The sequence below is a fragment of the Sinohyriopsis cumingii genome, chromosome 7, assembly GCF_028554795.1.
Source record: "Sinohyriopsis cumingii isolate HCF-2022 chromosome 7, ASM2855479v2, whole genome shotgun sequence".
Taxonomy (NCBI): Eukaryota; Metazoa; Mollusca; class Bivalvia; order Unionida; family Unionidae; genus Sinohyriopsis; species Sinohyriopsis cumingii.
In genome coordinates, this window is record NC_142967.1 from 11,819,477 (window position 1) to 11,963,655 (window position 144,179).

The 144,179-nt window shown below is 37.1% G+C and overlaps 1 protein-coding gene across 4 annotated transcripts; it reads left to right on the forward strand.

Moving 5' to 3' along the window:
• The first annotated feature begins 22,129 nt into the window (after positions 1 to 22,129).
• On the forward strand, positions 22,130 to 116,316 carry LOC149794740 (uncharacterized). Of its 4 annotated transcripts, none has more exons than XM_089964357.1 (12): positions 22,130 to 22,441; positions 63,521 to 63,615; positions 67,750 to 67,848; positions 75,127 to 75,229; positions 75,920 to 76,028; positions 79,311 to 79,369; positions 83,563 to 83,699; positions 98,164 to 98,340; positions 103,914 to 104,160; positions 105,975 to 106,041; positions 110,934 to 110,987; positions 111,818 to 116,316. In XM_089964357.1, exons 2-12 carry the CDS (start codon positions 63,552 to 63,554, stop codon positions 111,938 to 111,940), a joined length of 1,239 nt encoding a protein of 412 aa, XP_089820483.1. In that variant the 5' UTR covers positions 22,130 to 22,441; positions 63,521 to 63,551; the 3' UTR covers positions 111,941 to 116,316. The 4 variants fall into 4 exon arrangements, with proteins under 4 accessions (XP_089820483.1, XP_089820485.1, XP_089820484.1 ...); XM_089964359.1 differs by lacking the exon at positions 22,130 to 22,441 and adding an exon at positions 22,527 to 22,651; XM_089964358.1 differs by lacking the exon at positions 22,130 to 22,441 and adding an exon at positions 25,011 to 25,250.
• Positions 116,317 to 144,179: the final 27,863 nt, after the last annotated feature.

Consider the following 144,179-nt stretch of genomic DNA (forward strand, 5'->3'; position numbering starts at 1 on the left):
GTAATAATATGTATTAGTTCCAAACAAAAAGATGTAGTAATAAATCGAGGATTCAACCGAACCCAACAAACCTGACTGAACAATTGTGGTTTTACACTAAAATAATAAGTTGGTGCCATCATGGACTATTTGTGTATACAGCCACTTGACAATCAATTTATATTCATTTAAGGCACTTTCGAACTTTGTTTTGCACGCACGTTAAGTTATGTATCATAATCACCAGCAAGACTAAATATGAAAGTCACCACTGCTTGTTTCTTCAAAGAGTATGTCAGTATCTTTCCGACATATGTTTCAAGCTCAAACGTTTGTTTTCGCCTTTGACTTAGTACTACTTTGCCTTGATCACATGCATACTATTTAGTCCTTTTTTATATAAAGAATTGTTCTTTGTTTGGCCTTGGATCAACTGCAAACCTTTCATCCGTTGCTCGTAGGTAGGTATCATCCGCGCTGATCTTTCTCAGGTAAAAGTCACGTGGTACTTGAAGTTTGGCGTATAGCAAAATTATAATTCCTCTATAAGCAGCGTGATAAAAAGGTTGAATTCATGGGGGGGGGGGGGGAACCTGCCGTGGCTTAATGGCAAGACGGAGGTGATGTAAAAAAGACGTTAGTTGGTTTGATGTCACTAGATCTGGAAGTAATAGTCTCCAATACGCCCACCAACAAACCAACCAAGCGTCACAAATAGTATGCCTTCAGTTCCCAGTTACAACGACCATTTGTTATTCTGGCCGACTAATTTGATGCGGTAGAGTGCGTCTTTTCCGAATATAACTCTCTTCTTTTCTTCCAGTGAGACGAGTGATAGAGGGTCCTACATATCCCAGAGGAAATATAATCGATGACGGTGCTTCGCCAAATATCACCTCGTCATTGTAATAGCAGTGGCACACGCTACAGTTTGTAATTAACGATAGCTGCTGCTGATGGGATTATAATGCCCATGATAACCCAAGTGCTCGATGGCAATCTCCTTTTTGTCCTTGTTCGACCCAATCTGAAGTGGTACATGTCAACCTCAAAGGAAGCCCAGATACTCTCGCATCAGTAGTTATATTTCTTTTTGATCTTACGCATTTTTGTGTGATCTGGAACAATACTCCGCCGACTATTTCTGGATTAACAGGTGGCACTAATGGTTTCTGTTTCTTGGCTAAATCTTTGTCGCCTTCCAATAGCTTTATTTGCTTTGCTTTCAAGCTAAGTTTAGCACTAATTCTATTACAAAAGCCGCGGCCTGATTGGCTAAAATTTCTACGCTTGTGCGTTGACGTTGGGACTCTCGCACGGGAAGGTTTCCTCAGCAGCAGTGCTAGATTGAAAGATTTCATGTGAGAAAAGCGTAAAGCAAAACATGGTCGGGTATGTCAGGATGATTTTAATTTGAGTTTCTAGTACACCGTAGTTTCAATTTGAAAATCAATTTTGAAAGGTTGTAGCTGATGTTCACATTTTCACAATTTGAAAACAAATACCCTAGGATGTGAGAACTCTCAACTTCTTAACTTCTCATCCGAAAGGCAGTTCCCTTCCAGACATTGTTATGTAGATAATTGGAAAAGGAATAAAGAAATATTAAACGAAATTTTTTTTATTAAAAATGAGATTGTCGATATGAAGGCCAAGGATTGCACAGAAAAAATATTGCGCAGATAAATACAACAGTAGTTAATAGGGATACCCTAGGGACAATGGGAATTACCATTACAGACACCCCTGGGACACTCTGGGGACTATGTAAATTTAACATGGAGAAAAATCGTGGGACACTCTAGGGACAAGGGGAATTAGCATTACATGGGAATAGAGTTTGGGACTGTCTAGGGACAAGGGGAAATTGAACATGGGGAATAGAGTTTGGGTCTGTCTAGGGACAAGGGGAAATTGAACATGGGGAATAGAGTTTGGGTCTGTCTAGGGACAAGGGGAATTGAACATGGGAATAGAGTGTGGGTCTGTCTAGGGACTAGGGGAATTTAACATATGGAAATTGAACATGGTGGGTCTGTATAGCGTCAAGGGGAATTGAACATGGTGGGATTGTCTAGGGACAATGATGGTAGAAGGTCAAACACAACAGAGACAGAGACATACATACACTAGTACAAGCGTGAGATTTATATATAAAGCATTACCAAGACCTGAAATCTTGCTGGGGTGTTCAAAAATTTGCATAATTGTAATGATGCTATAAATAGCTATAATCAAGGAAATGCTCAACGACAAAATGGATGTGACTAAAAGTAACGCTAAAATGACGAAATTGTCCCAGAATTTAAAGGAAATTAAACATATCCCCGAAAATTCAAGTTACAACGGTTTAGAATAAAATGGATAAAATTAGTAAATACTTACAATATCAACTTGTGTGACGATCAAGGATAAACACCTATTTATAGCTATAATCAGCTAAAATTCCTATGAAATTCAACTATCTATTTATAGCTCCAACTTGTGGGTTATTCCTTTGGAAAATCCCATTATCTTTTTATAGCTCAGCTTGAGTGACGTTCCTGTTTATGAACTCCAGTACATATGTATAGCTACAACCTGTGGAAATCCCCAAGTCCATATTTATAGTCTTAAAATTTCCAACGTCAGTGACGTCACTGTACTGAACACTAGGGGATAAGTGTCAACAGTGTTGCAAGTGGCTGACCTGAATACGCGCTACTGTAGGTAGGTAGGTAGAATGTATTTGATAGGGATAAAGGGAGTTTTATACGGACAAACAGAGACCAATAGACACACAAACACACAAACACACACACACACACACACACACAACGTACGCGCGCAGACATACACACACACACACAGAGAAACACACAACGTACGCGCGCAGACATACTCACACACACACAAACACACACACACGCTATAAAATAGATAAAATTAGTAACTACTTACAAAATCAACTTGTGTGACGATCGTCGATAAACACCCATGTATCTATTTATAGCTATAATCAGCTAAAATTCCTATGAAATCTCACTATCTATTTATACTACAACTTGTGGGTTATTCCTTTGGAAAATCCCACTATCTTTTTATAGCCTCAGCTTGAGTGACGTTCCTGTTTATGAACTCTAGTATATATGTATAGCTACAACCTGTGGAAATCCCCAAGTCCATATTTATAGTCTCGAAATTTCCAGCGTCAGTGACGTCACTGTACTGAACACTAGGGGATAAATATCAACAGTGTTGCAAGTGGCTGACCTGAATACACGCTACTGCAGGTAGGTAGGTAGAGTGTATCTGATAGGGATAAAGTGAGTTTTATAGGGACAAACAGAGACCAATACACACACATCCACACACCCACACAACGTACGCGCTCAGACATACGCACACACACACACACACACACATACACACATACACACAGAGGGAAGAGGAAAAAACAAACCCCAAATATACTATCAACACAGAAGGGAGATAATGCAAACCCCAAATAAACTATCCACACAAACGTACGCGAACGCATACAAACCCCAAATATACTATCAACAAAGAAGGGAGATGATACAAACCCCAAATAAACTATCCACGCAAACGTACGCGAACGCATACAAACCCCAAATATACTATCCACACAACGTCGCTAACGCATACAAACCCCAAATATGCTATCCACACTCGGGAGGAAGAAGAAAAAAAACAACCAAATATACGATCTACACAACGTACGCGAACACACACACACACACACACACACACACACACACACACAGAGAGGGAAGAGGAGAAAACAAACCCCAAATAAACTATCCACACAAACGTACGCGAACGCATACAAACCCCAAATATACTATCAACACAGAGTGAAGAAGAAAAAGTTTTTTGAAAGCACCTAAGCCCTCACCTGCAATGACCATCTCTGCCAAACACCTACACCCCAACCCACCCCACCCCCACTCCCAACACTACAAAACCCATTTAACCCGTTATTTTATGGCATCAGTGTGTGATTTAGGAAATATCAAGACACAAAATGATGGATGAATAGACTGACTATTGTTTACCGACTTGCATGCCTAAAGAGCGTGCGTGAAGGAAAACATCCTTCCATTTCAATTCTAACTAAAACATGATCCAGAGGGATAGAGAGAGGTGAAAGAGCACAATTTCATAAAGTGTGAGTAAAAAACAAAACACGCTATCCTTATTATACAATGTCAAGACCAAGAGACACTTACGTTTTCTTTCTGGTCTATTCTCTTTTAGAAGGTAGTATGAAATTTCACATCAGGGCCAACGCATCGGCTCACATTGTCAATTTTTCCATTTCCATGTCTTTACTGGCACAAGTTCTTCATCATCTTCAATTTCTTCTTCTTCTGAATCCCTCTTCTCTGTTTCGTCTTGTTTTTGTTTCTTCTCTTTTCTCGTAGGGCACTCTGAATTCCAGTGTCCTTTCTCCTGACAACGATATTAGGTATCTTGACTTTTGTCTCTCTTTCTTAGACGAAGCAGGTATTCTGGAGACAAATACCCATTTACCTTTGCAGATATAGCAAACTTCATTAGCACTTACACACTTTCGTTTGACTCTCATCAAATCAACGACCAAAAGAGTAAGTTTTGTTGCCACTTTCGCATGTGAATTATGCTTTCGTATGACTTTTAGCAAATATTTGACCAGCAGGTGGATCTGTGCTGACTCTTCCATCTTCTTGATCGTTTGAGAGCGGAATGAATACTCTGACGCTAAGACACTCTCCTTATATACAGAGCCCTGCTGCGTATGAAACCTAGTCAAATGTAATTTTGCAATAAGATGAAACGATTTCATTGAGGAAGTAAAAGGCAATGATGTACCGTATCGCCTCACACAAAACCTGAAGTGTTAGTTCAAATCCGTGTCAGCGATTTCGAAGACGACATAACTGGGCTTTAATCAATGCTCTCCAATTATGCCACAAAACCACGAGTCCTGATTAACGACAAAAGAAATTTCGTTCGGTCCATAAAAAATAGTATCACATCTGAGAAACGCAAAAACGAACTTCCAGAAAACTGAGAACGACGGCTTACACCTACAACGTAAATGTATGAGTTCAAGTAGTGCGTAAAACTTAGTCAAATTAAATTTTTATAGTCAAGACGAAACGATCTCTTTTCGAAGAAGTAAGCAGACACCAAACGACAATGGCGATCCGTGTCACACAACACTTTTCAAAATGTGTATTATCAGAGGTTTGTTCTAGCGATCTGCACGGTTAAATTAAATGTTGATGTATTTTGCATTAAGACGGACACAATTTCCATGGGATCGCCCATGGTACGATTGTTCGTGCATTAGTTTAATTTTAAAAAATATTTTTTTATATAAATCGCCTATAGGATAGACCCAGTAAAGCATGGCCATTCACGTCACTATCTGAATACCTACTCAAGTCAATTCGAAGCGAACGCGGTAAGAAAATAAGTATAGCCAATGAAATGGCTTACAACGGGTGATGCATTGTTTTGTTCTAGGACTGTGTGGCATAATAATCGCTATGTTCTTGCGTTGTTACCATTACAGTGCAGACACTGAAATGTGAACTTACAAGCCCTCTTTGTGTGTGTGTTGTACCATTTCCTCTTACCACATCAAAATACTGAGCGTCACAGTATTGGTTCGCGTTTTCAAGCTGACCATTCTTTTATATCTCACTTAAGCATTTCGACATAAACACTCACACTCACATCGGTAGAGTCAGAACAGACGTGTTACAGTATTGAGGGGCATGTTATCTCTTTGTTTTTCAAACTAATAAATTTGGGGTTTGTATGAAGTAAAGAACCGAAAGTACAGTGAAACTCAAGGATGATGACCCAATCTGTCTGTCTATTGATGCGTGTATTTACTTAAGAAGAAATATGACCTCTAAAACACAAAGAGATACGGCAAGCATGATTAGATTAAACACAACGATGTTTTTCCTTTACGCCCGTGTAATTTAGAGTTTCAATCGTCTTTGAAGACAAACTTGGTCTCCTTTTGTAGGGCTTGAAATAATAAAAAAAGCTGAAAAATCTTAAGCACTTTGCTATAGATAATTTCATCAACAGACTAAACAACATAAATACCGTTACAACAATAGAAAGCCTTAAATCTTCTATCAAAAAGAAATGCATGAAAAAAATTAAAGATTAACGATAACTAACCAATGAAACCGAATTTAACAAAGGCAATGACATGTGAAGAAATGCCTCTCACTTTGGAAAGGTAGGCGAATGTACTCTGCCATGCACCATCAACTTGAAAAAAATTATAAACAGAGAGAAACCTGAATTCAAAATTCAGTTGTTTTTTTTTTCTTCAAAATTATTTCGTTTCTTTTTTTCTTTTTTTTGTGGAACAAATCTAAGCACTAATATAGAGTGGAAAAGGGAAAATGCACATACAAGCTTTGATATTTCTGAAAAAATGAGGGGATATTCCTAACGTTCATAACCACCTATATATGCTTGGACTTGTCTGTGACTTATCCACAAAACAAGATGTACATATTTCTGGTCAAGCTGCAAGTGTGTGCGTGTTTTTGAAAATGGTAAAACTTGGATATACAATTTTCTCGTGACACTTATAAAGTGAAGAGTCTGTGCAAGTGTCAAAAGCCAAAGTCATATAAGTTTTGTATTTTGTACGGCTTGTAAAGATTTCCACTTTAGGAAATGTGAAGTATCACAAGTTATTATCACAAACAGAAGTGGAACATAGGGGCTTGCAAGAAAGAAAATAACCCAGACAGTTGGTGTCATCAAGAGTGCTAGAGACGGTACCCGAACTTGCTTGCTTGCTTACTTGAATTAAAGTGATTTTCGCTCTAATGGAGCATGTATCACTGGTTTAATAACGCACCGCGTGATTTTTAATTACTCCTGGGGAAGGAAAGAGAGCCTCATCCCCCAGGCTTTTATGTACTCACAGACTATTTTTAAATTTAGCCACTCAGGTGTAGGACTAACTAGTCCTTAACAACCTGACTGAAAGGCTTTAAACATGAGTGGGAATTGTCTCACCACACACTCATTTTTCTGTCCGAGCGTGGTAAAGGAGGAAAAAGGTGCTCAGCAAGACAGCCATGGATTTGAAGTACTCACCAAAACGCTAGCCCGTACTTATTTCAAATCAAGTCGTGTCACCAAAAAAAAGACGACGTGTACGACATCAAAGGCATTGTCAAACGCAGAATGCCTCAATGCTAACTGGCTAGGTCTGCATTTCTTGCTCCCGCTGCTGTTGCGTATATTTCTTCCCTCCACACCGAGTTCTGGGCCTAATTCTTTTAATTTCGTTGTACCCGAACTTACATTATCCATATTATCACCAACAAAAAAAAAAAAAAAAAACGCACAGACCTAAAAGAAACACTCACTCACTTTTTTACAGCACATTACTATTTGTAAAATTTTGATAATCGACGGAAACGAACAACTTAGAGTCACACTTTCTAACCAAGATAAAGAAATCATGTGCTGATAGACTCACTTCTGTATTTTTTCTTCTAACTGACTAACATATCATAGACAATGGAATGTTATTTCTTTTCGAGAGTATGGGGTAGCCCTGAAATTTTTTTTGGGAACTTGAAGCTATGGCGATCGCTTAGGTTATAAGATGGCGGCCTCCTGTGACGACAGGCTTTCTCACAGGATAATGTCTGCTTCTTCGGAAAAGAGAAGAAGAACTCTTTGGTGTCGATACGACAATCGACAAAGCCTCTGTCAGGTTCATGCTCCTGCTGTTGCTGCTCTCTCTGCCGTTTATGAAGTCTGTACTTCTCCATCCATTCTTCTTTCTCCTTCTTGAATTCCTCCTTGAAGAGCTCTTCTTTCAGGTCTTCAGTGACTTTCAACATTATGATATTGTCTATCTCTTCAGGTCTCGGTATCAGACTTGTCATGACCCTATGCAAATTCACATAGGCTTCGTTCAACTTGGCTAATCTTGAGCACATCTTCGTAGGAAGATAAGTTAACAATGGATGGGCAGACTGGAGACTGCCCCGTTTTTATGGTCAAAGCGCGGACGTGAAGGAAAACATTACTACACGGTTTTCGAGCCGGAACGTTCAAATAGTGTTATGGGAGGGATAGAGAGAAGTCAAAGAGCATGAATCAAGATTCCTATAGCCAAACAAACCACAAAGGCATTTTTTTCTTCAAAACACAACATTTTTTATTCATACTAACAAACAACTCTAACATTTTTTTAACAATAATCCAACACTATAACATCAAACATTTTTTTCAAATAGCAAACATTTTTTTCAATTCACACTCTACTTTAAACAGGGCTGACAACGTTGTGAATGAAATTGTGATTTCCACTGTTGGAAGTCATTAGGCCATTGATGGACACTACGTTTCCTAGTTAGAGACAAAAGATAAGCATACTGGTCACAAAACCATCGAGCTACTTTCACATCGTTTCTTGAAGAAGAACGAGGATCAAAATGAGTCACTAAATGTTCTAAGGAATAGCCCAGGCTGCGATGATGCAGAAAATACACACAGTACTGTCCACACACCAAGGAATCTGTGCCTTGTAATTTCACATTATTGAATCGGGTGGTCTGAGCATTTCTTCTCATAAAGTCAATGATATCGTCTTCCAAAGGGGGCAATCCGTACGAATCGAAATATTTCACACATCCTTCTTGAGGAAAGTAAACGGCTACCCAGTGGGTTCCTGGGAGATGACTGTCGTCCGTGTTAATGACATAAGCTTGATAGTTTTGAGGTTTGCGATGAGGGAGTTCATCTTTAGCACAGACGACAGGATTCCAAGAAGCAGTGTACGAACTGTGGTCCAAAAGGTAATAAAGTTCTCAGGCATCCATTTTTTGTTTTTTTCTTAAGTCATCAATTTGATCCTGACTTTCTGTTTGAAAATGTCTGACAAGTAACCGTTTTCTTCGCCTTGTCTCCCAACTCTAATCCAACAGAGCTTCGATGCGATGGATCTCTTGAGTTGTTAATGGAGGACAATAATGTTCACGCAAGCCTTTATACCACTGTTGTAACACGTCTTCTTCCGAGAAGAGACTCCAAGCTTCGTCCAGATATTCGTCCAATTTTTCTTCTTGACTCAGCATTAGGCATTTATCGTGCTGAATTTGACTGGGATGATCGTTATGACATCCATAGCAATCTTTTTTGATCAATTCCTTAATTTTTTTCTGTCAAGACTATAGCATAACAGGAAACTACATGTGATTCTTGTTCTGGCCATCTAGACTTCATCATGATGACTTCTTCGTCTTTGTCTTGGGGTTCTCCTTCCTCAGGATCTTCACATTCCATGTCCAAAGAATCCCTACTATATAAACATTGATAAAAGTCTTCCATGACTTCTAATAGTGTAGAATGACTTCTCTCAAACTGTTGGTTTATATCGTATTGTCCAATTCAGCATACAGGAGGACGTTCACCGTATTATCTGCGCGTAGATTTTCTGCAAACTGAAATTCCACACGCATCTGGCCGGATTTTATAGGGTGAAAATGTCTCTCGTAGCTGTCTTGACTTACAATTCGTTAGAGAACCGTTTTCGAAAATGGAGTTTCACTGTAACTTTCCCTTTGGAGAAGGGAATATTTTGTCCCATATCTCCTTTTATAGCAATGTTGACAGTGTCTAAATACGACTTACTGACGGGTAAATAGTGAGGATGTACAAATTCACGGTGTACGTGATAGGTGTTTGCACCTTCCTGGTCATTGTTTGTGGTACTATCCACTTTGAAAGGAATGACACGCAGTAACGGCACAGAGGTGTGTCCCACCACGTTGTACTCCACCACATCGGAATACACAAAGATCAAATTAAGTCCTTGGTTCAGTTCTACCGGGTTTCCAAAAGCTCTGTAAAAATCCATATTACTTTTGATCTTGGGGCTCATATTGTTTGCGACCATTTCTGCATGTCCACCCAAAATTTCAAACAAACTACCATTGAACCTGAGGGACAATGTGTCCGTATCTTGAAATTTTATCACGAGACGATGAGCCACTTTATGGTACTCAATCTTCACACTTTTTTTGGCTCTGTTCAGTGCTTTGCCAAAGGTTAAGTTGAACCTGTCCGCAATAGTGTCCACCAAATGTTCACCACTAAAATAATAACCTGAAGGAATTTTCAAGGTGTAGATAATGAAGGCTGGATTGCTGGCTGGTCTTGTGTCCCCTAAAAACCCGATTTTATTGATTTCTTCCTCCAATTGGGCATTCAGGATTTCCACCTCGAAAGTGTTTTGCATTTCGGTGATGTTTTTGATTTGTGTTGGGTGAATGATTTCCACTAAAGCCACTTCCCAATGGGCTTCGTGATCTAACTGGATGGTCTGAGGTAATTTGACCGTGTAACAGCACAACGTGTTCTTGGGAAACACCTCCATGGAACTGTCACTGGGTAAGGTTAAGTAAAATTGGTTGTTATTGCTCATAATTCCAGAGTTTTGTGGCTCTCCGAGGCGATACTGGAAGTCAGAGGAGTGTCTCCGCCCAAAATGGAGTTGTTGTTGGAGTGGTGGCTGGCACTGACACTGGACACAAGGTTCCCGTGGTTCCCGTTCGAGGAGAATTTCAGGGAGGGATTAGGAAGCAGGTAACCGATGTAACTGCTCAATACAATGGTCCACAATTGTTTGTCTCCTTGTTGCAAACTCAAATTGGCAATGGCTGCCCCAATGACACAATACACCACGAAGATTTGGCAGAAAAAGACGATTTGCGTTTTAGGCACACGTTCTCTATACCTCACCCACAAGGGTTGTTTTTGTAAATCTTGCAGACAAAAATTGGGTGAAGGAGTGATCGCAGTAGCTGAATCTGTGTGAAAGGGAATGGTGGTCACTTCTTTTTATAGTCGATGACGTGCGAAACGTCGATCCAAGAATGATAACTGGTCGGATATCCTTTCCAACGTACTTTGACTTCTTTGACAGGTCGTTTGCCCACTTTACGGTTTCTGCCAGTTAGCACTCCACCCACCTCGAGAACACAAATAACATCTAGTCAACAGCCGACTATACCTAACAAACAACCCGTCCCGGAAAGAGTGGTGGCAAAACAAAGGTCCAATTATGTTAGACAAACGGTATGGCAAACTTAAACGTAATTATCGGAGGCACTACGTTCTTTTCTCACTCCGATACTACAGGCAATCTCAGCTGAAATAACAACCACAACAACAATAACAGCGACAGACACCATAACAGCGGATTTGAAACTATCTACCTCAACTGAAGAATTAGTATCAGAACCAGAAAAGGAAATTGAGGCGGTTGAGGAGGAGGAGGGGGACGCTGACCCTCGTTGAAAAGTACACCGAAATGGGGCTAGATCAAGCATTGTATGACGTCAACATAGCAGGGCAGTTTATTAGAGCCATACAATACGTTGCCAACAGATCTCTATACACCTTTAAACCAAGACCTTCTCAATGGGGATTAGGGGTCAGAGTTCTTCCCCAATTCTACAGACAAACCTACACTGGATACCCCCTCAGTCAACTGGTAGAAGCCGCTGCTTACATTACCGCCCATCATGGCTACGCATTTCCTGATATCAAGAATCATGAGACTAGGAGTGCGGGAAAGAACGTGAAAGCAAATGAGAGACGTGTTACAGACTTTTTTAGGGCTCCAAAAGATTGCTTTTTATTAAATAGGGAACCATATTTGGCTTGGTATCCCTCCTTGACTAAACTATTCTCGAAACAAACTTGACCCATTGGAACACTGCAACAAACTTAACTTTTTAAACCTAACAGTAACCAAACTGGTATATGTCGCTTAGACATAATAATTTAAAAAGATCAGTATGGCTATTTTTATGTACACTAAGTACTAATATTAGACAGATATGATAGGAAATTTAACAGACTCGTTAGATTTGAACTAATTGCACAGGTGGTTAAAACATTATTGGTACTTATTATTGTCGATTAGCAAAAAACGGGACTTGATTTGAAATAAGTACGGGCTAGCGTTTTGGTGAGTACTTAACATCCATGGCTGTCTTGCTGAGCACCTTTTTCCTCCTTTACCACGCTCGGACAGAAAAATGAGTGTGTGGTGAGACAATTCCCACTCATGTTTAAAGCCTTTCAGTCAGGTTGTTAAGGACTAGTTAGTCCTACACCTGAGTGGCTAAATTTAAAAATAGTCTGTGAGTACATAAAAGCCTGGGGGATGAGGCTCTCTTTCCTTCCCCAGGAGTAATTAAAAATCACGCGGTGCGTTATTAAACCAGTGATACATGCTCCATTAGAGCGAAAATCACTTTAATTCAAGTAAGCAAGCAAGCAAGTTCGGGTACCATCTCTAGCAATCTTGATGACACCAACTGTCTGGGTTATTTTCTTTCTTGCAAGCCCCTATGTTCCACTTCTGTTTGTGATAATAACTTGTGATACTTCACATTTCCTAAAGTGGAAATCTTTACAAGCCGTACAAAATACAAAACTTATATGACTTTGGCTTTTGACACTTGCACAGACTCTTCACTTTATAAGTGTCACGAGAAAATTGTATATCCAAGTTTTACCATTTTCAAAAACACGCACACACTTGCAGCTTGACCAGAAATATGTACATCTTGTTTTGTGGATAAGTCACAGACAAGTCCAAGCATATATAGGTGGTTATGAACGTTAGGAATATCCCCTCATTTTTTCAGAAATATCAAAGCTTGTATGTGCATTTTCCCTTTTCCACTCTATATTAGTGCTTAGATTTGTTCCAAAAAAAAAAAGAAAAAAAAGAAACGAAATAATTTTGAAGAAAAAAAAAAACAACTGAATTTTGAATTCAGGTTTCTCTCTGTTTATAATTTTTTTCAAGTTGATGGTGCATGGCAGAGTACATTCGCCTACCTTTCCAAAGTGAGAGGCATTTCTTCACATGTCATTGCCTTTGTTAAATTCGGTTTCATTGGTTAGTTATCGTTAATCTTTAATTCTTTTCATGCATTTCTTTTTGATAGAAGATTTAAGGCTTTCTATTGTTGTAACGGTATTTATGTTGTTTAGTCTGTTGATGAAATTATCTATAGCAAAGTGCTTAAGATTTTTCAGCTTTTTTTATTATTTCAAGCCCTACAAAAGGAGACCAAATTTGTCTTCAAAGACGATTGAAACTCTAAATTACACGGGCGTAAAGGAAAAACATCGTTGTGTTTAATCTAATCATGCTTGCCGTATCTCTTTGTGTTTTAGAGGTCATATTTCTTCTTAAGTAAATACACGCATCAATAGACAGACAGATTGGGTCATCATCCTTGAGTTTCACTGTACTTTCGGTTCTTTACTTCATACAAACCCCAAATTTATAGTTTGAAAAAAAAAAGATAACATGCCCCTCAATACTGTAACACGTCTGTTCTGACTCTACCGATGTGAGTGTGAGTGTTTATGTCGAAATGTTTAAGTGAGATATAAAAAAATGGTCAGCTTGAAAACGCGAACCAATACTGTGACGCTCAGTATTTTGATGTGGTAAGAGGAAATGGTACAACACACACACAAAGAGGGCTTGTAAGTTCACATTTCAGTGTCTGCACTTTAATGATAACAACGCAAGAACATAGGGATTATTATGCCACACAGTCCTAGAACAAAACAATGCATCACCCGTTGTAAGCCATTTCATTGGCTATACTTATTTTCTTACCGCGTTCGCTTCGAATTGACTTGAGTAGGTATTCAGATAGTGACGTGAATGGCCATGCTTTACTGGGTCTATCCTATAGGCGATTTATATAAAAAAATATTTTTTAAAATTAAACTAATGCACGAACAATCGTACCATGGGCGATCCCATGGAAATTGTGTCCGTCTTAATGCAAAATACATCAACATTTAATTTAACCGTGCAGATCGCTAGAACAAACCTCTGATAATACACATTTTGAAAAGTGTTGTGTGACACGGATCGCCATTGTCGTTTGGTGTCTGCTTTCTTCTTCGAAAAGAGATCGTTTCGTCTTGACTATAAAAATTTAATTTGACTAAGTTTTACGCACTACTTGAACTCATACATTTACGTTGTAGGTGTAAGCCGTCGTTCTCAGTTTTCTGGAAGTTCGTTTTTGCGTTTCTCAGATGTGATACTATTTTTTATGGACCGAACGAAATTTCTTTTGTCGTTAATCAGGACTCGTGGTTTTGTGTCATAATTGGAGAGCATTGATTAAAGCCCAGTTACGTCGTCTTCGAAATCGCTGACACGGATTTGAACTAACACTTCAGGTTTTGTGTGAGGCGATACGGTACATCATTGCCTTTTACTTCCTCAATGAAATCGTTTCATCTTATTGCAAAATTACATTTGACTAGGTTTCATACGCAGCAGGGCTCTGTATATAAGGAGAGTGTCTTAGCGTCAGAGTATTCATTCCGCTCTCAAACGATCAAGAAGATGGAAGAGTCAGCACAGATCGACCCGCTGGTCAAATATTTGCTAAAAGTCATACGAAAGCATAATTCACATGCGAAAGTGGCAACAAAACTTACTCTTTTGGTCGTTGATTTGATGAGAGTCAAACGAAAGTGTGTAAGTGCTAATGAAGTTTGCTATATCTGCAAAGGTAAATGGGTATTTGTCTCCAGAATACCTGCTTCGTCTAAGAAAGAGAGACAAAAGTCAAGATACCTAATATCGTTGTCAGGAGAAAGGACACTGGAATTCAGAGTGCCCTACGAGAAAAGAGAAGAAACAAAAACAAGACGAAACAGAGAAGAGGGATTCAGAAGAAGAAGAAATTGAAGATGATGAAGAACTTGTGCCAGTAAAGACATGGAAATGGAAAAATTGACAATGTGAGCCGATGCGTTGGCCCTGATGTGAAATTTCATACTACCTTCTAAAAGAGAATAGACCAGAAAGAAAACGTAAGTGTCTCTTGGTCTTGACATTGTATAATAAGGATAGCGTGTTTTGTTTTTTACTCACACTTTATGAAATTGTGCTCTTTCACCTCTCTCTATCCCTCTGGATCATGTTTTAGTTAGAATTGAAATGGAAGGATGTTTTCCTTCACGCACGCTCTTTAGGCATGCAAGTCGGTAAACAATAGTCAGTCTATTCATCCATCATTTTGTGTCTTGATATTTCCTAAATCACACACTGATGCCATAAAATAACGGGTTAAATGGGTTTTGTAGTGTTGGGAGTGGGGGTGGGGTGGGTTGGGGTGTAGGTGTTTGGCAGAGATGGTCATTGCAGGTGAGGGCTTAGGTGCTTTCAAAAAACTTTTTCTTCTTCACTCTGTGTATATAGTATATTTGGGGTTTGTATGCGTTCGCGTACGTTTGTGTGGATAGTTTATTTGGGGTTTGTTTTTTCCTCTTCCCTCTGTGTGTGTGTGTGTGTGTGTGTGTGTGTGTGTGTGTGTGTTCGCGTACGTTGTGTAGATCGTATATTTGGTTGTTTTTTTTTCTTCTTCCTCCCGAGTGTGGATAGCATATTTGGGGTTTGTATGCGTTAGCGACGTTGTGTGGATAGTATATTTGGGGTTTGTATGCGTTCGCGTACGTTTGTGTGGATAGTTTATTTGGGGTTTGTATCATCTCCCTTCTGTGTTGATAGTATATTTGGGGTTTGTATGCGTTCGCGTACGTTTGTGTGGATAGTTTATTTGGGGTTTGCATTATCTCCCTTCTGTGTTGATAGTATATTTGGGGTTTGTTTTTTTTCTCTTCCCTCTGTGTGTATGTGTGTATGTGTGTGTGTGTGTGTGCGTATGTCTGCGCGCGTACGTTGTGTGGGTGTGTGGGTGTGTGTGTATTGGTCTCTGTTTGTCCCTATAAAACTCACTTTATCCCTATCAGATACACTCTACCTACCTACCTGCAGTAGCGTGTATTCAGGTCAGCCACTTGCAACACTGTTGATATTTATCCCCTAGTGTTCAGTACAGTGACGTCACTGACGCTGGAAATTTCGAGACTATAAATATGGACTTGGGGATTTCCACAGGTTGTAGCTATACATATATACTAGAGTTCATAAACAGGAACGTCACTCAAGCTGAGGCTATAAAAAGATAGTGGGATTTTCCAAAGGAATAACCCACAAGTTGTAGTATAAATAGATAGTGAGATTTCATAGGAATTTTAGCTGATTATAGCTATAAATAGATACATGGGTGTTTATCGACGATCGTCACACAAGTTGATTTTGTAAGTAGTTACTAATTTTATCTATTTTATAGTGTGTGTGTGTGTGTTTGTGTGTGTGTGAGTATGTCTGCGCGCGTACGTTGTGTGTTTCTCTGTGTGTGTGTGTGTTTGTCTGCGCGCGTACGTTGTGAGTGTGTGTCTGTGTGTTTGTGTGTGTGTGTGTGTCTGCGCGCGTACGTTGTGTGTGTGTGTGTGTGTTTGTGTGTTTGTGTGTGTGTGTGTCTATTGGTCTCTGTTTGTCCGTATAAAACTCCCTTTATCCCTATCAAATACATTCTACCTACCTACCTACAGTAGCGCGTATTCAGGTCAGCCACTTGCAACACTGTTGACACTTATCCCCTAGTGTTCAGTACAGTGACGTCACTGACGTTGGAAATTTTAAGACTATAAATATGGACTTGGGGATTTCCACAGGTTGTAGCTATACATATGTACTGGAGTTCATAAACAGGAACGTCACTCAAGCTGAGCTATAAAAAGATAATGGAATTTTCCAAAGGAATAACCCACAAGTTGGAGCTATAAATAGATAGTGGAATTTCATAGGAATTTTAGCTGATTATAGCTATAAATAGGTGTTTATCCTTGATCGTCACACAAGTTGATATTGTAAGTAGTTACTAATTTTATCCATTTTATTCTAAACCGTTGTAACTTAATTTTCGGGGATATGTTTATTTTCCTTTAAATTCTGGGACAGTTTCGTCATTTTAGCGTTACTTTTAGTCACATCCATTTTGTCGTTGAGCACTTCCTTGATTATAGCTATTTATAGCATCATTACAATTATGCAAATTTTTGAACACCCCAGCAAGATTTCAGGTCTTGGTAATGCTTTATATACAAATCTCACGCTTGTACTAGTGTATGTATGTCTCTGTCTCTGTTGTGTTTGACCCTCTACCATCATTGTCCCTAGACAATCCCACCATGTTCAATTCCCCTTGACGCTATACAGACCCACCATGTTCAATTTCCATATGTTAAATTCCCCTAGTCCCTAGACAGACCCACACTCTATTCCCATGTTCAATTCCCCTTGTCCCTAGACAGACCCAAACTCTATTCCCCATGTTCAATTTCCCCTTGTCCCTAGACAGACCCAAACTCTATTCCCCATGTTCAATTTCCCCTTGTCCCTAGACAGTCCCAAACTCTATTCCCATGTAATGCTAATTCCCCTTGTCCCTAGAGTGTCCCACGATTTTTCTCCATGTTAAATTTACATAGTCCCCAGAGTGTCCCAGGGGTGTCTGTAATGGTAATTCCCATTGTCCCTAGGGTATCCCTATTAACTACTTACAACAATTATTGTAACGCACAAACAAAACATAACAAAAATCTAGTAAACTTACTTATTGCTCTACAGCCTAATTTCATTATTATATTCCTCTAAGCCTAATGCCTAATACACATCCAAAAGGTACGGTCGTGTACAATGTGCATGCACGTGCTTGACAAGAGTTACATTATTCGCCTACACCCCCAGGCATGATTCATACATAGTAATACCCACTGTTCGAGTGGACGAAGGCCTAATGAATATTTATTTGAAAGGTGAAAACGGCCAGGTCACTCTCATAATATAGAAAGGTGCACAAAGTTTCAAGTCATTGTTTTCCCGTGTTTGACTAAGTACTAAAAATCTGTATGCTTTGACACCATAAAATAATCTAGTAAGGGATCGTGTCATGGAATCGTGGGTAATTAATGTAAATGCATGAGGGTGAATTTTGTTTCAGCCGTGGTGATTTCAAAATACTGAGTTCGATTTACCCACTGATGCCTGCACGAAGTGCCTAAAGTGGGAAACCCGATTACCTTGCTTTCTCTGGTCGTAGATTTAACTATAGCCAGGGTATGTATTGCCCAAACGTTTGACTGTATAGTCACACCACAGTTGAGTTTGTCAGGAAGCTGTATATATTACGGAAGCAATTTTCAGCTGAAGAGCTGTGGGATCTTGTGTGGTCCAAATGTTGTGGTCGATGGTCACGTTGGCTTGGTGCACATCATTAGTTTACTTGCGGTGAAGGACGTAGGCTTCGGGACCAAATGGTCTGCAGGGAATAACGCGGATTTCGAGGAGTCCCTGGGCAGACTGGGCGAGGAGGGTCATGCATGGACCCGGCTTCATCTTGTTGCATACCGACCATTTAATTATTTTGTTGGCTTGGACATCCTTACAAAAGAGCCCAACGAAACACTGTCCTCGCGGCATGTGTATTCATAGTTCCTAGTTACTTCCAAACACAAGATAAGTGCGTCGTGTCTAGAAAGAATTCTAAGTTTTCAGCGCGATGTGTAATTGCATTGGCTGGTCATATGCCTCCAGAACAATGTTGGGGTTGTGTTTTTCGTATAGTAGCGCAGGGTTGAATGTCTAGCTTCTCTACGTTTTGTGTCCACGATACATTGGAAACTCGGAAATCACTTACAGAACGGACTGTTCCCATCGATCGTCGTTGTCGTTACTTTTCTGGGCAGTCGATACACGAATCTTTCCAACGCACCCCGTTTTCATATGTGCTTAGCACGCTACGTACATGAGATTTTTGGCTCGATTGGGTATCACCATACAACGATCCTCCCTATTGCTTGGTGGCTGCATCACAAACAAACCGATTCCTGTTGATACTTTGTCCTGTACGGTTGCTACGACGGTTCGTGTGGTGTGCTAGTCTGGCTCTACTCTTCTCCCTTAGCCGTACAATGAGTTCTCGATGCGAGTACAGCCGCTTGACTGTACATCGAGGTGAAGAAATGTTTTTGCAGCTGCTGATTTGTACAATTGGCTTAGTCTGCGAGGTGTCCTTCAAATATATCACGAATCTCCCCGGCCTCGAACTTGGAAATGACCTTGATGTAGATCTTGCATCTAATGAAAAAGAATTCGTGGATCTGTTGTATCGGTATTGTCAAGAATTGCCTGGGGCTGTTGCCGTCGACCCCCACCACCACCACCACCACCGTGTCTTGCTTTAGAGAGCCATCGTGTAGAAGGTGTCGCACCAACTCCTAGGTACAGAAGACACTCTAATGCCGGGACCTGGGCCTGAAAGTGGTCCATTTTGAATTCTGAGACATCTACCTTGGCTACAACTGGTTTCTGCAGGGTTGGTCACTTCCTATCGAATATCTGAGTCCAGCTTTGTTGGCCTTTTGATCTTTCTCGCGTTTGATCTGTTTTGTTTTACTTCCGTTACCAGGTTTTCTCTTTATTGAGACTGTATGTAAGCTGTTGGTGTGGCTGTGTCTCCATATGGATCCGTCGGACTTTCGAGCTATAGGGTTGCATACAGGAAGGTATTTGGCACCCACGACAAGCTAAGCCAGCCGATGTCGCCGGTCGTGTAAAGCTTTCCCCATGCTATATAAAACGTTTTCCCTGCGTAGATACCCAAATACGTATAGGTACCGGTCGGCCATCTAGGGGTCGAAGCAGCGTGAAGCCTTCATTGCCTGCAAGGTAGTCGACGCATGCGATGTCCGGTACCAGACTGCTTTCGTAGGCGTCTCAAAGGTGGTATACTGTTATGCTATTCTCCGCTCGAATCTCCATGTTTCAAAACGTTGTCCGGATTTATTTATGTTTTGCCATAGTTTTTGCCTGCTATTACAACAACGATTCTCCGATTAATTATCGAGTCGATCGACTTTGCTTCGGTCCTGGTGTTCTCTGTAGTTGGACAAAACAAGAAGGCGATGGATGTTGGGCTGGTTGATAGACGCGTGAAACTCTGAGGTCTGCTGTTGTCCTAGTCACGAAACGCTCTCAGTGTGCCTTTATATGATTTGGAAGAAAATGTGTGTCGAAAATCGTAGTTGACTTGATAAAATTTGTTCTATTATGTAAGAAGATAACCGGGTGGGATTTCGGATTTACAACAGACCCCTTTTGATGGTGAAACAAATACAATGTTTAATGACGATTGACTTGAATGAGAAAAGAATTATGATTAATACGTGTGAATAATATCCAAATATTGGATCAATTAACATAATCCGCACGAACTATATAATGAAAATACACAAAAATGACCTTACACTGTACAATGACAAGGGGTGAATGATTTACAGTGATTTGACAAAGAAAGATTCGTGTGTTTTACTCAAATAGTGAAACTGGTATTTTACTCCTATAGTAAAAATGTATTCACTCAAATAGTGAAAATGATGAAAACAAAGTGACTGATGTACACAATATCCTTAGTCCCAAAAATACACTGTGTATTACAAACCCCAAAGATTAGCCCACGGCTAAAAGATTACATGTATGGAGTTACACACTCCATCACCAGCACACTTTGCTACCAGTTGCACTGGCCATTCAAGCAGTCAATATTCCAGGTTGGTCAATCTCAAGCAATCATCGTCCATCAATCTCGGTCAGCAAGGCCCGATCACCTGCTACTCGACCAGCAACACTGTTTACTCAGCTCTATGTCTGCTATGGTTCAGCTTTACTGCTGCTATGGTCAACTTCTATGGCTAGCCCTGCAGCTGGTACCACGTCGACTCTGATCACTCCGATAACTTTGATCACTCTGGTCAGCTATACAGCTGCGACTCCGATCACTCTGATCAGCTGAAAATACATCTAGCACCGTGTACTATGCATGACACGGGCATATATGATAAAACGTAATGACGTTATATACGGTAAGCTACACAGATTACATTATCGGCACAATAATCACAAAACAATACACTAGTTCCGAAGTGAACCTAACCGTGCCCGACAAGAATCCTACGGTACTAAACGTTTCTTAAAAATGCAACTTTATATATTGCTAATATAAATCTCTTGCTAAGCAATAAAACAAGAATAGAAAATATTTGCATGATACTACGTAAGCCGAAGCTAAATAGAAAATATACAAAAATAAACCTGGTAGTACAGTAGTTAAAACGTATACACAAGAAATTAATAACTCACATACCTCTACAGCTTAAGATGTGCAAGTCCCTAAAGTAGACCGCTCACTGACAAGGAGTTCCGTAAAATAAATATTTTGACCTACGGTGAGGTATTTTTATACACAGACGATGCCGCAATGCATAGTCTGTGCGCTGAAAGTATTCCGTTCTTCCCATCGAAAGTACTTCGTGCGGCATAGGATGAACTGAACTCACTATTTCGAAATCTTTGTACAATATACATAAATCACCCTCGAGTATTATTTGTAAAAAAAAAAAAGTACATGTATTTAATAAATAAAAGGATTTATACAATTCCGCGACATCTTATAACCTGAACCATTAATAAATTTCCAAAATTACTATAATCATACTACTAGTTATCATTGTCTCTCTATAACTTAATGCAACGCACGTATGTTACTTAAGGATAGTGACATGATATTTCAGAATTCCGCTGCGTGCCTAGCGGGAAACATCGCGTCATTTACAGCATTCATTGATGTGATTTATATAATTGTAAAAGGTACATCAACAGTGTCTAATTAAATTACGAAAACCCATCTATCAGTGTACGTTTATTCGCCTCTTTTTTATTTGTCGTGTGTAAAATGAGTTCACAAATGTTTAAGTCGTATTAAATACTCTCAACAACTAGAATGCTTTCGAAAGGTAGTCCTTGATGTAGTAATGGTGGGTTTTCATTTCTTCCAGGATATTTTTTTTCTCAAGATAATGTTTGGTTTGATTAATATAGTGGAGAGAATGGGTTCTCTTTTGTATAAATCAAACTGAGATTATTTCATCAAGCATTTTAAGGGTCGGTAATAAAAAATAAAACAATTCAACCGTCCCGCCCCAGCATCTTATATTACATGGTCGATCCATTCATAAAACCCGGAACAAGTATTGCAGTGGTTGTGTATTAACTGAACGCTATATATGTCCCCTATGCAACTTTTGTACATTTCTTTTTACCTCATGAAGAGTAATATTGGACTCTGGGTCGCTCGGTAGACGTTGGTAAAAACAATCTCACTATACTATAGCGTATAACGAAGGTGTAGTTCAGGAAGTAAAATTCTCCCGTATCATTGTTCGGAATTATTTTTAGTCGCATGTGTTTGTGGATACTTCCGTGGACAAACGTTTGTACGAATTTTCGTCCAAAAGTTCTGTTTCTGATTTTTTTTCTTCTTTTCCAAGCGTTTGAAACGCGAAAGTATACATATTCTGGGAAAACTGTAAGGACCCTTGGGTCCCAAATACGTAGGAGGTTATTTCGTACCCGTTCAGTGCGGTGCAGGCAAGTCCAGACGATACAAAGGTAAATATATATATATATATATGTATATAGACTATGCTGTGAATCTAGCTATATCAAAGTCAAAACTGTAAAGGCTTTATGCGTTGTATATTTAGCTGTACGACTGTTGAATAGTGGGGCTGCTAAACGGTTGATGAACAAACACTGACAACAATAACAAGGGATATTTCAGCTGTCAGCTGTTTCAGATCTCTGTACATGTATGGTGAGGTTTGTACATCATGGTGTATACTTTGTGTGAACAAGGCGTTTTACAGTACTATCTGCTGTTACCAGGTCAAACGAGTATCAAAGCAGAGAATTTCCGATTACCAGCAATGACAGTCAGTCGAGATTGGGGATAAAGAATTAAGCGATAGGTTAAAGTAACTGAGCCCCATGTGTGGCCCCTTAGGGGCTTCTGCGTTTTAAGTTTCAGTGGCATAGCTGTACCTATGTAATTGTAAAGAATACTTTACTCTCGGAAATGTTTTGGCTGTTTCGGTCTCATTATTTTTCTTCTTGGTCTTTTTCAGGGGTGGGGGTTTCACAAACACACACACACACACACACACACACACACACAGATTCCACCTTAGGGTTAAACAAAACTGGTCTCATATTCGTACTCAAGGACAACATACACAGCGATAAGAAACTCTTCACTTGCTCTACAAATATCACCGGTTCCTTTTTGATAATGCAAATTAGGGCACTTATCACCTGGGATCCAAGGATTCTAAGGGATTCAAGGGCAAGTGAAACTTGTTTACGTTACATATTTTGTAAACAACACTGCTTCACGATTTTATCAATGGCAGAGAAGGTACAAGTACAATTTAATGTGTAAAAGAGTTTTACAAAATTATACTAGTGCAATTTATTTGAATATTGTGAGCAACGAAGTTTGAAATGACAGTTGAAAATTGAATTTTTGAAATTTTCTAGATTTTGTCTTTATCACAATGCATTTGGTTAACCAGTTTTCTTCTGTTTTGTATTGTGATAAAATAATTTTAAAAAATATCATCTAGGACTTTACACGTATTGAAAAATGCATTTAGAATTTACACATATTGAAAAAGGGATTGAAACTTCACACGTATTGAAAAACGGATTGAAACTTCACACGTATTCAAAAACGGATTGAAACATTTAAAAGGCATTGAGACTTTACACGCATTGTAAAACGCATTGAAACTTATACGTTTTGAAAAATGGATTGAAACTTCAAGTATTGAAAAAACGGCATGAGACTTTACACGTACTGAAAATTGGAATGAGACTTTCAACATACCGAAAAGTGAATTGAGGTTTACACTCATTGAAAAAGCATTGATACTTTACACACAATGAAAAACTCATTGAGACTGTACACGTATTGAAAATACATCGAGACTTTACAAACATTGAAAATGCATTGAGACTTTACACGCATTGAAAAATGCATTGAGACTTTACACGATTGAAAGATGCATTGAGACTTTACACGATTGAAAAATGCATTGAGACTTTACACGATTGAAAAATGCATTGAGACTTTACACACATTGAAAAATGCATTGAGCCTTTACACACATTGAAAAATGCATTGAGACTTTATGGACATTGAAAAATGCATTGACACTCTAAACGTTGAAAAAATGCATTGAGACTCTAAACGTTGAAAAATTGTATTGAGACATTACACGTATTGAAAAATGCATTGAGTCTTAACACGTATTGAAAAAATGCATTGAACTTTACACGTGTTGAAAAATGCATTGAGACTTTACTCGTATTGAAAAATGCATTGAGAATCTACACCTAGTGAAAAATGCATTTAGTCTCTACACTTTTTGAAAATTGTATTAAGACTTTACACGCATTGAAAAATGCATTGAGACTTTAGGCACATTGACAATGCATTGAGATTCTAAACGTTAAAAAGTGCCTTGAGACTTTACACAGTTCGAAGAACTTATTGCTGTTTTTTCCCCTCGAAAAATGGAGTTTATGTTTCCATAGCTAGGTCTTAAAATATGAGATCGCGTATCACATATTGGCCGAACTGATGCATCTTTTCACCGAAGATGTCTCCATCGATACATGTTAAAATAAAATATCGGAATGGAAGAAAGAAACTATTGTTTTTTTTTTCTTTGACTTAAATTAATTAAGTTTTGATCGGGAATATTAAGAGGTAAAGGTTGTTCTTTCATTAAAATGTTACGGCCAATTTCAACCTCCAATCGAGATTAAGTACACGTGAGATTTTTGCCATAGGGTCCGGTAAACCTCGCTATTCCATTGATATCAAGATTTAATTGACAAGTGACCAGTCTATTTACATATCAAAACGGACGGGGTGATACGTTGCAAGTCCGTAGAGTGACCAGTCTCCCTCGGTATGTTAGCCCCAGTCGTCATAAGGCTAGAAAACACATTATACCCCGTGTAAAAATGCTTTGCAACTGCCACTGTGTATATAAATAGAACACATTGATGTGTAGTCATGTCTGTCGGTTGTATGCGATGTTTTCTTGACTTGTTTGCACTTGGTGTTGTTTAGCGTTTTACGGCACCAATACAGTAGTAGGTTATTTAGTGCCACGTCAGAATAAAGTGTCTTGCCCTGGAACAACGCAATAGCGAACCAGGCTTGATGGGATGGTAGGATTCGAATCCGCATCCTTTCGCTTGCAAGTCCAGCACGCTAACCACTACGCCGCCTAGGGTCTTGTCTTCAGTTGACAAATCTTACGACGTGTAGGAGAGCCCATCGGGCCTGTTCTACGTCACTGACATGCAGGAGAACTCATAAGCCTGTTTCTACATCCCTGAATCTGCAGTAAGTTTATGCTGTCGTTATGTCTAGTAATATTTTTTTACTACTCTGTTCTGAATTTTAAAATCAAAATCACATATCATGTTGAAATTGCCTGAAGGAGCAAATCTAAATTCTGCACAAAAAGGATCCATGTATCAAAACATGCTAATTAACTAATGTAGTTTTGCACTCATTGTTTTATTTTGTGTAACCCGCTTATAAAGAACACCATACGCACTGCAAACACGTGTCCTTTAATGACAGGTGTCTTGTCTGTACAGGTTAAACTAGTATGTAAATTAGGGTTTCATTGATGTAATTTATGATTAAGTGTTCTGTACATTCATTTGTATGTTAGGTTTTTAACGTTATGCGGCCATGCCTTAAAGCTTACAAAAAAGAATTTTTATTTTTAAAAAATAATATAACATCTAAAACGTTACTAGAAGGAGCACGGTAAGTTTTTCTATTCACTTCTATCACCACATGTTTACAGTTAATGGCGGTATTTTAACTGCTTCAGCGCATTATTGACACCTGCGTTATAGTGATCCATTGTCAAAATCCCTAACGGCGGAATAGTGGATTAGCGTAAATTTTGACTCGGATATACTACACGGCTTGCCATTCTGGAAGCTACATTTAAATACCACAATATTAGTCTCCTGAAAACATTCGCTCTAGCGATACTACGTAACTTTCCTTGATCAAAACCAAAACTGTATCATATATTGTAACAAAATTGCAAATTAGTCGCTGCAGTTTCCTTTGTACTACTTGCAATATAAACGAAACGGTTGTGAGAAATGTTAACACTTAATGCCTAAGTACAATGTCTGCAATTGCATTAGACTTTTGTGTACTTCTACAGTTGTTTTAATGGTAGAAACCAATTGTTATAATGGTAGAAACCGATTGTTGTAATGGTAGAAACCAAGCAACTATTTGTTACTGTATCTACAGCTACATTATAGGAAAAATCTGAAACGATGTTACAATATCGCTAATTGTTCAAACCAGATTAAAATATTTTGTGATTAATTTCTCACTGTAGACAAAAAGCAATTCATACTTCGTCCAAAGCTGGCATAAATTAAATTATTCGCCGCCTAATTGGTCGATGTGACAGACTTAAATGTGTTTTAAATACTGAAAAACTCGAGCAGACGATATTCCGTACACTAGATGCAAAAACAAATACTAATGGTACCGTATATCAGTATGTACACAGGACTGTCCAAGAAATGAAGGATGGTTTTGATTTTAAAAGTATGAACGTTCCAACATTTTTTACGTAGAGGGTTATACAAATTTAAAATTGCACCCCTTAATCCCCACCCCCAAACAAACAAACTCAAAGCCAATTAAAATGACAGCACTAATTCTACTGCAGTCCGAGGACATTGACATGTTTTTAAAAATGAGTGGTCCAGAAATTTTCTGGTAGCGATAAGAGATTTAAAATTGCAGAAAAAGACATTCAGTGTTTATATTACAGTTGCGCATTTTTGTTTTGTTATTTGTTTAGGGTGTTGTTTGTGTAATTTCTTTCTGTTTCTTTTTTTAAAATGTGTTTTCATAACACCAGTATGTACAACAAAAAATAATCTTTGAGTACTCCTGCTTAACAACACGATAAAAAATAAAATTTGAGCAGATAACACGCAGTTAGCAATTAGTCGCAAAAATCAGCACCAAAACACCTACTGATATCCTTCTCGGTAAAGTATCTTGATCATTCAGTAAACCCACATGTACTAGTTGTAAAATGATTACTGATCATGTCCCGTGCAAAGTACTTGATTTATTTCATTATCTCGGCATTCTCTGATCTATCTTTATATATATATATATATATATATATATATATATATATATATATATATATATATATATATATATATATATATATAAAGAGAGAGAGAGAGAGAGAGAGTGAGATATTTCCGTTGTGTTTATATTTATTTCCACCTGCATTGACATTGCTTGTATAATATGTGTGTACATATATGCAAGATACATATGAAGACGGACAGAGAGGTACAGACTGGGTGTGGGTGTGTCTACCTAGATGAACGAGAGAAAGACGGATAGAGTGTTACAGACTGGGTGTGGGTGTGTCTACCTAGATGAAAGAGAGAAAGACGGATAGTGGTACATACTAGGCGTTAATGTGATTATGAACTTTACAGTTTTGATAAGTAAAAATAAAAGTAAAAATATTGACGAAATTGTCCATCATAATCATTGTAATCGTTGTCACCTTGTCATCGTCATTTTCAAATTGTCATTACCATTATCTTAATTATCATACCCATTTTCTTTTTTTCTTTTTTTTAATGGTGTGGCATGCGGAATTTCCGCAGGAATAGTAAAACTTCATACTAACATCATACTGTAGGGCAAGATTAACTCAGTAGCATAATCTATATAGTCGACACATCACAGACACACACACGCACACACATCTTGCAAGTTGATAGGCCCTAATTGTGACGGACGATAGCCGCGAAGTTATCCACCTTAGCCAAACCTGCATATTTTAAGAACAATGCACTGTATGAGTGACAGCGGTAGTATATCTTGTATACAGTATATACTTTCACATTGATAGTTACATACATATTTACATGTATTATAAAATGAAACGAAGTACATTGTCTCTGTCGATTACATCAACGATTATATAGGTAACTTTGAGGCGTGTCTCAAATGAAGTTTTTAACTTGCTAATTACAGCATTACACTTGATATCATGCAGTTTTTCATTCGATGACGGGATGAACTTGTGAATATAGCACCAAGGTATGCAGATGTTGTACAATTTTACATATTGTCACATATTTAGTGTTGCGACTCCATGGTCTTAAACTAAGTAACAAATGAGCGAAAACCAACAAGTTTTGTAAAATTCAACAAATAATTTATTCCATAAAATAAAAGGGGAAACTTCAAAAACAACTTACATTATTTTGTTAACTAAATCCCAAATAGTCCTAAATGTTAGAGTGTTCATAATGAATTCCAATGGTGTTCAAAATGAATTCCAATCTTGAATGTGCTGATGTGCCGGTAGTCTCGAATGTGCTAATATGCCAACAATCTTGCTGTGTCTCAATTATATTATCCAAACTGTCCTTGAATAAATTCACAGTAATTCAAAAATAGCGATTTAGTCTTAAGTGAGTGAGCACTTTGCAATTCCAGTGACTAATTTAAAAAAATAAATCCTCTCAAATTTTAACTTAACACAACTTTGATTGATTCCACTAAGATTGATATTAAGATATGGAATTCATAATTCTGAAGTAAACGACATTTATATAAAAACTAAGACACAATAACTAAAAAGAGACTAGACCTTGCACTTATCAACTGTAAGCATGTTTACATATATGTAATAGTGATCTTTAAATATAATCGAAAATCATAGGCAAATATTAGCTACGTAATATTTTGTTTACAAAATAAGAAGACAGCAGTTATGGACAAAGGTCAGTTACACAATACAACTTAAATATTCATATCATACAATTATGGACAAAAGTCAACACACAAATTAAATATACACGACATAATAATGTGAGAACTAAGGTGTATAACTTGTATTTGAATATATTACAAAAAACCAAAAAGTAATATACATTCGGATAGTTTTTCATCCAATTTGTTTGACCTGTTTTTATCATATTTCGTTGTTTATTAAATCTGATAACAAATTTGCATATGAGATGGTTTGCAATACCTAAAAAGGTGTGGATGAAAGATACGTAGCTGATGATCAATTCATGTATGCATAAGATGGTTTAACTTTACAATGCCTAGAGGTTGGAATAAAAGAGATCATGCTGTAGATCAATTCATGTGTGTATAAGATGGTTTAACTTTACAATGCCTAAAGGTTGGAATACAATAGACCAAGCTGTAGATCAATTCATGTGTGTATAAGATGGTTTAACTTTACAATGCCTAAAGGTTGGAATAAAAGAGACCATGCTGTAGATTAATTCATGTGTGTATAAGATGGTTTAACTTTACAATGTGTAAAGGTTGGAATAAAATAGACCAAGCTGTAGATCAATTCATATGTGTGTTTGATGGTTTAACTTTACAATGCATAAAGGTTGGAATAAAATAGACCAAGCTGTAGATCTTTTCATGTGTGTGTTTGATGGTTTAACTTTACAATGCCTAAAGGTTGGAATACAAGAGACCAAGCTGTAGATCAATTGATGTATGTATAAGATGGTTTAACTTTACAATGTGTAAAGGTTGGAATAAAATAGACCAAGCTGTAGATCAATTCATATGTGTGTTTGATGGTTTAACTTTACAATGCATAAAGGTTGGAATAAAATAGACCAAGCTGTAGATCTTTTCATGTGTGTGTTTGATGTTTTAACTTTACAATGCCTAAAGGTTGGAATAAAAGAGACCAAGCTGTAGATCAGTTCATGTGTGTATTTGATGGTTTAAATTTGTAATGCCTAAAGGTTGGAATAAAATAGACCAAGCTGTAGATTAATTCATGTGTGTATAAGATGGTTTAACTTTACAATGCCTAAAGGTTGGAATAAAAGAGACCAAGCTGTAGATCAATTCATGTGTGTATAAGATGGTTTAACTTTACAATGTCTAAAGGTTGGAATAAAATAGACCAAGCTGTAGATCAGTTCATGTGTGTATAAGATGGTTTAAGTTTGCAATGCCTAAAGGTTGGAATAAAAGAGACCAAGCTGTAGATCAATTCATGTGTGTATAAGATGGTTTAACTTTACAATGCCTAAAGGTTGGAATAAAAGAGACCAAGCTGTAGATCAATTCATATGTGTGTTTGATGGTTTAACTTTACAATGCCTAAAGGTTGGAATAAAATAGACCAAGCTGTAGATCAATTCATATGTGTGTTTGATGGTTTAACTTTACAATGCATAAAGGTTGGAATAAAATAGACCAAGCTGTAGATCAATTCATATGTGTGTTTGATGGTTTAACTTTACAATGCATAAAGGTTGGAATAAAATAGACCAAGCTGTAGATCTTTTCATGTGTGTGTTTGATGGTTTAACTTTACAATGCCTAAAGGTTGGAATAAAAGAGACCAAGCTGTAGATCAGTTCATGTGTGTATTTGATGGTTTAAATTTGTAATGCCTAAAGGTTGGAATAAAATAGACCAAGCTGTAGATTAATTCATGTGTGTATAAGATGGTTTAACTTTACAATGCCTAAAGGTTGGAATAAAAGAGACCAAGCTGTAGATCAATTCATGTGTGTATAAGATGGTTTAACTTTACAATGTCTAAAGGTTGGAATAAAATAGACCAAGCTGTAGATCAGTTCATGTGTGTATAAGATGGTTTAAGTTTGCAATGCCTAAAGGTTGGAATAAAAGAGACCAAGCTGTAGATCAATTCATGTGTGTATAAGATGGTTTAACTTTACAATGCCTAAAGGTTGGAATAAAAGAGACCAAGCTGTAGATCAATTCATATGTGTGTTTGATGGTTTAACTTTACAATGCATAAAGGTTGGAATACAAGAGACCACGCTGTAGATCAATTCATGTGTGTATTTGATGGTTTAACGTTACAATGCATAAAGGTTGGAATAAAATAGACCAAGCTGTAGATCAATTCATGTATGTATAAGATGGTTTAAGTTTGCAATGCCTAAAGGTTGGAATAAAAGAGACCAAACTGTAGATCAATTCATGTGTGTATAAGATGGTTTAAGTTTGCAATGCCTAAAGGTTGGAATAAAAGAGACCAAGCTGTAGGTCAATTCATATGTGTGTTTGATGGTTTAACTTTACAATGCCTAAAGGTTGGAATAAAAGAGACCAAGCTGTAGGTCAATTCATATGTGTGTTTGATGGTTTAACTTTACAATGCATAAAGGTTGGAATACAAGAGACCACGCTGTAGATCAATTCATGTGTGTGTAAGATGGTTTAAGTTTGCAATGCCTAAAGGTTGGAATAAAATAGACCAAGCTGTAGATCAATTCATGTATGTAAAAGATGGTTTAACTTTACAATGCCTAAAGGTTTAAATACAAGAGATCATGCTGTAGATCAATTCATGGGTGTAAAAGATGGTTTAACTTTACAATGCCGAAAGGTTGGAATACAAGAGACCATGCTGTAGATCAATTCTTATGTGTAAAAGATGGTTTAACTTTAGAATGCCTAAAGGATGGACTAAGAAAGATCATCTTTTTAAGTTTTAACTTTTTTTATTCTGAAGAACAATACTTTGCTTTTACTGGTGTCGATATATATCACCTAGTTATACCAGGTGAAAAAATGATAAAATATCACTAATATTAAAATTAGGACAGCAAAGTCAAATAGTTGAAGCTTCGAAATCTGGTAACTGTACCACTGAATAGATTTGGAATCACATGGTGTAATCTATCTCAGTCTGATTAAATTGAATTTGTTTTGTCTTAACCTTTTCTCGTTGATTTAACTATTTCGTATGCAGACACTATAATAACAGTTTCTGGTGTAATGGAACAAACACATCGTTTATATATATAAAAAAGTCCAGTACCCGTTTAGTTAGCTTTATTTACAGCGATTTTGTGTGTGCAGATTTCGACGTTCCATGTTTCTTGTTTTGTTTTTCCTCTGTTGATTTTCAGTAATGTATGTTCCTCAGAGTTATAAGGCTATAGCTCAATGCTGACATTAGTAATCCCACTGAAATTGTTAATCCCATTCTAAAGGAACACTAAAAGCTGTCATTATCTATTTCCCGTTTATGCCATGTAAACTTCTTTCCAGTCTCTCTGGGATTCGTTCATATTATCAAATGAGAGAAATTTACTTAGCATTGATATCACTGCAAGAAGCACAAGATAGTTTAGTCTATCTCGCTTTAACAAAATTCACTTTGTTTTTATAATTGTTTTGTTTTCATTACTTACAACTCATTTTCATAAAACGTGTAACGGTTCTTTACTTTGCATGTTCCATTAGCTTTATTAAGTTTGCATTCCTGTGTATATTTTTATTCTTCTCTGTTAATGCTCTTACTGTTATCTTCAGTAAAACCTCACAATGCTCTTACTGTTATCTTCAGTAAAACCTCACAATGCTCTTACTGTTATCTTCAGTAAAACCTCACAATGCTCTTACTGTTATCTTCAGTAAAACCTCACAATGCTCTTACTGTTATCTTCAGTAAATACTCACAATGCTCTTACTGTTATCTTCAGTAAATACTCATAGATTAGACTGTTTTCTGTAAAACCTCACAATGCTCTTACTGTTATCTTCTGTAAGTACTCATAATAATCTTTCCGTTATTTTCTGTATAACCTCATAATGCTCTTACTGTTATCTTCTGTAAAATCTTATAATAATCTTAATGTTATCTTTTGTAAAACTTCAATCATATTCAAGTTGATTCTCATTGATCTGAATAGTATACAAATGGCAGAAGATGTGTTAAAAAGTTTGATTATACTTTTGAGGACAATGTTTATGATGGAAATGATTATGAAGTGGAACGAAAACAAGGTTCCATCACAGAAAGTAATTTTAATGATGGATTTGAACTTCCCAATTAAGCACCCATAAATTGTTTTAAATTAACGCAAGAAGTAAATGCATTTTATGGCAAAACATGTCTACTAAAATCATGAAAATGTCCTTTAACTGCCTTAGAATTATATCATACAAAATATGACATGATGAAACCCTATTTAAAAGTCGGAAATTTAAAAAGGGTAAGGAATTATTTTATGAATAGTCGGGATTAAGCTAATTATTTTGTCAGATCTGTCTTTCAGATCAAATACTGCATCCTAGGGGATAGAAAATTAACAAGGCAAGATAGCAGTAATGTGTGATTGTTTTTCCTTATAGTGTATATGGGTTTCGAAAGAAATCTATACAATGGGTAATGTCAAGAGAAACAAACTCACACTATAAATATACAGTATTTTGGGTTAAACACGCAAATTAAGTAGTGAAACGAAAGGTGAAGTACTTGTTTTAGTAATTTAGTTGGTGAACTAGATAGCTCTTTGAATAATCTCTTTTCCACTTTAAAGACAACATAAAGAGTATTACTTCTGCACGAAGTGGTATGTCTATCTATATTTTTTATGGTTGTAAACTGTATAGAATATAGGTTTTTTTAAATAAATTTGTGTACGTGACCTGGCTCCGTTAAGAACGCATATTGCATAGGATCTATAAATAGATGTTTACGCATGTGTTGACAGTTATTAATAATAATTTTAAGACTTAAAACGGCGCTCATGGCGTAATTTGTCTGTTACTGGTGGGACTTTGATGTTTCGAGAAAAATTATATAACTTCCCAATGGTTGCGCTAAGTCACGTGAATAGACCCAATTCCACACAAAATTAGTAGTGTATGCTGTCACGCGGTGTTGATTGCGATATACATTTGCAATATACGGTGTATGTAAAGAGAAGTTGAAGCATTCAGTCAGATTCATTCCGATTCTTGGAGTCATTCACGCTTATTATGTTCCCGTTGTAAGTCTGCAGACGAGCTCGCACAGTTTGATTTTTGTTGTATATAAATGCTCATATAGCAAATTTGTTTCAATCTAATTATCAGCCGCTTCAATACCATTATGTTATCACTTCAGTATTCATATAATTATTTATTCTACGATTAAGTGTTTCTGACTTTTGTACATCATTGCTTAAGTTTATGTGATGACGTTTGTACGTCATTGCTTAAGTGCATCTGATGACTTCTGTACATCATTGCTTAAATGCATCAGATGTATTTTGTACGTCATTGCTTAAATGCATGTGATGAATTTTGTACATCATCGCTTAAGTGCATCTGATGTCTTTTGTACGTCACTGCTTAAGTGCATCTGATGACGTTTGTACATCATTGCTTAAGTGCATCTGATGACTTTTGTACATCATTGCTTAAGTGCGTCTGGTGACTTTTGTACATCATTGCTTAAATGCATCTGATGACTTTTGTACATCATTGCTTAAGTGCATCTGATGACGTTTGTACATCATTGTTTAAGTGCATCTGATGAATTTTGTACTTCATTGCTTAAGTGCATCTGATGACGTTTGTACATCATTGTTTAAGTGCATCTGATGACTTTTGTACGTCATTGCTTAAGTGCATCTGATGACTTTTGTACATCATTGTTTAAGTGCATCTGATGACTTTTGTACGTTATTGCTTAAGTGCATCTGATGAATTTTGTACGTCATTGCTTAAGTGCATCTGATGAATTTTGTACATCATTGCTTAAGTGCATCTGATGAAGTTTGTACATCATTGCTTGAGTGCATCTGATGTCTTCTATACGTCATTGCTTGAGTGCATCTGATGTCTTTTGTACGTCATTGCTTAAGTGCATCTGATGAGGTTTGTACATCATTGCTTAAGTGCATCTGATGACGTTTGTACATTATTGCTTGAGTGCATCTGATGTCTTTTGTACATCATTGCTTAAGTGCATCTGATGACGTTTGTACATCATTGCTTAAGTGCATCTGATGACTTTTGTACATCATTGCTGTGTACAACAATGCTTCTAAAATTTAATCTCCATATCACTGGATGTTAAAAAATATAACATCGCCACCAACTGCATGGCTTAGTCTGTCTCTGGAATCTTATATATATATACATATATATATATATATATATATATATATATATATATATATATATATATATATATATATATATATATATATATATAACTGAATTCTTATAGTAATCCGATTCCTATCCTGTGTAACTCAAAATTAAGATCTCATTATACTTTTTTGTAGTGCCGTGTACAGTAGAAAATCAACTGTGTAATAGGTGTTCTATTTTGAGCATCAAAATTACATGTCACGTAAGATCTTACCCGTTTATTTAGACAATATAATCCTTCTTCTGTTAGTCCATTGTTATTTTGTTAAAATATGCTATTTTTACATGGCTTGTAAACCTTGTATTAATTTCCTCAGGTGGCATTTTTTTTAGCATAGGATTGTACCAGAACCATACTTACGATATCGTTTGAATGCACATAACACATCAGCTGTTGTTGGTTCTTTAAAACCCGGATATGCAGTTGTATGTTTTCCAGGGCTATTATCTATCAGGTGTTTATTCTTCCATAGATGTATCGGATCACGATACGGATGTGTGTGTGTGTGTGTGATTAGAATTTTCAAGGTAGCTTTAACAATGTTTCAGTCATATCGCTACGCTGTCTGCAGTGTGGCAGTTTATAGTGATGTCTAACGCTGGGGCATCATGCCGCAGACATGTAGCATGATGTCCCACCCAGTCACATTATCCTGACACCAGGCCGATCAGTCCTAACACTAACCTCTTAACGCTGAGCGCCTAGCGAGGCAGTTGTTTGTACCATTTTTGTAAGTCTTTGGTATGACTCGACCGGGGTTTGAACCCACGACCTCCGCTTTAGATATACGTGGCTAATGTTTGGATTAAAATGTTTGTCGTCCGATAATTTCATTGAGCTTTGTGACGAGTGTTGATTTTTTGTATCTAAAAATAGACTTGAAACTTAAATATTGATTTATTAACTTTGTTTTAATTTAATTTAATAATAATTCTAATAAAATATTCACATCCTGATATTGCCGTCAGTGCTTCCCATTTTAACTCACTTTTCCAAAAGTGGCATGTCACGTGGTGCTCTGTGTGGATTAGCTGAATCATCACTGTAGTATTTTTAAGGGGGCAGGGGCCAGTGTTTATATACAATTGTAATGCCGCAATCAGCGACCTAGTATAAAAAATCATTAAAAGTGAAATACACAAATGAGGTCAAAAAAGTCCATATTTTTGGATACCTATATTAACACAAAGCATAAGGATATTATCCACTTGACCAAAGAAGTAAATGGCAGTTCATAGCAGAAGTTTATGCACCCCAACCCAAAATTTCTACCAAAATTTCTACCTGCAATTTTCATGTCCGAACGGTCATTTTTGACACCATGTGATGCTCACAGTGCAAACACAAGCTCTTTTCCTAGATGACATTTCTACAAAACATTGTGTACTAAACAGGCTGATGCAAATGAAAATAGTTGTCATCCAAGCCGTTCTTGATCTATTCTACTTGCCCCAAACCCATGTATTTACTGCTATGGGAGGCCAGCTCTTCTTCCTGCCGACTATTGGTATTTTACTATCAGCATACTGCAGAGCAACTATGGAAGGTGTACATGCCTGACATCAGTTTCAAAAACAACACAATCCCGAAACGCCCAGTTCACAAATATATCCATATCTTTAAATAGTAAACAATAATATCTGAAAAAGTCACACCATAGCCTTACGTTAAGAAATTTGCCAGGGGCCAATTTACGATTAAGACATTTGCCAGGGGCCAAATTTACGAAACTGGACCCTGCCACGTAAGTGTAGTTGTCCGACATGTTCAGAGGCTTGTATATAAAAATAAACAACTTTTCTTCTACGTAATATATGTATATCTTTAATAGTTTATGTAATGTTTTAATTAACAGAGTCGTTAATCTGAATTGCAGAAAGAAGAAAAAACATATGCTCTTGTTATTTTCCTTCTTGGTTCTTTTGTTCCTTTTTTAATTCTGAAGTACGTTATTTATACGTTATTTATTTATCTACATTTTTTTAAAATAGAACTAATTACAAAAAATAGAATGTGAAAAGTGAGTTTCGTGACTCCGTTGATCCCATTGCTCTCGCACAGCAGTTAATGTAAGACTTTTTTTCTTCTTTGCATTTACATAATTTCATAACTTAATGCATTACAATTGTTATTGAGAAATATTCAGTTTCTAAAACTGAAAATTGCCCTTCTAAAAAATATTAAAAATGGTAAAATGAATGTGACGAAATTAAATTGTTCAGGTGTGTGGTAGATCCAATATCGGTCGGTAGTACTAAGATGGCCTGTGATTTTTCATGTTAAAACTGGTTTTAGTGTTAAGTTAAATATATTAAATAATCACTTGTATAAATGAGAACTTTAATATTATTATATGTTTAATTAATTAATTTAATTTAATTAATTTAAAATTAATTAAAAACACAGCAGCACATTAAAATTTGTATCATGCTGTGGCAGGGCAAGAAATTCGAACATTACTCCATCCAAACTTAAGTCTGGGGCTCCCTCCCCTAAAAAGGTTGTTTAATGGTAAAATTTAGCTCCAACCCCGTTTTTAGGGTTGGTTGGGCGGCTGCTAAGCCACTTTGTTTAAGGAATCAATTGCAAATGGAACTTTTTAAAGATGATATTTTGGTCTTACATCTTTGGCAAATGAATGCTGTCATCTGTCGCCTTATGTCAGTTCAGACGTAAAAAATATCAAGAGATTGATTGCAAATGATTTTTGTTTCATGATACAGTCTGAATTTACAATATTGGACAAAAGATCGTCATATTCACCCCGTCGTGGAATATGCTTGCTATTTTGATCCCAATATTTGGCTAAGTTTGACGTGTCATGTACAACGAGATATCAATATCAATGTTAAATTCATCAAGGAATTTATTGCAACTAGAATAGTTTAGATGACATGGTGTGAAGTGTGCAATATTTGCAGAACAATAGGTACCCTCAACCCTTTGTAAAAGAGGGGTGAATATTTCGTCTTAATCTTTGGCTATATTTAGGCTGTTGTACATCATCTCATATCAATCTCGACGTACAATTTATCAAGGAATCGATTGGAGAAGGAATCTCTGAGATGACGCAGTGTAAAATGTGCAGTGTTAGCAAAATATCGTTGTGTGTACCCTTTTCCTTCATCTTCGGCTACTAGTAAAAATATTTTGTAAAAGCAATTATATGACGAATTGGAGGTTAAGCTTGAACACAAGATAACGACTGCTATAAGACAAATCAAAAATATTGGTAAAGTTCATATTGTGTCATTAAGAATGAGAATATTAAAGGAATAAATGTGCCACAGTTAGATCTCCGTGTGTGGCCCATTGTTTTGACCACGTGACAATGTGGTGTCCGTTAGTATAGCGGAGTGCAACGCAGGGAGTATACTAAGCAGGGAACCAGACAAGTGCCTTTCTTGTTTTTAAAATCCATCAACTGTGTGGTGTTGGTCCATATCGTGATACAACTGGTATTGAAATCATTCGTTCACAAAACGAATTAGGTAATTTTATGTTCATTTCGAGATGTTTACGTGAAAATTCACTAAGCTACATTCGCAGATATTACTTGCGACGCTGAATTGAAGGAACTGTAGTCATTTAGTTAAGCGGTACGATTTCCTAACTAGATTTAGATCGTGTTAAGATTGTAAAATACGAGGCACAGAAATCATTGTAGAAACAAATATTTTGAAAAACTTGAAAAACGCTAAATCCTCTTTTCAGTTGGTGATGTATCTAATCGCTGATAGACAGCCGTCGATCGTAGCTCCACCGGATGCACTCTTATGTAACAGGTTGAGTCAGAGCCCGAGTTTGCGTATATGTTGAAGTATTTACCATTACATATAAGTTTTAAAGTCACATGTTTATTCCTTAATGTTTTCTTTTTATATTCACGCCGTGTTTACTTTACAGTGTTTCATACCTTTTTATTAGAAAATAACACGAGTCTGCAACCAGACTACTGCTGGCATTTAGCTATGAATCTTCGAAAGTAGGTCGCGGGTTCGAATCCTGGCCGAGTCATACCAATGACTTTTAAAATGGTACAAGCAGCTGCCACGCTTGATGCTCAGCATTAAAAGGTTAGTGTTAGCACTGGTCGTCCTGGTGTCAGGATAATGTGACTGGGTGGGACATGATGCTACATGTCTGCGGCATGATGCCTCAGTGTTAGACATCACTATAAACTGTCACAATCCAGACATCGTAGCGATATGACTGAAAAATTGTTTAAGCTACGTTAAAAATCCAATAACACACACACACACACACACACACACACACACACACGTTGACAATGACGATGGAATTAAATTTATTATTAAAGTCTTATATTGAAAAGAGAATAACAAAATTAAAATTTATTCCAATTTGACTTTTGAGTGTTTTCTGTTAGGATATGTAAATGTCCGAAGTTGTTTTTATGTTTAATTTAAAAGTTGTGATTTAGAATTAAATCTGCTGAGATAACTGAAATTGTTATGTTGTTCAAGTGTTGCTTTTTGTTGTAACATCCATTGTGCTAATTCACGTTTTCTTGTGAATAATCTCAAGTACGGTATGGCTCACTTGAGTACATGCACGAGGTCAAAGTTTAAGTGCTTCTCAAACTGAGGTGGGAGGTACGTACCTGAGTCAGAGATAGCTTGTTTTAATATCCGATGCCTTTATCATTTCTGAAAAGCTGTGTCAGAGTGGAAAATTATGTCATTCAAAAAGTTATTTAGTTACTGTTGTAATGAAAGAGTTTTGTTCTACTTGAAGTTTGGACTAGACTTTATAAAAAGAGATGGCATATCTAAGTAGGTTCATTCGTGACCTCTTCGCTCAATCTTTGGTCTATTCAACTATAACGCAATCAAATTCCACATTACAGCAAATGTACTTATCTTTACTTATTCATTCACACGTGAACCTTGTTTTCTTCCAGCTATGTAATGACCGACAATTTCATTATTTGGGGGTGGGTGGGTAGGGGTGGATTTTCTTTTCAGCTAAGATTATATTTATTTTTTTACCTTAAGACTTTTTTTGTTCAACAAATATAATGCATATAATAAGGTTTTTTCTTCTATAAATCAGAATAGCACTGTTTTATTTTCAAGTTCTTTGGGGTCAGAATTTGTAAAAATTCTTTCTTAAATCTCAGACCTCCTCACCCCACCGAAAATACCGGGTAGCTTCATTATTCAGATATTTTACGGGTGTCAAAGCAGCGCCGTGATTAAAGTTTCGGTAAGGCTGTGCCATCTCAGTCAGAATTAGACTAACAGAGCCAAGTGACACATTAATTGCAATAAAATTTTATCAGCAAAACAACTATTTAATTGAAAGACGGGGTACAATACATCATGAAAACCAAAGCAGCATGAGATGGAACGTCAGCCAATGGAAGAAATGCTAGCCTTGTTTTGTCAGGGCAGCTATTTTGTTTCCGTCAACTTATCGTTGATAAAATGCCAGGTGGCGACAACTATAGAAGTGACACGCTTTAGTAAGGGTTTCAGTCACCGGTACATTTAAAGAAAGCGGAGAACGAACACATAAAAAGTGACACGCGTGTTTAAATAGCGATAGTTCAAGATAAAGACATACTGTATCATGCAGCAGAGATTTTGCGTTCTGATTTAAAGAAAAACGGATGCCCGAATGATGGCATTGATACTGAAAATATATAGCAATTATGATTCCAATTAATCAGTATAGCTTTCTGAAATTTCTGATGGATCATGGGAAGGATATGCATGAGAGCTTCATTGAAACGTCGAAGTGTAAGCTAAGTATCAATCCAGCACCATCGGATTGTATATTGTACTACATATAGCCTAAAGATATAACATTCATAAACCTAAACATGTTGACCCAGCCATGAAGTCAACGATGGATAGGAAATAAACAGTACATTACTATGCTTACGAAGTTTGGGTACTCCTATGGTTCCGAAATCGTTGAACACACACACACACACACACACACACACACACATATATATCTGTGTGTGTGTGTGTGTGTGTGTGTGTGTGTGTGTGTTTCTTGCTAAACTTAAGTCAGAGAAGGCAGAAATAGATTATGTGGTTTTATTCATGCTAACATAAACCCCTATGATATGTTTTCATTCATGCTGCCGTGGACAACCTAGATTTGAATGACACTAGATGGGAAAAACAATGGACAGGGAAAACACAACTCAAACATAAAGAACGTATATTGTATTAAAGGCTAAATAAAACAGCTTTGGTGATGTGGAAGTCGAGGTATCGTGTAACAGAACGTAATCATGAAGATCATTGCAGAATGCTGAAATAGAGCAAACACTGTTTGACTTCCGTCCTCATGGATGACGACCTGTGTGAACAGAATGATACACGGATGCTGCGTGTGTTTGCAAGGCCAGAAAGCTTAATTCTGCTTGGATTTTGGCAAAGCTGGGTCCGCAGAAAGTTTATAAACTGTATCTTGAATCAAGAAGTCAAGTTATTGCTGTGGATGGTCGACATGTCATGAATCTGTGCCAAAGAGACATCTCAAAGAGATGAGCATCATATATTTTCCCTTGATTCACGAATTCCCAACCCAGTACAGTGCGTTTTACATTTTTATGAAAACAGTCCATAAAATGATGACAGAACTTTGTCGGGTCAACTCTTGAGTAAGGTTTGAAGTTGTTTATTGTAAGGCCAAGAAAATTGTATTGAGGTGTCCAAAATGTGGTCATTGGCTCTGGGTGTTCCCATTTGGCAATGCCATTTCTTGCATGTGTAGGAAAGGTGTGTAAAAATAATGACTTGGAGGATCGCGTGGTTGACGCATCTAAATGGCCAAAGTAATGGTTCATAGAACGAGTGGAATGTACAAACAGCTTTTCGCGCGCGCAAACTCAACTGGAAAGTTTCGCATAAACTTGAACTGAGATCATTGACTGAATAAATTAAGATGGTTGCATCGCTTACAGAGATGAATGAAACAGAAATTGAGCCAGTAAATCTCAACTATTAGCTATGTACGACATTTAAACGATCAAGAATCTACAGTTAGCCTATGGGTTACCAAGTGGGAAACTTTAAAAAGCTGACTTTTGTCCTTAACAATCAAGATATTATTGTATGTCTAAAATTTACAAAATCAAAAATAGTCAGATTCTGGCAACACTACATGTGTATGATTTAGATTTGTCTTTCCTGCTTACTAGTAGATAGAGGAAGAGAAGAACGCTGAAAAACTTAGGTGTCAGCTGTCAATCAAATGATCCCAGCCTTCTGCTTGGCTGACAGGCAGCTTTTCAGAAACAGCGTCTCCGATCTACGTTACATTTTTTATAACAAAAACATCATGCAAGGAGGCAAAATAAAGGATCTTCTCATGTGCAGACAGATGGCATTGCAAAAATGTAGAAAGAGAAAATTTTAGATCAATGACATTACCGTAGGCTTGAGCCACAGATATCTAACTTTGAAAAAGCGGTTTTTGAGCGCCGATGAACGTGCATCGATATATGTTGCAACCACTGATATGGTTAGTACGGTACAGTGAAAGTACGCAGGTATTACAAACGTTGGTCCTATGACGATGTCCACAAGATCCTTCAATGAACTGTGGTCAAAATGGCAGACCCCTTTAATGGTGAACAACTTGGCGTTGTGAACATGGCGACTGGTCTATGTACCTGAAGAAACAGCCAATGAAATGCTGTATTTCAGGGATACTATTAAAGATGCAGTGGTTATTTTTGTGGAATATTGGCTAAACTAGAGCAGTATTCTTGTCATTAAGCCAGTGCAGCAGCAGGGGGGGGCGAATCCGACATTTTGTCCAAACGTCATTTGGCTTAATTAGTACTTTCTGCACTCAGCGGATCCGGTGTCGTCAGCGCCTGGTAAAAAAAAAACGACGTCGTCGTCGAGGGGATCGTCCAATCGTCATTTAGTTTAATTGATACCTTCTGCGCGTCGATCCCAGCGTCGTCAGCGTCCGGTAAACACATCGACGACCGCGTCGATGTCATCGCCCCCCCTGCTGCTATGATCTTACAAACAGAGTGATCACTAACTCCTCCTCTTGTAGGTCAATTAGGTTATTTGACTGATCGGTAAGTCTGAAATTAATTCTCGTTAAAAACCGATTATGGCATCGCATATAGACCGGATTAATCGGGTTCTCAACGATTAAAATTCCCGGAGGGGCTGTTGGTGAGAATGAATAAAGGATATACCCCTGTTGAGCCTGATTTGATTGCTTGGTATCTACCTGGTAACTCCCTTCGATAACATCGCACACTAGATTAATCGCTATCACCGATGCGATATTTACGTTGTATGGAGCAATATGCCTACCACCATCTCCGTTATCGTGTCTGAGGATATAAGTTGATGGACCGAGAAAATCATTAAGAGACTTTCTTAGTTCTGTCGCGTTGTATCCTGGAAACTTGAAATCGGGTAAATCGGCTTCTGTGATATTATACTCGGTTAGGAATTTTTGTTTACTACCATCGCTGTTATCGGATATCATTTTAACGATTCGTTCATTGACATATTTCATGTCTGATATAAGTTGATTTAACACCTCAACGTGTTTTCTTGCTTTTGTTTTCCGTAGTTGTTCTAGTTGCAATTGGTAATAATGATTAATCTCGACAAAAGTATCAGTGATATCACTTAAAATAAATGTTAATATGGCGACCGATTCAGGAGTTTCCTTATGCTGAAAATACCACTGCATGATATTCCTGTCTTGAAATAAAAACCAACTGGGTGATAACGTGCTTTTTATAATAGATAATTTATCTAGATACCGGGGGGTAATTTCATGATACGATTGCGCATTCGTGTGCAAGTCCTCGGGTGGATTCTCAGGCCATCCTAGTATGGTTCTTACTGAACTGTTATAAATATCAACCATATACCCCGGTGTGCTTATTTCAATCGTCGACGATAACGTCGGTTCATGAACCGTAATAGCGATTTTTGATTCCTTTCCTGTGATCGATTTTATCCTGCGCTGAAATTCTCCATTGATTTGTTCTATTTGGTATGACCCAGTTGGTATTGTAACCTCATTCCAGTCTGGGGTCCCATCGGGCTTATTTGTCCACGCAAAAACCAGCGAGTTATTAGGTTGTTGTCCGTTAAATGCGTCCGCTCGGATATTAGGCCAACTGTGATATACTCGCAATTTTGCCAGCGCTATTTCCTTCACTGGAACCGGTGATGGGAAGTTCACACTGAATTCGGGTTTCGTTGACGTTATCGATATCATATTTGTTTGTACCGGAGTGGTATTCTCCGCGATCCGCTGAAGTAATTGAAACCCTTCGGGGTTCAGCGACATTATTATTATTCGTTGTTTTTAGTGTCTAATTTCAACAACCAGGTGGTTCCGGCTTCCAGTTGAAAATCCTCGATTTTTGACATCGCGGAGCTATACAACTGAACCATCGTGGAGAATTCAACATCGGATATGAACAAATTATCAATCGATAACGAGATCAACCCGGATAATTTCGAGTACGCGTCGGATACTATTTGATGTTTTACTGTATACTCGTCGAGTTTTTTCTGAAAGCACGATGATATCTTTTTAGTGATTGCGTTGGCGACTGCAGCAATTGTTGTCATCGCGGAGATAGCGATTGGAACAGCGATCGGGGCTATCGTGGTCACCGTGGATAAAATAACACCGGTACCGGCTACTATACCCGACACCGAGTACACGACCGCGTCGATGGCGGTTATTTTTCGGCGGTATTTTTTTATTTTTGCACGGTATTGTTCGGAAAGCGTTTTCAAGTTCGCGGAGAACTCTTTTGCGGTATTGAATCGATATTGATGTGACGTCGGTGATACCTCTGATTCAATTACCCTGGTGGTCATTTTTATTTTAAAAGAGCTAGTGTTTTTAATTACTTAGATTCGCTACAAATTCCACATACCATGTAATGTTTGCCCCGGCTAGATTTCCATCAACGGCATAAATTGTAAACTGTTCAGTTGCGTTCCTGTCTATAATTGTTGATATTGTATTGTTAAACCCGGATGAACTCGACGATAATATATTAAACTGCATCATTGAAACCAGTGTCAATCGATAAATGCCCTTAACAGTTGCGGTGATATTTACTGTATTCTGTGTAGGAGTCCAATCGAATGATCCATGCCGAATTGTGTATACTGTGTTGATGGTGTTCTCATGAGGGATTTTTATTTTTTCGAATTGCTCTACTACTCTCGGTAGTCCGTCTTTAATCGCTTCAACATCAGTTTTGATTGTTTCTATTTCCCGTGTATTCTCGGTCATACTTTTTTTGTTCGCTGCAACATCAAGTTTGATTGTTCCTATTTCATATGTATGCACGTCTATACCTTTTTTGTTCGCTGCAACATCAGTTTTGATTATTCCTATTCCCCGCCAATACGCGTCTATATTTTTTTTGTTCGCTTCAATATCAGTTTTGATTGTTCCTATTTCCTGTGTATGCGCGTCTACACCCTTTTTGTTCGCTTCAATATCAGTTTTGATTGTTCTTATTTCCTGTGTATGCGCGCTCATATTATTTATGATCATTGTAACATCAGTTTTGATTGTTTCTATTTTCCGTCCATGCGAGTCTACATTATTTATGATCGTTGCAACATTAGCGCCGATTATTTCTATTTCCCGCTCATGTACTACTACACCATTTCTGTTCTCTGCAACATCAAGTTTGATTGTTTTTATTTCCTGTCTATACGCAGTGATATCATTTATAGTTGTTGTAATCTCATCCAGCTTGGTATTTTTTTTACCAAAGAATTTATCAAAGTTGTCATCGATCCTGTTAACATTTTTTCGTAACGAGTAAAATTGGCCCGACAGCGTTGCAAAATCCAAAATAGTATTCCTTATTGTTGTAATATTCGGTTCGGTTACCGTCGGGGTCCCGAAAAAACTAGCGGTAGTGAGTTGTATATCGGTGATAGATTTTTTCACCTCGGTGGCAGATTTTTTCACCTGCGCGTCGAGTTCGGTCACCGATCTATCCAACCTTATAAAACCGTCTTTGACTAATGTTACCGCCGATATATGTTCACCCGGTTTGAGTCGTCCGTCGCCGGTATACAACGCGATAGTGTCCTCGGCGGCATCACGCTGTCGTGTTAAAACATCATCCAGCGACACATTACTGGATTTCAATTTACCCTGGCGGTCTTGAAATACGACTATTTCACCTGGGTCAACACTGGTTAAATTCAACGTATCAGCGATTTCATCCTCGATTAGTTTTTTTATGTCATCGGTGGCGAGCGTTTCCGTGGATCCCTTCAGCGCCGAAACCGGTCGTCCCCAAATATCAATCATCGTTATTGTAAAAAAAAACGGCGTTTCTAATTAACCCGCCGGGCCTCTACGACCCCACTAGTGTATTCGTTTACAACCACATGAGGTGGTTTCCGCGATGATGAAATCGCCGCGAGTACGTTCAATACCTCACGGCCGCATATCGGTGGGTCGCTTAATCGCTGTGTTGGCAGCGTGGAATAAAAAACCGGGGCTGAACACGCCCGGATATACCGCATGAACTCGTTTGGCGGGGCTAACCCGTATGAATCAAAATAGACGATCGCACGCGGATCAATCGCGTACGCAACCCAATGAGTCCCTGCTCCGGAGGACCCATCGAGGTTAATTATGCCTGTTTCAGCATTCCTTGGCGCCGCCGGTAATTGATCCCTCATAAAAACACCTCTGAAGTTTTTTATCGCTAGCGCGTTTGCGGCGTCTATTAAATCAAAATTAGACATGGGAGTCATTGACTCCTGAGTCAATAAACGGTTCCCGGTAGTCTTAGACCCTTTCCCGAGTACCATGAATACGGGGTCCCCGGTAGTCTTAGACCCTTTCCGGCTACGGGTCGTTTTTTTTTTATAGCCTTTCCCGGTTGCCTTTTTCAATGCCAATTACCGCCGCGGTACCAACGGCTCCTAACGCCGCCGCCTTGGCCACTGCTGGTGCGGCCGCGGCAATCAACGCTGGAATCGCAGCTAACAGCGGAAATATCCCACCGGTCTTTTCCGTGTTTTTGATTGCTGCGGCTGAAAAATCTATTTGAACACCCTTTTTATTCTTCATCGCATTATTGAAATGTTTTATTTGACGCGCCGTCAACGATATCTTATGATTACCACCCGCCATCTGCGACGGCTTCAGCGTTATTGTGGTCCCGCATTGTTTAGCCGACTTTGATCGTAATTTCTTGACTTGACCATCAGTCAACTCTACACTGACGACACTATACCACATTTTATTGTAAACGTGTTTGTGCTTTCAATTACATGTTTTCCACTGGCGCATCAACGATTCTCATTCGTCCGCCAACACCTTCCAGCAGCATTGATTTATCGCTGAGAATGACAGCAACCGCTCTATAATTAACACCAGCCGGGGCTATACGAGCTCGGAAGTGTATATCAACGACGGATTGTCTCGTTAAATCAAGATGCTCCAACGAAAAATAATAAATCGGATACAGGTTTTTAAAATCAAGTTGCGATATTTGCAAACCGGTGTCGACGTTTTGATCACGGCCCATATATGACAGCAATCGATGATACACACATGCGATATGGTTGTCGCCGTAATTAAGCTGTATATCCTCGGATGGTTCCTGTTGTCCGTTTATTCTCAGCGAAACATCCCTGACTCCTAATTGATCAAATATCATATGGCTGCGTTCTTGACTGCCCAATCGTTCCCTATTCTGTAGCGCTATGAATATATGACGCGGGGCTGAAACACCCTGTTTTGACGCCAAGTGCCATGTAAACGTATCGGCAACGTTATCCTCTTTAGCATCAGTTGTTACCGCTAGCCAACTCAACAACGATTTCCCTCCCTGTTCCATAAATGCTAACAATCGTGCTTCCGTGGTAACTGATGGAGTCAGCACCGGCATCCACAATGCCATTTTAGTTAAAACGACTTTACCGGCAGCGACGCCAGCAGCACGCCATATTGCATTGTTATCATCGCCCCTTCGCGTCAGCGCAATTGTATGCTTAGCCCCATAGATGACTTTTCTAACATTTCTGCAAAATCCAAATATGTGATGGAGTGGAATCGCGCATGAAAACTGTCGGCGTGGTCTTTTTAGCATTAATATTCGTGCTGCGAATCCCATATTGTAATCATTGTTGATACTCTTTATAATATTGAAATTAGCGCCTGGTCTTGCTCTGCGGTCTGGGTTATTTGATTCAGCCTGTGGGTCAACTGCGGTATCTCTTTCTACCAGCACGTTAACGTACTGAAAATGGTCAGCGTTATCGGCGGAGTCCTTTGCGAACATCATAGATGGGCCCGCCGATCTTGTATAATCATCCGAGTATCTCGCTAACCCAATTATCGTCGATGCAACATCAACCTCGCGTTCTATTGACTCAATTTCTCGCCCGTCAATAAGATATCTGGCGCTCTCAAATAACGCCATGATACCGTTGTTGACGAAGCCAACTCGAACACGATCGTCATCTGCGTATGGTGCATTATCGGCAGCATTTGTCACGAGTTCTCCCTCGATTTCGATAAACGCTTCACACGGCAAAAAATATTTACTGGTATCTTGGACTTGAAGTTCAATTCGCGATCGTAGGTCGGGTTGCGCTGCATAATAAGAATAATATTGATAATCACGGACAGAATCATCCCTGCGCACTGGGGCATCCATATCAAACGCGGGATCAGCGGTTCGCGCAAACATTTTATTATTTATCATGTTGATGTTTTCAATTGCGATTTTTTCGTCGTAAATTCTTTGAATTCTGTTTAAGACCACTCCCCCGCTATTGTGTTTATGGGCGCGTTGGTGGATGACTGAGCCGCCAACGACTCTAGTTTTTCTTCCACGGCGTTATTTATTACTTTACTGACATTTGCAGGCATCACCGTCGTTGATGGCATCACCGGTGGTTTTTGCTTTTTTCTTCTCACCAACGACATTAGTTTGTCCCGCGCGGCTGAAAGCGCCTTTCCGGCAACGTCTCCAATAGCGCTGATTCCCTTATCACGAATAACATCAATAGCCTTCATTCCTAATTGTTTGGCTAACGGCGCTACTTTTGGAGCCATTCTTGTAAATAACCCCGCAATGGTGCTACCGAGACCATCTCCATAGTACGCGCGGTAAACAGGCAATCGCGAGTTTACCACGTAGACGGGTACTGGTTTATCGTGGTTGTAGTGTATGATCATCTTTATTATAAAAACACCGGTTTTTCAATTAGTGATTGTGATCACCAGTGATTGATCACCCCCCCCCCTTCCCACCGCCGTGTGGAAAACCGGAATAAATTTTATCAAAATTTCCTTGGGTTTTTGCCCTCGATAAAAATCCGGTTTTTTTCCGGTTTTTTCTTGATTTCTAGTCATTTTTGGTCATTTTTTGTTGCCTATAGTCGTTTTTTTTTCGATTTTTCAGCAAAAACATCGATTTTCTCTAAATGATTTCCTGGGGTTTTTGCCCTCAAAAAACGGTCAAAAAATGGCAAAAAACGGTCAAAAAATGGCAAAAAACGGTCAAAAAATGGCCAAAAACGACAAAAAACGGTCAGAATTAACAAAACGATAATTTTTTTAATTATCCACGAGTTCGTCTATGAGCGTTCGATATGCATTAACGTCCATAATACCGCCCGCAAATAAACGCTTGCAAATATCAGCGGCTTCATTGATTATTTCCGGAGAATTATTTCCGGCTCGTTTTCCTCCGATTAGTACCTCTAGCCGTGATATATCACTGAGAACACTGTTAGGACAGGTAACGCCGTAGGATTCTTTGCCAACAGAGTATCCTTTTCCTTTTTTTAGTTTTACCCTTTTTTCAACTTCTTTGTGGAATGCGTCGTAATCGGGATCACCACGATGTGGTAATGCATTCTCGTGTTTACTCGCTAAATACACTATTCTTGTCCAATCCTTTAACGTCTTTATATTTTTCTCGTAACCGCTATTGATATGCTCCTTATCTCGTATGCTCTTAGCAAAATTAGAGGCAGTAAAATCAATTAATTCTTCCCTGCTGCTGAAGCCTCTAATTTGATCTATTGTGCTCTTCTTAAGTACATTACGGGGTATATTCCCCCTTTTCTCTTTTTCTTCCGGTATTTCTTCCGGTATTTCTTCTTCTGGTTCTCTTGCGGTAGCACCTAGTTCTTCTTCGTCGGCCATTGTAACATAAGGTTCTTGTGGGTCCATTATAGCGAGTGGTGGTGACCTCCGTGTTGTAGCAGCCGCTATTTTTGCAGGGAGTGTTTCTAAAGACCTTTTTGTTTGTTCGGTCTGAGCCGCTATCTTTTCAAGCGCATCGAGGACGGGTACAGTTGCCGCCGTAACATCTTTGGTCGCTTTAGTTACCGGGGCAAAGAGTTGTTCGCTTCCAACAGTAAAATCGGTTTGTAGTTGCTGCCGCGTTTGAAGTTGTTCTCGGACCCTGTCTCGTAACGGTATAAACTTTTTAAGCACTGCTAGCCGCTCTCTGGCTAGCCGAGTAGTAAGTGATTCGCCTACCATTATTGCAATTGCGAAGCAATTTCTAATTTCTCGCCGGAGTTTTCGTCTATAATCCTTCTAATGTTTTTGATCTTACTAGAAATCTCCCGGCGTCGTTCATAAACACGTCCGAGTTTTTTTCGTATTATTTCAACGGCAGTGAATAGTCCAATGAATGCATTTGCGTCATTGTGGTACAAGTTTTCATTGATCGTATGTTGTAATCGTTTTATAAAAAAGTACTCGCGGGCCAGGGTAAAACGCCCCCGTTTCGACTGTTCGTTAATAATCTCATAATCGGATAATATTTTTTCACTGTCGAGACCATCAGATAATTCAATTCCTTGATTTTTTAATTTTGAAATCTCGGCTAATATATTATTGATGTCTTCGATATTCATTATTCTTATAGAACATCTTGTTTTTAAATAAAAAAAAATGAAACCCCCGTGTATCAATCCCGAGGTGTTTAATAATTCGTTTTCTTCCGGAACAGACAATAACGTTTCACACTGTCATGGCGACTTCGTCAGCGCCATGGGCGCCGGTGACTTCGTATCTATATATAAAAATCGAATTCTGTGGCCCGTCTTTTTTGAGATCGCTGTTTTAGTTATATTCTCTGCAACATCTCGAACTGAGGCTCTACAAATATCGAAATATTTTCCCGCCTCATTCATCGACTGAAATATTTTTTCTTCGTGCGTTGATGTATCAAACGATTTGACGCCCCTTGCTTGCTTTGAAAACTTGCCAGTTTGGCCTTTTTTATTGTTTTCACTCTGAGAGATGGCTTGCAGGTTTGTAAGAGAATTATCAGTCTTATTATTATTAATATGATCAATAACGAGACCGTCGTTGATCAGTCCGTTAAATGCTTCAAATACCACCCTGTGAACAGGATAAATTTTCCCCCGGCACCAAATATCAAATACCCGTGATTATTTATGGTACCAACCGGCTTCTTCAGTCTACGATTTCTAACAATGCCGTCGCGAGATGCCTCGTAATTAACGAGCACAGGATGCGGCTGAAATTCTTGGTCCATTTATATAATAATACTACTTGTCTAATTTATTATTTGGTTTAATTATAAATCTTTCAACATAGTCTTGGGGGGTTTTGATGACGAAGTCAGCGGTGGGGTCAATGACGGCGTTTTTAATTCGCTTGTCATAATAGCGTTTTAGTTCCCTGTATCGCTTTCCGCCACAATTGATACACAACTGCGATTTTCCTCTTACACCGACGTGACAAACCAAGCACGGGAGGGGGCCAAGAGAACCATTACGAACGCTTTGTAAATGGTACCCGCAGAATTCACCTCTACATGATTTATTGCACGGGGTTGTCGACCCAATCATCAACCATTTGCAGTGATTCATTATACTATATTCTTTCATTTAAATACTTGTTTTAATTATATGGATGAGTTCGAGAGATTAGCAGCAATTAAGCCCTGGAAAAATATTAAGTTCAATCTCGATAGAGTCCTCAAGGACGCACCAAAAGCGTTAATAAACGATAGAACCCTGTTGAATAAAATACGCGATTGTATCAATGAATTCAAGCGTGATGGTGCATCTCATAGTTGGTCAACATTTCGAATTGATGGCATTGTTGATGCTACCATGAACGACAACCGCGCAGCAACGATAATATCACAACTTGGCTCCAGCAAGTATTTCTTCAGAGTAAAATTTATTGTCCGGGTGGAATCAGGCGATTGGATCATACGTGATAAATTTGAACCAGTTCTCAGCGACAAGAAAACAGTCATTGTTAGCCGCGACTCCAAGCCGGGGCTGTTAACCGGAATTGACAGACCATACTATGAACGAGCGTATCCTGAAACAGCAGTTGTTTATGGAATATACCCGTTAAATAAGAAACCTGATATCGAAAAACTGAAACCAATGAAACAGTCAACGGGGATAAATTGTGTAGCAGAACGAATAATAGAGCATTTTACAAATGCATGTCGAGGAAACAAATTGACTGATTTACGACGTAGCAAAATCAACCAGTGGGAACTAACCGTAAAAGAGCGTGGAGCAACCATCAGCGACATAGCGAGATTAGAAACGTCGTTGAGATTTCCAATAACCGTTACAACGATAACCGGTGAAGTATTATACGAATCAAAGTACAAATCAAATGGGGCCCCAATCAAAATTATTGATCATAACGAACACGCATGGATGCCCGCGATCACAGTGTTTCCACGGGATAGAACGGTAAAGTATATCCCGGGGGAATTTATACAAGATGGTTTTCTCGCGGAGAGGAAACTATTTGATGCTATTGCTTGTTTGTGTAAAAACGACCCTGTATCAGTGTGGTTACTTCGCAGCGCTGATACCTTTGATCAGTTTGTAAGACCAAACGGTGAATTATATCGCACTGAAGCATTTCACAACAGGATGAAAAAAACCGCCATAGAATTTGAGGAGCATGATGAACAACTGCTAACAAATTGTTTTACGATTTCATCGGTTGCGGCTCATGTTTCAGCAAAGAAAAATGCGTGGAGCCCAACGCGCAAGGAATTTCTACCGGATGTACAATCCAGTTGTTTGGAATACTATCACGGTGGACTATGGAACACTAAATACAACCGCGACGCTATGATTTCCGTTGATATGGTTGCCTGTTATCCAGCGAGTTTTCTCGGGTATGGATCCGCCGCTGAGTATTTCAAACGATTTGGACACCCCAGACATGAAATGACTCGTGTTGCTATTAATGGACCACTGCCTGATTTTGATTTAACTGGATTCGCTCGCATAGTATCATTTGAATTCGCGGCAGGACTTCATCGCTGTTGCTATATTTGGATCGGTAGACACATGGCTGAAAAGAAGTGGTTGCCAATAGCGCTGCTACGGTATATGATTGATTGTAGCATGCTAATTTCGTTGATTGTCAGTGACGCGATTATATCATATCGGGCGCAGACTGAAGTCTGGTTACCAGAACCAGAGCGTCTAGATAGCATAATTGACGAGTCCAGAAAAAACATCGATGCCGACGAGGAATATATCGTCGAATGGTCCAGGAGGATACTTAACCAACGAAACCGCGAGGCAAAAGATCTCGGCAGAAAAATAATTGGTAAGTTCACACAAGGTGGAAAAAACTGCGACTACAAACGATATTGCTCACGGCTGATCATAGATGACGCAGAATATGATTTCGTAATCAAGGACGCAGTGGCAAAAAATAGATACGTGAACTGCGAAACAGCTTTCTTGTCCAATGGAACAAGGTTGGGTACAGTTGTTACCTACAGCGATGGAGACAGCCCGGCATACCCGCATTTGAGGGCGTCTATGCTGGGTTACACCGCTATCAATTTATTCTCGATGATAAATAGATTTCCTAACACCGCCGTTAGAGTAGCCGTTGATTCGTTTTATGTTGACGTAGCGTATAAGGAAAACGTAGCCGAGTTTACTAGTCCGGACGAGAGTTGGGGTACATGGAGAATTAAAAATGAAATACGACGCGATTATTCCCCGTCAGCAGATGTCACCGTTGAGAACAACTACTTACGCGGTAATAAATTGTCAGAATGGTCTAATGCACCACCGTGTTCTGATCCAATTTGTAGACACAAAACAGTTTATTTAAGCGGCTGTGGCGGGTCAGAAAAGACGACTCGGGCAATTGAATTATTTCGAACGCGGGCAAGTATAATCGTGCTTACACCGACCCATAGACTAGCGCGAGAGATAAAACAACGAAATGTTGACGCCGTTACTTATCACAGCTTTTTTCGATACAGCGGCGGTGAGTGGACTCCTGATCGAATGGGCGAAAAATTTATTCCTGAGGTTATCATCTGGGATGAAATATGTACTGTTTCGTTAGATACTTTACAAATGTTTCTTGATTGGTTGCTGCTCGCGAATACAGCGGTAATCATGTGTGGCGACCATGGCCAACCACCACCATTTGTCGGCGAGGGTCCACATGATTGGTTAAAGGGTTTTGTGGACTATTATGAAGAAACCGATACTGATTACCGAGCACTTGATGAACAACTGCGCGAGGTTAAAAAATTAATCAGATTGCAGCCGGATAGAATTCAATGTGAAATAATCCGCGAGGTGATTCCGGAAACGCCGTTAAATGAATTCTGGGAAACATGGAGACCAAACGATTTGATTGTAGCGAGTAGAAAGATAGTCAGAGACACACTTCAGCGGAAGTTGTTTACGTTGCATAAGGAAAGGTTTCCAACGCGCCCAGTGCCGTTATGTTATAGACCCGCGGATACACGGCGGCAGAACATTGAAGTTGAAATCCCGGGCCCGACAGCGTCAGGGACAGAAAAACAAGTTCTCGTGCTGAATGATATCGTGCTCGTTGATATCAGCGTCGTCGAGGACGCGCTACGTGCTGATAAATCCCCGTGGACGCTAGGATACGCAACAACAATACATTCCTCGCAGGGACTAACCATCACGGACACAATTGTTTGGATGGTTGATAATCGCATCGAATGGTCGAATCTAGTCTATCTTGCAGTGTCCCGAGTACGAAGGATAAATCAGCTTCGAAGAATTGTTATTGACGGAGTCAGTGACGGAGTCATCGATGCAAGCGTCATCGATAGAAAACTCTCGGGTTACCGCCAACAGGATAAAAAAAACAGCGGCGTTTTGATATTGATGCCAAATTAATAATCTCGCTACGACAACAACAGAATAATCACTGCGCGAGTTGTAATTGTATAATGAGTTGGCGTTATTCGGATAAAGACGCTCGCCAATTTACCGTGGACAGGATCGATAACAGTCTCGGTCATATCAAAAACAATGTGAGGTTGACCTGTCTTGAGTGTAATAGACGCAACGGCGCTAGTTAAGACCACGCGGGGGTAATTGAGTATCGTCAGGTATTACTTGTAGTTGCTCGCGTGTAAATCCGCGCTGAGGAGCAGTTGAATCCAGTCTATAGATCGGTGGTCTACCAGTTGATCGTGTTATCGTTGATATGTTATGTGTGGTAACACTCCAGATAGGATCAGTAGCTCTTTTTTTTACCGCCTTCAAGCTCTCCTGGTTCATATAGATATCTCACGGTGACATTGCCGAGAATCGGCTTGGAAACGCTATCTATTTTTGATCCCTTGGGTATATACTCGTATTTAATCGCGTCGCTGGGCTTTATGTTGATTGCTCGGGTAATCTCGTTATTTAACGCGGCAATTACGCCTGGCAACCTTTTGACCCATTCACGAGATCGTTTTTCCTGGATGAATTCCTTTGCGTATTGATACCCAAATAACCGTTCAGCGACAGTCCGATTGAATCGTTCAACAATTGCCGGATCACGATGTAGCGCAGTATGACCTCGTCGTACCGCGACGCTATGATGTTTCAGCGTTGATAAAACAGCGCCGCGAAATTCACTACCAGGATCAATTTGTAATAGATTTGGCCAGCGCAGAGGACCTCTTCGATAAATTCTTTCAAACGCAGCGGCTACTTCAGTTGCTGACTTTGTTTTTAACGGTTCCGCTTGTTTGTATCGACTCGCAACATCAACTACGGTTAGCGCGTATTTGTAACCGTTGTCATGCGGCAGAAATAGTATATCAGCCTGATGAACTTCATTAGGTACGCTGACATCAAAGCGCGAGAAGTTGATTTGTTTAGGCGGTGGTAGATAGATTTGCCATATAGCCTGTCTGGATAACCAATTAGCCGCAGTGGCCTTTGTTACCTTTGCAGCGCTTGCAAGCTTACCAATTGCGGCCTTCCCCTTCCAGTATCCTCTCGGAGAATAATAGATGGATTCCATGTTGTTATTAATTACCGGCGCCCATCATTAATTTACCTTTCATAGCCGATTTTACCAACCATGAGGCCAATTTTTCTTTGAAGGATTTATCAGGAATAGCATTTAACGCGTGAATTAATTTTACGTCCGCGATATGACGCTGTTGCAGATCGCTACTTTTGTAAGCAACATCATGAGCATGACACGCCTTATCGATAGCGTTTATTGGGTACTCACCGGGTTTGGGCTGATTTTGATCATCGAGTCTGATATCTAATCGCGTTCCGGGGCCACAGTAGCTATATCCTGGGAGGTGTTTTTCTCCTGGATACTTTGCCCACGGGGGTCCGGGGAGTTTTGATAACTTGGCTGCATTATCACCTCCTCGCTTTTTTTTAAACATCCCCGGGTTTAATAGAAATAAATCTAAATTTCTTTGTACCGCATTGTGCACACTTGCCAGTAAGCGCCGATCTGTTATTTCTTGTTGTAACGGTTGTCATATCATTTGTGCCAGTACGCACTCTACACTTTACACAATATAGATCCATAATTTATGTATAGAGACATGAATATAATTGACTTTTCAGCGACTAAAACAAGAGAACCAGTTAAGCATGTTGCAGCGCTACCAAACTCGATCCGGATGATTATCATCGGACCATCTGGATCCGGCAAGACGCAATTGTTACTCAATTTAATAATGAGATGGATGAAGTGGGATAAGTTGTATTTGGTTGCTCCTAGCGTAGATGATCAACGATGCTACGAGGTGTTGAAAGATTTCAACGAGAATGCATCAGCGATCGCTAAAAAAAATGTCATCGAGTTTATTACAGATATCAATGATGCACCAGGTATCGATGATATTGATGGCGACGTTAACAATCTAGTCGTGTACGATGATGTTATGTTAGACAATCAAAAGAACCCAGCTAGGATATTTTCCAGAGGCAGGCATAAAAACACTGACGTGATATATGTCACTCAACGGTATACTCAGATTCCAAAAGTAATCAGAGACAACTGTAATATTCTTGCTGTATTCAACGGCGTTGATACACACACGCTACGAAATATTTGGCAGACATGGTGCGGCGGTGACATGGACTTTAATGTTTTTCGAAACTTTTTTAGTCATGCTCAGTCGACCCCACATGGATTTGTAACGATAAATTTACATGATCCTCGGACACGATATCGTATCGGACTTGACCAAATATTCGGTTAAATTGCAAGCAGCAGGGGGGGCGATGACATCGACGCGGTCGTCGATGTGCTTACCGGACGCTGACGACGCCGGGATCGACGCGCAGAAGGTATCAATTAAACCAAATGACGATTGGACGATCCCCGACGACGACGTCGTCTTTTTTTTTTACCAGGCGCTGACGACACCGGATCCGCTGAGTGCAGAAAGTACTAATTAAGCCAAATGACGTTTGGACAAAATGTCGGATTCGCCCCCCCTGCTGCTAGTGCTGAAAACAAAAATATAGAAAGACACATGACTTCTTGTAGCTTCAGCCATATAATTACTATACGAACTTGACTCGGTACCGTACTTTCATGGCACACAGAGATGGTACTCCGTAAAGCTGCATAAAGTACTCTGCCGAGTTATGTTTGACTCATATAATGTGAAGAATTCTGTCAGTTTGTTTGCGCGCTCAAGAAGCCGTGCATTAGATATCTTCGAAGCAAAGATACATGGTACAGACATACCGCTACCCAAAAGCTGGAAGAAGGTTTAGGGGTGGAGTTCTGGGTTGGGGGTGGGGTGGGGTTGGGGGTGTTTTTAAAAAAAATTAAAGTTCTTACATTGATAGCTTATATTTGGTCCACTCTTGCCTTTTAAAAGCTGCAGCCTGGAACAGATTATTTTTCCGGTGCATTTGAGAGAATGGTCTTGAGGTGAAGCAAATGAAATCGTTGGATCGGGGGCTTTAGAACACACGTACAGCATGAGGTGAAGACAAGAACCATCGTGCTTACTTCAGATACTACAGAACGCGGCAGTTATGTGTGTTAATTTCTGAGCAGCATTGTAATGCTACATTCTTTTTCTAAACTGTTGTTAAAGTCAGGATGACACTGCATCATAGTTCATGACGATTTAGGAACCTTGGTTCATGATGTTTATTTTACACTCCCTGTAATCGTATCTGTTTAGAGGGTGCGATTCAATCAATGGGAATAGCAAAACTGTTAACGTATGTTCAAAGAAACACAATAAAGAAGCGCTTGTTACTTTTAAGACTCGGAAATAATGTCACCATAGGTACTGAAATTCGAAATGTGAGCAACGAAAGAATTTGCAAAATGTATGATGCAACGTGTGCCCTGATAGATTGATTATGTCTGCATTCTATCAGCTGAGACAAAAGCTTTTCTTGAGATAGGAGACCAATAATAACACGCCCAATCAATGTCCATATGCCAGTCAGCTAAGATACAAGCTTTTCTCTCGAGAGAATAGTTCAAGAATAAATTGATTCCTCCTTCTGCCCATCATCTTGATCACCATATAAAGAGGACCAAAAGGGCATTTCAAACATATAAATGGTTGGAACAAAAGCAAAGCTTACAATGATGGCACAGAACCCAGTCCCTTCCATGCTCTAATAAAAGTCATTAAATGCGTCTGCAGCAAATTTCGGTATCAAATTCGCTGGAGTTGTTCTCTAGGGCTGCAAAGCTCGTTGACCTGTGGAGGTGAGGATTAATGCCGAAATGCTATGAACTAGTTTTGTGATGTCAGACATGAGCATTGTGAGCCGAGCGTTAACAGCAACGGTGCAGATGAACGATGAGATACTGAATAATGACTAGCAATTGCGTGACCAGCATTTTATTCTCATTACTGAATCCGGTATAAGTGCTTTTAATTCATTCATCCGACCATTAGTTGCCGCTAACGAAAATATAAACCACCCGTGGCGTAAATGCTTGCTGAATAAGGATGAATACATTCACTAAGCTGAACTTCCTTAAACATGTGGATAGAAATCGACACCTGGTGTCACAAATTGCTTCCACCTGTTTAAGTTCTCATATGCAACGTTGAAATAAATGGTCTACGGAGAACGGGGTGGGGGTTGCATTGAAATTCAGTTTTAAAGATCTATGTTAAACCGATCTGCTAGACTAATTGATTTCACTGACAGCTTCTCTAACACTGAATCAAGAGGAGATAATCCATATCATTTGAAGGCACCAATTACAATAATTGAGGACTATTATCAGTGCTTGCAGTAGTCATCACCCCACCGCAACCATTTCAATCTTTAATAATAATAATAATAATAATAATAATAATAATATGGACATAGACTAATCCTTAGAAGCTCTAAGCGCTTTTCAATATTAGATAACATATACAAACATATACGACACTATTACAAAAGCAAACACTTCGAAATTTCAAAGCAAAAACATTCTGACAATAATTAAGGAAGAAAACATTAAGTCTTTAAGTCTGTTATTGTAGTCGAAATAGGTGGGTTTTAAGAGCACTCATGAATGAGATCACAGCGTCATGGATTCTAAGATTTGTGGGCAATTTGTTCCAGATGAGAACAATGAGAATGCGAGTATCGGAAGAGAAGTGCAAGTTTCTAAGTGGAGAGGTACACATAGGTGAGGTCAGATAGGTATATTGAACTGGAAGCAGTCAACAAAATATAACAAAGTGAATATTCTGTTTGATTCTGGATCGAATGGGTAGCCAAGGAAGATTACAAATGAGGGGGAGGTGTTCTCAGTTCTTCGTCCTTTAAGGACGATCCGAGCATCCATTTTTTTGTTGTAGTTTATGTACTAGTTACTGAATGGACCAGATAAAAGTAAATGACCATAGTCAAGTCTTGATAATACTAAGGAACATGCAAGTGTTGAAGTGGTATCAACCGAAAGAATATTGCGAAAGGAGCTGATGCGTCTCAGCTCCAGATATGCAACCTAGCAATTGTTCATTATATGGTGGTATAATGAGAGTGTACTGACAGGAATGACACCTGGGTTTCGTACTGACTGTAAATTTGATGTTGGTATTGCTAATACTTATTGTTTAAGGTAACAAATATGACTGACAAAGTCTTTTTATGGTGATCAGGATGGCTTCAGTTTTATCATCATTCATCTGCAGCTTGTTACATGTTATCCATGACTTAATATCGGAACTGCAACTCTCTATCCCTTGGATTCGAGCCTCAACCTTATTTGGACAACTTTATTTGTATATTTGGGTGTCACCAGTCTACATTTGGTGAGAAATTGGATGTCGATCTACGGCTGAGTTTATATAATGAAGAAAACTGGGCCGAGAATAGAGTCTTGTGGAACACCAAAATATAGATCAACTGGGCTGGAATGTTTCCCATTTACGTGGAACACCAAAATATAGAGCAACTTTGCTGGAATGTTTCCCATTTACGTGGGACACCAAAATATAGATCAACTAGGCTGGAATGTTTCACATTTACATACGCAATGTGTGCCCTGTTGATTAAGTAGGACTTGAACCATAATAAGGCATATATTGAATATCAAATACATGCTTGAGACAGTGAAATGATATGTCATGGTCTGTTGTGTCAAATGCCGCAGTCAAGGAGGATGAGGACTTTAATCCTTCCACTATTCAAAGCAAAGAGAAGGTCGTTAACACTCTTAAAAAGGGAAGTTTCAGAGAGGATGATTTGCAGATTATACATTCCTAAAAATACTATTTGTATTTGGATGATGTAAAGGTTGGAATAGAATAACTTTTTGTGAGATCTTTTAAATGAATGATAGGTTAGAAACATGTCTGTAGTTATTTAAATCCTTGTATTGGTCAAGTTTCTGTTCTATAGACAGCATAGGCTTCGCCGGATTAGAGAGAGGTATTCATAACATCGGTTAGTGAAGGCAATATTGAATCTAAGCACTCAAACAGCAGATGTTGGAATCGGATCGAGTTCATATGACTTTGGGGCGCTCTTCGTCACAAGCGTATGAACCATATCTATGACAGGATCAAATGTTGTTGAAGGTTGCTGTGTATATTCTGTCTTAGAACTGTATAGTGACGATGAATCAATTGAAATGGTGTTGCCAAGTTTGTCTCTAATGGATTGAACTTTGTCACGGAAGAAATTTGCAAACGCGTCCAGAGGGTCGACCGGAGAGAATGTCATTAGAAGCGGTATACATTATCCCATAATGGGTGACAGCATATGCACGTTTCATAAATTTAGCACATAAATGTAGGCACTGATTTAAAAGAAATAGTTTTAATTAAGCTTGAGAATATGCAACAACAAACAGTTTGGAAGCATCATTCTTCTTGTTTGTTTTGCATTGCTAATGGACATTACGATGGGTAATAGATGGATGAGGCTAGAATTTTTTAACTGGACTTTGACGACTAATTGGAGTCGAATTTTAGTCAATCTCTTTACATGATGCTTAATGATCCTCTAAAACTGCTATGAAAAAAATTACATTTTATTTTTCACCTCTTGTGGCTACTTTATATCGTATTAAGTAGATGTTTGATTAGGCGTCTAAAAAAATGGAAAATTTGGAAAGTGTTTATTGTCAAGATTTCCCTGTTTTATGCTTATTGGGTGCTTGTTCAAGTAAAGTCAGGACTTTCGCAGTTGCGGAACCATTAGAGATTGGTACGGATCTAAGCTCCGTCTGGCCCGGTTTAAGGTCCTGACTACTTGCTGCAGGGGGTAGTTACAATACGCCCGGAGGACGCACTTTACCTTCGCTACCGATGGCGACTGTCCAGCCCACCTAATACCAGGAAATTAGAGAGGGCAGTTTAGTTATGGCATATCAGATTGCGGACATTGGGTATGTCCTCTCTCTGTGGGTTTGCCAGAAGGAGCTTGCATGCCAGTTCCGATCACCGGGTTATGACTGACGGGTCACAATACTGTTTCTGCAGTCAGTCGACGTATCTACTTGAGTACTGATCAAGGCAGTCGACGTATCCACTTGAGTACTATCAAGACAGTCTGCATATCCATTTGAGTACTGTTCAAGACAGTCGACGTATCCACTTGAGTACTATCAAGGCAGTCTGCATATCTATTTGAGTACTGATCAAGGCAGTCGACGTATCCACTTGAGTACTGATCAAGGCAGTCGACGTATCCACTTGAGTACTATCAAGGCAGTCTGCATATCCATTTGAGTACTGTTCAAGACAGTTGGCATTTCCCATTGAGGACTGATCTAGGCAACACTGCAGCCATTTCATTCCAGTAGTTGGGATTTTAAGAAAAAATGTGAGAATTATGAGGTGTCAGTTTGCGTGCTTCAGAGCTACGGAGTATTGTTTTTAATAATGATCGATGTTCAAAATATATTAATTAATAAACGATAATACACAGTATTGCAAGTATGTAATTATTTGAGACCAAGATCGTTTACCAATGTGTACCATAACAATTTTGTCGTTTTCGTCAGCGAAATTGGTTGCGTTAACTATGTGAACTCTGTGTGTGTGTGTGTGTGTGTGTGTGTGTGTGAACGTTTATACCGGTTACATCGAAAAGATGTGAAATACTGTATTGAGTTATTTTTGTACATACTTTCATTTACCATCAATCCATGCAAATTTGCTATTATTTTTATCGTATGATTTTCTTAAAGAAGACCACATTTGCACACCTAAAGAAAGAATTAATGAAAAGTGTACGAAAAATCACAGACAATACAGCAATAGCTTTCGTTGCTAACGAGATGTAGTGTTCAACGCAAGCCTGACTAGTATAATAAAAACTTTTCAATATCTGTGGAAAAATGTTATTGATTGACGTGGGTAGTATGCATTACGATACAGCGGAACACAGTGCTTGCTGATATGTTACTGCTGATACATAACGCCACCGGGAATCATCCCATTGCGTATGTATATACATTCTCCGGAAGTGAGAAAATGTAAACGTGACCGATTCAACTTATAGTACAACTTGCAATACAGTGATTCATTTTCTTTTCTCGTGTAGAGCATGACTAGTGGACTCGTGGAAGCAATCAAAAATGACTTAACGAGTGCAACGATTCTTATTTCAGTGGTCTTTGTGATTACGTGGATATTACTCAACAGTAATGACAAATTCAATGGCTAAAGCGGTATGAAACAATTAGATATGCGCCACCCACGCATCATTATCGTGTACTAAAATAATAGAAACTTAGGTTTGACGGTATTGATCACGTACTTATGAAAATGATACATTGTTTCGTCTTACTAATTCAACACGTGTATGATTATGAATAGAATGATCATCAACATGTTTTCCTTTATTTTTTATCTCAGTTCCGTATGAGAAGTCGTCACAGAAATAGGCATGAGCTCCGGATCGACTTACAAAGACGAGCATAATGTCCGGTATGAACCTTTCCAAAATATTGGTAAGTTGCGCCAAGTAACATTTTTTTTTTACTATATTAGCTCATATCAACGCCACCGCTATAACCACCACTATAATCCTAAAATCTTCATAACTGTAACCAAATATAGTATTAGTTATATAAACCACAACGATCGATATTTACAGGAGAAGAAAGACTAAGAACATATTATCGTAAAAAATCGACATGTTCTGAAGATCTATGACTACGGTGATATCTTCAATAATCGATATTTACTGGGGTGCTAAGACTGGAGTGGATACTGTCTTCAAAAAACAAAACTTACTCGAGGAGTGGGATGATATTATCTACAAAAATCGATACTTACTGGAGAAGTAAGACACAAGGGATATTATCGTACAAAAAAATCGATACTTAATGGAAAAGTAAGATTAGGGTCTTTAAAAATCAATATGTATTGGAGAAGTTGGACCAAGGGGATATTATCTTACAAATAGCGATAATTACTAGTATATTAATAATGCGGTGATATTATCTACAAAAATCGATATCTACTGGAGAAGTAAGATTAGGGTCTTTATAAATCGATATGTATTGGAGAAGTTGGACCAGGGGGATATTATCTTACAAATAGCGATAATTACTAGTATAATAATAATGCGTTGATATTATCTACAAAAATCAAAATCTACTGGAGACGTAAGACTAAGGGTATATTATCTTACAAACATCGACACTTACTGAAACTAGGATGATATTATCGGCAAAAACAACCGATAAGAAATAAGACTAGAGTGGCTGTTTTCTTTCATAACTCGACACTTACTGAAGCGGTAAGACTAGGGAGATATCGTACAAAAAAGCCGAAACTTTCTGGAGCAGTAAAACTGGGTGATATTATCTATCAAGCTCGATATTTACTGGAGAAGGAAGAACGGGAAGACATTATCGTACAAAATCGACGTTTACTAGAATTGTAAGACTTGGGCGATATTATCTTCAAAATCGATATTTACTGGAGAGGTGAGACATGGCAGGTATTATCTTACAAAAATCGATTGTTAATGAAGTTATAAGATTTAACTAACCTGTAGTACTATCTGCAAAATCGACATAGGACTGGAGTGGATATTATATTTGCATAATTGTTATTTTACTGACGCAGTAAGAATAGTGGGATTGTAGTGTATAAGGTCGGCAATGGGATTGTAGCATATAAAATAGACAATGTTCGAAGCAATAATCCTATTTTTAAACCGTTTTGTAATATCAGAGCTACAGTTATTAACACTAAAATTTATTATATAAGCATTATCTGTGTATTGAAATTTGGTGTTCTCTCTTAAAGCATGATTTGTTTGTGTTCGCTCTCAAAGCATGATTGTTTGGTGTTCGCTCTCAAAGTAACCGCGCTATGATTGGTGTTCACTCTCAAAGCATGATTGTTTGGTGTTCGCTCACAAAGCAGCTGCGCTAATAACTCTTTGGTGTTCAAACACTCCCAAGCAACCGAGCTAATACATGTTTGGTGTTAACTCTCAAAACAACCGCGCTAATTATTGTTTGGTGTTCGCACTCCAAGAAACCGCGATAATGATTGTTTGGTGTTCGCTCTAAAGCAACTACGATAATGATTGCTCCTTCTGTACATACGCTCTGTAGGAACAGTTGCGCTATTTGAAATCTCAATAAAGTAAATGGAGATGATAAAATGACCAGACCTTATTGAAGTGAATGATCATGTATAATATATATGTGTACCAAAGGTATTGTACCACTGTAAACATTAAAATGAGTAACAGAAAGAAAGTGAAACCATCAACTTAAGTAAAATGAACAGGTTATTTATTATACTAAGTTACAAAGTGTTAATTTAGGAAACACTTACAATATTCTTTATTACATCCCAAATAATCTTATATTTCCTATAACATGTCCAAAAGTATAGAATGTTCCGAACGAATTCCAATGGTCTTGAATGTCATTATGTATCACAACAATGTAATCCAGAACGTCTTGGAATGAATTCACAATGATTCCTAAATAACATGTAGTGCAGAAGGCAATGAGCTATTTGTAGTTACAATGAATAATTTAAATAATTCCTCTCATGAGCACTTTAATAATTCGAATGACTGAAATAACCATCTTCTCTCGAATTATCTCTGCACACAACTACAGATTATTCCAGAGACCAATAATAAAACAGAAATGAACACTTTCATTACAAAGGTTCTCTGTATATAATTTTTTTCTTGACCTAAGAAACAGTAGACTGTTCGGGAATTCCTTGGATGTGAGTCATGACTAATTGGAAATTTTTTGTATAATAGTGTGAATTTAAAAGCTATGTCAACAGCTTATTTACAAATTACAATTAAAGCAAACGCTATGTAAACGTGTGATTTGCAAATGAACATTAGCTTAAAGTACAATCAAACAAGAATCAGTAATAATTTCTCTGTGCTTGTTTATTTCTTTTTTTAGAAAATAGAACACTAGATGATCCATACCATTTTTATATTTTTATTTTCTCGAATCAATACTCCACCAATCCCTACACCACTTGTATCAACATACATTTTAAATAATGATTGAAATTTCGAACTGAAAGAACTGGTAAACTTTTAAGACGCTTGATTTTTAAACGTGGTGTTAGATTGAGATATGTGGGTGGGTGGGATGATTTTGTTTCGCAAAAAAAAAAGGCTGATAGGAAGTATTATTCATAAATGAAACCCTTTTGAATGAATGGATAATCATCACCTGTTTAATCGGCATCTTCCAAAATTTCTACGTTTTGCACATCAAGATATATATTGATATCACTTTGAATACAATTTTTGAACTCCTAAACTAATAAGATCTGTCTGATGTTATCGTAATTTTGATCAACATTCTTGGCTCTACACTACTTATCAAATAACACTATGTAACACAATTTTTGTTCATGGGTAGTAAGCATTATTTCGTAATTGCTTGTGCCTCAAAGGTATAGAAAATGGCTATTATTTCCCCACTAACTTTGCTTTTGTGACCAGGACAGTGATATTTTAAAATTTTCCTATTTCCAGTGAGAAAACGGGCGAATCTGTAGTCTTAAAATGTGTAAAAGAAAGAAAGTAAAACCAAAACATTAAGTAAATTTCAATATATCATTTATTATTGTAAGGTACAGAGTAAACATTTAAGAGACCCATCATTGTGAATTAAATCTCTAATTACCATAAATGTTATATCACAAGTTCAAACGTATGTTGTTCCTAATACATTCCCATAGTCTTAAATGTCTTGATGTATCCGAATGGTATAATCCATTATGGCTTTGAATTAATTCACAACAATCTCTGAATTGTGTGTCAATGTAACGAATGAGAACTTTAGGAATAAATTGATTTCTTTAAATAATTCCTCAAAAATTATATCTGAACATTACAAACTCTGATCATTGTTTTCCAAAAACTGTTATGAAACAGGAATTAATACTTTGTTTCCAAACCCCATTTTATATGTAGACTGTCACCTGACCTATGACGCACTAACAATGCCCTGGAATTACCATGACGTGGGTCGTCTCTAGTGGAAAATTCCATCACAGTGTGGTTAAGTTCGTTTCCAGAACATTCCAATTTCGTAAAACATAGTTAGGCCATAAACTCAAACTGTAGCAACATGTTTATGAATAACCGTTATCTTACAACACAATCAACACTTTGGATAAACGTTAAGCTTACAATATTGATATACATAAAAATAGACTCTTCTAATACTCGATATAAGTTCATATATATCAGCTATATACCTGTTTTGAACTGAGTTTAGAACATAACATTAGATTAAAATTAAATTAATTGTATTGTATTATATACATAATTTAAGCAAAAGAGATAAAGTCATGCTCCAAGTGTAATAAAAATAATATTTTATTGTTAGGCTCTTGTACGTACGATTATATGCTTTGAAATTACTGCTAATGTTCAGTTTAGGATAACTCAGATTTTCTTATCATTTTTTCCCTAACTTGTCAACCATTTATAGTTTCATTCTAGTTTCACAAAAATTTATTTTGTAAAAGAAAGCTTGTCTGACATTCTCACATAGAGGATATTCAATGTGATTTCCTGATTAAATGGCATAATAACCATATTTGCCTAAGTACATTTTTCATTTCAGGTGCTAACGACTTGGTGCGAGTCGGGTACACAATGTGTGGTTTTCTGAGGAAGAAAGGAAAGATAGAACGGCTAATTGAAAAACGTGTTTCGGTCAATTGTACGTCAGTATCAATTATACTTTTGAACTTCCTTCCTATCCACATGATACGAATTTACTCCAAGTTGTAATATCAAACAGGATACCAATATTTCGCACTGCAGGCCTCCTACTGTTTAGTTTGGCTTTATTGTGTACAGTTTGCAACTAGTTCATGAGACTGATATACATTGTATTGTGTACAGTTTGCAACTAGTTCATGAGACTGGTATACATTGTATTGTGTACAGTTTGCAACTAGTTCATAAGACTGGTATACATTGTATTGTGTACAGTTTGCAACTAGTTCTTGAGGCTGGTATACATTGTATTGTGTACAGTTTGCAACTAGTTCATGAGATATACCTTTTATTGTGTACAGTTTGCAACTAGTTCATGAGATATACCTTTTATTGTGTACAGTTTGCAACTAGTTCATGAGACTGGTATACATTGTATTGTGTACAGTTTACAACTAGTTCATGAGGCTGGTATACATTGTATTGTGTACAGTTTGCAACTAGTTCATGGGACTGGTATACATTGTATTGTGTACAGTTTGCAACTAGTTCATGAGGCTGGTATACATTGTATTGTGTACAGTTTGCAACTAGCTCATGAGACTGATATACATTTTATTGTGTACAGTTTGCAACTAGTTCATGAGGCTGGTATACATTTTATTATGTACAGTTTGCAACTAGTTCATGAGGCTGGTATACATTTTATTGTGTACAGTTTGCAACTAGTTCATGAGACTGATATACATTTTATTGTGTACAGTTTACAAATAGTTCATGACACTGGTATACATTTTATTGTGTACAGTTTGCAACTAGTTCATGACACTGGTATACATTTTATTGGCACTAAATAACCTACTTATGTTGATGTGCATTAATATACAAAAACATCAGTAAATAAATATTCAAAAACAAACTTGGATGGTTTTAGTAATTTTCGGAGGGATGACTTAAAAGGAATGGATAAGTCTCCAATCTAATGCTTTATATACGATACTTTTTACTGTGCCGAATGGACAGATATGTTTTCTTATTGTAATTAGAGGACTTAAGAACAATATATTGGAATTTTCCCACACAATACTATCATGGCTGAAGATTCTGCTTCAGAAATTCTACGCATGACCGAAGCCTTATAAACAGAGAACAAGTCTAGAAATCTATTAATACATTCACCCTTTCCGGCAACAAACGGAAGAGTAATGGTTAAGTTTAATAGTATCGCGGAGGAGTATACTAACTTTTATTGATAGTTTGACGCGGGTAATTCAGTTAAATTCAACTATTATTTTTAGAAACAAATTGCAACCACAACAAAAAGAAGAAATTTTCACGCCCGAAATGTTCTGATTCTGTTGCATACATCTAAATGTCCTTGTAAATGGTTTGCAGGATATACGTTTCTTACTGCATTAAAGTCTTTTACAAGACTAATTCTGTAAGTTTTGCGGTTGCCTTTCGCTTCTACAGTGAATGGTCAATCAGCTTTTAATGTTTTGGCTCCTGTTAATATCTCGTTAACTTGTACAGCAAATGACACATCTTCACGTGTTTGCTATTTGACGAATGCCGGTGTAATTTTAGTTCATTTATCAACATGTTACCAAGTATTGGCACTTTGAAAAAAAAATGCAAACAAAAAAGAGGAATCTCTTCTGGTTCATATGGAATAATCCTTTGAGATCAATAACACAGTAAACGCAAAATATATCCACATGAGAACCCCACTAATGCTTAATATATGTGGTCAAACGTTTAAATTTACTTACAAGTTTGCTAAGGATCCACACTTGGAAAGTTTGAATATTTGATAGTAACAAGTCGACTGTAGCAAAATCCGTCATTACCTTAGCCGTAAATTTCTTTTTAAAAATCGGTTACACTTGTGGTAGTGTGCTGTATGATGAAATGTGAAGTTTGTTCCGGCCAATTTTGCATCATTTGAACATCTCAGAGAGAATTAGCCGATTCAATTCATAGCGATTTACAAAATTAAATTTTATTTTTAAACGAAAATTACATACTCATGTTTGAAACTGATTTCAATCCTTTGATAAAGTTAATGGCAAACATGGGAAAAGTAACTCGTCCATGTATACATCTGGAATGCGCTTGATGGCAGTATGTTCATATCTTGATGGTAATATGTTCATATCTTGATGGTAATATGTTCATATCTTCATGGTAATATGTTCATATCTTCAAAGTAATATGCTCATATCTTGCTGGTAATATGGTCATATTTTGATGGCAATATGTTCATATCTTGATGGTAATATGTTCATATCTTGATGGTAATATGTTCATATCTTGGTGGTAATGTGTTCATATCTTGGTGGTAATATGTTCTTATCTTGATGGTAATATGTGCGTATCTTGGTGGTAATATGCTCATGTATTCATGGTAATATGTACATATGTTCATAATAATGCTTTCAGAACTTCATGGCGATATCTTCATATCTTTTAGGTAATATGTTCATATCGTCATAATAATATGTTCATGTCTTGATGGTAATATGTTCATATCTTCATGGTAATACGTTCATATCTTCATGGTAATGTGTTCGTGTCTTGATGGTGATTTTTATGTTCATGGTATTATGTTAATGGTAACATGTTCATATCTTTGTGGTAATATGCTCATATCTGCATGGCAATATCTTCATATCTTTGTGGTAATATGTTCATATCGTGATATTAATATGTTCATGTCTTGATGGTAATATGTTCATATATTCATGGTAATGTGTACATATCTTGATGGGGATATTTTCATATCTTGATGGGGATATTTTCATATCTTCATGGTACTATGTTAATATCTTCATTGTAACGTGTTCATATCTGCATGGTAATATTTTCATTTCTTCATGGTAATAGTTTCATTTGTCCATGGTAGAATGTTCATATCATAATGGTAATATGTTCATATCTTTATGGTAATATATACATATATTTATAGTAGCATATTCATATCTGCATAGTGATATGTTCATTTCTTCTTTAAAGTTGTGACCCTATGATAATACCTTAGGAGAACTACTACTACCTCGCAAATCCAGCCCTCCCAGATACCATTTTTAGTTAATGGCGCTAAAAGGTGTCTGCCGACCAGTGTGGAGGTCCAGTAGAGTGATCTCACCTTAGGTATAAGGATTGGCGACAAAGACGAAGAACGTGTCAGTTGGTACTTCCGCGCGTACAAAGAAGCATGCTCTCGTCACCAGAGACCTCGCAAAAGCAACGTGGAGGATATACCATTACAAGTTGGAGGATTTTTTCACTTCGAAGGAATGAATAATCCAGAGGCGTAGCAATGATATTTTGCGCCCGGGGCCCGGGGACGAACTATAAAATTGGCGCCACAGCCCCCTCCCCATTTAATCCCATTTTTGAATATTACCCTTGTTTACTTATTATAATGTAACGTTGTAAGCCTCATTTTGGCGCCCCTGTACCTTGGCGCCCGGGGACATATGTACCCCCTGCCCCCCCCCCCCCAGCTACGCCTCTGGAATAATCCATCTATATTGCCAATTTTTTCTCTTTCTATCCCGACAAAGTTCTGCCTTTACAATTTTCTAACAGTTTGTCGTCGTCACACATTTAGGTACTTGTACGGTAAGCCTAAGCGACTTCACATTGAGTTCAAGCTATAATTATTTTGTATGTGCAAGTCTTTAGCACTTTAAAAAAACGCCTTATATATGTGTAATTTCATTAAGAATGGTACATATCGGTGAGTTTCTATTCGAAGGCATTCGTAGCGTCCGGTCGTCCACTTCAGTGCTTTTATTTTTCTTGTTCGGACAGTCCATGGGCATTTTTGTCTCAACTGGTTATAACCTCTTAATGGATATTGTCGCACCTACTTTGTACGTATCGATAACGGTGCCTCAGTTCCCTTTTATGTGAAGGTTCTTTTGTGTAATATAGACACTTGTGCACATTTCTGTATTGCTTCGCTCTGGTCGGACAAGTATAGGTAATCTTTCTACACACGGTTTACTCAGTCGCATGTTGCTCATGTATGTTTCTATAGGCGACACTTAGTGATGTTTATCTGCATTAGCATTCCATCATATTTAAAGAATATTTAGCCACTCGTGCGTGTAGTCTATGCGACTTCACAAGATAGGCTCGGGGTACAATATTTATACATGACGGGTTAGTCTTACCCATGACGGCATTGTCTTTTACCGCCAAGAACCGGCTTCCTTCCATGGGTAACCAGACTTTCGTCATGAAACCTCTGTCTAGTCTGGACACATCATCTGAAGACCACCTACAAGAGCCAGTTCGAGTTTACAAGTAGTACCTTAATATAATAGAGCCTTTGCGTTGACGGAGATCACGCCTATTTCTACTTCGCAGGAAAGGACAGGAGGATATATCAAAACAGACTCTAGTCCTGGATTAAGTAGATTATTCGCTCGGCGTATAGATAAATAACCCTGGCTTAAATGAATTTATTACACATTTCTGTTCACAAGGTTAGAGCAGTTGCCACCAGCCTAGCATTCGACCAGAACTATTCGCTAACCTGTATCATTCAGGCTGTGGGATGGAGATCGGAGTCCACATTCTCTCCTTTTATGTACGAGATCTGTCCTCTCAAAGGGCCCAGTTCGATCTGTAGGACATATATCTGCAGTTCAATAGGTCACCTTTCCAGGTCGAATGACAGCTTCTTAAGACGCGGCTTCACTTCTTTCGCTGGAATTTTTTTTTTTTTGGTGGGGGTTCCCTATTTGAAGCCGTGAGTCGACAGATGGAGTCCCTTGCAGTCGGGTTACCTAGAAGCAGTCTCACATACATTAAGGGACCGGAGATGGTAACTCCTGGGTGACGGGATGTACCATCCTCTACCTCTTACCTGTTCTCCTAATTTATTTTGACTGGTGAACGTATTTAAATAAGAACCAAATTTTCCTAGTAAAATATGTTTCTTCGAGAATACTTACCCAATCATAATACATGCACCCTCCAAAGAGATCGTATCTTCCGCTGCAATAGAAACTGACACGTTCTTGATCTTTGCCGCCAATCCTTAAACCTAAAGGGATATCACTGTGCCCGACCGCCAAATAGGCCGGCAGAATACTTTTAGTTCACTTTTGCTAAAAGTAGTATCTGTGAGGGTTGGCTTGGATAGGTGGAAGTAGTTCTGTTAAGGTATTGTGATTGGGCAAGTATTCTAGAAGAAACATATTTTACTAGGAATTTTTTTTTATCTTTCAAGGTAATATTTTAAAATATCTTCTTGGTAATATGTTCATACCTTGATGGTAAAATTTTTCAATCTTGATGGTAATATGTACATATCTTCATGGTAATATCTTCATATTTTGATGGCACTATAGTCATATCTTCGTGGTAATATCTTCATATCTTCATTGTAATACATACATATCTTAATGGTAGAATGTTCATATTGTCATGGTAATATCGTCATATTTTCATCGTAATATGTGTATGTTTTCATGGTAATATGAACATACCTTTGTGGTAATATTTTCATATCTTCAAAGTAATATGTTCATATCTTCATGGTAATATGTTTAAATATTGGTGGTAATGTGTTCATAATTTGATGGTAATATATACATATCTTCATGGTAATATGTTCATATCTTAATGGTAATATATGCATATGTTCATGGTAGTGTGATCATATTTTCATGGTCATATCTTCATATTTTCATGGTATGTTCATATCTTCATGGCCATATGTATATATATTCATGGTAATATGTACATATAGTCATGGTAATATGTACATATAGTCATGGTAATATGTACATATAGTCATGGTAATATGTACATATAGTCATGGTAATATGTTGATATATGTATGGTAGTATGTTCATATCTTCATGGCCATATGTTTATATAGTCATGGTAATATGTTGATATCTTCATGGTAATATGTTGATATCTTCATGGTAATATTTTCATATCTTCATGGTAATATGTACATATAGTCATGGTAATATGTTCATATATGTATGGTAGTATGTTCATATCTTCATGGTAATATTTTCATATCTTCATGGTAATATGTTGATATCTTCATGGTAATATGTTCATATCTTCATGGTAATATGTACATATATTCATGGTAATATGTTCATCATCTTCATATTTTATGGTAATATGTTCATGTCTTCATTATTAATATGTTCATATTTTCATGGTAATATATTCATATTTTCATGGTAATATATACATATTGCCATGGTAATATGTTCATATTTATATGGTAATATCTTCATATGTTCATGGTAATATGTTCATGTATTCATGGTAATATGTATATATCGTCGTGGTAATATGTATTTAATTTAATCATGGTAATATGTTTATATCTTCATATTTGAATGGTAATATGTTCATGTCTTCAAGGTAATATGTTCATGTATTCATGGTAATATGTATATATCGCCATGGTAATATGTATTTAATTTAATCAAGGTAATATGTTCATATCTTTGTGGTGATATGTACATATCGTGACGGTAGTGTGTTCATATTTTCATGGTAATCGCTTCACATTTTAATGGTAATATCTTCATGTCTTCATGTTAATATGTTCATGTCTTTATGTTAATATGTTCATATCTTCATGGTAATATGTTTATGTTTTCATGGTAATATGTCAGTATCGTGAAGGTAATATGTACATATTTTCATGGTTATATGTTCATATCTTTGTGGTGATATGTACATATCGTGACGGTAGTGTGTTCATATTTTCATGGTAATCGCTTCACATTTTAATGGTAATATCTTCATGTCTTCATGTTAATATGTTCATATCTTCATGGTAATATGTTTATGTTTTCATGGTAATATGTCAGTATCGTGAAGGTAATATGTACACATTTTAATGGTAATATGTTCATATCTTTGTGGTGATATGTACATATCGTGACGGTAGTGTGTTCATATTTTCATGGTAATCGCTTCACATTTTAATGGTAATATCTTCATGTCTTCATGTTAATATGTTCATGTCTTTATGTTAATATGTTCATATCTTCATGGTAATATGTTTATGTTTTCATGGTAATATGTCAGTATCGTGAAGGTAATATGTACATATTTTCATGGTTATATGTTCATATCTTCATGGAAATATGTTCATTTGTTGTTGGTAATATCGTCATATCTCCATGGTGATACGTTCATATATTGACAGTAATATGTACATATCTTCGTGGTAACATTTTCATATCTTGATGCAAGAAGTTAATATGAATCTTTGTTTCAGGGAGACAGAAATATGTAATACTTTCCGAAGGATGTATATACGTATTTTCAAATGAGCTCTCTAAGTCTCCATCGCAAGGGTTTTCTTTGTCTGCTTACAATAGGTGAGCTAATTTGCAGACTCGAAAGCAACAGCCACTACACATGTATTCCATCATATATCGCACTCTCTCTCTCTCTCTCTCTCTCTCTCAAAAACTATACAGCAATTTTAGGTCTGTATACGTGAAAATCACTATGAGTATTATTAGTTTTTTGTTTCCTTTTTCCATGTTAAGAATAGATTTACTTGTCTGACTCGTGCGGTCTTAAATCGCCCATCCCACTGGAACATCGGAAGTGCACACACTATTTCATTATATGATTTTTCATGCGCAAAAACAAAACAAACAAAAGACTCCTTCACATATGTGCTTGGTATATAATGCAAATATTTAGTAATTGGTCATTTTTAAATAATGATGATTCACGGTTTGATGTGTACAAATGCTTGCCGGAGCACTCGTTGTAGACTTTGAAATCCCGGTCTTAAACTCGTATCTCGTTCCCCCCCCCCCAAAAGAAACAACTGCAAACTGAAACCGTTTATGGCACCTGTATTATATTCATAAAAGTGGTAAATTTAGCTGAAAAGTAATTAGCTAGTTGTAGCAAATGTTCTTTATACATATTAAATATTCCAATAAATAATATCAACACAAGTAATTCACTGGCGTTTATTCTGCTTTTGTCTTCTCTCATTCAAAAAAAGACGATTGGCGGGTTGTAACCAGTTTGTCCTTTGCTAATTTTAGTGTGGCTGTAGTGGATCATCCATCAATGCACTACGTGTTCGAGGTGCGACCAAAGGACCCTCTGAAACGGCCTCATATTTTTTCATGTGAGAGCGACGATAAACGCTTGGTACGTACGAGAAGGAAAAAGAGGAGGAGAGCTGTTTAGTGCTGATGGTGGTAGTATTAGCAACAGAAACAGTTCAACAAATTACTGTTTGTTATATTAGTTGTTGTTTCTGTTGCGTCTGCTCCATTTGTTTTCGCAATCTTCCTAAGTTTGCTTAGTTTTACTCAGGGCAATAATGAACTGACGCCTGAAGAAAGCGAAGATATAGTTACTCACTTTATGGTTGTCAGGTTATGGGTTAATGTAAGTAAAAGCTGTGGTCATGGGATATAAAATATAGTAATATAAACAAAACAAATATGAAATGGGGTCAGAGCAGGATTAAAGCTTTCGGGTTGGCATGGGGCCAAGTAGCTCCTATCTTAATTTAGCTGTGTTGTTTGGCTGTGCCTTTCAGAGTGAAATATTCGTAACAGAGACAGATTTATAACATGGAATAATTGGGAAGGAGTCATTCTTTATTTTGAGATGCCTTGTATGTGGTTGTGAAAGCAGTATGGTGGAAGTGCACATATAAAAACAAGTATGAAGTATGGTTCAAAACTATATTTTGATTGACGCAGAGATGGAATCGTGGCCACAGATTGGAATAGTTCTTTGCATTGGGTGTTTAGATCGTGTTTTTCATTTCATGGTGCGAAGTACTAATATTCTGCTACAAAAGGCTTTCTGATGAATCATGCAAATGTGTAACAAGGAAAAGCCATGCAGATGTGAAGTTACAGATTTGTTATTTTTGTGTATTGCTTGATTAGAAAAAAATATTTGTAGTCTCTGCGCATTTAGTAACCTTCCAGTTGACAATGATTGTTGTCTTGAGGTCCTTGGAAATAGGGAAACAAAGGACTTCAAACCAGTCTCACGCAGGTGTTTGATTCGCTCGGTAGAGAGACTCATTGCGTTTAGCAAAATCATTTTTTGAAAAATTCAAGTATACCTATTGTATGTACTAGCCTAACTCTTGTGTAACGATGATACCTATGTTACTGGAATGGATAGAAGGAAATGTTTCAAGAGAGAAGCGGAAACTTTGTTTTGTCACGAGTGGCGACAACACAGAATATTTCCACTTCACAAGTGAAATAGTTCCTTACATGAACGCCAAAAAAAAAGCAGGTTGTATTTTTATTATATATTTGTTAGGCAAAACCCATCGATTTGCATAGATTTGTTTTCCTTGAATCATTTCTTGCGCGGATTAAGACAGTGAACAATATATGGAGTAGGGATATAATAGAAACATCACAGAGTGGTCGTATCACACATACTTCAGAGAGTAACATCTTTAAGCAATGATTTAAATGATTGCGAGTTTGCTTGTAAGATTTTGGTTCTTTATTTTTTTTTATTTCTGCATTAAATACTTGAATACTTTGTGGCCATAGCAAGCTTACAGTCTAGCTCGGCAACAGACGCTGTACCCAAATCACAACTTTCACTTAATTTCGGCCTACAACCAACACTGATTAATAATTGATTGGAGAAATCATCGCGCGCATGAATCGAAGTCATTCTAATACACTCTTCTGCGGTTTGGTCAGATAAGGAGCAGTATTTTTCGTCATAAGATAAAATAAACTATTAAACAGTGCTGATTTCAAATGAAATTTATGAAAGGCTCTCAAAATAAAACATAGAAATTATTCTTCACGTCTAATAAATTTTATTTTAAATTAGCATTCGTGTAAGATCATATATATATATATATATATATATATATATATATATATATATATATATATATATATATATATATATATATATATATATAATTTATTCCTTTGCACCATTATAATTAAGAGAATATCATCATACGGACAGAAAATCTGACGATTAATAAGGACCCGTTATCGGTTAGTGATTAGGTTTGGTGCAAGAAAGATCAATCCGAATGCAACAATTATTTCTTCTAAAAATGAATCTCCACAGATGAACTGAAAAGTCTGCAAGTATATATAATGAGTTCATAGTAACATTATATATTTTATGAAATCAGATTAATGAGAACTGCTGGTATTTCTTGAATATATGTCGTGTGATCTTTATTAAAATAACGTGATAAAAGAAATTAAGCAAAACTCCTTACCTTTTTCCGCAATGAGAGATAAAAACTATCCACGTTAATATAAAGTTCATTAAAGTTTATAGGGAAATCGGTAAAAACAAAAATAGAAATGAAAAGAAATGGCATTCAAATATGTAGATGCCTATCATTTTCTTGGAAATTTTCCTTAAATTACAGTCAAGTTTGCTATACTTTAAAAATAAACTAAGTAATAGTTGCGGGAACTCAGAGGAACTAGTAATGTAGTTTTAAACATTGAAAACTTTCATCTGTTTAAATTTTCCGTCAGTATATCTTGTGCCATTGGTAAAAAGTTATATGTTGCGGAAGAATCCGTACATGTGGACTCGTCTGTGTAAAGTCAACATCATGGATGGATTTCTTAAGCGGTATTATGGTTGTTCATTTTTTCAGGCAAAAAAGAGGGAACAAACATCAATGTCGAAGCAATTACAGCATCAAATTACCATAGTATGTGTCACATAACATTTAAAACAATGGCTAAACCATCTTCACTAACGATGGATTTTTCCGTCCACTTCGCTCACATCCACCTTTGGCATATATAGTAATCTTAAAAAGTGTTTCTAAGATGAACCGTCTGGCAAGATGAAAGTGTTGCCGTCCATCAATGGACCAATGAAAGAGGTCGTTACATGGCATGTTAGGCATTCAACAAGTCAACATGATGTCCCATTCCTAGACTCGAAACGAAAACTTAAACTGTGTAAATTAGAGAAACTAAAACGTAACATGTGATGATGTAGGAGGCAGCTATGATTATTTCCAACTGTTGTACATAAGAGTAAAGAGACGTCTGATTGGTCAGTTGCTTTTCTATGCATCCAGTCAGATGCCGGGACTGTAGATATTATTCCGGATATGGATATGTGCAAAGGATGGATGCAGAGCGCATTGGATAGCCTTGGCTTGAAAAGATTCATTTAAGCTGGACACGGTTCAGTTTTGTCAGGTCATATTTGATTTTAATGTACGACTAAAGAGCTATAATACATATGCGTAGCACGATAACTTCCTATTCTAAAACAGATGCATTTTCATTTATTAATTAGACAACTTCTAACTAGCAAAAGGTCCCAAATCTTGCATAATTTAGATGAAATCCTACTTGTTAATCATTCATCCGTATCTTATATTATTAATTTAGGTACACTTGTTCTGCTTCGTTTAAATTCTGTTGATTTATATTTACCAAGGAGTGGATGCGGAACATTTACGAGTTCATCATGCTTGCGAATGGCCAATATCCTCCAAGGTAACTAAAACAATTTTAATAGAGAAAACATGTTTTTTATCACACACGTTACCATGAAGGTGAAATCACATCATATGGTCACATAAGTACATCTCTTTTCTTGTCTTTTTCCTAATGTTATGCAAAATATATCATTTTTGGTCAAGTTTGACAGTATTTCATTTCATAATGGTCACTACCGTAAGGTATAATCATCATGGCTTGAATATGAACTTGCTGTCACCAAACAATCGGCCAATTGCTACAAATGGTAATATAACTCAAAAGTTTTGTTTCCTTATGCATATAATGATTCAAAGGAAACTTAAATAATTTCAATAACCTTACCTTGAAGAAAGTTAGCATTAACAGAACATAAATATGCCCCTGCCCTCTTTCTCTCTCTCTCTCTCTCTCTCTCTCATTCTCTCTCTCTCCTAGTGGGTATCATGTTTTCATATTTTATTTTTAAAAGAAATGGCTGATGAGTATGTCATTATTCGATCAGATTATAAATTTCAATTACTAGACAAAGGTACTCTCTGCTTAATGTTCTCCAGTGTGCATACTTTGAACTCTAGGACATGCATTATAATGTTCTCCAGTGTCATGCTCTGAAATCTTAGACATACATTTTAATGTTCGCTATGGTACAATCATTGAACTGTAAGCTAAATATTTTAATTTTCTCTACAGTGCATACTTTGAACTCTAAGACATACATTATAATGTTCTCCAATGTCATGCTTTGAAATCTTAGACATACATTTTAATGTTCGCTATGGTACATACTTTGAACTGTAAGCTAAATATTTTAATTTTCTCTACAGTGCATACTTTGAACTCTAAGACATACATTATAATGTTCTCCAATGTCATGCTTTGAAATCTTAGACATACATTTTAATGTTCGCTATGGTACATACTTTGAACTGTAAGCTAAATATTTTAATTTTCTCTACAGTGCATATTTTGAACTCTAAGCCATACATTTAATTTTCCCACAGTGTATACTTTGAACTCTAAGCCAAACAGTTAAATGTGCTACGGTGTATACCTTGAACTTTACCCGTACATTTTAATGTGCCACGGTGTATACTTTGAACTTTACCCGTACATTATAATGTGTATACTTTAAACACTAAGCCATACATTTGATATTCTCTTCGGTGTATACTTTGAACACTAAGCCGTACATTTTAATGTGCCACGGTGTATACTTTAAACACTAAGCCATACATTTGATATTCTCTTCGGTGTATACTTTGAACTCTAAGCCGTACATTTTAATGTGCCACGGTGTATACTTTAAACACTAAGCCATACATTTGATTTTCTCTTCGGTGTATACTTTGAACACTAAGCCATGCATTTTAATGTGCCACGGTGTATACTTTGAACTCTAAGCCATACATTATAATGTGCCACGATGTATAATTTGAACACTAAGTCATACATTTGATTTTCTCTTCGGTGTATACTTTGAACTCTCAGCCATGCATTTTAATGTGCCACGATGTATACTTTGAACTTTAAGCTGTACATAGTAATGTTCCTCACGGTGTATACTTTGAACTCTAAGCCATACATTATAATGTGCCACGATGTATAATTTCAACACTAAGCCATACATTTGATATTCTCTTCGGTGTATACTTTGAACTCTAAGCCATACATTATAATGTGCCACGGTGTATACTTTGAACTCTAAGCATACGTTATAATGTACCACGGTGTATAAATTGAACCCTAAGCCGTACATTTTAATGTGCTACGGTGTATACTTTGAACCCTAAGCCGTACATTTTAATGTGCCACGGTGTATACTTTGAACTTTACCCGTACATTATAATGTACCACGATGTATACTTTGAACACTAAGCCATACATCTGATATTCTCTTCGGTGTATACTTTGAACACTAAACCATACATTTTAATATGCTACGGTGTATACTTTAAACTCTAAGCATACATTATAATGTACCACGGTGTATAATTTGAATTCTAAGCCACACATTATAATGTGCCACGGTGTATACTTTGAACTTTACCCGCACATTTTAATGTGCCACGGTGTATACTTTAAACACTAAGCCATACATTTGATATTCTCTTCGGTGTATACTTTGAACTCTAAGCCGTACATTTTAATATGCCACGGTGTATACTTTAAACACTAAGCCATACATTTGATATTCTCTTCGGTGTATACTTTGAACTCTAAGCCATACATTATAATGTGCCACGGTGTATACTTTAAACACTAAGCCATACATTTGATATTCTCTTCGGTGTATACTTTGAACTCTAAGCCGTACATTTTAATGTGCCACGGTGTATACTTTAAACACGAAGCCATACATTTGATATTCTCTTCGGTGTATACTTTGAACTCTAAGCCATACATTATAATGTGCCACGGTGTATACTTTAAACACTAAGCCATACATTTGATTTTCTCTTCGGTGTATACTTTGAACTCTAAGCCGTACATTTTAATGTGCCACGGTGTATACTTTAAACACTAAGCCATACATTTGATTTTCTCTTCGGTGTATACTTTGAACTCTAAGCCATACATTATAATGTGCCACGGTGTATACTTTAAACACTAAGCCATACATTTGATATTCTCTTCGGTGTATACTTTGAACTCTAAGCCATACATTATAATGTGCCACGGTGTATACTTTAAACACTAAGCCATACATCTGATATTCTCTTCGGTGTATACTTTGAACTCTAAGCCGTACATTTTAATGTGCCACGGTGTATACTTTAAACACTAAGCCATACATTTGATATTCTCTTCGGTGTATACTTTGAACTCTAAGCCATACATTATAATGTGCCACGATGTATAATTTGAACACTAAGCCATACATTTGATATTCTCTTCGGTGTATACTTTGAACACTAAGCCATACATTATAATGTGCCACGGTGTATAATTTGAACCCTAAGCCGTACATTTTAATGTGCTACGGTGTATACTTTGAACTCTAAGCCGTACATTTTAATGTGCCACGGTGTATACTTTGAACTTTACCCGTACATTTTAATGTACCACGATGTATACTTTGAACACTAAGCCATACATCTGATATTCTCTTCGGTGTATACTTTGAACACTAAACCATACATTATAATGTGCCACGGTGTATACTTTGAACTTTACCCGCACATTTTAATATGCCACGGTGTATACTTTAAACACTAAGCCATACATTTGATATTCTCTTCGGTGTATACTTTGAACTCTAAGCCGTACATTTTAATATGCCACGGTGTATACTTTAAACACTAAGCCATACATTTGATATTCTCTTCGGTGTATACTTTGAACACTAAGCCATACATTTTAATGTGCCACGGTGTATGCTTTGAACTCTAAGCCATACATTATAATGTATTACGATGTATAATTTGAACCCTAAGCCGTACATTATAATGTGCCATGGTGCATACTTTGAACTCTAAGCCGTACATTTTAATGTGCTACGGTGCATACTTTGAACCATAATTTGAGCCATACAACTCTAAGCCCTGCATTCGATGTTCTCTACGTTGTATACTTTGAACTCTAAGCCCTGCATTTGATGTTCTCTACGATGTATACTTTGAACTTTAAGCCATATATTTTAATGTTCTCTTCTGTGTATTTTTTGAGCTCTAAACCATACATTTGAATGTGCTCCACGGGGGATACTTTCAACTCTAAGCCATTTATTTCAGTGTTAATATGGGACATACATTTGAATGTGCTCCACGGTGGATACTTTCAACTCTAAGCCATTTATTTCAGTGTTAATATGGGACATACATTTGAATGTGCTCCACGGTGGATACTTTCAACTCTAAGCCATTTATTTCAGTGTTAATATGGGACATACATTTGAATGTTCTCCACGGTGCACCCTTTCAACTCTAAGCCATACGTTTTAATGTAATCTACGTGCATACTTTTAACTCTAAGCCATTCATCTCAATATTCTCCACGGTGCATAGTTTGTACTCTTAAGTCATACATTTTAATGTTCTCCCCTGTGCATGCATTGAACTATGTGCCACGCATTTTACGAAGGACTACGCCCACGCTACACGCACATTTAAATACATGACATACCCCAGTGGCAATCGTCTAACATGTATTTCTATGAAAATACCGATCGGAAATACAACATCCTGCTTCTTTGTGTCTGTATTTTACAGTAACATAAAACAGGTCCAGTACAAAGACATAGATGGAGTGGAAGTAACGAGTGCCGCCAGTTCGCAATATAACAGTACCTTGCCCAAAAGACCAGACATGCCCCTCCCTGAAATCCCCACAGTACAGAAAAGCCAGGGTAAGTTATACAACTGCGCGCAAAGAAATTTCCAAAATCATATATCGCCGTCCATCCATATTTGCTTTCACGCTAAACTATTTGTACTTCTCAGCTCAATCAGCGCACTAGCTGATTCATTGATCGTTAACGCTGTTTCTAAAATATACCCACCTCTCCACCAATTAAATAAACAAGACATGCTTCAGCTCAAAACAATTTTGACACTCGAATAAAGTTGAATACCACTTACAGTTTCTAAGACATTCTACTAACATTTAATTTTTCGGATAATTTTTGTTGACATTAATATGAATTACATAAACAAGAGACCTACACATGTGTACTTGCTTTATGACGGCTTGGAGCTTCGTTTTGGGAATTACATAAACGAGAGACCTACACATGTGTACGTGTTTTATGACGGCTTGGTGCTTTGTTGAGAATTACATAAACTACAGACCTACACATGTGTACGTGTTTTGTGACGACTTGGAGCTTCGTTGGGAATTACATAAACTACAGATCTACACATGTGTGCGTGTTTTATGACGGCTTGAAGCTTCGTTGGGAATTACATAAACTATAAACCTACACATGTGTAGGTGTTTTATGACGGTTTGAAGCTTTGTTGGGAATGAAGACCAGAGGGTGTAGTAAACTTCGTCTAAGTCTAATCGCAAACTTGTATTTAAACCTTTTAATTCCAGTTTTACATGATACATGTATTCAAACTTCTTTCGAAAGGGAAAGTTGACTCAAGGATACGACAAGAATATGTGGGAGATAGTAAATTCAAATTTCTTTAGTCCTTTTGTGGGAGATAGTAAATTCGAATATCCTGAGTCCTTTACCCGAACAACTTTAATGCACATAGATTTGTTGAATAGCAAAATGGTTCATGTTCTATCTGTTGCAAGCAGAAAGGCCCATCCAATTTCAAAATTCTAACTGTTTTAAGACCCATCTGGAATAATGAGTTAAATTATTTGTAAATATTCTTGGTTAAAAGAAAGCAGGAATATATATTTAGCATTTGAAACATATAATGATGCCAGCTTTTCGAAGACTTCACATATATGTGCTTCGGATTATCTAATGCAATAAAATAAAAACATTGATAAGTATGCCGAGGTTGATCAAACCCAGTTTTGGAAACTTTCAGTGTATGACGACATAAAGGTAGGAAACTCATTGAAATGAAATTTAATATGTTGGTGTGTCTGTTGTTTCATGCGAAGGTGAACGAATCTGGTTAACATATGGAAGGAAACTACTTTAAGGGGATAGATTGATCACATCACTTGCAGTGATCTAGATAATGTAGGATACTGGATGGGGTATTATGGATTACAAGCAAATAAATTTGGCATGCTGCTAGGGTATGCCCCAAGGAATACTTTTATCTATGGGGCCATCACAGATTATTCCTGCGATGGAAATGGCAGCCATTGTCCAAAATGGCCGTAATCCATTTCATTTAAATCTTGCCTCTAATCTGATAGACTGGATCCACTTGTGAGGTTGCAGACTTGATTCGGTTGTGTTATTTCAATTAGATCTGCATTTATAATAATTGTACAAGGATGATATAAGACCATACAAATTATATATGTTCTATACTGTAGTGAGTGACAATGGCTAGAATGGAGAAGATGGTGGATCCTGAGCAACCTGAGATATGATGTACACAGTATTGTGCAGACTAGGAGGATACAACCGATGTACATAACTGTCTAACTGAATCATGACGAAGTACATCTGGAAAAGGTTACAAGATTCTGACCATCATATTAGTTTCAAGAAAATAGGTTGCTTACTTAGAACAGTACATTTGTCAGCAGTGAATGACGGTGAAGACATTGAGGTAACATTCCAGCGTCACAAGACCAAATGTCACTACTCGTACAGACTGCGTTTCAACAAAACCATTCTTCAACAGGCAGTGAAGGGGAAACCTCCTATTCTATACGACGCATATGTGTCCGTGAAATGCACTCATCAAAATGTGAAACATGCACCCATTCTGCTGCAACGTGTTTTGTTTGTTTGTTTGTTTGACGGACATACAGCTGGAGAGTCATTTCGTGAATCATCGCCATTTTAGCCTAGAGGTACAATAAGCAGTGCGCTTTCAAACTACAGGTTATGTGTTTGCTCACCAAACTTAGTTGATTGCACAAGATGCCGACCTAAAAATCGAATTCTGGCTGACTTGCCAGTTGTGGAAGCCCTTAAGCAGTGCAGAAAATACTCGTTAGCACAATGAGTTTGGCTCTGCTCGATAGAAATAAAATGAGCCTGAAGCTAACAATGATGCCGTTCTTCTTGCCAGGGTTGCAGATATAGTACGCAGAGCTATGATTATAAAGAAAACAAGATTCAGTAGTTCATTGACTTTAAATGTCAGAGGGGTCTGTTCCCGATTCACTTTTACACTAGTGGTTATGATCCTGAAATGTCCAGGCATCAAAACAAAGACAATACATCAGTACCTCAATCAACTCTCACATTCTTGCAGTTGTTCATGTTTAGAAATTATGTACGTCGTCAAGAGACAGCTACTGCTACAAGTGCTGCTTGTCACAGCCAAGAACAATAAACAACATTGCTTATGTGTCTAGATCTGATGGTTTGTTCACCTGAAGATTCACCAAGTGTTATCTAATGATACTCTGTTCCACCTTAGACTGTCCATCTCATACTATCGGGTTCATAACATATCCACTGACCTTGTAAACAACATTTGTCAACACTATGCGATCGAAAAAGCTGTCTGCCCTCCTAAACATAGCGAATGGGGTCTTCGTTACCAGTGAAACAGACATCATCGACCATACACATAGATCAACAAGTGAACGTGACCCCTTTAATGGAATTGGAATTCTACAAGTTCCAACTTGTAAGTGATAGGTCAGTGGAGCTCAACGGGCTGTAAACATCACTTGTGAGCATGCCCAAGTTACTGCCAAGAAAACTCTGCCTCACAATCCAGAGTCATAAACCAGTGTGCCACATGTTGCCCTGTGTATAAAAGTATCACTTGTGCCATTGATAGAAGGTCCTAACAAAGCAGACCGTCGTATGGGACACTCTCCTGTGATACATATTATGGCTGCCGGAAAACAATTCATTATAGCACCAGACAGAAGTGTAAAGCTTACTTCTTTACTCCCTCTTTTTGTGACCAGTCTTAGTATTAGGCCTGGAGGTGATGAAGAACTCAGTGGAGATTTTGAAGCCTCTGTACACACTTCCAGAGCAAATCCTGTGAAACTGGACAACAACCATAGTGACGAGCACTTTTTGTGATGTTCGGTGGGGGTTGCACATCGAAATAGCAGTTCTCGAGACGGTTAGAAACCTTTTCGAGGATAGTGTGGACCAGTGTACTTGTACATGCTGCCGTTGCTACATCGGGAATAGCAGATTCGTTTCAGAAAGCCTCCCGTATGTCTCACTCGCAAACTCATCATTACGCTGTATCTGCTCATGCAGAAATTTAAGCACAGTACCGCGGAAACCTGGTTGAGGGAGAGAAGTTAACGAAAGACTGATAGAGTAAGTCCCCAACTGCAGTTTCGGTGCATTATCATTCAGCTGGAATTTGGATGATGATCTGTGTGAAAGCAATATTCTATATTGATGCTTTAACCAAGATGGTTCCATGGTTCTTAGATATGGACCACACCAGTTATGCTATGTAGATTCCGATGCATCTATGTGACATAGTTACACCTAAAGTCAACATCCTGATGTACTTACATAGTTTCACAGAGGGAACTTTTATTGTAAAGGAGACGGTGCGTGCATTGTCTGCTCTAGACATACACCAGGTCCGCAAAAAGGACAATGTCACAGTGAAAGGCGATCCCAATCCCACTGTTGAAGTCTGGTCTGCATAATCTTTAAGTGTTAATGCAATGGGAGTGTTCCTGCCGTACATTAAATCCTAACTGCAGATAGCAAGTCATGTAGATATGTGGGATAAACAAGCTGGGGCTGTTCTCCTTCATGCATTATCAGTGCAGCAGCCGTGCACAGCAGCATACAAGTCATCAACACGTATCACTCTAGTGTGCTTTGTACTCGTGTACTCAGCCACGAGCTGTGTAAAATCTTTCTTCATGCAGTCATGAGGAAGCCGATACACTAATACTCCTCCACGTGGAAGATTCTGTGAAACATTGGTATACCGTGGTGTTAATACGCACGGTTCACAGAAATGTTGTGATTCTGGCATTGGCATCATACATCGCCTCACATCCTACGCTGTGGGTTGCCTGTTGAACGGAAAGAAGTTTTGCTTCTTAGCAAAGCATGAAATGATCCCAACATCGGGCCCTGATCTGTGTGTTGCTTTGCCAAAGTTTCATGCATTTATTGGGTGCAACACGATGGCATCTTTTGCAGGAATAAGGAACAAGACTGCATGGGACCTGGAATACGTGCTAAGAGGTCATAACAGCATTCTATACTTAATGTGTTTCACCAGAGTCCATTGAAGACTTTTTGAAGCAACTGGAGCGCTTTGTAGTCGTGCTGCATGACTTTACCAGCAGCCAGGGATGTGTAAAACAGACTTGCCATGACCTCTTCAGTCAGAAGGTTAGAGCACTTGACGAACTTCCCTCAATAAAAGCAGCACTCTTTCAGCACACAAAGAGGGTTGCGTACCAGGTTGTTCACTGCTGATCCCTGACGATAATTGCAGCTCCTGAACTTCCACATCAAAGTCACTGGGGTGGAGAAAAAAATTTGACTGGACAAGGTTCTGTACAACTCTTCCAGAAGCCATGAAAGCTTGTCGGCAAGAAGGGATGCAGGGAACAGCGCAAGTGCCGTAAGGCAGGTATCCTGTGAACTGCCCTTCGTCACTGTAGTAGAAAATTTGTTCGAACCTTACATGTCTGTTATAGAAAGACTGCGCAGTTAATAGTATGTTATACAATTATAACTGTTGTATATAATGTTTAATTTTATATGCATGATGTGCTTTTCTTAATATGTTTCAACCTTATAATACAAAATATATAAATCATTATAAATGTTGTTGTTGTTGTGGGCTTTAACGCCATTTTTCAGCACACAATAGGCTATACATGGCGGCCAGTATTAATGGTGGAGGAAGAACCCGGGAAAACTCTGGAAAGAACCACCGACCCACGAGAAGCTACCGGCAAGCTTTCTCACATACCCACATTGGCTGAATCCGAGACTCGAACCGGCGCAGATAGAGGTGAGATGGCAGTGATCCGTAACGGAAAGCGCTTTAGACCACTCGGCCACTCGGGGCCCCCCATTATAAATGCAAAATAATACAATTTAATGAACTTTTGCAACGCCACAAGTGGATTTAGTCTACTATCTTAAAGGCAACATTTAAAAATATGGTGGTCATCTTGAATATTGACTGCCATATCTGCCCGAGGAAAACAAATCTGCCACGGCCTTATAACTAAATATCTTTCTTGGGTAATAGGATGCTTGTATCACCAAGCCTACAGTTCATTCACATGGTTGCTGCCCTATTGAAGCACTTAAGTCTGTTATCTCTGAAAATGCCATCAGGTTTGACGGCATAATCTATGAAAACCTTAAGTATGATTGTACAACGACTACGTTAGTATGGGTTACTCTTTACAGCTCCGTGGTGACCTTTCGAAACATTCCCGACCAACAGAAAGGTCTGAGAGTTACCCTCTTAAGGGAGGAAATAAATGCAAAAGATATCTGAACAATCATATGTCGATAACACTTCTTCCAGTTGCTTGTAAGGTTTTTAAAGAGATTTTACTAAGACGTTTACCTACTGATTTAAAATCCTCTAAGTTTTAATTTAATTCTTTTTAGGGAGTTTCCAAAAGGATCTGGATTGCATTATGATCTATGTTTTTGTATGCTAAAGAAAGCAAAAATAAAATGTGAGCATCTTTTCCTGACACTGTGTTGCTTAGCGACTTTTTTTGTAAAAGATTTCAGATCAATATCAGTGACAGAATATGGAATGTGACACATATTTACAGAAGATAGTATCCTTTCAAGAGCAATTTCTAATAAAGTTCCAGTGTTGAAAAGCAAACGCCCAGGTGGAATAGTATCTCCTTGTCTCTACACTGTATTTATTAAATGGCTGCTTAATACAATTTGTTGTGTATTACTGGGCCGTCAGTGCCCTTTTTCTACTGTAGCAGTTAACATGCTTTTAAGTCTTTCAAATTTAGACATGGAGTAGTACTGAATATAAGTTTTGAGACCTCTGTAATGTGGGGATTCGGATACAGTTATATATATAAAAAAGACAATAGTATTGTTTTATTAAAAGTTCCTCTGGCAACAAAAGAAGACATAGGCATTGGTTCTTGGAATCAGATACTGTTCACGAAACATAATCTGAACAATAAGGTATTAATGCATCTTTGTACAATAAAATAGACACTAAATCAAAAGAGGCTATAGATAAACATCTAAGTTCTCTATTATTTTTTTTTATTGATATTGGAGTTTATGAGAATGGTTTTGTTCCAATCAGAGAAAAGTCTTTGTAAGATTTTTTATTGGTTTACCCCGCGCATTTTGTGATTGTGAAACCTCGTGTAACCACAGCCATTAGAAAACACTTGCATTAAAGATAGGACATAGTTTTGAATTAAACAAATGAAGAGATATCCCCTAGCTGACCCTACCATGCGTTTGTTCGATGTATTGCCCATATGAATAAACTGTTTTGTCCTAAAGGAACTTTATTGATTGCCTGCAGCCTCTTTTGCAAAACAAGTATTTGCATTTTTCCGTTGCAGCTATCTAACCCAGGAGTCAAAATAAAACAAACTGACTACATTCATAATCACTTAGAGAATAATGGGAAAAACTAAATGAGTTTATAGAAACACTCCAACTGTAAGGTTGATTCCCGACCATAAAACCTAAACGGAAATATATTGTTGAATACAAAGTCTGTACATGATACGAAAATAATTTGAAATATAGACTAATTGAAGACTTATAGCTGAATAGATTACAGAAGTTATTGCTTGATGGCAGTTTGGTTGCTTTTGTAATATGGGAAGTAGCTAGAAACTTTCCAGGATTTCTTGAATTATGTCGAATTGTTGCCAATATTGTGACTAATATATAATTATAATAATAATAATAATAATAATAATAATAAATAAATAAATAAATAAATAATAATAATAACAAACGGTGCATATATATATATATATATATATATATATATATATATATATATATATATATATATATATATACAGACAGAGATCCTAAGCTCTCGTCCGATAGTAAAGGAACGATCTCAGAAGGTCTTCTCCTCCCAGCATGCCGATAGATCCCTCAAGAACCTACGTACCCCTCACACCGTTCGTTCATAACCTATGGCATCTCAGTGACCAAACCAATATTGTCCCTTGAACCAACGTTACCACCGACTACAAACCCAAGCAGTTCGATGACTCCCCGTAACAGCTAAAAATACAATGACTTAGCGACACGTTTAAGTACGAATAGTGATATACATTACGCATTCGTGTACATGAACGTTAAACTTTAAATTCTTTCATAAGGACGAATTACGGGATTATTATTACAATGCACGAATCTTTTTCCGACAATAATAATTGCACTAGATTATAAAAACTCGAACATTTCTTATCATTTAATGCACACAACATATTATTAAATTGCACACATTTGTTCACCTATAAAATGTCTAACCTAGAACATATTATATTCTATCCGATACCATGGAATGTTGTGTCGTAGGTCTGACTTTCAAGAACATTTAGACTAAAGTTCGAAGCATTGAAGGTATTATATAATTTCATCACACTGATAGGATTTTTTAAAAAAACACAGTTTCCATGTTCACATAAAGGTGAAGATCACCTCCGTGAAGGTTATTGGTGCATGTATTTTTCAACACTGTCAGCGCATGCTGTAAAATATTTTGCCTCACGTGCTTTTTGATTTGTTAAAAAAGCAATACCTGAAGTGAGCAGCTTCCTGACAAGCCTCGACTGTACTGTGACAATACAGATAATATATGGACTTTAAGTGCAGTGATCTTGCTCAAATCCACGGCCAGAGAATTTGAGATAAAACATATTCCTCACTGCTTGCATTAGTCAGCCGACTAATAACTACACACACCCTGGAAATGCTGTACGCGGGGAAAAGGTACTTTTCTGTATTTTTTAAACTTACAATCCATATGTATTTTCGTCAACAAAATTTCGTGACACATATATCGTATACCTCCATGCTGTACGTACAGCGTTTACTCATCTTGTTAACAAGATGCTTTTGTGTTTGATATTTCATTTCTCAAATTATTGCTAAGTTATTGTTGTTTCATTTTTATCTATTTTGTATGCACGTTTGTACTCTTCGCAACAAGGAGGATATAAAGGCATCAATCAGTCTTAAGCTAAATATCTCCGCATGTCCGATAGCGAGCACGTGCCGCGAGTTCAAGTTGAAAAGGGTATTGAAGAGTGTTCAGGAGTAGAAGCAAAGAGGTGGACCCATATGCGACTTCAGGTACTCAGTCGAGGAGAGTACCCGATTATTGCGAAGCGAAGGAAATGAATCAAGCAACGATTTCCCTAGTTAATATGCGATTCACTTATTTTGGTAGATATCAGTTTGCAAAACAAATATTTACATTTTCATTCAATAGTACTTAGATAAATTATTGTGGCGCTGGATGGCGACAGGAATTCGATCACACATACGTGGGCCAGCGTCGTTTGTTTGTACAATGACCCTGGGCGATCGCGAATATGTGACAATACAATACAAGGCACACTGGAAGTTCTGTTGGATGTATACTGGTCAGAATAAAAAGAATAATAATTTATTTCCGCAATTAAAATTCCACTCCTCTTAGCTGACGAAAATGACAGCCTGTCCTTAATAGATATGTAGTTACACACACTCTAACCATCCTTAGTCTCTGTCATGAGAAATATTTGGCGCGTATTACCAGTGGCTTTATATTTTCAGCCAGATTTAATAATAGTTCCAAGCGTTTGAAGACAATGGACAACAAAACCAGCCCAGAAAAATAGCTCTTACGTCTGTATCTTTGATGCGCTACATCGTTTTCGCAAAATATTGCCTATAGTTCAAATTTGGGCAGAAACTTATTTCAGATCAGACATATACGTCTTATCAAACGTGTCCGACTAGAGATAAACTTTTGACTCTAATTTTTCTATACGAAATAGCATGAAAGACGATAAAGTAGCAGTTGTCTATAACAAGTAATTTTCGGGTATTGAATGGTCCTGATTTCTTCCAACTCTCAGAACAATTGTTTCAATCGGCAAAGAGTTAAAGTTAATGAAGAATAAGTCCGAAGTGATCCAAGTTGCTGTGATTTAAGATGGTGATATTGGTCAGTTTAACAGTGTGGATTTCAATTTTTTCTGAATGAACGCAAAGTCTCGAAGACCGTTCAAGATAATTATCGCTATGCCTTTCCGAGACTTGTTATATATGGCTGTTGCTAATTTGACCTATGGAAATGCTTTTCATACCCGTTACTCTATCAACTTATGTGAAAATTCAAGACTTTCTAGTGCAAAAGTACATATAATTCAATAGCGTTGTTGAGTTTATATTTGACATCAGCATCAACTTATATCATGTAAGTACAGCCAACATATATCAGTCTGAATTTGTATGCGTGTTATCGTTAAAATCTTCTACGGTATTTACTTCAGTTAGCTATAACTCTTGCAAAGAACGTAGTCTTTACTTTGTTGTTCGTCTTACAACAATAATAATATTGGTACTTTAGAATAAAGAGGACGAGAGTGAAATTACGTGAAACTGAGTTCCTACTATGTTTTTCATTCTCGAAATCATTCCAAATTTTCAACAAATTTGTCAGAAGGTGATGAAGATGTGTGACCTCCCCAACTCCTTATGTTTTGGGGGTTTTTTTTTGTTTGTTGTTATTGTTCTCTGTCAGACGATCGACCGGTGGTATTGCCCGGATCGAGTAACCAATAAAATAAAACATGAAATTAACGGATAGAATAAGAGAGATCTGAACAGAGATATAGAATAGAATAACACGAGCACCCGTGTGTAAAATATAGCAAGTTAGTCAAAAACATAAAATAAAATAGAATATGACACACGAATGATTCACTTTCTCTCAATAATTGAGTTACAAAAAGTAAGCGAAATTCAATTGGCCGTTCTGTTATTCTGATAGAACTATGTTTGAATGACGGATCAAACTCAAACTGGCAGCATGTCCGCATCACCTGATGCTTCCGGTCCTTTCCAAATCACTGCTGGTGGTAAGTCGGCGTTTCCCTATGTCTGTCTGTCTGTCTCTTAACCTCTTGGTTGCAGACTGCGCTCTTTTCCCACTGTGCGATACAGGTGTGGAGCTATTTCCTTCAAAATAAAAATATAGTACCCAACTTAAATACCTGTTCGGTTTTTCTTCTCATGGGATCAATCAATATCCCCTTTTTTTCTGTGTCACATATCGGCTATCGAAATTCAACAGAACTAGTCATGGTTATTTCGCATCCTAATACACACTCACAAGCCTATTAATCATGAATTTACGTCTTTCACGCTGTTTTCGCATTCCAATTGAGACCATGAAATAATTAACCCTCTCAGATTCTATTAATGCCCCTCTGTGGCTATAAATCTACCAGCTGAACTATGCCATTAGGCACATGCTCCTCGATTCTCGGTTGAAAAAAAATTCACAGTTTAATTAGACACGAATTTATTGAATTTGCTCATTGTCCTAACTACGTTACTTTGCTAATTAGCGATTCTTTGACACGCATTATCAGAGATTTATATATAAAATCTCATCATACCTCATATAAAGAATGAAATTATTGTGGTACATAATTTCTATTTCATACAAACAACTGAATCTGAACTTTTTCATATGATACATGGGTCATATACAATTTGAAATAAACTGTATGTTGGCAATTACTTCTGAAATGAAGGAAAAATTGAAATCTGGATCGTGGTCTCACAAATTTTCAGCTTCCATTGTCCCTTGGACGAGTTATTTGAAGAGAAGAGTACATTCTACGGGTCTCAGAACACCACAGATTTTCCCCTTCGGCAGAAAAACGTACCTAATACAACCTCGTTTGGCTTAGATTGTAAGGATTACTACTTTAGCCTCCAAAACTTTTTATCACTCCCATAGAAATCATATTAATCCTCTCTAGTCCACCTTTATTAATAACTATTCTAGAAAATATAATTTCATGACACCTCTTTCAAATAGAATGAAACTATGCATTGTCTTATTCCTCTCAATACTCGACGCAAAAGTGCACGTTATAACAGCCTCTGCTGCGTCACACTTCAGCCATTTGTTTTAGTTTTCCGGGTACATTCTTTGTTTCTTAGTTCCTGATCACATTTGTGATTGCCCTCTCTCTTGTTAACATCACATTTCTGCCGTTTGCCCTCTCTCTTGTTAACATCACATTTCTTCCGTTTGCCCTCCCTTGTTAACATCACATTTCTGCCGTTTGCCCTCTCTCTTGTTAACATCACATTTCTGCCGTTTGCCCTCTCTCTTGTTAATATCACGTTTCTGCCGTTTGCTCTCTCTCTGTTGTTAACATCACATTTCTACCGTTTGCCCTCTCTCTTGTTAATATCACATTTCTGCCGTTTGCCCTCTCTCTTGTTAATATCACATTTCTGCCGTTTGCCCTCTGTCTTGTTAATATCACATTTCTGCAATTTGCCCTCTCTCTCTCTTTAACATCACATTTCTACCGTTTGCCCTCTCTCTTGTTAATATCACATTTCTGCCGTTTGCCCTCTCTCTTGTTAACATCACATTTCTGCCGTTTGCTTTCTCTCTTGTTAACATAACATTTCTGCCGTTTGCCCTCTCTCTTTTTAACATCACATTTCTGTCGTTTGCCTTCTCTCTTGTTAACATAACATTTCTGCCGTTTGCACTCTCTCTTGTTAACATCACATTTCTACCGTTTGCCCTTTCTCTTGTTAATATCACATTTCTGCCGTTTTCCCTCTCTCTTGTTAACATCACATTTCTGCAATTTGCCCTCTCTTTTTTTAACATCACATTTCTGCCGTTTCAGTAGCAGCTGCGCACCTGCAAATATTGACAATTGTTTACCTCACTATGTACTGAATGTTTACTAACAAAAATATAAACATTAAAAAACATTGCGCAGTATGATACTGGATTATTCGTTGAGTCAGATTGGTCAATATTAGCCTAAGACTTTTGCTCATATCATCAGAAATGAAATTAGTGTTTCGGGGCAGTACGCGAAGACTGTGCTGATAGCAATTTCAGTCATTTACTTGATGAGTGGATGAGTGTTGATTTACGCTGCGAGAATTTATTATTCCTCAAGTGCGTGATTTTGGTTGTTGTAGACTTAATACCATTTTCAGCACATGATAGACTACTGTACAGGACACGCGGTACTAATTATATGGGAAAATGAGACGTTGTTTTCTTGATGAAATTTCAGTCCTTTAAATGTCTTGAGCTTGGAACACGCATTACTGAAATTAGCACCTGACTCTATGGTGCGGAATTGAAGACACATGTTTCAAACACATGTAGGTCCAGAAAATGCCGCTGCTCATATCCTTTTCTCTACACAGATGCTGTCATCCAGGTTTCATCTATAATGATAAATATAAGTTTGATCATGAGCACTCAAAAATTTAAAGTTATTGAATTTTTAATACCATCGTGTTTGCCTAGGTTTACTGTAAGAAATGAATTAGTACCGTGAGTCCTTCATGGTGACCAATATATCTGGTGATAGGGACAACTCGATGAAATCCCCAGGAAGAACCACTGACCCACGGGAAGCTAATGACAGGCTCTCTTACTTATCCGCGCTGGGCGATCCCGAGACTCGAACATACGTGGACAGAGGTGAAATGTCATCTGTAAAGGCAAACGCCTTATTTCACACGGCCACCCAAGGCCCCTATGATGTTGGTATGTATTCAATATAATAAAGAGATAAATTAGCCATTAAAGAAAATGACAACTCACGACCACTTCTTGTTTGTTTATGACTGCCACCGGAGGTCATTTTCACTTATCTAACGGATTAGCGACAGCTGGCTTTTAGAGATTCTGACATCAAAGTGGCTGCGTGAGGGAATTAGGTTATGAACCGTGAAAATAATACAGAAATGGAAGCAATGTGCCAACCACTCCCCTCAGGGGCGGAAGCGGAAATAGAGCTAAAGATTGTCATGCGATTTTTAGAACAATATAATATTGCTGAGGAGCATGACGTCATGTGCATGAAACTGAAGATATTATTTGAGCATCATGCTATTCCAAAAGAGTCAAGAACGATCAATTATTGATTATTTTTTGTGTTGGAAAGTAAACTTTGTACTACTAGTAGCAGAGTGTAAAGTTTATCTTAGTGACATGATGTTTACTTTGGATTCCATCGATACCAGTAAGGACTTACTGAGGTCTGGGCGTTTTCTCTAAATATGTGAAAATATTAATCGAATTAAAATCCATTGTATAGATCTGTACCTCTTTCTTTGATTCGCTGTCTCTATTACTGTCTCACTCTCCATCCGCCTGTCAATCCATCAATCTAACAGACGAACCGTGATCATCAGACACCCTAGATCGATAGCCATTATCCTACTTGTACGAGAATGTGTGAGTAATTAATTGCAAGCCACATACCTGCAACAAACTTCATAATGGTTTACTATTGGTTAAGATATTGGGGCGGAAAGCTCATAGATCAAGGTCACAGAAAGAAAAAAGAAACATGTTCCTGCATGATAATTCGTGTTCTAAACTATGTTCTTTCGAGCAAATATGAACGATTTTCACTTGAGTCAGGAAAGAAGCTTATTGCTTTTGGATTTCAGTGGTCATGTTCACAGTGGCACATCATTTCATGGTTTCCGTAGTTAGGAGTACAGTTTCTATGTAGAGTGACTATTTCAGAGCTTTTAAAAGAACAGCACCAAATTGAATTTGTGTGTGTGCGCGCGCGCATGTGTGTTTGTGTGATTTGGATTTTTAACATAGCTTTAACAAGTTTTCAGTCATATCGCAACGATGTCTGCTTTAGGCATGATGTCCCACCCAGTCACATTATCCTGACACCAGGATGACCAGTCCTAACACTAACCTCTTAAAGTTGGGGGCCTAGCGAGGCAGCTGCTATTAGCATTTTTAAAAGTCGTTAGTGTGACTTGGTCGGGGTTCGAACCCGCGACCTCCCACAACCGAGGCGGACGTTCTAGCCACTAGGCCACCTAAGCGGTCCATTGAACTGGTAATTCTTCCTATGAAATATCACCGAAGACGTTTCCAGTATAGATATGCACACTAAGGTAAAGACTAAGGTTTGGAAAATTTGCACATATTCAGCCTAAACTTGACTTTATGCTAATATGCATATTACTATTGCAGCAAGACCTCCCGCGCCCCTACCGTCCACTAAGGAGAAAAAAATGGTGTCCGAATATGACCTTGAAGAAGAAGAAGAGGACGATGAGTACACAGAACCTGATGATGTGGAAGTCATGAAAGTTGCTCCTCAAGCCCCACCAAAGGACAAAGCTAGACAGTTCGGAATATCACTTCCAGGTAATTCTGAGAGAGAGAGAGAGAGAGAGAGAGAGAGAGAGAGAGAAAGAGCGGTTTACTTTTTCAAGTATAATATACTCCAACGAATATTTGTTAATTTCTTTCTCAGTATAAATCTCGTCCAAAATTATGCCAATTCTGAAAATATACTGGTATTTCACAAATTTCATCCAGTTTTAAGATCATTAAAGTAACGTTTGTTATGGCATGGACACTGATTCTTCGTACTGTTGCGCATGATCGCCTTACAGTCTGATATCGTGATCAAGTAAACGTAAAAAAAGTTAATTGCCTTGACTTGTATAAAGCTATTTGATGCTACTCGTAATCCCATACTCCTATCGCATGTAATCAAGCTGATTGTTTACATTTCAAAGGCTGCGTTACAGGCTACATACCCTAAATGAGTAATGCTATATAATATAATAATGGTGTCATGTTATTGCATTATAGGTTAACAAAGAACATGGTATACATCGAAAGTTTTATATGAGGTGGTACATTACCCACCCCTAATGTAATAATGTGACCTACTTTAACACCTACTATACTAAGTATGATTTCCTGGGGATTGTAGCAAGGCTTAATAGTATTTATTACTACCTCAATATGGAGGTTCTAGTCGTTCATGGTCAGATCGAAAAGGGCCGCAATAATCACCGTCAAATGAAAAAAAGGGCCGCAATAAATCACCGTCAGATGAAAAAAGGGCCCCAATAAATCACCGTCAAATGAAGCCGCAATAAATCACCGTCAAATGAAAAAAGGGCTGCATTGACAATTCAACATGAAGATATTTCACCTCGCTAAGTCGAATGCAGCTTTTCTTGACGTTACAAAACCCTCAGTCTAACGACTTTTTCTTTGTGTAAAATATCATGTATCTAACATAACCCTCAGTCTAACGACTTTTTCTTTGTGTAAAATATAATGTGTCTAATGTACGATATATGATGGAACTTCATTTGTAAGATACAAACGTTTCCGGTCTACAACTGTTAAATATTTCAATCTCTTAATGTGAAAGTTCGTGTATAATCAGCAATCATCTTGACATAAGTTTTTAAAAAGGAACCGTTTCCTACTGTAACCTTCATTATACTTATTTCCAAATCTGGTTTTGGACATATTTAATTAGAAATTTTAGATGTATATTGGGTAACCGAATGCTTTGCATTCATTAAGTCGGATCAGCAGGACAGGCCCAAAGGTTTAATGGCGCCCTAGGCAAAGTGTGACTTTGGCGCCACCCCTACCCAGAGAAAAAAAATTCACTTCCGTCTATTTTGGCGTCCATTAGTGTCTGGCGCCCTAGGGGACAGGTAGACTTATATTTTAGCGAATCTAATCATCGCTAAAAATAATTGTCTTGAATAGGTCACACTTAGTGGTAAATTAACTCCCTTGAATTATGTCCCTTGTCATATAAGTAGCAAGTCTTTAAACCATGATGACAATAATATTTATTGAATGGCTAATTATTCAGTAAGAGAATATTTTCCCAGTTCTGAGACCCCCGTAGCGAAACAATAATCACCACTATCCCATTTTAATTTATAAATGGATATAGATTAGACACTCGGGAAAAATTATGTAGCATTCTAAATAGAACGGACATAATTTTCGACTTGTGCTGATATTGCTCTGGAAACAAAGATATATCTGACTGAGTTTGCCTGAGCAGTAATAGATATGTCAGTATAATATTTCAACACTTACGCATACTCTTGCAGATATCGCTTTATCTCACGCGAAACATCTCAGGAAAAAAAATCGTCACATCCACCACTAAACAAAAATAAATCCAACATAAAAGTAGAAAAGCAACAAACGGGTCGAGTCAGATTTTTATAGTGTTTAAACTTGATATTAAAAGGAGAGATGTTCGTTTTAATTGGATGATTAAGTGTTTCGTCTACATCACACCTAACGAATCGTTCCCTTGGTTTTCTGTTCATATTATTTTGCGGTGCAGGATAGACTTGTTGCCAAGTCCCGGATATTCCCGGATGTTTCAGACTATAATGTCAAAACCTTAATCAATAAAGTATTTTTGTTTATCTTTAATTGTACAGTATCCAATTTAGTGTTTATCTTTAAATTAAAGACCACATTCAAATATCGTGATGCATATTAGTTTTAAATTGAGTAAAGAATAAAATAAAATTAAATTATGCACTTTAATAGTTAAATAATTAATGGATTTAGCAGCAGAGAGGGCAAACCCACCAATTTTTAGAAAGTCCTTTTTTTAAACTAAAGTCTCCTACGAAAATGAAACTATAAGGTCAATAACACCAAACCGAAGCCTCTAACTAACCGAGAGTTTCTCTAACTGGGTTAGTTTGGTTTGGTTACTGTATATTTGTCATTAGTGTTTTTTTTTTAAAGTATGCACGCGCTTTTACCCGCCGTGACACTTATTTGTGGTCGCGCCCTCTCTGCTGCTGTGAATTAGATCATTATATATCAATTATATAACACCAGCTATGAAATCTTATACAGCTAGATTAGCTCGAGAGTGACTAGAAGCAATTAAGAAATTTCTTGTACGTGATTCTGTCAGGCGAAAATTACAAGAACGTCAGGAATCTGAAGGTGAATTTTCAGAAGGTGCAGAACAATTATTTAGACCTGTTACAAAGGCTACCAAAGGCCTTCTTCCTTCATTGGAGCAAACCGCTAGAGCAAACGGAAAAATGGCAGAAAGAACCAAGAAAACAAACAAGATTCTACAAGAGCTTCCAGTTGAAATAGCTACAGCTCAACCACAATTACAAAAAGAAATTCAACAAGTAATCGATAGCGTTGATAGAGTCCACCAAAATCAAAACTAGAACAAAAACCACCAGCTCAATTTACCAAAAAAGGTTATGAACTACTTCAAAAGAATGCTGTAGCGATTGCCGCAGCAGGATATCAAAACCATGATAAATTATTAGATCAAAATACCGCTGATGTTCAAGAAATGAATTGGGTTCCTTTCGTATTTCGAGAATCTCGTGGTATAACTAGAATCACTCATAAATACAAGGATGAATTTTAAAAAGATTGAGAAACAAGACCAAGAGGTTTAAAAATGTTCCATTACCAGGAGATATATTATCATCAAAGAACTGCCATTCGGTCCACCTAGTATTGAGGAAGAATTTTATGATGCACCTGATACCAGCGCTACTGGAAGTGGTTTTTCTACTCAAGGAAGTGGTTTTATTGCTTGTCCTAGCAACGTTCTTTCTGACGTAGAGCGACTAGAAATTCTCATAGGATGGAAACGTGCTGGAAATAATTCTCCAGAAATTATTAATGGAGCTGCTGATATTTGTCGAAGATTCTTTACAGGCGGTATCATCGACATCGATGTTTATCGGTCTCTTATCGATGAAATCGTAGATGGTTTCTACAGTGCTTAGATAAGTAAGTAATAAATAAGATGATAGTACATAATGCTCAACATGGACCTGTAATGATCAGGGTGATGAATTCGCGATTACCTGCTTATGAAGCGATTTACGGTGATAGGCTCGGCGATGTTGTTCATGGCTATATTCAGAAGGATAAAATAATCCAAGAATAATCCACGAATAATATTTAGAAGTCCTAATAATAAAATGTTCTAATGAATTCAAGTTTTAGTCCCGACGAAGATTGCAAGATGGAAGGCGATGACGTATGCTGTAACATGTACTGTGTTGTTCTACAGTTCCTTGTAGAAATACAATAATTAATCCTCTGGTTTTGGAAATCCAGATAAGTTTTTTTTAAAGAAATGTCTTTTGTTCAAGAATTATGTATGAGCACAAAATACTTCCAGAGAAACGAATTAATCCTTAGAATCCGAAAAATTAAAACAAAACTAAAAAAACTAAAAAAATTCAGTACCTGTCAAAACAGACGAAAACAACTTAACATCAAGTGTTTAAAAACATAAAACTCTGATCTTCTCTCTCTCTCTCACTCTCTCTCTCTCTCTCTCTCTCTCTCTCTCTCTCTCTCTCTCAACATCTCTATTAATACTAATTATTTCGCAATTTTGGAAATGCCTAATTGAGAAATAAGGGATCACGTGATCATGTTTACATATAAAAATCATGTAGCCTCTGTATGTCCTTGATAAGAACCAATCATTTTACTCCAGAATAAAAGTTGTTTAATTGACCCCTCAATCAAGGCCAGGAACTAAGTCAATAATAGAAACAGTGTTTCTATTATTAGGCATTAATAGAAAGATTCAGATCAAACTGAACTTTCTGGAAAATATCAAATTCCAAGTAAACAAAATTACATTACATTGATATGTAAAGAAAATAACAAGATTCCAAACTCCACAAACAAGCAAATCAAATCAAACACAAATTAAATCAAATATAAATTAAATCACATATACGTAACAATATCATGTTTTCTTGTATACGAATCAGTTAAGAACATACCGCAATATGTACCACGGTATACTTCAATTATACTAGGGACCAACAATGTTTTGCTCTGAGGCAGAGGCCAGCCTAACAGTTTTAAAACTATTTCTGTCTTTCAATACCTGAAAAATATCTTTCTCTGATTTATAGCAAAAAAACTCAATATTATATCAGTTCTGTTATTTGCAAGAACAAATTAATTATCTTCAGATAGAAGAAACGAAAACATATTAGCTCAAAATAAAATCGCAGCACCCTTTTCCGAAAGTTAAATGGTCAGTACATTATGGTAGATAAATTTGCTGTGTGTATGTTAATTGTTGTTCAAGTTGTAATCTAAAAACTGTAACTAAATCGACATAATTAAGGTTATAATATAGCCGACACCTTGTAAAATGCACTGTGCGGATATCAGAGAGCTTATTGGTTGCAATAGGATGCCTACAATTTACTATCTGCACTATTGATATAAAAGGCATGGATGCCAACACCCGGGAAAGATATTTATCAGATAGTCTCAGTAAACATAAAACATGCACACTCACCAAAAGAGAAAATATTTAGTGGACATGAAAATAACGTGAAAAAAGATAAAACAACCACCGTCCTGAAAAGCTTAGTCTTACGAAAGAAAATACATGCACTGAACATAAGCGAGTAAGTAAATAAAAAAATGACACTTTTTATTACAAAATTCGGATTTGGCCCGAATGTCTTTCACAACATCCCATTTATCCACCGCAGTATGATACGTGACAAGTTCAAAACGTGTGATTAAGGAATCAAATATATATTTAAAACAGTCAAATTAATTTGTGACAACTAGTTTGTAAAAGAAATAATTTTTTGGGATTTATTTTGTCATGAAAAATGAAAATATGCTGTTAATATCATCTAATTCGTCAAAAACTTTATTTGGTAAATTTCGTACATTTCTCACTGACGAAAACTACCGAAATTCTGGTACAGTGAATAGATACCGTGATTTGTGTCAACTGTCAGCTGATACAACGGTAATAACGGTAGTGATTGTGTGTTCTCTGCATATTATCAGAACAGAATTTCGCCTCGTTGTAATTATTCTTGAGGACACGATAATTACTGAGAAGAAATGGTGCCCTAAATTATGTATTGATTGGTTCATCATGTTTATAGGTATGCATGCAGGAACGGCTAGAACTTTACATCCTGTCCCTGAGCCGAAGGAAGCGGTCAAGAGCCCAACGTCTCTCAAACCGAAAAAGCCCCTACCCGCAGTCCCAGTAGAAAGTCCAAAAGAATTCCAAGCTGACAAGAGGACATCCAGCGGATACAGGAAGGTGGAAGTCCTGTCAGTCTATTATAACGAAGAAGATTTAAATGAGTATATCCTGGACAGCAGTGACAATGCTGAGGCTCAGAGGTGAAGTAGAATTTTGACAAGTGTTGCTTTTTATTATACGCTCGCTACAAGGCTATTAATTATTGTCCGTCCGCCTGTCTGTTAACTAATACTTTCGTTTCCGTACAGTAAAATCCAGTGATCTACCTCCACAATCACCAAACTTAGTTGACGGCATGTACTTGCGGTACAAGAAAAATCTCAATGGTCAAGGTCACTGTGATTTTAAAAAAATAGTTTCCTTACGATATAAGGTTTCTAATCTTTGTGGCTGTCTCAAACATGGGCTAAGAAAACGAAAGCCTTTCAATTTTTGGAGTCAAAAGGTCAGAGTTTATGGCCATTGGGTCTCAAAGAATAATTTGTATTTATAATCATAAGAATTCCAGTTCTCTACCATCTACAGTTGTGGATAGCTTGCACTTGAGACAAGGTAAAATCTAGAATCAAAAAGAAAAATAATAAGGTCGCTTTGACCTTACTTTGGGGGATAGTTTGCATTTGGAGGAAGGAAGGGGTCTGTGGATTTTGAGCTCAAAAGGTCAAAGATCCAGTTAGCCGTGACTGAAAGAGGAAAAAAAGTGTTACCACATAATAACATTAGTTCTATATCACAAACCTGGATGAAACATTGTGGATGGTTTACATTTTTCGTTAAGAAAGAAGCCAATTGATTTGGAGGTCAAAGGTCCAGGTCACTGTTACGTGAAGAATAACTTGGTTTCTGCACACAAATCTTGGTTCTATACATTGAGGGCTATAAAACATGGGGTGGTGGTATAAGGTGTCGTTTACGGCACTAGAAATCGGACATCCTGCTAACTTACGTTAAGAAAGGTTTCTTCGATTAACAGCGAAGACATAATGATTCACCAGAAGGTATATTATCCAAGGGTGTCTGTTAAGCTTGTTACAAAATTTAAACAAACCACCGAAATTTTCAACCTCTCCAAATCCTACTGTGGGTGTTTGGTTCTCCCCATGAACCAGCTGGCACAATTTTGAAGGCTCGTCCCTTTGACTTTGGCCCACGCCCACCCTGGAGAAAGTCTTGCGGACGCCCATGATGTTATCGACTTTGTTGCAATATGCATTCAGGACTACCACAAAGTATTAAAATCTTTTACAACGAGGATGTAGAATAGCATGACTTAGAATATATTAAAGTCCAATCGAATGATTACTATATTTTGGGATTTTACCCTTTCATGAATCGAGCACATGTCCAGTTGTTACTCAAATACAGCTAAGCAGTCACTGTTGAGAGTTTAAAATATTATAATGCCTGTTGAGAGTTTAAAATATTATAATGCCTCATTATCAAGGTATATTCAAATTTATATATAGTACGGTTTATATTCGTTTAAGATATGGGTTGTATAGTCTGGTTTAAGTTGGTTGATTTGATATTTAGACTTTTTCGGGACAGCTTATCTAACTAACGATGCTACTATAAAGTTGTGTGAAGGCGGTTCATTGTGACGACTGTACATGCTAACTGGCAAACTTCTTGGCTTAAGAAATATTTTCGAAACACTTAGTCCTAATTGTCAAACAAACATTCGCTGAAATCTGTCAAATCTATACCCGAGGACGTACAAATGCAAATGCAAGTACCATACATCCTATATTAGCATGGGTGCCCGAACATAGGGGCGGGGGGGCCAACTGCCCTCACACCACCCCGAATTTCACCTCTAGATGTTTTGGCCTACTTATGTAAAACTGGATAGCTGACCATTACATGATTGGTCACACACACACACACACACACACACCCCAATATAATTTGCGGGCCCTTGTATGTTTGTTACAGTATCTGCTTTTCTTTTCAGGCTTTTGAAGGGCAAACCTCAAGGTACATTTCTCATTAGAAATTCAAGCAGTGGTCCGTCAGAAAAGGTATGCATCAAGCATATAATTATTTTAGGATATTTACAACATAAAGCATATAATTATATTAGGGTGTCTACAACATAAAGCATATAATTATATTAGGGTGTCTACAACATAAAGCATATAATTATATTGAGGTATTTACAACATAGAGCATATAATTATTTTAGGATATTTAAAACATAGAGCATATAATTATATTAGTGTATTTACAACATAAAGTATATAATTATATTAGGGTGTCTACAACATAGAGCATATAATTATAATGAGGTATTTACAACATAGAGCATATAATTATTTTAGAATGTTTTCAACATAAAGCATATAATTATATTAGGGTGTTTACAACATAAAGCATATAATTATATTAGGTATTTACAACATAAAGCATATAATTATATTAGGGTATTTACAACATAAAACATATAATTATATTAGGGTATTTACAACATAAAGGATATTAAAATAATAAGGTATTTACAACATAAAGCATATAATTATTTTTGGGTATTTACAACATAAAGCATTTAATTATATTAGGGTATTTACAACATAAAGCATATAATTATATTAGGGTATTTACAACATAAAGCATATAATTATATTAGGGTATTTACAACATAAAGCATATAATTATATTAGGGTATTTACAACATAAAGCATATAATTATATTAGGGTATTTACAACATAAAGCATATAATTATATTTACAACATAAAGCATATAATTATATTAGGGTATTTACAACATAGAGCATATAATTATACTTGGATATTTACAAAAGATTTACCCTACATTTAAATCTCGAACGACATATGTAAATAATTACAATAACGCCATTGTCGTGGATAATGCGCACTAATGCATACATCGTAGACACAAATTTGTCTGCAGCTTTATGGACTGGTCGATCAATGTTTACGGCGTATTTTTTATTCGTGATATCAAACTAACAGCATAGATTGTGATCACCTTCGCTAGCCAAGATGTTCTGTTCTGACAGGGTTTATTACTAAAAAGTTTTTTAGTTACTATTCGCATACCAAGGTCAGGCGAGGGGCTCCGAGTGGCCGAGTGGTCTGAAACTCCGGATCACTGCCATCTCACCTTTGTCTGCGTGGGTTCGAGTCCAAGGCTCGGCTAACGTTGGTACGTGGGAAAGCCTGCCAGTAGCTTCTCGTGGGTCGGTGGTTCTTTCAGGGTTCTTCCTCCACTAGTTATACTGGCCGCCATATATAGCCTATCTTGTGCTGAAAAATGGCGTTAAACCCTAGAACAATAACAACAACAAGGTCAGTCGAAATAAATTTATTAATTACTAACGAGCGTCCGATAGTCAGAACTGATGGGGGGGGGGGGGATTAAAACAGCGTAAAACTTCTGTATGGAATACGGCCCGACAACGTTGGTCTCCGCTGTCAGATAAAAAAAGGAAAAAAAAGCGGAGACCAACTTTTGGTCTAATGGCAGACTGTGATCTGCTGGCGCGTTGTTTGACAGCAGACATGGGCCATAGCTATTCGCAGGTGAAGAGCGTTATGGAAGGGGAAACATCGATTCTAAGACGCTTCTTTGTTCTTTAAGTTTGGAAAACAAGTTTAGTGTTCTCGGTATACTGAAAGGTAGAAGTGAACAAATAAATCCGGTTGTTCTGCACATAATCCTGACATACTGTTGTTAAGCATCAACGAGGAGTAGCTTATTACACATGGTACTAATTGTATGGAAAAATGGGAACCAGCCTGGAAACGGGTGAACATAACATTGAGTATATATTAGTTTGGGTGGTCATGATTGGTTGATAATGAAAGTTATTTTGTAGGAAATATAATCTTTTGAGAGCATATTCTGGTTGTAACTGAAAAAAATAGAGACGTTATTTTTTGATGGAATTTCAGTCCTTTAAATGTCTTGATTTTGGAACACTCGTTACTAAAATTAGCACATGACTCTTTGGTGCGGAATTGAAGACACATGTTTAAAACACATGCAGGTCCAGAAGATACCGCGGATCAAATCCTTTTCTCTACACAGAAGCTGACATCCAGGTTCCATCTTTACAGATAAATATAGGTTTGATCACGACCACTAAGAAATTTTAAGTTATTAAATTTTTAGCATCACGGTGTTAACAAAGGTTTACTATGAGAACTGAATTAGTACCGTGAGTCTCTTACTTGCAAGAGTCGATAGACCTCGAAAATGAGATACCGTCTTTAAATGAGTAGACTTCTTTGCACTAATCATCTGTAGAATGATGGTTAATAAACATTAAGGAAAAAATGGAAAATTTATGTTTCTAAGTATATAATGAACATGAAATACACAGCTGCTGCTCATACATCAGGAAATGGTACAAGTCATATATATTTCTAGTCCGATAAAACAGCACACACACACACACACACACACACACCAACCTGTGCTGATATAGATGGACACTTGTGTGTTTTCCGTACAGCTTTGTATGCAGCAAAATTGCACATTCTAATGAATAGTGACATCAGATCCTACAATCGTCCATTGTATCAACACTGGTTTTAGGCGCAGGGGTGGGGGTGGGGCAATTTATCATTCTAATATTCATCATGCAAGTGTGAATTTCCAGTTAACCAAATTTTCGTTACATAAAACTAGAGTAAAAGGCAAAAAATAAATACTAGAACATGTCAATATAAATAACTGAATCACTTTCATACCATACACACAAGACATAGCGACCAGACCAGGAGAAATAACTCGTCGATGACGATGATGATGTCTTAAAAGAAGATTCTCGTGATAGAATGCTAGGTGAAATTTAATTTTGAAAATATCTTGATTTAAACTTAAATCAAAACCTCAAGCAGGCATTCTCGATTTCCTTTCAGATAGTTGCACAATGTAAGAAAACAGTATCACACCTGTATAGCATTCAATATAAGCACCCATTTCTAACAAATCTGAACATATGACAAAGACAACGACGACGTTGATTATGAAGATGGTGATGATAATAGTCTTGTTAGAGTCTCCTTTTCGTTCATTCAAAGATAAAACATTTTGATTAAAATGTATGAAACTATTCCTGATTCTGAAAATTTATGAAACAATTCTTGATTGCTGAAAATGTTTGAAACAATTCCTGATTGCTGTATTTAAATAGGAACTAGGCGGGCATCAGTAGCCTCCATTTATTTATCGACGCAAGCGTGTTATTCTAAGGCATAACAGTTGGTATTATATGGGCTTTCTTGCGCATTGTCTTCTCTTCGTCTGCTTTGGCCACTGTCATTTTCGTTTCTTTTTTTATCTCTTTCTTTTCGCCTATAAATTGCCATTCACATGCATCACGTTTCTGGCAGCGACGTCAGCAATTGTAATGCTTTGTGTTAAAGTTTGTTGTTTTGAAGTTTTTTCTAAAGTTATATCAGTTGCTGTGTTCAGTTAAAATGTTAGGGTAGTTTATATCCTGGATTGTCCTGTCTCTCCCAAACAGCACAAAGTTACAACATGTTCTCGTTGAAACGAGACGCAGCTTCCCGCGAAATCTCTGCTTTCCATGTTTCGTGTCCTTTTTCTTCTTTCTATTACGATTCCTTTGTTTATATCACCTGGTCTAAATGCCTATTCATTGTACTTCATTACGAGAACTTTATTCTAAACAAATTTGAAACAGTTTTTAATCCTTTACGTTTTCTAAACGTTTCAATAAATTTGTTAATATCAGAATTTCTGTTGGCCAGTCGTTGGGTAGTGAATAATAGGCTAGTTATCTCCCCTCTGTAGCCAATTAACAGTGACATGCCATCTGTTAGAGATAAGCATGACCAATTAATCATTGTGTTGGATAGTGTCCAATGCCTAGCTGATAAGGAGGAACTTTCCTCGACGACAGCTCAATTTAGATTGACTTAAAAGGTAATCCGCTCCCATTTATGGAGGGACCTCTGCCTTTAAACATTGACTTAAAAGGTAATCCGCTCCCATTTATGGAGGGACCTCTGCCTTTAAACATTGACTTAAAAGGTAATCCGCTCCCATTTATGGAGGGACCTCTGCCTTTAAACATTGACTTAAAAGGTAATCCGCCCCCATTTATGGAGGGACCTCTGCCTTTAAACTTTGACTTAAAAGGTAATCTGCTCCCATTTATGGAGGGACCTCTGCCTTTAAACATTGACTTAAAAGGTAATCCGCTTCCATTTATGGAGGGACCTCTGCCTTTAAACTTCAATGAGAACTGATTAGTGAGAGGTATTGTTTAAACAATATTTAGGTCACTCCGTCTGAAAGAAAACGAAAACTTTTCGACACAATACTTAGAAAGAGTCCTATATTCAAATTCATTTTTTGCACAACAGTGGTTTAGTTATCTGTTTGATGTTATCTTGTAGATCAGTAACTAGATGCACGAGGATTGAATTAATTTAATGATCTCATATGTTGATAAACTGTGTATAAATGCTGCATACATATTAATACTTGCATTTGCATTGAATTAATAATGTCAGCGCGGTCGATTACAAATGAAGCTGCTTCCTTCTCCGCAAATAAGTCATATGCTTTCAGTGCATTGTTTTGAAAAAGATTTACCATTATTATGTAAGATTATAGCTAATGTTAACACTGAGATTGAAAATTTACTCCCACCACGATCATGAAAAGTTGGAATCCCATAAAAACCGAGGAGATAACTAGCATGCATCTAGGTAACCGTAACCTGTATTTGAAAGCCTCACCAATAATAACTAGCAATTTAGTGTGAAACAGCTAAAAAGCGGTCAAGTTTTGGCGGGACAAAAACTTTAAAAATTCTTTATTTCAACATTAGCGTCAATTAAGCATACAACAAGTGCTGAATCACAGCAATTTTGTACTTTGTATCAGTCCTAATGTACTCTTTTTTACCCCAGGTACTAGTATATCAGTCCGATGAAGGATTTAAACAAATGAAGATTATAAAAGAGGTAATTGTAGAATTTCTGCATGTAAATGATCTCTGTATACGAGTAGAATATATATATATATATATATATAGATATATATATATATATATATATATATATATATATATATATATATATATATATATATATATATATATATATATATATATATATATGTATGTATGTATCTTCTTTTCCTTTTTCATAGATAGCATATTCCTTTATTGACATTTACTTATTTATTGTTATTTTTATTTTCCTTTAATTTAGACATTGTCGTAAGTTTGGATAATTCTTCTCAGCGATAGACTGTAAATATGTATTGTTCTACACTTTACGCTTTGTATATGTGTTTGTCTCTGTATATGTATTTTATTGTCCCCTGGGGAAGGCCTTGCTTTAGGTCGCAAAGTAAGGGATCTGTCATTTTCCTAGCACCCAGCGCCGATTTCGAACTTTTGAATCATTATACATATTTAGAATTACTCAGATTTTCATGAATCGATATTATTATCACTTTAACAATACGGGAAAAGAGATTATTTTGCCAAATTACATCTTAAGAACACCAGAAAAACAAATTTTACGTTAATGAATGCGCACGCCTGCACACACACACACACACACACACACACACACACATATATATATATATATATATATATATATATATATATATATATATATATATATATATATATATATATATATATATATATATATATATATATATATATATACGTGTACAGATAAATATGTCATAAGCAACGTCACATAGATTATTGTAATGCAAATTACTGTTTTACTGTCTGTTTTGCAATAGCTGACAAAATCTGAACTTTGTCTTTCAGGGCGACAAAGTGTGGTTGACCCCAAACGAAAAGTTTGACAATATTGTCGAGCTATTGGAACACTATAAAAAGAACAATTTACCAACCAGACAAATGAAACTTCTTCATGGCTATAATAGATAACATGATGTCACCAGGCGTTTCTAAAACAATGAACGCAGACAAAATAAGTAACATCGGAGGCTGCTGAATTAGAACTAATAGTTTTGAGACAGGTGATTTATACTGAATCATTATAGTCCCAGAAATGCCTATATGCCAATTCCTGGCATTTTCGGTGTCAATCTCTGTTCTTTGATTTGTCTCATTTATCACAACTACACAACTTGTGTCCATCAGTTTATTTATATTGACAGTTTACTGCATTTGCATGGGAAAATATGAACGAGTTTTTCGGATGGAAATACTGCACGACCTTGGGAGTGCAGTATATCCATCCAACAAAACTAGTTTGTTTTTCCAATACAAATGCAGTAACCTTCTTATTATCTGCTCATTTTCTTATTCTACCTAAGGCTAAATTATATAAACACAACTACGCTACACGAAATAAACTAACTGAATATATGCCGTATTCCAAACTAAATACACAAGCGCAGATTCATCATTAAACAACAACAGCATTATTAATGCGCACATAACTCCGCCCAGATAAATTTGAACTTAGTCGCGCGCTAGAAAAAACTTTCGAAAGAAAATGGCGTTTTGGTCTACTTAAAATTGAAATTTGGAGTCATATTGTGAAAGAATGCGCATTGCAACAACTTTTCCATTTGATCTGGAGTGAATAGATTTTGGTATTTTTGTCGATTCTACAAAATTTCGTGATTATGACCTGGATTTATCTCTGCCAATTCTACATGAAGTATATCGGATTTCAGCAGCGTGTTGACATTTGCAAGTGTGTTTCTGTTCTGTCATTGAATGTTTGAAATCTTAATGTGGGAAAAGTAGTAACTCTTTCAATAGCACTTATCAAAAAGATGCTATGGAATATAATGTATATTTCATTTTGAGTGCAGTAAGGAGGATGTAATTGCACTTGAAATATAGTCGAAATTACAGTACAATTTCGAAAAGTGTAATCAAGCTTTAGAACCAATGACATGACTCATGTAATTCGGATTTGCAGTACTAATATAAAAAACATTTTGAGGAAATTCAGGATGTAAAACTGTAAGTATATTTTTTGTCATTCGTATTGCCAGCTAAAGAAGACAGTTTATGCCTTGTCACTTGCATGTTATTTGTAGGGCCCTAACAATTTAATGAAATCTGTCGTCTATCGCTCGCCTAAATCCGAAACATTGTATCAAGAAAGTTAACGTGGAATGCGGCAGTTCATGGAACATCTACTTTAGTTCATTCAGAAACACATTTAATCAACCAAAATGTAAAGCGCCTACTACGTGAGTGTACATGATTTGTTTACAAAGTAGTTCCTAATACACTATTGTGCACACGTGAGTGCAATATGAAGTGCACGCGAGTGCAATATCTTAAAATACTGAACGACTCTGACAATATAAAGTTAAAAAAATGAGCATATAATAAAGATAGATATATCCATGTACTGTCTGAGATTGAGACCGAAATAACATTGCACGCAATCATGTTGTTTCCCGGAGACATCAGTATAATTTTGCAAGGTAAAAGTTACGTTTCGGTTTTCTAAAACATCATGTTTAAAGTTTGATTTAAAACAAAGAAATATTATAATTCATTGTATTACCCTTTAACATATTGGTATACACCTTTCCATAGTTGTACATATTTGTAAAGGGACTAATTTTGCCTATTATTGCTCTCTCTCACTCTCTCTCTCTCTCTCTCTCTCTCTCTCTCTCTCTCTCTCTCGCTCTCTCTCTCTCTCTCTCTCAAAGATTGTTTAGAGATCTCGCATTAAGACGTCCAGGGCATCAAGTTAGCTTGAGTTTATTTCGACTAAAGTTATTTTGAGGAGGAAGGGGCGGCTACTGTATCCAGCTTCTTTTTTTTTTGTTGTTTTTTTTTGTTATTTTATTTTTTTATATCAACTGAAATAAATTCAAAAGCTTCAAATGCATGTTTAATATAATGCAATGCCGTAGATTAGTACTGTGTAATGTGTTTTTATATGTATGTATATATATGTAGGTAGATAAGTATGTATGTAAAACCATTTCATGTCTGAAAATCTGATATAATTTAAATATTTTTTCCTATATTGTCTGAGTCTCTTTTTTCTCAAAGTTATTTGTACGTCCCAATTTTAAAATATGAAAATATTAATGTCAACTCCTGATAGGCGGTTCGTAATTAGTTTTAAAATAGGAAAATATCGATGTCAGCTCCTGACAGACTGTTCCTATTCAGTTTTAAAATATGAAAATACTGATATCAGCTCCTGATAGACTGTTCGTAATCAGTTTTAAAATATGAAAATATTAATGTCAACTCCTGATAGATTGTTCGTAATCAGTTTTAAAATAGGAAAATACTGATGTCAACTCCTGATAGATTGTTCGTCATCAGTTTTAAAATATGAAAATACTGATGTCAACTCCTGTTAGACTGTTCGTAATCAGTTTTAAAATATGAAAATTTTGATGTCAGCTCCTGCTAAACTGTTCGTAATCAGTTTTAAAATATGAAAATATTGATGTCAACTCCTGTTAGACTGTTCGTAATCAGTTTTGTAATAGGAAAATACTGATGTCAGCTCCTGACAGACCTCGTAATCAATTTTAAAATATGAAAATATTGATGTTAACTCCTGACAGACTTCGTAATCAATTTTAAAATATGAAAATATTGATGTCAACTCCTGATAGACTGTTCGTAATCAGTTTTAAAATATGAAAATACTGATGTCAACTCCTGATAGATTGTTCGTAATCAGTTTTAAAATATGAAAATACTGATGTCAACTCCTGTTAGACTGTTCGTAATCAGTTTTAAAATATGAAAATATTGATGTCAGCTCCTGATAAACTGTTCGTAATCAGTTTTAAAATATGAAAATATTGATGTCAACTCCTGTTAGACTGTTCGTAATCAGTTTTAAAATAGGAAAATACTGATGTCAACTCCTGACAGACTTTGTAATCAGTTTTAAAATATGAAAATATTGATGTTAACTCCTGACAGACTTCGTAATCAATTTTAAAATATGAAAATATTGATGTCAACTCCTGATAGACTGTTCGTAATCAGTTTTAAAATAGAAAAATACTGATGTCAACTCCTGACAGACTTCGTAATCAATTTTAAAATAGGAAAATATTGATGTCAACTCCTGATAAACTGTTCGTAATCAGTTTTAAAATAGAAAAATATCGATGTCAACTCCTGACAGACTTCGTAATCAATTTTAAAATACGAAAATATTGATGTCAACTCCTGATAGACTGTTGGTAAACATTTTAAAGAATAAATAAATGCTAAGAAAGTCAAGAGTGAAATTATTTGCCTCGTGTGAACGTAAATTCAGTGTGAATGTAACCAGTGCGCTAGACCACAGTTCTCTCATATTTCAAAATAGCAAGTACTGGAAATTATTTTGAAGAAAGAGTATGATTATTCATGTATAGTCAAACGTGTCTTAAGCGGCTTCCCGTAGAAAAAGTTCAGACTGACCTTTGTACAGAGGTGACCTCCGAATGCAGGTTCACATTTCAAACTTTCTTCTTGAATAGATAGATACCAGTGATCAAGGATCATTATCGTTATTATTACAGGTATTATTATGATTATTATTATTATTATTATTATTATTATTATTATTGTTGTTGTTCTTGTTGCGAGGCAAGAAGCATAAATTCCTAATGAAGAATTCTTCTTGAAAAGGGTTAATTTGTTCACGTTTTCGCTGTGTTTTTTTTTTTCTCCTTCATATAGGACGTTTTTGCCGTTAAATACGGTAAGGAGGTAAACAGCTTAGCTTTTTGTATGAGGAAGTCGGCTATCTCAAAGGCACATACCTATGCAAAACATTGAAAGTGTCAACATAAAAACTGACACGTCACCTTTGTTAAAAGATTTGTCATGCCATTAAGTTGCAACGCTGTTTTAATCACGTATTTGCTTTCAAATTTGCACGAGTATCCATCGCCATCTCCGCATTCTTGGAGACTGGTAAAGCTTTCCCTGAAGCTTTAGAACCCAACGAAGACCTTATATTAAATAGTGACTATAATGTTGGTCCGTTACATATTCTTGGATTAAATAGAGTAACCTAATGATTGGATGCCTCAAACATGGATCTGATATGTACAATGTCACTGTTCGTTTTTCTCGGAACACAATGCATTTTGCGCAGATGGATTTATGCAGAGACGTCTATTTTAATTATTTTTGTGTTTGTTTTATTTTTATTTTTTTTAAATTACACACCACATATTCTGCAGTATTTGAAAGCTGGATTTGATTTTTGATATTATAAACACGATCTTAATTCCTATAGAAATTGCTGAATATATAAACTTTTGATAAACTAAAATAAATTCTGAGTAAAATTAGTTCTCTTTTCATCTTATCCCATGAAAACATTTACTACGGTCATCAGCGTCCTCACCTCTCACCCTTCCCCCAAACAATAATTTAAAAAATCAAGGGTTGGTAAGAAAGACAATTTTCCTCAAGGATTTATCCCAACAACGAATTTCTAAGCAATATGGTGACAGTATTCAAATCCTTAAAACAACAATGGATTAATTATCCAATTTAAAGTTACACCTTAATCATGCCGTAAGTATGGTGAATGTTAGCAAGATAAGAAATATTCACAGATCAGTTTACATGACGTGCCTTTATGATAATGAGCAGCCCGAGAAAATGTTGGACTTTTTGAAGGAAAGCGGTGTTTACATCAAATTTTTTAAAATATTTTGAAAGGATTTTACGTGTTTAATATAGTTACCTTTAAAAATTAATCGCTTAGGGGTTTTCGTTGGGGAGTTGGAGGTTGGGGAAGGCTTTATATTCCCATACGTTTTATTGTATCTCTATTTTTCTAGCAGTCCTTTATATTTACATTTTAGAGCTAGCGTGGTTACGTGGGAAAGCCTGCCAGTAGCTTCTGGTGGGTCGGTGGTTCTTCCTTGGGTTTTCCAGGGTTCTTCCTCCGCCAATTATACTGGCCGCCATGTATAGCCTATCTTGTGCTGAAAAATGGCGTTAAACCCTAGAACAACAACAACAACAACAACAACATTTTAGAGCTTTACTTTTAATCGTTACCATGTAGCCAGTAGAAGTACTGACACCACCTACCACTACCTCGTACCTAAACAATGCCCTTTTTAGAAGAAACAGACGCTCTATTTGCACGGTCGGTACGCTCGAACGGCTGCTCTAAGTTGTATAAGCAACTGTTCGGTTAGGAAAAATCTAAAACTTGACCACGGAAGCAGGTGACCGTGCGTTACATGCATTTACGAAGAATCTTTACGAGGGGGTAGGAGTTGGGATGGGAACGACTGTTGAAGCCAAGTGGCCGCTAAATCATGGTTACATTTGGGCAGGGTTTGGTGTGGCCGCTAGATCATTGTGACATTTGGGCAGGTTTGGTGTGGCCGCTAGATCATTGTGACATTTGGGCAGGGTATGGTGTGGCCGCTAGATCATTGTGACATTTGGGCAGGGCATGGTGTGGCCACTAGATCATTGTGACATTTGGGCAGGGTTTGGTGTGGCCGCTAGATCATTGTGAAATTTGGGCAGGGTATGGTGTGGCCGCTAGATCATTGTGACATTTGGGCAGGGTTTGGTTTGGCCGCTAGATCATTGTGACATTTGGGCAGGGTATGGTGTGGCCGCTAGATCATGGTTACATTTGGGCAGGGTATGGTGTGGCCGCTAGATCATTGTGACATTTGGGCAGGGTATGGTATTATAATTCAAGCAGATTTATATTAATCCTTTTTTTCTGTATCATATGTGAGCAGTACAACTAAAGCTCGTGCAGGCATATCTTTGCTAACCAAGGGTCATCGATCCACTGAGTTCCACGTCGACCCTAGGCATATGTAGTTTCGTAGTCAACCTAATCGGTGTTATGTTAAAGTTCCCCCAGGTGGATTAAAGAGTTTCTTCCCGTAGCAATCTAAATGAATTGGCCAGTAAGAGAATTCGTTACATATGATATTGGGTGTTCAAAATGGCAACTTTCTTTATGTCAACATACCTTGCCTCGGAAGATAAATATCCTAGTGAATAGTTTGACTTGAAGAAAAGAAAAAAAGTAGCACGTGGCATGTTGTCTGCAGAGGCGGTGATGATTGTTCTCACGAAGGTACCAAAAACGAGCATTCTGACTGGATCAGTTTATTTCAGCTGCACCAGCCAGACAGCGGAACGGTAGACTTGTTTTGGAAGGCCACAAATGCAAATGATGGATGTGGAACGAAGTCAATAGACAACCGATTACTAGATGAACATAATTAAACTTGACCCAGTTAATTCTGTAATTCTAGCAAATGTGTTTACCTGTTACCTTGACATACCTACCATCTTCCACGTGACTAGTATCAATTGGTTGGGTTTTATTAACAGCTCATAAAGATATAAAATATGTAGTTCTTCTCGTGCAGTTTGTTGAGATATGTAAACTGTCACTGGGTGCTTTGGAGTGCGAGGAACAATATCGCTTTTAATGACAGAGTAGAGTAAGGTGTCATAGTCACTTTGACCAAATTCTTTCAACATTTGTATGCGTTCTACGCCTTCTTCCTATATATATATATATATATATATATATATATATATATATATATATATATATATATATATATATAGTTCATGCTGTTACCACGATGTCATGGGGCTAATTACCTTGTACACGTTCAGGTTTTTCATAGTACACTGTTCAGTGGAGAAATGGGTAACTCGTCGTTATTGTTATTGTTGTTGTAGGGTTTAACGCCATTTTTCAGCACATCATAGGCTATACATGGCGGCCAGTATTAATGGTGAAGGAAGAACCCGGGAAAACCCCAGAAAGAACCACCGACCCACGAGAAGCTACTGGCAAGCTTTCTTACATACCCACATTAGCCGAATCCGAGACTCGAACCCACGCAGACAGAAGTGAGATGGCAGTGATCCGTAACGGAGAGCGCTTTAGACCACTCGGCCACTCGGGGCCCCGTAACTCGTCGTAACATGAGTAATACCTGAATACCAGTCATTTAGTAAGAAAAGGGAACTTGCGACTCCTACATTTCAGATTAGGACAACAACAACAACAACAAAAAGAAGCTTCGTGGTGAATCTATATAAACGGTAGAAGCAAAGATGTAAACTTTTCAGGAAAACCAGACACATCTGAATCAGAAACAATGGGTTCAACAACAATATGCTTTCAATCTTAAACACAATTTAGTAGTTTGTACAATAAATCTTACGCACAGAGCTCCTAAATATGGCGAGAACGAAAATGTAACCTCTACGTTGAATGCTATGCTTAGCTATTTGTAATCTGAGAACGTAAAATTTAGAGATAGTGTTCAGAAAGTCCAAACTGCTGCACGGACAACACTGTAGAAGTACAGTTGTCATAACTGCCTCAAGGTTGCAGGAGTCACGTTAAGTAAAAAAGTTGACACTGATAAACACGTCATGAAAATTACGAAATCAGTTTAAATTTGAAGTTAAATGACATGGACATATCACACAGTATTAAAAGAATGAGCCAGTCACAGAAAAGCAGATATACAATCAGAAGTCTGCAAAGCACCATGCCTGTAAAGCCTGGATGTTGGTAAAATCTTAGCGCCGAAACCCTTCCTGGACATTATATGGCACGATTTAAGTTAAAGACCCAATATTTGTAGTTGATTGCATTAATACTGACGAAGACAAGACAGTAGATCAAGTCCTGACAAAGATAGTATAAGAATTGGACCTGGGTTTTCTATACAAGCGTCCAGTGCCCACTGTTTCCATGGATACGCAATTATCTGCTTATGATAAAATATTACCTTCCCTGCCACTTCCAGTAACAGTCTATGCTCCAACTAGACTTTATATGAACAATAATCAATCCCAAAGTGACAATGAGTTTTAAATACTGTCCTAGACCTGGTGCCATTGTACCAGACCTGATGCCATTGTACCAGACCTGATGCCATTGTAACTAGTTCGTCTAGTACGCTTATGGTATGGTAATGTGTCCATAGTCTATAGTCCGTGCGTCAGCATTTGCTTTTGACCTCGCAGGAAGTCGTGTTTGTAATCCGATTTTGATCAAATTTCCAATGTAGATTGATATCATCAGTATCCTGGATAGGTTGAATATTAGCTAGATTAATTAAGATGGTGATCTTGCATCTGACTGGCCGCGTTTGTTACGACTCGGCATGCGATATTTCTTTTCTGATTTTGATTAAACTTGGAATATATGCTTATATGAATAAGGTCTCAGCAAATTGTGAAAATAGGGTTAGTTTGCAACTGACGGATGAGCTTTTGACACTCTAGAGTGTGTATTCCTGGTCAGCTTATCACGAAACTTGGAGATATATCATTAAGATATCGGATATGTTCGATAATAATCGGGTTGCGTCTGATTCAGCTTGTTACCATTATGGAGGTTGTATAATAGGCTTACAGTATCAAGATCTCGCATGAGTTTGATAACGTGTGAGATCCACACGTATTGATGACGTGTGAGATCCACACGTATTGATGAGGTGTTCTATCATCTGATTGGCGGATCTTATTACGAATCTAGAGACTGTATTTTCTTATCTGATTCTGGGTGAAATTCGTAAATAGACATAAATCATAAAAATGTCCGATAATATTTTTATGAACAATAACTAATTATATTATTGGAATTTAGCACAGTAAAAGACTGTGCCCTAACTGTATGCAATTTTCGCTTTTTAAATGCCCCCCCCCCCCCCAGCATGCCCCCAACCCTAGAAAAACAAAAGAAGTAACCAATGATATTGACTACTGAGATACAACATGTTGGAATTACCGAGTTAATTCCCTATACAAAAACTATTAAAGCCAGTAAAACCTTTATTTTAGACAACATGCGTATATATCACGAGAGCAATTGATAACAACTGGGAAAATAGTACACCGTATGGAATAAATCTCGATTTCTAATTGACAACTGAAGTAACAATAGAAATATATTGATTTTGTTCTAGTAAGACCATATTTATTGTAAAGCCATGTATAAGTGTATATAAGTTTTGCTGAGAATTATTTATAACTCTATGCCACAATTGAAATTCTGAAACAACTTGAAACAAGTTTATTTGGTGAAACAGAGTTTGACAGCGGCTGGCATTGCCATACTAAAGTGCCTGAAACAGTTGCCAATTTTATATTATCACACGTATTGTGGATTATTGCATAGCACTTAAGTATTCAATGCCATTACTTGCAAATTATTTGGAATGTATATTTGTATTTCAAACTTTCAATAATAATAATAATAATAATAATAATAAGACTGTTTTTCTTCTGAAACACTTCCCGATTTAAGTACCAAGTGTAAAGAAGCCCATGACCTAAAAACACAAGGGAAAAAAGAAAAGAAATCCCATGGAATTATAATTTCACTTCACGTGAAGGACGTGTGGTTAGACCTAAGATGGAAGATCTACATGTAAACGTAACGTTCTATGATCATGTATGAATTCAATTCAATTCAAGTCTATTCAATTCAATTCAATAATATTCAATTCAGTTCTATGATCATGCATGCATTTAATTATGGGCATGACGCAATGAATATCAATTATGCTTTTATCTTTGTAAAAAATGTTTATCGTACAATAACATGATATAAAGTTTGGGAGACAAATTACACATTATATGTTCTCACAATACTATATAAGCCGTCTTAGTGAAATGTCAACCATTAAGTTTTGTAAGCCCGGTGGATGGTATCAGGCCCACTTTTTGGTCATATTGTTCCTTTGTATTAAATATATTTTAGAAACCCACCCACCCACAGCAGCAGGGAGGGCGAACAGACCAGGGGGGATCCGACAAAAAATAAACCTTCCAGAGAAATCTAATCCGGAGAAAGGTTATATTTACCGAATAGAGGCTTCCTGGAAGAGTTACCTCGCTATTGACCCTCAATCCGAGAATAAACATTTCGTTCGAAGATCTAGCTGCAGAATAATATGTTCATGATTTTTTTTGTTTATTGATTACATTTTGACGACCGACTGTTGGTAGGTGCCCTCCCTGCTGCTGTCATGTTTAAATGGATTTTTAAGATTCTCACTGTTAAAAGATTCTATCTAGGTCAACTCGATATCTGGTTCGTGGATCACATAAATTGACTGTAACAAATCTAACAAATCCATATGGTGTGGATTGAGCTCGTCCTAAAAAAATTTTTGAATTTATTTATATCCATGTCGCCGCTACACCACGTTTGATGAATGTTTCTCAGCGTATGTGTATCTACACCGTTGAAGATCGCTAACATGTTGCAATTATCTCTGATTACCTTAGGTATTTGAGTATATCTCTGAGTTACATAAACAACGTCAGTATTTTTATGTCGTCCACGAGAGAATATTCTAGCAGGATTCGTTTGTTTATCCAGCATGACATCATCGTAAACTACCAAATTGTTTATTGAACCATCTAGAGCATCAACCGAAGGAGCTTCTTCTACATCGGTGATAAAATCAATTATATTCTCGCCGTTATTCAACAACGCTGCGTTCTCATTGAATTCTTTCAATACCTGATAGCATCGTTGATCATCTACAGATGGTGCATCTAAATATAGCTTATCCCATTTTAGCCCTCTCATTATCAGATTCAACAATAATTGTGTTTTGCCTGACCCTGATGGTCCTATTTTAATCATTCTAATCGAATTAGGTAAAGCAGCATGGTGCTTCACCGGAACAGATTTCTTTGCAGCCGAAAAATCAATTACATTCATGGTATAATTATATTATGGATTTATATTGTGTGCGGTGTAGAACACGAACACCAACTGTGGATCTAGCTACGGTCGTTACAAAAAATAATAGATCAGCTGTTACTGGCAAATGTGAGATATGTGGCACAAAAAAATTTAGATTCTCTTCATCGGGCGAAAAACCGATTAAAGTAAAAACGATGAAAAAAAAAAGAAAAAGACACGGAGGTGATATTACCTCAGGATTATCGTCGTTACCAGGATTCTTTTGGTCCAAATACCCCGGAGAAAAACATCTACCAGGATACAATTACTGCGGACCAGGAACACGACTCGATATCAGATTGAATGATCAAGATCAACCGAATCCTGGTTAGGATCCTGTAAATGCGATTGATCGGGCGTGTTATATTCATGATCTTGAATATCGAAGCAAGGATCTACAACAGCGACATCTTGCTGACATTAAATTAATTCACGCAATAAATTCGATAAAAGATAAAACCATCAAAGAAAGATTAGCCAGTTGGGTGATTAATGCCGCTATGAAAGGTAAATTAGTTTTTGGTGGTAAATAATATTATATGGAACAGATTTATTATTCTCCTGTTGGATTTTGGAGAGGTAAATCAGCAATCAAGAAACTAGCAAAAGCTGCTAAGGTAAAACCATCAGTAGCTGCTACGTGGTTATCTAAACAGGCTATCTGGCAGATTTATCTACCACCATCCAAACGAATCGAATACGCTCATTTTGATGTCAGCGTTCCAAATGAGGTTCATCAGGCTGATATAATGTTTCTGCCACACGATACCGTTAACGATAAAACCTACAAATACGTATTAACCGTGGTAGATATCGCTAGCAGATACAAAAAAGCTGAGCGGCTGATAACGAAAACAGCAACTGAGGTTGCTAATGCGTTTGAAAGAATATATCAACGAGGTCCATTAACGTGGCCAAGATTGCTTCAGGTTGATCCTGGACGAGAATTCCTTGGTGCTGTTATTTATTTGATGAACAAAAAAAATGTGGCAATACGACGCGGTAAAGTCAACATCCATAACGATCAGGCTATTGCTGAGCGATTTAACAAAACACTAGCTGAAAAATTGTTTGGATATCAATATGCAAGAGAATTCATTCAGGATAAACGATCCAGCGACTGGGTCATTAGGCTACCGAGCGTTATCTCAGCAATAAATAACGAGAAAACAAGAACGATAAACATGAAACCAGCAATAGTTATACAAAAATTTTTTATACCGATCCGTAGAAAAGATTTTTCAATTCGACCGGTACTTGGTGATGTCATCGTTAGGTACTTATATAAACATGGCGAGGTTGAGGGAGGCAGAAAAAGAGCGACGGATCCTATCTGGAGTGTAACAACACACAAAATAGTATCTGTAACAAGATCATCAGGTAGACCAGCTATCTACACACTCGATGTTTTCGCTCCTCAACGGGGTCTTACTCGTGAAGAATTGCAAGTAATACCGGCCGATACTCAGTTACCTCCTCAGTCACTCAAATAATCAATTCCGCGTCTGTTACACTCTAAACAGGCTAGAGTGACATTTTTTCTGTTATGTCCCAGATTATTATTTATTCTGTCTACGGTGAATTGTCTTGAATCGTTCTTTTGATACGTCCAAGTCATAATACAATTACAGCCGGAACAGAGATTATTTTGTTTTTCTTTCAACGATAAAATAAAATCTACATCCAGATCAAATTCGTGATTATTTTTCTTATCAGTTTGTTTATAGCTGAACAATTTTTTTAATCACATATTCGTTTGTTTCGTCGTTAATAACCGATCTATCTAAGGTGATTCTGCCCAACTGAGATATTTTTCTCACTCTAGATACAGCTAAATATACTAGATTAGACCATTCGATATTATCGTCCACAATCCAAACTCGACAATCAGAGATAGTTAGTCCCTGTGAGGAGTGAATAGTCATAGCGTATCCTAACGTCCACGGAGATTTTTCTACATTTATCATATCATTAACGAAACAGATATCAACGACGACGATATCATTTAACACAAGATTCTGTTTATCTCGTCCTGGTATATCAACATCAATATTTTGTAGTCTGGTATCGATTGGTCTATAACACAGCGGAACAGGCATCAGAGGGAATTTTTTCTGATGTATCTTGAATAGCTTTTGTTGAAGAACGTCTCTGATTATTTTTCTGCTGGCCACTATCAGATCATTTGGCGTCCACGTTGATAAAAAATTCTTCATTGACGTTTCCTGAATTACCTCTCTCATTACGTCACATTGAATTTTATTTGATTTTAATCGAATTAGTTTTTTGAATTCACTCAATCTGCCATCCAGCGATCTGTAATCAGTATCAACCTCCTCATAATAGTCCACGAAACTCTTCAGCCACGCATGAGGAGATTCACCATCAATAGGATTTGGTTGACCGTGATCGCCACACATAATAACAGCAGTATTTTTTGTTGATAACCACTCCAGGAACATTTTCAATGTACCAGCAAATACAGTACAAATTTCGTCCCATATAATAGTTTTATTTATATATTTTTCTCCCATCCTAGACGGACTCCACGTACCACCGTTGTACTTGAAAAAACTGTGATATGTACACGAATTTACTCCTCGTTGTTTCATCTCTCGCGCTAACCGACGCGTTGGTGTCAACACAATCATATCAGAATTCTTGAATAATTCTATCATTCTGGTTGTTTTTCCTGATCCTCCCGGTCCCTTTATGTACACCATTTTATATCTTGCGGCGGGATCATACACAGATGGTGCTGTTGATGTTTCTGATACGCTATCTGAGTGGTATTTTTCTTCATCAGCTACATCAGCGTCTTCACAGCGATGTAAAATATATTCGTCTTTCACTCGCCACGTACCCCATGATCCATCACCGGTTAGTTTTTCTAACTCCGGTAGGTATTTTTTATCAATATAAAACGAATCTGTAGCTACTCTAACTGCGGTATCAGGAAATCTGTTTATCATCGATAAAAGATTTATACTCGCATACGCCAACATCGATGATCTTCGATGAACATACTGCGGTGATTCTCCCTCAAGATAATTGACCACGGTACCTAATTTTGTTCCATCAGCGACGTAAACATCTTCTCTGCTACAAAATATACCTTTCTCAGCGGTATCGGCTATTATAAAATCTAACTCAGCCTCATCCATAATTAATCTGCAATTACGTCTCTGATGATCATAAGCACCACCTTGAGTAAATTTGCCGATTATTTTTCTACCTAAATCCTTTGCGTCGTCATGCTCACTTGGTAGCCAAACATCAAATTGTTTCTGATACGAAATAAACGCTTCGCTGACCGTCAACGATGTCAACATGGCAGAATCTAACATATATCTCAATAACACTATTGGAACCCATCTCTGTTCTGATAGATGTCTTCCAAACCAAACGTAGCATATTTTATGTAATCCTGAAGAAAACTTGAACGATGTGACCTTGGCGAATCCTGTTAGGGGTAAATCCGGTAACGGACCGTTAATTGATACTCTTGTCATCTCGTCGCAAGGATGACGAAACTGAGCAAAGTATTTGCTACATTCTCCCATTCCTAAAAAAAACTACCTGGATAACATGCTATCATGTCGAACGAAATCATATCAATGAAATTGTATTTTGTGTTCCATAATCCACCATGACCATACTCAATGCAACTCTGTTGGATATCTTTGAGAAAATCGTTTCTGGTTGGTTTCCACGAATTTTTCTCTCTTGCTGCATGAGCAACAACAGACGGAATCGTGAAACAATTAACAAGCAATTCCTTATTTACTGAGTATTTTTCTGCTATCGATGTCATCGAATCATGTAAAGATTCACTTCGATAAGTATCTCCGTTGGGCCTGACGAACTGATCGTATCGATCATCACTGGAAAATAACCAAACAGATACAGGATCTGATTTGCTTATCTCATGAATAAAATCGAATATATTTCCCGCATCCACAGAATAGAATTTGATGACACGATTCCGAGGAAAAACGGTTACTGCGCTACTCCAAGCATGCGAATTATGATCAATTATTTCGATGGGAGATCCTTTGGATCTATAGGCGGACGAGTACAGTATCTCACCTGATATTGTTTTTACCGTGATTGGGAATTTCAATTTCGCTGATAGCGCAGCAACATCGTTTATTGATGCACCATCAGCAACTGATACTGCCCAGTCATTTATTTTTTCTTTTCTTAAATCTGTTAGGCCGTTACCGCGTTTTATGTTGGTGAAATGTTCTATGACTCGTTCAGCTACACAGTTTATCTTCATTGACATTTTCATCTTGGCAAGATTCTCAGCAACAGGTTTATTTAATCTGTAAATGCCATAAACGACAGCCGCTACAGGATGTGCTCGTACATAATACGGTTTATCAATTCCAGTCAGTAATCCTGGTCTAGAATTATTACTCACCGTGACAGATTTTTTTTCCGTTTATCACGGGATCACGTTTATCGCCTGTAATCCAAACGTCATTTTCGTTATTCACAATGAATTTTATTCTAAATATATATTTGTCGTTGTTGAGTGAGTTGATTATTTTTTTAGCTCGTGCGTCGTTCATCGTATTATCGATATCGGCTGCTTTCCACGTCGACCATACATGGGCTGCTCCATCATCATAAAATTCCTTCTTAGCCTGATCTAGCTCAGGAATGATATATTCTGCTTCGTCGAGATCAAATACCATTTTGTTATATTTTAAACAAGTATATCTTTAAATAAATATGAATCAGTACAAATGGTTAATGGTTGGTTCGTTTACTTGTTGTGATAGATCGTACAGAAAAGAATACTGCGGAATACATTTAGCTTATATAAAGCGAGGTGGAGTTGGTCCTACGAGATGTATCAGATGCAACATTGGAATTCGGGGAAAGACTAGAATATGTGCGGAATGTGGTGGAAAAAAATACAGAGAGTTGAAAAGACACTACGATAAAAAATCACCCAGTAGTGATATCGCTATCAAGTGTGAGGAGGATTATTTGAGTAGATTCTCAGACAAACTTTGATTGAGACAAATGGATATTATATAATGAATCCCCAATACAGGAAACATCCAATCATTGATAACTACGAGGCATCTGCTGATGGTACCATCAGAAATTACAAAACAAAAAATAAGGTTGGTAGTGGTATTCTTAATTCTGGATATTTTCATTTTAATGCAGGAGGAGGTCGTCAATATCTCAGTCACAGATTTGTGCTTGAATGTTTTCATGGACTGATTAAACACGGTATGGTGATAGATCATATTGATGGAAACAAACTCAACAACTCGATAGAAAATCTGCAAGCAATAACACAGAGTGAAAATGCTACAAAGGGTGATACTGGTTGCAGAAGAAAGATTCCCAGAGCAGTAAAATCTGTTGATACAGAAACCAATGAAGATTTATATTTTCAATCTATGTACTCTGCCGCAAAATATTTCGGTATTTTTCCTAATTCGGTACGGTTTGTTGCAGAGGGGAGATATAAATCAACCTTTTCGTACAAGTCTGGTAGCTGGATTAAATTTTCTTACTTTCCTCTCATATTAGATGAATAAAATCATTCATGAATATGAATCAAGAAAATATCAACGAGATAATAAAGTCTATTGAGGCGCTAAAAATCAAAGAAATATCATTATCAGATGATTTAGATTCTGATAAGATCGCCGCTGATTTTGATACAATAACGCAACACAAACAAGAAAATAGATACACACTGTCGTCTGAATACAGACTCATAAAAAAATACAACGACGTACAAATCGCTCATCAACATTGATGAATCTGGCATAGGTGATTTTGCTCCGTTGGCGCGTGTCGTTGAAAAAATTCGATCATCGTTATCTGATGAATACGAGTCAAAAAAGACAATAGATACACGTGCACGACAATTGCGGAGATTGATAGATATTGAAAATCAATAAATATTTTATTTTCTGTAAATATTTTATTTTCTGTAGAATATTTTATTTTCTGTAGAATATTTTATTTTTTTCTGTAGATATTTTTTTTTCTGTAAATTTTGGCTGTTTTGGTCGTTTTTTTGACTGTTTTGGACGACAAAAAATAGCCATTTTGGTTGATTTTTGACTGTTTTGGTCAATTTCACTCATCAGTTTGGTTAAGTAAGATACCCGATTCTCTAATTGATTTCAATTAGAGATGATACAAGAGCCAATAAAAACCAGCGATTTTTGATCATTTTGCTTGTTTTCTGAGTTGATTTTGCTTGTTTTTGACTGTTTTCTGAGTTGATTTTTACTTGTTTTTACTTGTTTTTATTGACTCCTGTATCTCTTCTAATTGAAATCAATTAGAGAAACGACCAGGATGGGTAACTGATCCAGAGTAAAACAATCAAAAAACGACCAAAACAGTCAAAAAATCGACCAAAACAGTCAAAATTCAGTGAATTTTACAAAAAAATAAAAATCTACAGATTATAAAAAATATTTTTTTATTTTATGATTTTATTAACAGATTTAAACTCAGCGTTTCTCCGCGTGTATCTAGCAGATGTCCAGATTGATCAGTCAGTGAAAAATTCACCTGTTGCAACATCCTATTATGACATCTAAGATAAACAGGATTGACTGGCTCTTGTATCAGTAAAAATCCCGGTGGATCCTTCGGTGAAAATGAATACAAAACGAATCCCTGCTTCGCTTGATCAGAGACGGATGCATCAGCGATGTAGCTGTTTTCGACGATATCACAATTAAGATTGACCGCGATGGTGGTGGTTATATTGACTATCTCAGGTGAGAGATGCCTGCCGGTGCCATCCTCGGCATTGTCGCGTTTAAGAATAGATGGTGGTTGTAGCAGTGGTTTTTTTTTCTCCATGCAGCGTGTAATTTAGGAAATGATTCATCGATGGTATTAGTGAGAGATTTTCTCAATTCATCTACGTTGTATCCGGGTAACCTAAATTTTTTTATTTCCTCATCATCCTTCAGTTAATATATGTGCTTGAAAAATAATTTACTAATTGAATCATCATCAATTACCATCTGAATTAGTAATTGATGAACATATTCCAGGTTAGATGCTAAGTAATTCATCATTTCCACATTTTTAATGATCTCGCTACATGAAATTGATGATACATCAAAGATACACTCATCAAAGCGTCGTTTCAGATGATCTAATTCATTGCGATATTTTCCACTCACATCATTAAATATTTCAGTGACTTCATCGGCGGAATAATCCATAAATGTTGTTGTATTTGGTGAATACTTTATGAATCTCCATACCATGAGTTTATCACCAGTTCCTTGATATGTATAGTACTCAAGACGTTTACTAGGGTATGTGGCTACTACATTTCTTATATCGTCAAAAACAGTTAACGTTGACGTTGATTGTCTGTCTGTGATAAAATCAGATTTTTTAGGTTCTGGTGGCATCGGTGGTGCTGGTGGTTTGATCTCAGGCCAACCTAATACGGTTCTTATTGAGCTAGCGTAGATATCAATCTGATAATTCGAGCTTATTTCAATAATCGATTTTGATGTTTTCGTGTACGGTTATCTTTATTCCAGGATCGGATCCTGTTATATTTTTTATTCTGTGTATCAGCTCATCATTAATCTGATCGATCTGATAACTACCTGCTGGTAATCCAACCGCATTCCAATCAGGAGTACCATCGTCTTTGTTTTTATAAGCAAAAACAAAGGAATTGTTTGAATGCAGTCCACCAAATGATTTTGATCTGATATTTGGCCAGCTGTAATAAACGCGTAACTGAGCTAGTGCTATCTCGTCGATAGAGATAGGAGTAGGAAAAATGATACTGAATTCAGGTTTAGTTGAACTAGCTGAGATCATCGTTGTTCTTGTCACCGTCGTGTTCGTTGCAATCTGTTGCAGTAACTCGGTCATTATTTATATTGATATCTTTAATCGCTTGATTATGAATCCTAGATATCAGCGCGAATTCTACGTCGGATATAACGCCGTCGTTGAGACTCTTCGACAGCAACAAACATAATTTGGAATACGCTGCCGATGCTGTATTTAGTTTGTCTTTATATGCGATTAATTTTGTGTTGGTACACGAGGATATTTTTTTGTTATAATGCCGAATACACCAGCTAACGTGGTGGTTGTAGAAACAATAACCGTGATAACAACGGGAGCGGTCATCGTTAACGCAGATAGGATTATTCCAACACCGGTTATGACCGCTGCGACAGAATAAACAGCAACATCGATGATGACTAATCTGCGTTGGTATTTTTTTTATTTTTACCTGATAGACGTCGATGATACTCTTCAGCGACATCTGCCATGCACGAGCTTGATTGTATCTGTATTCCATTATATTTATCGATCAAAAACTAAATGAGGAAGGCGTCTCAGCGAGAAACTCCATGAACCACCATATGGATATCTCTGGTGGTGCTGGCTTATTAGCGTCAGCGAATTCGAATTTAATTGTCTCTTCGACATTTTTATCTAGCAAAATATTTAGCGTACCGAGAAATCTATCTGAGTGATGTCGCCATTTATATTTTTCACAGGTGATCCTAAATCTCTCTGAGGAAAAATGGTTTATTCTGTACGCGCCAGTGACAGGTGCTGTATACCTGAGAGTATTTGATGCACTCGTCCATTTTAATACTCCTGATGCAACAATAGGCGTTAGATTGATGAATAAATCCTTCATTGCTGATGGGATCTTGCTAAGATCGATTTTACCTTCGATTGAGGTATTAACGACAGTGAGTTTTCTATTGATTTGATCTGTTTCATCTACGCTAGCCATTCGAAGCACTCGACCGGATATAAGCTCGATATCTCCGCGATTTCTCTAGGCGGCGTTAGCATTTTTCCTGGTGTCTTCCTTAACGGTGTTAAAATCAGCCACGTGAGCGTCGTATTCGTTTCGTTTGATTATATCACCTATCTTTACGTTGCTCGTCTTTAGTTTTCCATATTCATCCTGAAAAACAGCAACCTCACCAGGATCTGCTTCCGCCAGCGATAGAATATTGTTAACGTCGTCCTTCGTAGCGTATCTCGATAAATCACCGGTATCAAATTTTTCTCTCTCCAGTATTTTTCTTATTGTTCTTGTTAGCAGAGATCTACCGTAGATGTCAACCATTATACTCTTTGTTGCTGATCTAATTTATTTGATGTATAATCGTGGACTGTTTTATGATACGGTTTTTTTTTTGACCTGGATATCGCTGATAAATATTGATTGCTTCATCACCACAAATCGGAGGATCGGCTAGTGTTTGTGTTGGTAGTGTAGAATACCACGTTGGAGTATTTAGCTGAGCTACATAATCTAAAAATTCTACAGGTGGGGCTAACCCGTATGAGTCAGCATAGATAATCTCACGTGGATTTATCGCGTACGCTACCCAGTGAGTAGGTCCGGTACTGTTGTCGAGATTTATGATCCCCGTTTCGTATTCGTTTGGACAAGCTGGTAATTGATCTCGCATAAATACGCCTCTGAAAAATTATATTTTTTGTTTTTTAACAGCGTTAATTAGATCGTAATTCGACATCGGTGTTATCTTCTGTACCACGACGCGAGAGTTCCTGGCAGAGGAACCCCTTTCCCGTAGTACCATGGAGGAGTCCCTGGTAATCGGAGTCCTCCTCCTTTTTTTATTGTATCTGCCACCGGTGATTTTATCAATGACCTTCGAACCCACAGCACCAGCAGCACCCAGTGCTACAGCCTTTGCGATAGTTGGTGCGGCCGCGGCGGCTAATGCGGGTAACGCAGCTGCCTTTGCTGCAATCAATGCTGGTAACGCGAATAATAACGGGAAAAATCCACCTACCTTAACCATGTCTTTTAACGCAGCTGGAGATAACGCAATTTGTACTCCGGTGTTAGATGATTTAGCTTTATTAAAATGTTTTTGTTGCGTTTTTGTGAAAGATAGTTTATTTGAACCAACTTGAATCTGATCGTGTTTCAACGTCAATTTTGTCTCACATTTTTTTTGTTAATCCTGATTGTAGCTTATTTTATCTGACCCTGATTTAGAGTCACACTGACGTGCTCATACGACATTTATAAAATCTAGATTGAATCTAAATCACATTTTTTCTACAGGAGCATCGATGATCCTCATTCTGCCTTCGATACCCTCGAGGATCATGGTTCTATCGCTGAGTATGACAGCAATAGCTCTGAATGCATTACCAGCTGCGTTAACTATTCTGGCCTTAAAATGAATATCAACGACAGATTGTTTTATCAAATCCATGTGTTCCAGTGAAAAATAATAGATCGGATAGTATTTTTATAAAATCTAGCTGAGATATTTGCAATCCAGTATCAATATTTTGATCTCGACCCATATAGCTCCACAAACGATGATAACCACGTGCCACTGAGTGATTTGTGTAATCTAGTTGAATCTCTTCAATTGGCTTCTGATGTCCATTTACCCTCAGTGATACATCGCTGGCATTAAAATGATCGAAGATCATATGGGTTCGAGTTTGATCACCTAATCGATTAGCTAGTTGAAGAGCCACAAAGATATGTCTTGGTGCAGATACACCCTGCTGTGATGCTATATGCCAGGTGAAATTGCCGTTGATGTTATTCTGGATGCTATCTGTGTACGTCGTCAGCCACGACATCACTTATTTGCCACCTTGATTCATAAACGATAACAAATTTCTTTCTTCTTCTATCGATGGTGTCATCGAAGGCATCCACAACGTTAGTTTTTCTAATACAACCTTACCGTTGTCAGGTCCCGTCCTCCAGATAGCGTCATTGCTGTCGCCTTTTCGATAAAAGACAACCGTGTGTTTAGCTCCGAATATGACCTTTCTAAAATCTCTGCAGAATCCAAATATATGCGACAGCGGGATAGCACATGAAAATCTTTTACTGTTACCTGATAACATAGCTGTACGAGCGTGAAATCCGAGATTGTACCCAACGTTTTCGGTTATGATCATATCCTCAACATCAGCATCGGCGTTACCACCATGATTTTTGGGTCGTCTCACGAGAAAATGTACATCCTGAGCAGTATCTGTATTATCTTTGGTAAACATCATGCTAGGACCAGCCGATCTAGTGAAATCATCTGAGTATCTCGCTAGGCCTATAATCGTGGTTGCCACTTCAACATTGTCGTTGATTGATTCGATTTCTCTACCATCGATCATGTACGCGGCGATCTTGAATAACGCCATAATGCCGTTATTGACTAATCCAACCTTGATATCTGCTCCGTAATTAGTATCATCTTTTTTCACAATCTTGCCAACAACCTCAATGAATGCCTCACACGGCAGAAAATATCTTGTTGTATCTTGTACTTGTAATTCGATTCTACTGGGGCTGTTTGGTGTTATCTCGTCGTATGAGTAATACTGATAGTCTCGCACTGAGTCGACTCTCTCTGCTGGTTCATCCAATTTGAAAGCCTCATTAGATGCACGCGAGAACATGTTTTTATAAAATATCTTTATCGTCTAAAACGAAGACGCCCTCCAAATGCAGAGGTACTAACCTCTTGTGGTTTTTGTACCTGTATTGAGGGTTGTACCTGCTCTAACGCCAACGATGCTAGTTTCTGATTAGCTGCTTCATTTATAATCTTGCTGACGTCGCCAGGCATCTCAGCAGTAACAGGTAATCTATCCGCAGGTTTTGGTTTTCCTTTTACCAATCGCACTATTCTATCTTTGATGGCGTCATATGCTTTGCTGGTAACATCACCAATTGTACCTACGACCTTATCGCGAACAACCCCTATGGCTTTTGACGATAGTTGCTTAGCTAACGGACCAACCTTAGGTGCTATTAGAGTGAAAAATTTAATTATTGAATCACCTATTCCCGATCCGTATTTGAGTTTATACACAGGTAACCTTGAATTCATGATACGAGCATGTATCGCTCTCTGATGGCTTTTGTGAACGATCATTTTATTTATAATCCAATTATTCAATCACTGTGATGATCGTCTACGAGCTCATCAATAAGATCGCGATAGATAGATACGTCGCTGATTTTTCCTTGAAACAATCTTCGACAGATATCTGTTGCTTCATTGACTATCTCATGTGAATTGTTTCCAGCTCGTTTTCCACCAATAAGAACCTCAAGCCGAGATACATCATTAACGACGCTATCGGGGCAGATGGTGGTATATCCGCTACCGGTAGGAGGAGGAGCTCCTGCTCTTTTCATTTTTGATACTTCTTCAGAAAATTTTATAAATCCTGGATCATGAGCATCTGTATCTTTATTTTTATGCACAGAATATACTATTAGTGGCCAACTAACTGGATCCAGCTCTGCTTCTCTCTGATATTCCGATTTAATATACATTTTATTCATTTTGTAATTAGCTTCGACCGCAATTGCATACTGTTCGCTACTTTGAATTCTCTGAACAGCTGAATCATTGAGCATTTTTTTATAAATATCTATGGGCGGCGCCGTATAATCACCAAATAAAGTACTAGTTTTTTGACCAGTAGTAGAAGGACCACCCGTAGCACCAGACGGAGGTGAAGAAGACTTTTGTTTTACCTCGCTAATTTTTTTGAGAAAATCTTTAAAATCCGGATCACCAGGTTTCATTTCTTTATTTTTATGAACAGAATAAATCACTTGATTCCATAAATGTTCTGGCACTAAAGTATTATATTCTGGTTTCAAATACATATGTTTGATTTTATAATCAAAGGCCGCTATATCAACTGCTCTATCTTCACTGGAACGAATTGCATTAATAGAAGCATCTAAAAACATTTCGGAGTAATTTTTGGGTATTCCCTGAGGATCAGATTGATATATTTTCAAAGGAAAATTCTTCTCTTCTTCTTTCTTTTCCTCCTCTTTCTTTTCCTCCTTTGGTTTTTCTTTTTCTATTTTTTCTGGGTTTTTTTTTTTTTCTTTTTCTAATTCTTTTTGTTTTTTTGCTTCTGCTATTTTATCCTCCTTTATTTTTTCAAGCATTTTTCTTCTTTTTTGTTGTTCTCTATCTTCTATTTTTTGTTGTTCTAAATATTCCCTCGCTTCCTTCTGTTCAATTTCGTCACGTTTAAATCCGCTAGAATACGCAACAAACTTTTCATTAGTTTTATTTAGTCTGTCAATATTTTGTTTCGCCTTGAATACTAATTCCATCCACTCATCTCGACCGCTAACAGTATACTCAGGATATAAATAAGATTTCCTGGATAAAAAATTTTGACTTGCTAATCGACCAAATTCAAATGCTTCAGCAGCATCTTTTAATGGTTCCCCTATATCTAGTTCATCTACTCCTCGATCAGTAAATTTTTTTGCGGGTGAAATGGAATGCATTTTTTTTTAGCCCTAACAGTTATCGCAGGCGCAACACGTATAGCGGGTGCAGCAGCAGGTTGCGGTCGAGTTTGTTCTTCAATTGTTTTCAGCACAGGATATATGCCACGTTTTCTCACCTCGAGATCTTTTACATCACTTAAGAGAACCCTTTCTGTTGTTTCAGTTACTGGTTTAAATAATTCCTGAGTTGCCTCCGCGAATCCTTCCTTCGCATCTCGAATAGCTTTTATGTTTTGTTTAATCGATTTTTGCACCGGTAGATACTTTTCTATTGCTTTTCATCGCTCTCGCATTATTCTTGAACTAAGTGATTCTCCCACATCCATATTATTTTATTTTCATTTTGTATCTTGAAATCGAGATTATATCCATTTTTAATGTAATATTATATCTCATTAACATTCTGAATTCTAAAATACATTTAAACACGACAGCAGCAGGGAGGGCACCTACCAACAGTCGGTCGTCAAAATGTAATCAATAAACAAAAAAAAATCATGAACATATTATTCTGCAGCTAGATCTTCGAACGAAATGTTTATTCTCGGATTGAGGGTCAATAGCGAGGTAACTCTTCCAGGATGCCTCTATTCGGTAAATAGAACCTTTCTCCGGATTAGATTTCTCTGGAAGGTTATTTTTTGTCGGATCCCCCCTGGTCTGTTCGCTCTTCCTGTTGCTCACCCACCCCAAACTGATTCATCATGCATACATTATATTCGTTGGCATTACGTTGAAGTACACATTTAATTTTTGTATTAGTCTATTAACTTATAATTTGTATGATGCTTATATTTTTGTAAAATAAGTCTACAAGATTTTTTACGATACTTTCCCAAGACAACATGCGATCACTGTTTGCTTGAAAGGTTAAAATGTGCCCTTTCCCTTGACGTTTTGTATATCTAGCATTTCAATACTGATATGTTTGCTTGAAAGGTTAAAATGTGCCCTTTCCCTTGACGTTTTGTATATCTAGCATTTCAATACTGATATGTTTTCTTATGTCCCTTATCACATGTGCTGCATTACGTCTTAATCATGCGTTATACATGTGCACTGCATTAAGTCTATACATGTGTACTACATGCATTATACATGTGTACTGCATTAAGTTATATACATGCGTACTACATGCGTTCATATATATACTGTATATTGTGTATATGCTATCTAATACAATTTCAGACTCGATGTAGGGTAAAATGAAATTTAAGATTAGTGACTAGCAGCAGGGAGGGCGAACAGACTCTAATAGGTATACACTGGAATTGTCATACCCTGGAATTGTCCAAAAAAATAATACCTAAATTGTCAAACTTGATATTGTAAGAAATAAATTGGTACCAAAGTCGGAGTCGGCCCTCCCTGCTGCTGTTCATTTCATCCAAATATTTTATCAAGACCGATTCTATATCTTGTTCTAGGATCGTGTAAATTTATCGTTATAAATCGATGTGGAGATAACTGAACCTGACTGAATAGATTTCTGAATTTAATTATATCCATGTCACCGCTGCACCAAGTTTGATGAATATTTCTCAGCGTGTGTGTGTCAACTCCATTAAATACAGCTAGAATATTACAATTATCCCTGATCACTTTTGGAATCTGCGTGTATCGCTGTGTAACATAAATAACATCAGTGTTTTTATGTCTACCTCGAGAAAATATCCTAGCTGGATTTGATTGTTTGTCTAGCATCGCATCATCGTACACGACTAAATTATTAATAAGTCCATCAATAGAATCAACTGATGGCGCTTCATTGATATCAGTAATAAATTTTATAATATCATCATTGTGATCATTTAACAATCTTGCATTTTCATTAAAATCCTTAAGTACTTCATAGCATCGCTGATCATCAACTGATGGTGCTACTAAATACAATCTATCCCATTTTAACCATCTCTTTATCAAATTAAGCAACAACTGTGTTTTTCCACTACCAGATGGATCTATTATGGTCATTCTAATAGAATTTGGTAACGCGGCATGATGTTTGACTGTTTCTTGTTTTTTTTTTGTCGCGGAAAAATCAATTACATTCATGATATAATTATACTTATGGATTTATATTGTGTGAAATGTAAAGCGCGTACACCAACAATGATCTAACTACGGTTACAACGCGCAATAATAGATCAGCTGCTACGGGTAAATGTGCGCGATATGGTACAAAGAAATTTAGATTTATTTCTACTAATAAGTCAATGACAAAGCCAGTTTTAAAAAAAAGGAAAAAAAGGGAGGTGATATTGCAGCAAAATTAGCAAAATTACCAGGAATTCCCTGGGCTAAATATCCAGGAGAAAAACATCTTCCAGGATACAGTTATTGTGGTCCCGGAACCCGACTTGATATTAGACTTGATAATCAAGATCAACCACGACATGGGGAAGAACCAATAAATGCCATTGATGAGGCGTGTCTTACTCATGATATTGCCTATCGAAGTAATGATCTGCAACAGAGACATCTCGCAGATGTGAATTTGATTCATGCGCTAAATTCCATCACTGATAAATCCTTCAAAGAAAAATTAACTAGTTGGTTAATAAAATCCGCGATGAAAGGTAAATTAGCATTAGGTGCTGGTAATATATAAAAAATGGAATCAATGTATTATTCCCCAATTGGATTTTGGAAGGGTAAAACAGCAATTAATAAACTTGCTAAGGCAGCGAAAGTAAAAAAATTCTACTGCTAAATTATGGTTATCCAGACAGGCAATATGGCAAATTAACTACCACCGCCTAAACGAATTTAATTTGCACATTTTGATGTTAGTGTTCCTAATGAGGTTCATCAGGCTGATATGATGTTTTTACCGCATGATATTATTCATCAAAAAATATACAAATATGTACAAACAATAGTTGATACTGCAAGCAGATATAAAGAAGCAGAACCATTATCAACAAAAACTGCAGTTGATGTTGCAGATGCATTTAAAAATATTTATCAGCAAGGACATGGACCACAAGGTGGTCTACAATGGCCAAAGTTGTTACAAATTGATCCTGGCAGAGAATTTCTAGGTGCAGTATCATTTGTAATGAAACAACATAATGTTAAAATACGACGAGGACACACCGGAATTCATAATGATCAGGCAATTGTTGAAAGATTTAATCGAACACTCACTGAGCGGTTATTCGGATATCAATATGCGAGGGAATTTATTCAGGATATGAGATCTCACGAATGGGTTGAAAGATTACCAAATGTTATAGCCGCATTAAATAATGAAACAACCCGAGCAATAAATATGAAACCTATTCAAGCAATTAAAAGCGCGTACATACCAATACGACGACGTGATTTTTCAGCACAACCGATATTAGGTAATATCACCATGAGATATTTATATAAACCCGGTGAACCTGAAGGCGACAGAAAAAGAGCAACTGATCATATTTGGAGCATTACAACACATAAAATATCTGCCGTAACAAAATCAACTGGTAGACCAGCAATTTATATACTTGATTCAATTGCTCCTCAGCGCGGATTTACACGCGAAGAATTACAAGTAATTTCCGCGGATACTCAATTACCACCTGAATCACTCAACTAGTGCCAGCGCCGTTACGTCGATTACACTCAAGACACGTCAACGTGGTATTTTCTCGTGTATGACCAAGACGGTTATTTTTTCTATCTACGATAAATTGTCTTGGATCATTTTTCAGATATCGCCATCACATTATACAATTGCAACTTGCGCAATGATTATTCTGTTGTTGTTTCAGCGACATGATAAATTCAACATCAAAATCAAATTCGTGATTATTTATTTTATCAAATCGTTTATAACTATATAATTTTTTTCTTATTATATCATCGTCGAGGTCATCATTGATTATTGATTTTTATTTTATGCTAAGCAGTGAATTACTTGATTGTCTAATTAAAATATTATTGATATTTCACTGCAGTGAAAAAATAACAATATTTTTTCACTACCGGAACTACTTTTTGGGGTCAGAACATACTTACCTCCCTTTGATTTTGCACCTTAGCAAATTAATAGTTAATAATTAGCAGATTAATAATCCCTGTCTGTTATCCTTGAAACTTGTAGTTTGTTATTCTGGAAATATCAGTTAATTTTTATCAATCTGATGTGGAACTAATTTTGTGCGCATGTACACATAGCACAGCAGAACATGTACGGTAAACAGCTGACATTACCGTAAGAAATCTTCTCATTCACTGTGTCACAAACTTTAGGTAGCCAACGTATGTGAGCATAAAATAAAAAGAATATTTGCTTGAAACGAGTGAATAACGGATACATTTCATCTCGTGGGTGAAAAACTCTAGCATTTTCACTCGTGGCTACGCCACTCGTGAAAATACTGAGTTTTTCACCCACTCGATAAAATATATCCGTTATTCACTCGTTTCAAGCAAATATCCTCTATATCTAAAACGATTCTCCGTAATTGCGATATTTTTCTAACTCGAGATACCGCGAGATAAACTAAATTTGACCATTATATGCGATCATGAACAATCCAAACTACTATATCAGAAATAGTTAATCCTTGAGATGAATGAATCGTCATCGCATATCCAAGCGTCCACGGAGATTTATCCATATTTAGCGCGTCTTCAACATCATCAAAATCAACTGTAACAATATCATTCAATTCTAAATTTTGTTTTCCTCGTCCTGGTACATCAACGTCAATATTTTGTCGTCGCGTATCAGCTGGTCGATAACATAGCGGAACAGGCAATGTTGGAAATTTCTTTCGTTGTAACTGAAATAACTCTCGCTGAAGTTTGTCTCTGACTATTTTTCTACTTGCAACTATCAAATCATTTGGTCCCCACGATTGTAAAAAGTCTTTCATGGGTGTTTCTAAAATTATCCTGCGCATCACCGTGCACTGAATTTTATTCCGCTGTAGTCGGATTAATTTTTTTAACTCGTTTAATTCTGCATTAATTGATCTATAATCGGTATCAATTTCTTCGTAATAATGAAAAAAATTTTTCAGCCAATCATGTGGAGACGTTCCGTCGATAGGACACGGTTGACCGTGATCGCCGCACATAATTATAGCAGTATTTTTCAATAATAACCAATCAAGAAATATTTTTAATACTTCCAGCGTCACAGCACATATTTCATCCCAAATAATAACCTTTTGAATATATTTTTCTCCCATTCGATCTGGAGTCCATGTATCACCGCTATAATTGAAAAAGCTATGATAAGTACACGAATTAACTCCTCGTTGTTTCATTTCTCGCGCTAGTTTATGTGTTGGTGTCAACACGATCATGTCAGAATTCTGAAATAATTTTATTACTCGTGTTGTTTTACCAGAACTATCTGGCCCATTCAAGCAAACTGTTTTATGTCTAGATGCTGGATCATACACGGATGGTTCCAACGACGGATCTAATATTTGATCGCGATAATAATTATCCTTAATCGTGACATCCGCTGATTCACAATAATCAAGTATATCCTCGTTTTTGATTCTCTATGAACCCCATGATTCATCAATACCCACAAAACGATCTAACAACGCTGAATGTTTTTTATTGATATAAAACGAATCCGTAGCAACTCTAACTGCGTCACGAGGAAATCTATTTATCATCGATAGTAAATTTATAGAAACATCAGCGAGCATTGAAGATCTTAAATGAGTATATTGATGAGATTCTCCATCAATGTAACTAACAACTGTTCCTAATTTATTTCCATCTGGCAAGTAAATATTTTCTCGATTACAAAATATATTTCTTGCAGCGGTATCAGCGATTATAAAATCTAATTCAGCATCATCCATGATTAATCGTGAATAATGCCGTCGGTGATCGTATGCTTCACCTTGAGTGAATTTACCAGTTATTTTTCTACTGAGATCTTTTGCTGTTTTTTCATCATGTGAATCATGTTCAGTTGGTAACCAAACATTTGTTTGTTTTTGATGCGATATAATCGCTTCACTAACTGTCAACGATGTTAACATTGTACAATCAATCATATTCTCAATAATGCTATTTTAACCCAGCGTTTTTCCGAGAAATGTCTACCAAACCAAATATAACAAATCCTATGAAGATCCTTAGCAAATTCAAATGATACTACACGAGCGAATCCTGTTAAAGGAAAATCAGGTAACGGACCATTAATTGATACTCGTGTCATCTCGTCATTAGGATGTCCGAATTTTTTTAAAGTATTCAGCGCATTCACCCTTCCCTAGAAAACTTCGTGGGTAACACGCGACCATATCTACGGATATCATATCTTTGTAATTATATTTAGTATTCCACAAACCACCGTGTCCGTATTCGATACAACTCATATGGACATCTTTGAGAAATTCAATACGTGTTGGTTTCCATGAGTTTTTTTTCTCGAGCAGCATGAGCAGCAACCGATGGAACCGTAAAACAATTAACTAATAATTGTTCAGCATTCATAGAATATTTTTCTGCGAGCTTTTTCATCTCATCATATAAAGATTCATTTCTGTATAAATCACCATTAGGTCTTACAAATTGATCATATTCATTTTCAGAGCTCTTAAACAACCATACTGACACAGGATCGGATTTACTTATTTCATAAATAAAATTAAATATATTTCCAGGGAATTCTGACGAATAAAATTTCACAACACGATCCCGTGGAAATATTGTTACCGCGGAAGTCCACGCGTGTGCATTATGATCAATGATCATAATCGGTGTTCCTCTTGATTTATTTACTGATTCGTATAAAATTTCCCCCGTTAGGGTTTTTGCTACCATGGGAAATTTTCATTTACTCGATAATTCAGCAACATCATTTATTGATGCTCCTTTATCCGCGACCAATTCAGCCCATGTGATTATCTTTTTACGTCGTAAATCTGTGAAACCTTTTCCACGCTTCGTATTTGCGAAATATTTCATTACTCGTTCGGCCACACAATTTAACGAAGAAAATTTCATCACAGCAAGATCTCTAACATCAGGTTTATTATTTAGCTGATAAATTCCATAAACAGTTGCTGTTACAGGATACGATCGCGCGTAATACGGTTTGTCAATGCCAGGTAATAGACCGGGTTTAGAATCACCACTTAGAATAACAGGTTTTTTTCCACCAACCACAGGATCACGTTTATCACGAATAATCCATACATCATTATCAATCATTTGCGCGATAAATTTTGTTCTAAAGATAATTTTTTATCACGATGATGACAACCGATATAATCGATTATTGTTTTCGCCGGTGTATCATTCATTGTATTATCAATGATACCTTCAGTGTGCCTAATTTTCCATGTAGACCACACATGAGATGCTCCATCATCATAAAACTCTTTTTTTGGCATTATTAACGTCATTTAGATCGTGTTCAGCATCATCAAGATCGAATATATTCATATTATATTTTAGACAAATATTTAATATAATAATGAATCAATGCAAATGGCTAATGGTTGGTTTGTTGGATCATTCTGAAAAATCTTGCAGAGGAGACTTCTGCGGGCAGCATACAATGCATTCGTCGAGGTTGTTTAGGACCGACACCATGCATGCAATGTGGTGTTAGAATACGAGAAAAAACACGATTATGTGTACATTGTGATGGAAAACGATATACAGAACTTAAAAGACATTATGACAAAAAAATAATGACAGCGATAAAATTATCACAAACGAAGAGGATTATCTAAATAAGTTTTCAGACAAATTATAATTTAAACCAATAGTATTCTTATATGAACGAAGTCTTTATGAAGCATCCGATCATTGAAAACTACGAAGCATCTTGCAATGGCACGGTTAGAAATTGCAGATTAAAAAAAACACCAGTTGGTATGGTTAATAATCGTGGTTATTTAATATTAACCACCACGGAGAAAACGTGTCTTTGTGATCGTTTCATATACGAGGTTTCTTTGGATTAATCAGAGACGGTCTTGTGATTGATCATATTGATGGAAATAAACTAAATAATTCCATATCTAATCTAAGAGCGGTTACACAGAGCGAGAACTCTTCAAATGGAGAACCGGTAAATATTCAAAAGTTCCTAGAGCGATTAGTCCACAAAT

Coding starts and splice junctions, on each gene's coding strand:
- LOC149794740 (XM_089964357.1), top strand. CDS start 63,552: ATGAGCTCCGGATCGACTTACAAAGACGAGCATAATGTCCGGTATGAA. Junction 67,849..75,126: donor AAAACGTGTTTCGGTCAATT/GTACGTCAGTAT, acceptor TCTTTGTTTCAG/GGAGACAGAAATATGTAATA. Junction 110,988..111,817: donor AAATGAAGATTATAAAAGAG/GTAATTGTAGAA, acceptor TTTGTCTTTCAG/GGCGACAAAGTGTGGTTGAC.